At 50.7% G+C, this 121,896-nt stretch overlaps 1 protein-coding gene and 2 non-coding genes across 3 annotated transcripts; all 3 read right to left on the reverse strand.

The window, feature by feature from the left end:
• Positions 1-3,409: 3,409 nt before the first annotated feature.
• On the reverse strand, positions 3,410-121,041 carry DYNC1H1 (dynein cytoplasmic 1 heavy chain 1). Its single transcript, XM_063948631.1, has 78 exons — positions 120,600-121,041; positions 117,188-117,275; positions 115,838-116,011; positions 115,477-115,732; positions 114,709-114,895; positions 114,353-114,624; positions 112,591-112,818; positions 111,404-112,480; positions 111,129-111,308; positions 110,765-110,914; positions 110,540-110,686; positions 110,325-110,465; positions 102,429-102,605; positions 102,215-102,325; positions 102,014-102,133; positions 101,630-101,869; positions 101,195-101,350; positions 100,999-101,112; positions 100,811-100,921; positions 100,526-100,735; positions 99,049-99,195; positions 98,794-98,960; positions 98,537-98,710; positions 97,407-97,572; positions 96,669-96,857; positions 96,383-96,580; positions 96,011-96,293; positions 95,813-95,913; positions 95,556-95,715; positions 94,667-94,907; positions 94,347-94,530; positions 94,001-94,219; positions 93,675-93,913; positions 93,443-93,599; positions 92,916-93,143; positions 92,127-92,357; positions 91,907-92,047; positions 91,568-91,801; positions 90,311-90,517; positions 90,084-90,205; positions 89,497-89,662; positions 89,240-89,403; positions 89,026-89,155; positions 88,721-88,854; positions 82,606-82,720; positions 82,340-82,501; positions 82,032-82,246; positions 81,747-81,951; positions 80,344-80,517; positions 78,550-78,669; positions 78,323-78,443; positions 77,224-77,419; positions 74,678-74,795; positions 74,157-74,372; positions 73,857-74,069; positions 73,589-73,716; positions 50,231-50,384; positions 50,000-50,146; positions 49,778-49,928; positions 49,136-49,389; positions 48,902-49,036; positions 47,398-47,492; positions 46,387-46,561; positions 46,225-46,300; positions 44,024-44,184; positions 43,800-43,911; positions 43,651-43,711; positions 43,436-43,559; positions 33,126-33,239; positions 32,695-32,865; positions 32,054-32,271; positions 26,853-26,956; positions 14,515-14,726; positions 9,904-10,057; positions 9,364-9,506; positions 6,043-6,211; positions 5,588-5,715; positions 3,410-3,862 (listed from the first exon to the last, which is right to left on the reverse strand). The coding sequence occupies exons 1-78, from the start codon at positions 120,850-120,852 to the stop codon at positions 3,734-3,736; spliced, it is 13,944 nt and encodes a 4,647-aa protein (XP_063804701.1). The 5' UTR covers positions 120,853-121,041; the 3' UTR covers positions 3,410-3,733.
• On the reverse strand, positions 24,637-24,748 carry LOC134981619 (U5 spliceosomal RNA). The gene has a single exon (XR_010190729.1). It is a non-coding gene; the product is annotated as a U5 spliceosomal RNA (small nuclear RNA).
• LOC134981621 (U5 spliceosomal RNA) lies at positions 67,484-67,595 on the reverse strand. Its single transcript, XR_010190730.1, has one exon. It is a non-coding gene; the product is annotated as a U5 spliceosomal RNA (small nuclear RNA).
• Positions 121,042-121,896: the final 855 nt, after the last annotated feature.

Below are 121,896 nucleotides of genomic sequence, written 5' to 3' on the forward strand. Positions count from 1 at the left end.
TCAGGAATGCCGACAACGCTTAAATTGTTTCTCCTGGATCTGTTCTCCAAATCTTGAATTTTATTCAGTAAGACAGTCGGCATTTTCCTCTGTTATGTACTAGAAACTTGTAAATCTGCAACATCTGCACAAATAGCACCAGGCCTACATTCATTCTCTTATACTGCTTTCATATTGCAATGCCGGGTCCCACCCAGGAATTGGACACGGGTCCTTAGCGGGTGGGATCCGGCATTGGACCTTTACACATTGCCATTGGGGGCAGAGGCGGTGCTGGAAGAGGACATCATTTCCGCGCCGCCTCTCCCTATGTAGTGAACAGGCCCCAGTCACATTGCACGTGACCGGGAATAACGCTGCTTTATTCCCAAATCTAATTACCGGGTCAAGTGACCCAGGAATTCATCTATTGGGCCCTTTCACGTACACAGCAATATATCGGGTCGATACCGTGTTATTTTTGCGGTGTGAAAGGGGTATTAGTGAGCTCTGCCAGCTGTTAAGAAAGGAGGGGACCTATGGCTTCTCTAATGGCAGTAACCATGTCCCTGTAAGTCCAATGTGAGTGTCAGCTGTGGTCTCACCTTCTGCAGGCAAGCCTGCCTGTCTCTCCGGTGTGGAATGGATAGAGGGGACAGAGGTTCCTCCGCTCCCAGCGCCATCTTGGACTGTCTCCCTCTGGAGTGTTTGGCGCTTTTCCAGGTCATCGGATGCGTTAAAAAGCGGTCTATGCACCGCTGTGTGTGGAGGGCTGGTAGAAGCGAGTCCCGGTGATTTGGAGGCAGACCACGCAGCCTAGAAGCTGAACAACCGGCGGAAGTCACGAGCAGCTCTTAGGTGTTCACAGAGATAACAAACTTAGCTGCAGTACCAAAGTAGGAGTGCAGCAAAGGCGGCAAACAAGGTATTAGCATGCATAGAGCGGGGAACTGATGCAAGGGATGAGTGTTATACTCCCATTATATAAATCACTAGTGAGGCCACATCTCCAATACAGATGGAGCCATCTTGATCTTGGCCTTTAATAGGAGTAACTGAGCCAGGGCAGTCAGACTTAATCCCCTGCTGTATTGTTCTCTGTATTGTATTGCAGCTGAGAACAATAGATGAAAGGTTTATGCTAATAGACCATGGTGTGCCTAGGTGCAGCAGAGAAGCCAAGATAAACGTGGCTCCATCTGTACTGTGCACAATTTTGGGCTCCATACTTCAAAAAGAATATCCTGAAACTAGAAAAGGTTCAGAGGAGGGCGACCAAACTAATTAAGGGGATGGAAACGCTGGAATACGAGGAAAGACTTGATAGGCTAGAAATGTTTACACTGGAAAAGAGGAGACTAAGAGGGGACATGATCAACATTTACAAATAAATAAGGGGACAATACACAGAGCTTGCGGGGGATCTTTTTTTGGTAAGATTATCACAGAAGACACGTGGACACTCGCTTAGGTTAGAAGAGAGGAGATTTCGTACACAGAGACGTAAAGGTTTCTTAACAGTAAGGACAATACGTGTTTGGAGTCTCCTGCCTGAGAGATTAGTAATGGTGATCCCCGCTCCCTACACACCCACACCCTGCTCCCTACGCGCACACCCAGCCTGCGGACCCCGCTCTCTACGTGCACACCCACCCTGCGGTCCCCGCTCTCTACACGCGCACACCCCCCTCCCTCCCCGGTCCCTACGCGCGCACACACACCCTGCGGTCCCTACGCACGCACACACATGCGGTCCCTGCGCACACACACACCCTGCGGTCCCTGCGCGCGCACCCTGCGGTCCCCGCCCCCTACGGCCCCCGATCCCTACGCGCGCGCACCCCTCTCCCCCCCCCCTGCAGACCCTGCTCCCTACACGCGAGCACCCTGTAGACCCTGCTCCCTACACACACCCACACCCTGCGGCCCCTGCTCCCTACGCACGCACACCCACCCTGCGGTCCCTGCCCAAGCACACACACACACCCTGCGGGCCCCTGCTCCCTACACACACACACACACACCCCCTGCAGACCCTGCGTGCACACACACACTGCAGACCCTGCTCCCTACGCGCACACACCCTGCTCCCTACACACACCCACACCCTGCGGCCCCTGCCCAAGCGCGCACACACCCTGTGGCCCCTGCTCTCTACACACACACACACACACACACACACACACACACACACACACAACCTGCGGCCCCTGCTTCCTACACACACACCCACCCTGCTTCCTACGCACGCCACACCCTGCTGTCACTGCTCCCTACACACACCCCCTGCGGTCCCTGCTCCCTACACCCCACCCCTGCGGTCACTGCTCCCTACACACCCCTCCTGCGGTCCCTGCTCCCTACACACTCCCCCTGCGGTCCCTGCTCCCTACACCCCCCCCCCCCCCTGCGGTCCCTGCTCCCTACACACTCCCCCTGCTCCCTACACCCCCCCCCCCCCTGCGGTCCCTGCTCCCTACACACTCCCCCTGCGGTCCCTGCTCCCTACACCCCCCCCCCCCCTGCGGTCCCTGCTCCCTACACACTCCCCCTGCGGTCCCTGCTCCCTACACACTCCCCCTGCGGTCCCTGCTCCCTACACCCCCCCCCCCCCCCCTGCGGTCCCTGCTCCCTACACACTCCCCCTGCTCCCTACACCCCCCCCCCCCCTGCGGTCCCTGCTCCCTACACACTCCCCCTGCGGTCCCTGCTCCCTACACACTCCCCCTGCGGTCCCTGCTCCCTACACCCCCCCCCCCCCTGCGGTCCCTGCTCCCTACACCCCCCCCCCCCCCCCTGCGGTCCCTGCTCCCTACACACTCCCCCTGCGGTCCCTGCTCCCTACAACCCCCCCCCCCCCCCCCCCCCCCCTGCGGTCCCTGCTCCCTTCACACTCCCCCTGCGGTCCCTGCTCCCTACACACACCCCCTGCGGTCCCTGCTCCCTACACCTTGTGATCACTCTCATCCTCTCAGCACTGCTGTTAGGGTGTGCTCAGGCTGGAGGAGCTGCTACTCTGAGTAGAATGTGTTCCCCAAGGAGGTGTAAGGGGTCAGGGATAGCTTGGTGCTGCAGGAGGAGACCTCTTTTGATGCTCCTACAGTCCTGGACCTCCTCCACATCCTGCCGTTGCCCCCAGCCCTTCTGTGCTCCTACAGCCTGACTTACAGCGTGTAAACACAGGGGGACCATAGTTTGGAAGAGATCTCGGAGATCGTTAATATCTGCCCATCAGTCGCTGTCCTGTGAGTGACGCGGAACATGAGAATTCCACAGCAGGGAACACGATTGGGGTGTAGCTATATTCTGAAGCCTTACAGAGAAGCAATGATAAGAATACTGCATATAGGTGTATAAGTAACTACATAACACCTGCGCTCTTCAAGCTTTCAGTAGATATAAATACCCATAATAAACAACAACTCACAGGTCACGTATTGCAGAGTTTTTAATAGCTTAAAATAACACCAAGCAGTTATATAAAGAACACATGTAAAAGTTACACATAAACGTGTTTCCTTCTGACTGTAACCTACCAAAGACTCTCTCCACATAATGCGATGCGACTTCCCTTTCCCGATAAGGACATTTCCATATTTTATTCCATCATCCGTCTTTCTAAATCACATTCCCGTCGACCACGTCCCCAACCAACATATCACCATCCAACCACATGACCGCTCCATTAAACATCCCCTGCATCCACAGAACTGAGCAACACGAACAACTACAAGCGCTTACTACACGTCTACTGTTACTCTGTGCTCAGGATCGCCACCCCCCGCTCATAGAAGCTATGCGGGTCCTCTTTGGTGGCAATGTCAAAGTCAACCGTGAAGATCAAGTCGGCGCGGGTGAAGTTCAGGTAAACAGGCAAGGTGACCTAAAAGAAGAAGAAGAAGAAGAAGAAGAAGAAGAAGAAGAAGAAGAAGAAGAAGAGGGGGTCAGAAAACGTCAGGAAAAGACAACGCATTACATTTATACAAACTCTGAATGTGCCTCTTGTCTCCGGGGATTTCTGTAGGAAGCCTGGCCACTTCACACTTACCATCAGAAAACCCGTATCCCCCTACACCCAGTGGCTACTTTGGAGCAGTTGTGTCTGATAATTCCCGGAAGGGCAGGCCAGGAGTACAGAATGATAGGGAGAGGATAAAAACCCATCTCCAATGAGAGAAGAGAAATAGGAAAAGAAACGTAACCCCAACGTATGAGACGTACAAACAATAAATCAAATCCAAGGCTCTCTGACATACAGGAGATCTATGTATTCACCCTGTCACCCGAAATACAGGATCCCATTTACAGAAGATCACGTTATACCTCTTAGCACCTGACCCGTGGGGTGGCCAGTCTTCATTACTTATTCCATTATTGCGCACACTGTGGAGTGACGTTTATTAGTGATCCCCACCTACAGGAGTGATTACAGATCGCTATTGTGTTTTTAATAAATGTGAATAGTTTTTATGTCAGTTGTGTGATTTTTGAGCCAATTTTTTGTGATCAGAGTCACCTTCTGTTATAATGTTTCTCTAACAAAGGGGGTCATATTCTGACCTGATCGCACGCTGCCGTTTATTGCAGCGGTGCGATCAGGTCAGAACTGCGCATACGCTGGAGCCGCAGTGCATGTCAGACGGCCACTGGGCAGCGGTGTTTTGGATGCAGTTTCGTGGGAGCGGTCCGGCCAACGCAGGCGTGGCCGGACAGTTGGGGGAGGGGGGGTTTTTCGCAGCGGCTGCGCGACGTCTCATGCAGCCGCTGCGGGCAGGGGAGCGACGAGTGACTCCCGGCCAGCACTCTAAAGCTGCGCTGGCCAGGAGCTGCTCCTAAAGTGCAAAAGCATCGCTTCTGTGTGATGCTTTTGCACTTCCGCAGGGGGCGTTGGGGGGCGGCACTGACATGCGGGACGGGTTTGCCCTGTGCTGGGCGTCCCCCTGAATGTCTATGGTCATGATCGCAGGGCTACAATCGACTCGGAATCACCCCCAAAGCCGGGACAGGACCCGGGCAGGTCCGTCTCCCAGGAAAGATGAAAGGAAGGTAATAGGTCCCATTGACCACAGAAAATAATGGTTGTATAACACAGGACTGAACAGGAGCCCCCCTCCCCAATCCTGAATGCAGTGTACACAGCCACCCGCCCAGTCCCAGCGAGTCCCCTGGAAGGAGTAGGGGTGTGACAACTGGCATATTGGGTGCAGGAGGCCCACACCGCACCCGTATAATTACACTTACCTCTCCGGAGTCCCGCAGCAGGCAGTGGCCAGGCTGCTCCCTGAATACGGCTGCTGTGCCCGGCCTGCCAATTGGGAAGTCACATGAAGCAGAAAGTAAGGGCCCGGCGCAGCAGGATGAACCGTCCAAGAGAAAGAGATCCTGAGGCCCGGGGCCGCATGACAGACAGCCCCCTATGGCCATGGCTGGTAACCCATTCCCTGCTCCAGCAGGCAGGGGAAGAATCTGACTCCAATCCCCCCCGGCTCTGCTCTGGCCCCACCGCGATGGCGTGCGTGAATTGGGATTACATCCACCGCCCTCACAATAGCAGCACAGTACAACCTCCGTGTACACAGTATCATTACTACGCTGCGGCAGCACTCACCGCATTAGCCTTCCTCTCCGCTTTGCTCTGCTTGCTCCAGCGCAGCTGAGTCAGCGTCAGCACCGTGGAAATGGCGTTAGACAGGGACAGCTTGTTGTTTGTGCAGATCGCACCTTGGAGTTTCAGACCTAAAAGGCAAAAACATGAGATTCATCACTGATACACAGGGTTCGCTCTGGCGGCGGCGGTGACACGGAATACGCAGCGCTGTACATACGCTGCACGGAACACTCGGATTGCTGAGTAAGATATCAACACACTGAGCCTATGGCAGATCACGTAAGAAATGCGACCGTCCGTGTCTGGTCACCGCGCCTGTAGATTGTGTGCAGGCAGCTCCAGTGACCATTATCTCAAATATAGAATATATAGATGTGTCCGCGGCTGGTAGCGTACGGCTGTCTGTGACACGGCTGGATGCAGTATACAATATCCAGCAATTACAGCGAGCTTACCTGCGATTCCGAAGCTATAGGCGTCCAGAACCTCACTGAGGGAATTGGTGACGCTCACTTCCAGACACAGTTCTTCCAGGGACCAGCTGTTTGCCTGAGCCACGTACTGTCTGGTGGCCGTGATGTAAGCTTCTGGGACAAACAAGCCGCCCAACCACACGTGGATGTTCTATTGGGGGAAATAAATCAGAGTGATAAAGCTAGCATAACACTCACTGCGCACATCACACACAAACGTGCGATGCCGCTGTGCGTCACCTACACACACACACAGGACAAACGTGCGATGCCGCTGTGCGTCACCTACACACACAGGACAAACGTGCAATGCCGCTGTGCGTCACCTACACACACAGGACAAAGGTGCAATGCCGCTGTGCATCACCTACACACACAGGACAAAGGTGCAATGCCGCTGTGCATCACCTACACACACAGGACAAAGGTGCAATGCCGCTGTGCGTCACCTACACACACAGGACAAAGGTGCAATGCCGCTGTGCGTCACCTACACACACACACAGGACAAACGTGCGATGCCGCTGTGCGTCACCTACACACACAGGACAAAGGTGCAATGCCGCTGTGCGTCACCTACACACACATACACACAGGACAAACGTGCGATGCCGCTGTGCGTCACCTACACACACACACACAGGACAAACGTGCGATGCCGCTGTGCGTCACCTACACACACATACATAGGACAAACGTGCGATGCCGCTGTGCGTCACCTACACCTACACACACAGGACAAACGTGCGATGCCGCTGTGCGTCACCTACACACACATACATAGGACAAACGAGCGATGCCGCTGTGCGTCACCTACACACACATACATAGGACAAACGTGCGATGCCGCTGTGCGTCACCTACACACACACACAGGACAAACGTGCGATGCCGCTGTGCGTCACCTACACACACATACATAGGACAAACGTGCGATGCCGCTGTGCGTCACCTACACACACACACACACAGGACAAACGTGCGATGCCGCTGTGCATCACCTACACACACAGGACAAACGTGCGATGCCGCTGTGCGTCACCTACACACACACAGGACAAAGGTGCGATGCCGCTGTGCGTCACCTACACACATAAGCCAAACCCAGTGGTAACCCCTGCAGGCAGGCACCCTTCCCCCAGTAACCCCCCCCTGCAGGCAGGCACCCTTCCCCCAGTAACCTCCCCCTGCAGACAGGCACCCTTCACCCTCCCCCAGTAACCCCTGCAGGCAGGCACCCTTCCCCCAGTAACCCCCCCCTGCAGGCAGGCACCCTTCACCCTCCCCCAGTAACCCCTGCAGGCAGGTACCCTTCCCCCAGTAACACCCCCTGCAGGCAGGCACCCTTCCCCCAGTAACCCCCCCTGCAGACATGCACCCTTCACCCTCCCCCAGTAACCCCTGCAGGCAGGTACCCTTCCCCCAGTAACACCCCCTGCAGGCAGGCACCCTTCCCCCAGTAACACCCCCTGCAGGCAGGCACCCTTCCCCCAGTAACACCCCCTGCAGGCAGGCACCCTTCCCCCAGTAACACCCCCTGCAGGCAGGCACCCTTCCCCCAGTAACACCCCCTGCAGGCAGGCACCCTTCCCCCAGTAACACCCCCTGCAGGCAGGCACCCTTCCCCCAGTATTATAAATAAAAGACTTAATTGCGCTAGAATGGGGGTTTAAAAGCAGCTCTATTAAAATTATATACTGTAAAAATAGAAATAAAGAGCGCTTGTTAGAATTATATATGTGTATGCGCAAAACCTGTGGAAAAAATTATGGTTAGTGTGATGTTTACAGCCCTTTTAGGACTTTTTAAGGACCGGGTTCCAAATGAGCAAAAAAGGATTTTTATAATTCCTATCTAACCCTATCTAAATACCTGTCAGGCCGTTATAGTGTTTGGAGAGCTTCCTCATCGGTGTGCGGTGGGATCCCTCTGTGGTGTCCGCTCTCCACTGTTGAGATGTTCCTAGATGACGGGCTTATGCCTGAAACGCGTTGGATTATTTTCTAAGGACCTAAGGCTGTGCATTGAACTGTAATATCAAGCGTGACACAGACGGGGGAACCAGCCGGCTGTTAGCCGCTAATCATAGCCGCCAGTCACTAATTACAGTGATCAGCCGTCAGCCGATACTACAGCCTAACCGTGGAGCGGGCACCGCACCTTCCATCAAACTGTGAGTGCCGTGAACAACGTGACATAGACGGGGAATCAGCCGTCTGTCAGCCGCTAATTATAGCCGCCAGCCGCTAATCTGAGCCAGCAGCCGCTAATACATCTCACCAGTGGAGAGCGGACACCACAGAGGGATCCCACTGCACACGGATGAGGAAGCTCTCCAAACACTATAACGGCCTGACAGGTATTTAGATAGGGTTAGATAGGAATTATAAAAATCCTTTTTTGCTCATTTGGAACCCGGTCCTTAAAAAGTCCTAAAAGGGCTGTAAACATCACACTAACCATCATTTTTTCCACAGGTTTTGCACACACATATATAATTCTAACAAGCGCTCTTTATTTCTATTTTTACCCTTCCCCCAGTAACCCTCCCTGCAGACAGGCACCCTTCACCCTCCCCCAGTAACACCCCCTGCAGGCAGGTACCCTTCCCCCAGTAACACCCCCTGCAGGCAGGCACCCTTCCCCCAGTAGCACCCCCTGCAGACAGGCACCCTTCACCCTCCCCCCAGTAACCCCTGCAGACAGGCACCCTTCACCCTCCCCCCAGTAACCCCTGCAGGCAGGTACCCTTCCCCCAGTAACACCCCCTGCAGGCAGGCACCCTTCCCCCAGTAGCACCCCCTGCAGAAAGGCACCCTTCACCCTCCCCCCAGTAACCCCTGCAGGCAGGCACCCTTCCCCCACCCCCCAGTAACCCCTGTAGGCAGGCATACACAGTGGCTCTTGATTTTCTCAATTACTGGATGAACTTCTCCATATAACCCCCCCCCCCCAATCAGTGTGAACAGTTATTAGAAGTATTACAGAGGGGCATCTGTGACATGTATAGCATTTATATGACCACCACATGCATTTATTTATCATAGCCATCTAATGTACAGAAGTGTAATATACCCATAAGCCTCTGCAGCAACGATCCGTGTTCCCTACAGAGGCGATCCCTCCGTCACACATCATGTATGATCAGTGTCACCTACAGAGGCGATCCCTCCGTCACACATCATGTATGATCAGTGTCACCTACAGAGGCGATCCCTCCGTCACACATCATGTATGATCAGTGGCCCCTACAGAGGCGATCCCTCCGTCATACATCATGTATGTAGCGTGTATTAGTCTCACCTTCAGTTCTTTGGCTCCACTGGTCGCTGCGGCCTGAGATATATTTTGAAACTGTTTAATACGTTCACTAAAATCTGCGACCCACTGAATGACCGTCATCCCGGCGGGAACTGTGAAGCGAGACCAGCTCCGAGGGAGGATACCTTAAGGGAGGGAAAAGCAGAAAGTTTTAGGCGTCCTGGAGGTTCAGATAAATGTGTAGGAGATGGAGGAGGAATCTGGGATAGGGGACATCAGATGTGTAGCCCGGCCGACGAAGCGACCTATAAAACAACATATCGCACAGTATGTACAACCAATATACATGATTCATGGCCGTATTCTAGCACGTCGTCGTTCCCTGGCCCATTTTGCGTGCAGTACGTCCAATGGGACGACCGAGCAAATAACCCACATGAGCGCGACTGAGCGTACACATTACACGATATGGTCAATATATCATTGTGATTTGTGTCGGAAATATATATGGTCTAATATGTACCCAGTCTCCAGCTCATCTGTCTGAGATATGCGCTGAGGAACATCACTAAAGTCACATACCTTTCACCAGCTCATTAATCAAAGTGCGCAGATAGTTTGTCTGTTTCTTCTTTCCTTCACACACTTGTACCACGTCCGTGAGATCCTGACGCACGTCCTGAAGCAACTTGGCGCCCATCTTTACCTCGCGTTCAAAGAACCTGAACAGAGGATCCTGCAATGCAAAAATAGATTTTGGTACTTACTAGATAAATCCTTTTCTTTCAATCCACAGGGGGCACTGGAGAACTCTTGGGATACGGACGGGGCGTTAGCAGGGATAGGCACATTTAAATATTTAAATTAGTAACTCTCTACCCCCTCCATACTCCCAAGATGCCTCAGTGTTTTTTCTGTGCTATATCTCTGGAACCAGCAGCAAACGTGTTTCCCAACGCCATGTAAGGTAAAATATGGCACCAGGAGCAGCAATCTTTACCCACCGTCTGCCTGTACCAGGAGCAGCAATCTGTGCCCATACCCCATGTAATGTGTACCCACCGTCTGCCTGTACCAGGAGAAGCAATCTGTACCCATACCCCATGTAATGTCTACCCACCGTCTGCCTGTACCAGGAGCAGCAATCTGTACCCATACCCCATGTAATGTGTACCCACCGTCTGCCTGTACCAGGAGAAGCAATCTGTACCCATACCCCATGTAATGTCTACCCACCGTCTGCCTGTACCAGGAGCAGCAATCTGTGCCCACACCCCATGTAATGTGTACCCACCGTCTGCCTGCACCAGGAGAAGCAATCTGTACCCATACCCCATGTAATGTCTACCCACCGTCTGCCTGTACCAGGAGCAGCAATCTGTACCCATACCCCATGTAATGTCTACCCACCGTCTGCCTGTACCAGGAGCAGCAATCTGTACCCATACCCCATGTAATGTGTACCCACCGTCTGCCTGTACCAGGAGCAGCAATCTGTGCCCACACCCCATGTAATGTGTACCCACCGTCTGCCTGCACCAGGAGCAGCAATCTGTGCCCACACCCCATGTAATGTGTACCCACCGTCTGCCTGTACCAGGAGCAGCAATCTGTACCCACACCCCATGTAATGTGTACCCACCGTCTGCCTGTACCAGGAGCAGCAATCTGCCCATACCCCATGTAATGTGTACCCACCGTCTGCCTGTACCAGGAGCAGCAATCTGTACCCATATCCCATGTAATGTGTACCCACCGTCTGCCTGTACCAGGAGCAGCAATCTGCCCATACCCCATGTAATGTGTACCCACCGTCTGCCTGTACCAGGAGCAGCAATCTGCCCATACCCCATGTAATGTCTACCCACCGTCTGCCTGTACCAGGAGCAGCAATCTGTGCCCATACCCCATGTAATCTGTACCCACCGTCTGCCTGTACCAGGAGCAGCAATCTGTGCCCATACCCCATGTAATGTGTACCCACCGTCTGCCTGTACCAGGAGCAGCAATCTGTACCCATATCCCATGTAATGTGTACCCACCGTCTGCCTGTACCACAGTGATTTTCAACCTATTTTTACTAGCGGCACACCGAACAATATTTTAAAATTGCCAAGGCACACCATCAGTTCCCCACAGAAAAAACAAAACATATACATTGGCCCTCACAGTAAAAAAAAAAAAAAAAAATCCACACATACTGTACATTGGCCTACACAGAAAAACAATCACATTGCTCCCCACATAAATCCTATTGCTCCCCACATTAATTATTCACATTGTTCCCCCCATAAATCTATAAATTCATATTCTCCCCACATAAATCCTTTTGAAATCCTATTGTTCCCCACAGGAGAAATAAAATAACAAGTATTATCAGCTGTCCTACTCCCTGTCCCTCAGTGGCGGGTTTGTTCATAGTGGAGTTCTGCAAATACTGAGCAGCGGTCGGGCAGGTGTGGATGTGGGTGGGCAAGGAAAGATGTGTATGCAGGTGGGAACTGGAAGATGTGTATGCAGGCGGGTGGGCTGGCTGGGTGGTGAGACGCGGCGGCCGTGACCTATGATATCACATCGTTTTCAAGGCATAGGTCATGGCCGGAGCATGACTAATCCTCTAAGAAGAGCCCGGGCCAACAGTTCACTCTGAAGGTGCAGGAAGCTGCTCTGGCTCCGCGGCACACCTTGCAACTGGTCGCGGCACACTAGTGTGCCACGGCACACTGGTTGAAAAAGCCTGCTGTACCAGGAGCAGCAATGTGTACCCATACCCCATGTAATGTGTACCCACCGTCTGCCTGTACCAGGAGCAGCAATCTGTGCCCATACCCCATGTAATGTGTACCCACCGTCTGCCTGTACCAGGAGCAGCAATCTGTGCCCACACCCCATGTAATGTCTACCCACCGTCTGCCTGTACCAGGAGCAGCAATCTGTGCCCATACCCCATGTAATGTCTACCCACCGTCTGCCTGTACCAGGAGCAGCAATCTGTGCCCATACCCCATGTAATGTGTACCCATCGTCTGCCTGTACCAGGAGCAGCAATCTGTGCCCATACCCCATGTAATGTGTACCCACCGTCTGCCTGTACCAGGAGCAGCAATCTGTGCCCATACCCCATGTAATGTGTACCCACCGTCTGCCTGTACCAGGAGCAGCAATCTGTGCCCATACCCCATGTAATGTGTACCCACCGTCTGCCTGCACCAGGAGCAGCAATCTGTGCCCATACCCCATGTAATGTGTACCCACCGTCTGCCTGTACCAGGAGCAGCAATCTGTGCCCATACCCCATGTAATGTGTACCCACCGTCTGCCTGTACCAGGAGCAGCAATCTGCCCATACCCCATGTAATGTGTACCCACCGTCTGCCTGTACCAGGAGCAGCAATCTGCCCATACCCCATGTAATGTCTACCCACCGTCTGCCTGTACCAGGAGCAGCAATCTGTGCCCATACCCCATGTAATCTGTACCCACCGTCTGCCTGTACCAGGAGCAGCAATCTGTGCCCATACCCCATGTAATGTGTACCCACCGTCTGCCTGTACCAGGAGCAGCAATCTGTACCCATATCCCATGTAATGTGTACCCACCGTCTGCCTGTACCAGGAGCAGCAATCTGCCCATACCCCATGTAATGTGTACCCACCGTCTGCCTGTACCAGGAGCAGCAATCTGTGCCCACACCCCATGTAATGTCTACCCACCGTCTGCCTGTACCAGGAGCAGCAATCTGTGCCCATACCCCATGTAATGTGTACCCACCGTCTGCCTGTACCAGGAGCAGCAATCTGTGCCCATACCCCATGTAATGTCTACCCACCGTCTGCCTGTACCAGGAGCAGCAATCTGTGCCCATACCCCATGTAATGTGTACCCATCGTCTGCCTGTACCAGGAGCAGCAATCTGTGCCCATACCCCATGTAATGTGTACCCACCGTCTGCCTGTACCAGGAGCAGCAATCTGTGCCCATACCCCATGTAATGTGTACCCACCGTCTGCCTGTACCAGAAGCAGCAATCTGTGCCCATACCCCATGTAATGTGTACCCACCGTCTGCCTGTACCAGGAGCAGCAATCTGTGCCCATACCCCATGTAATGTGTACCCACCGTCTGCCTGTACCAGGAGCAGCAATCTGTACCCATACCCCATGTAATGTGTACCCACCGTCTGCCTGTACCAGGAGCAGCAGTCTGTGCCCATACCCCATGTAATGTGTACCCACCGTCTGCCTGTACCAGGAGCAGCAATCTGTGCCCATACCCCATGTAATGTGTACCCACCGTCTGCCTGTACCAGGAGCAGCAATCTGTGCCCATACCCCATGTAATGTGTACCCACCGTCTGCCTGTACCAGGAGCAGCAATCTGTACCTCCCGTGATGTCACTGCTAGGTGTAAGAGCGGCTGCAGCAGTGATGTATGAGGTCACATCTGTACCTCCTGTGATGTCACTGCTAGGTGTAAGAGCGGCTGCAGCAGTGATGTATGAGGTCACATCTGTACCTCCTGTGATGTCACTGCTAGGTGTAAGAGCGGCTGCAGCAGTGATGTATGAGGTCACATCTGTACCTCCTGTGATGTCACTGCTAGGTGTAAGAGCGGCTGCAGCAGTGATGTATGAGGTCACATCTGTACCTACTGTGATGTCACTGCTAGGTGTAAGACCGGCTGCAGCAGTGATGTATGAGGTCACATCTGTACCTCCTGTGATGTCACTGCTAGGTGTAAGAGCGGCTGCAGCAGTGATGTATGAGGTCACATCTGTACCTCCTGTGATGTCACTGCTAGGTGTAAGAGCGGCTCCAGCAGTGATGTATGAGGTCACATCTGTACCTCCTGTGATGTCACTGCTAGGTGTAAGAGCGGCTGCAGCAGTGATGTATGAGGTCACATCTGTACCTACTGTGATGTCACTGCTAGGTGTAAGACCGGCTGCAGCAGTGATGTATGAGGTCACATCTGTACCTCCTGTGATGTCACTGCTAGGTGTAAGAGCGGCTGCAGCAGTGATGTATGAGGTCACATCTGTACCTCCTGTGATGTCACTGCTAGGTGTAAGAGCGGCTGCAGCAGTGATGTATGAGGACACATCTGTACTTCCTGTGATGTCACTGCTAGGTGTAAGACCGGCTGCAGCCACAATACGGATGTCTCCTATGTATGTAGAGGAGAGGAGCTAACCTTTATGTTCTCCACTGTGCGCTTCAGGTGGCTGAGGGTGTGTGGAATGACGTGTAGCCAGTTGCAGGCGGTGGTGTGCAGCGTCCTCATCCAGGCTGGGCGGCCGTCCGACGTGGAATCGGTTCTCTGCTTTTTCTCTGTCTCCGCATAAGCCAAGTCATCCTCATCCTCCAGCATTTGCATCTTCAGCATTTTGCTGATCATGTCAATGCCTGAACCATAAAGGAAAAAAAGACAAAAATAAAGTGTGGGGAAAATAAAGCACTGAAAGCGAATACAGAAAGAAGCTGCGCAGCCTCCACCACAAGGAAAATGCAGATAAATTATATAAGGTACAAAAGGATGGTTGCCAGCCAATAGATTTCCCATGCCCACCCGATGGCTGATTATTAGATTCAGCGGCGGACACCCAGAAACGTACTAGTCACATTACAATATTGTTATACTCAATCATATTTTATCAAGCGAAAAAATAAGAATTTACTTACCGATAATTCTATTTCTCGTAGTCCGTAGTGGATGCTGGGGACTCCGTAAGGACCATGGGGAATAGCGGCTCCGCAGGAGACTGGGCACAAAAGTAAAGCTTTAGAACTACCTGGTGTGCACTGGCTCCTCCCCCTATGACCCTCCTCCAAGCCTCAGTTAGGATACTGTGCCCGGACGAGCGTACACAATAAGGGAGGATTTTGAATCCCGGGTAAGACTCATACCAGCCACACCAATCACACCGTATAACTCGTGATCTAAACCCAGTTAACAGCATGATAACAGAGGAGCCTCTAGAAAAGATGGCTCACTACAGCAATAACCCGATTTTTTGGTAACAATAACTATGTACCAGTATTGCAGACAATCCGCACTTGGGATGGGCGCCCAGCATCCACTACGGACTACGAGAAATAGAATTATCGGTAAGTAAATTCTTATTTTCTCTAACGTCCTAAGTGGATGCTGGGGACTCCGTAAGGACCATGGGGATTATACCAAAGCTCCCAAACGGGCGGGAGAGTGCGGATGACTCTGCAGCACCAAATGAGAGAACTCCAGGTCCTCCTCAGCCAGGGTATCAATTTTGTAGAATTTTACAAACGTATTTGCTCCTGACCAAGTAGCTGCTCGGCAAAGTTGTAAAGCCGAGACCCCTCGGGCAGCCGCCCAAGATGAGCCCACCTTCCTTGTGGAGTGGGCAGTTACAGATTTTTGGCTGTGGCAGGCCTGCCACAGAATGTGCAAGCTGAATTGTACTACAAATCCAACGAGCAATAGTCTGCTTAGAAGCAGAAGCACCCAGCTTGTTGGGTGCATACAGGATAAACAGCGAGTCAGATTTTCTGACTCCAGCCGTCCTGGAAACATATATTTTCAGGGCCCTGACAACGTCTAGCAACTTGGAGTCCTCCAAGTCCCTAGTAGCCGCAGGCACCACAATAGGTTGGTTCAGGTGAAACGCTGAAACCACCTTAGGGAGAAACTGAGGACGAGTCCTCAATTCCGCCCTGTCCGAATGGAAAATCAGATAAGGGCTTTTACAGGATAAAGCCGCCAATTCTGACACGCGCCTGGCCCAGGCCAGGGCCAACAGCATGACCACTTTCCATGTGAGATATTTTAACTCCACAGATTTAAGTGGTTCAAACCAATGTGACTTTTGGAACCCAAAAACTACATTGAGATCCCAAAGTGCCACTGGAGGCACAAAAGGAGGCTGTATATGCAGTACCCCTTTTACAAACGTCTGAACTTCAGGGACTGAAGCTAGTTCTTTTTGGAAGAAAATTGACAGGGCCGAAATTTGAACCTTAATGGACCCCAATTTCAGGCCCATAGACACTCCTGTTTGCAGGAAATGTAGGAATCGACCCAGTTGAATTTCCTCCGTCGGGCCTTACTGGCCTCGCACCACGCAACATATTTTCGCCAAATGCGGTGATAATGTTTTGCGGTTACATCCTTCCTGGCTTTGATCAGGATAGGGATGACTTCATCCGGAATGCCTTTTTTCCTTCAGGATCCGGCGTTCAACCGCCATGCCGTCAAACGCAGCCGCGGTAAGTCTTGGAACAGACAGGGTCCTTGCTGGAGCAGGTCCCTTCTTAGAGGTAGAGGCCACGGATCCTCCGTGAGCATCTCTTGAAGTTCCGGTTACCAAGTCCTTCTTGGCCAATCCGGAGCCACGAATATAGTGCTTACTCCTCTCCATCTTATAATTCTCAGTACCTTGGGTATGAGAGGCAGAGGAGGGAACACATACACTGACTGGTACACCCACGGTGTTACCAGAGCGTCTACAGCTATTGCCTGAGGGTCCTTTGACCTGGCGCAATACCGGTCGAGTTTTTCCCAACGGTTTATAATCATGTGGAAGACTTCTGGGTGAAGTCTCCACTCTCCCGGGTGGAGGTCGTGTCTGCTGAGGAAGTCTGCTTCCCAGTTGTCCACTCCCGGAATGAATACTGCTGACAGTGCTATCACATGATTTTCCGCCCAGCGAAGAATCCTTGCAGCTTCTGCCATTGCCCTCCTGCTTCTTGTGCCACCCTGTCTGTTTACGTGGGTGACTGCCGTGATGTTGTCCGACTGGATCAACACCGGCTGACCTTGAAGCAGAGGTCTTGCTAAGCTTAGAGCATTGTAAATGGCCCTTAGCTTCAGGATATTTATGTGAAGTGATGTCTCCAGGCTTGACCATAAGCCCTGGAAATTCCTTCCCTGTGTGACTGCTCCCCAGCCTCACAGGCTGGCATCCGTGGTCACCAGGACCCAGTCCTGAATGCTGAATCTGCGGCCCTCTAGAAGATGAGCACTCTGCAACCACCACAGGAGGGACACCCTTGTCCTTGGTGACAGGGATATCCGCTGATGCATCTGAAGATGCGACCCGGACCATTTGTCCAGCAGGTCCCACTGGAAAGTTCTTGCGTGGAATCTGCCGAATGGGATTGCTTCGTAGGAAGCCACCATTTTACCCAGAACCCTTGTGCATTGATGCACTGAGAGTTGGCTCGGTTTTAGGAGGTTCCTGACTAGCTCGGATAACTCCCTGGCTTTCTCCTCCGGGAGAAACACCTTTTTCTGGACTGTGTCCAGGATCATCCCTAGGAACAGAAGACAAGTCGTCGGAACCAGCTGCGATTTTGGAATATTGAGAATCCAATCGTGCTGCCGCAACACTACCTGAGATAGTGCTACACCGACCTCCAACTGTTCCCTGGATCTTACCCTTATCAGGGAATCGTCCAAGTAAGGGATAACTAAAATTCCCTTCCTTCGAAGGAATATCATCATTTCGGCCATTACCTTGGTAAAGACCCGGGGTGCCGTGGACCATCCATACGGCAGCGTCTGAACTGATAGTGACAGTTCTGTACCATAAACCTGAGGTACCCTTGGTGAGAAGGGTAAATTGGGACATGAAGGTAAGCATCCTTGATGTCCCGAGACATCATGTAGTCCCCTTCTTCCAGGTTCGCAATCACTGCTCCGAGTGACTCAATCTTGAATTTGAACCTCTGTATGTAAGTGTTCAAAGATTTTAGATTTAGAATCGGTCTCACCGAGCCGTCCGGCTTCGGTACCACAACAGTGTGGAATAATACCCCGTTCCCTGTTGCAGGAGGGGTACCTTGATTATCACCTGCTGGGAATACAGCTTGTGAATGGCTTCCAAAACTGTCTCCCTGTCAGAAGGAGACATCGGTAAAGCCGACTTTAGGAAACGGCGAGGGGGAGACGTCTCGAATTCCAATTTGTACCCCTGAGATATCACCTGAAGGATCCAGGGGTCTACTTGCGAGTGAGCCCACTGCGCGCTGAAATTCATTGAGACGGGCCCCCCACCGTGCCTGATTCTGCTTGTAAAGCCCCAGCGTCATACTGAGGGCTTGGCAGAGGCGGGAGAGGGTTTCTGTTCCTGGGAACTGGCTGATTTCTGCAGCCTTTTTCCTCTCCCTCTGTCACGGGGCAGAAATGAGGAACCTTTTGCCCGCTTGTCCACGAAAAGACTGCGCCTGATAATACGGCGTCTTCTCATGTTGAGAGGCGACCTGGGGTACAAACGTGGATTTCCCAGCTGTTGCCGTGGCCACCAGGTCTGAAAGACCGACCCCAAATAACTCCTCCCCTTAATAAGGCAATACTTCCAAATGCCGTTTGGAATCCGCATCACCTGACCACTGTCGTGTCCATAACCCTCTACTGGTAGAAATGGACAACGCACTTAGACTTGATGCCAGTCGGCAAATAGTCCGCTGTGCATCACGCATATATAGAAATGCATCTTTCAAATGCTCTATAGGCAATAATATACTGTCCCCTATCTAGGGTATCAATATTTTCAGTCAGGGAATCCGACCACGCCAACCCAGCACTGCACATCCAGGCTGAGGCGATTGCTGGTCGCAGTATAACACCAGTATGTGTGTAAATACATTTTAGGATACCCTCCTGCTTTCTATCAGCAGGATCCTTAAGGGCGGCCATCTCAGGAGAGGGTAGAGCCCTTACAAGCGTGTGAGCGCTTTATCCACCCTAGGGGGTGTTTCCCAACGCACCCTAACCTCTGGCGGGAAAGGATATAATGCCAATAACATTTTAGAAATTATCAGTTGTTATCGGGGGAAACCCACGCATCATCACACACCTCATTTAATTTCTCAGATTCAGGAAAACTACAGGTAGTTTTTCCTCACCGAACATAATACCCCTTTTTGGTGGTACTCGTATTATCAGAAATGTGTAAAACATTTTTCATTGCCTCAATCATGTAACGTGTGGCCCTACTGGAAGTCACATTTGTCTCTTCACCGTCGACACTGGAGTTAGTATCCGTGTCGGCGTCTATATCTGCCATCTGAGGTAACGGGCGCTTTAGAGCCCCTGACGGCCTATGAGACGTCTGGACAGGCACAAGCTGAGTAGCCGGCTGTCTCATGTCAACCACTGTCTTTTATACAGAGCTGACACTGTCACGTAATTCCTTCCAACAGTTCATCCACTCAGGTGTCGACCCCCTAGGGGGTGACATCACTATTACAGGCAATCTGCTCCGTCTCCACATCATTTTTCTCCTCATACATGTCGACACAAATGTACCGACACACAGCACACACACAGGGAATGCTCTGATAGAGGACAGGACCCCACTAGCCCTTTGGGGAGACAGAGGGAGAGTTTGCCAGCACACACCAGAGCGCTATATATATACAGGGATAACCTTATATAAGTGTTTTTCCCCTTATAGCTGCTGTATTGTTAATACTGCGCCTAATTAGTGCCCCCCTCTCTTTTTTAACCATTTCTGTAGTGTAGTGACTGCAGGGGAGAGCCAGGGGAGCTTCCCTCCAACTGAGCTGTGAGGGAAAATGGCGCCAGTGTGCTGAGGAGATAGGCTCCGCCCCTTTTTCGCGGACTTTTCTCCTGCTTTTTTATGGATTCTGGCAGGGGTTAAAATTCATCCATATAGCCCTGGGGGCTATATGTGATGTATTTTCGCCAGCCAAGGTGTTTTTATTGCTGCTCAGGGCGCCCCCCCCTAGCGCCCTGCACCCTCAGTGACCGAAGTGTGAAGTGTGCTGAGGAGCAATGGCGCACAGCTGCAGTGCTGTGCGCTACCTTGGTGAAGACAGGACGTCTTCTGCCGCCGATTTTCCGGACCTCTTCTGGCTCTGTAAGGGGGCCGGCGGCGCGGCTCTGGGACCCATCCATGGCTGGGCCTGTGATCGTCCCTCTGGAGCTAATGTCCAGTAGCCTAAGAAGCCCAATCCACTCTGCACGCAGGTGAGTTCGCTTCTTCTCCCCTTAGTCCCTCGATGCAGTGAGCCTGTTGCCAGCAGGTCTCACTGAAAATAAAAAACCTAAAACTAAACTTTTCACTAAGCAGCTCAGGAGAGCCCCTAGTGTGCACCCTTCTCGTTCGGGCACAAAAATCTAACTGAGGCTTGGAGGAGGGTCATAGGGGGAGGAGCCAGTGCACACCAGGTAGTTCTAAAGCTTTACTTTTGTGCCCAGTCTCCTGCGGAGCCGCTATTCCCCATGGTCCTTACGGAGTCCCCAGCATCCACTTAGGACGTTAGAGAAAGCCACAATAACGATGTAACTGCAGCAGAGACTGCAGGGGATACAAGGTGGCCGTCTATTCTAAGACTGATGGATGGAGGGAAAGTAGGATTTTGGTACTTACCAGGTAAATCCTTTTCTTTGAATCCATAGGGGGCACTGGAGTACTCTTGGGATATGGACGGGCGTAGCCGAACAAAGGCACTGAATATTTAAATTTAGGACTCTCCCCCCTCCATATCCCCGAGTACCTCAGTGTACTCTCTCAGTGTTTTTTACTGAGCGAACAGGAACTATATAGAGAGGTTGACAATGGAGAATACCTATAACATAACGGACAACAACCATGTTGACCCATAACCTTACTGTCAACTAAACAGTTGACACCATAACCGATAGAACTTTATAATTTGAACCCATCGGTGAAAATGTGTTACCATAAGCTCCTCTGAGCTTAATATCAATCAAGTAAAACTTGTTACCCTAAGCTCCCTTGAGCTTAAAACAACCCAGGTAAAACTGCTCTGGGTGGGCGTCCAGTGCCCCCTATGGATTCAAAGAAAAGGATTTACCTGGTAAGTACCAAAATCCTATTTTCTTTATCATCCACTAGGGGTCACTGGAGTACTCTTGGGACGTACCAAAGCTTCCCTCGTGGGCGGGAGAGCTGTTTGATACTTGTAACAGTAGGCAGCCCAAAGCTAGATGCTGATGGCGCCACCATTCATAACGTGTAAACGTGCACAAACGTGGTGCACTGAAGGCTATGTAGCCGCGTCGTAGACGCTCCACGACCCGCTGGGTCTGACATTCCCACAGAACCTGTGGGATGAGCTATTACTGACGTAGGCGATTGTAACCTAGCCTTAAAGTAAGCCTGACTTGTAGTCATTATTATTATCCAACTGGATAATGTCTGCTGAGAAACTGGCTAACCCCAGTTGGCAGTATCATAGAGAACAAACAACGTATTCATATCACGTACTGTAGACGTTCGGGACATATATAAACGCGTAATGCGTGTACCACATTCAGAATTCTAGAATGTGCTGTCCACACAGGAACCACTATTGGTATATTGATGTGAAGAATACGAAAGCGGAATTCGTCCGAAGATCTGCTTTGTCATGAGAAAACTCAAATACGGTGGCTTGGAATACAAGGCACCCAAATATGAAAACAAAACCCTTGCCGAAGCACCCTTGCCGAAGCCAAGGCTAGAAGAAAAATGTTTTCCAAAGTGAGAAACTTAATCCCCATTTGTTGTAAGGGTTCAAAATATGAAAACTGTAAGAAATCTGAACCCAACCTCAAGCCACCTGGTGTTGTAGGTGGGATAACTAGAGTCTGAACTTTGATGACACCTTGTAGAAAGATGTGTACAGACGCAAATAGAGGCAAACGTCTTTGAAAATAAGTTTACCATACAGATACCTGCACCCTTAGTGCAGATAAACGCAGTTTTCCATCCCACCCCGTTTATCAGAATACGGGTAACTTGAAGGATGATGTCGGATACTTCCGAGGTTTACCACCTATGTAATCACACGAAATTTTGTAATAATGAGCTGTCTTAAGCGGCTTACTAGCTCGTAACATGGTTGGTATAACCGATACTGTAATGCTCTATTTCTTAAGAGGGCGGTCTGAACCCTCACCCCGTCAACCGCAGCTGCGGTACCTAGGGAATAGGTACATAGGTAACTATGGGTAAAAGAACGTTCCCTGATGTAACAGGTTGGACGTATTATGAGCGGCCAAGATCGTGTGCAAGTATTCCTTGGAAATTCGAGAAGCAAACTTCTCCGAAACCCATGAGATACCACCAGTATGACTGTGACGAACTGTCTTATGATCCGTTTTTGCAACGGAGAGAGCAGCGGAAAATGGTGGAGCCAGATACCCGATGCTGAATGACCACATGAATGTGAGAGACTCCACCACCACTGCCCTTGTGATCTGTTGTTTTGTACACATACTGAGCTTTTGTAATTGTGGCGAGATGCCATCATGTATACCTGAGGGTAACCCCCTTCTGTGGACTCACATATGAAACACCTCTGGAATTAATGTCCAGTTTTCAGGATCCAAATCCTGACGGGTGAGATCATCTGTCTAACAGATGTCCACTCACGGAACAGATGTCCACTCACGGAATGATCTCTTGACATTTGCACATAATGGTGTTCTGAGCCATTGAGGATTTGAGTTACCTGCCGCATTGCCATGCGGCTTCTTGGTTCTCCCTGGTTGTTGTGTATGCAACTGCCGTTGCCTTGTCTGACTGCCCCTGGTCAGACTGAAAGCGAAGCATGTATTGCATTGTAAAATGCACGGAGTTCCAGGACATTTATCGACAGCAATCTGTCGTGATCCATTTTAGAACCTTTGTCGCTGATCTTGTTTAACTACAAATCCTGACCCTCTGCGACTCTCGTCCCGAGTATATGCACCCTTGTTCCTCTGTGGGAAACGCGAGTGAAGGGTGGCGAACTAAATTAAAAACACATCTTTATTCTTAATAGGTGAATACACCAATGTACCGCTAGTGTGCGTGTTTTGCACTAATTACTAGATGTACATTTGTTCTTGCTGGTGTAGTAGGTAAAAGTCTTTGATTTACCATATTTATAATCTTACCTAGGAATTGACATCGTTTAGACGGAATTAGATGCGAATGTTTTCGAACTTGATCTGCTACCGCAGTATACCTTAGTAGCGCAAGTTCGAGGAACTTTGTTGAAACAAAGTTCTTATGAGCAGATCAGCTAAGATAGAGAAACTCTGTTGAGACAGAGTTCTTCTGTGAGATGAGCTATCATCCCCAACCTCACTTTGGTAAATACCCGAGGCGATAAGCAACGGTAGACCTGAAATGGTTAATGGTTGTGGCGATTTGCAAACGCTAGAACCTGTGATGAACAAACCGGAATGGGTAAATACGCATTGTGAAGATCAAATGCAATTATGTAATCTTGTGGCTCCAATAAGCAAATACTAACCGCAGAAAATCCATTTTCCCACTGTAGTAAGTGACTTGCTGATTGAAATTGCAACGGAGCTGTTTGGTTTTGCTCAAACAGAGGGGAATAAGTAACTCTGACTCTGTTGGAGTACTACTGCCTGGATTATAAAGACAGCTGAAAACCAGGCAAGACTAAATGGCAACCTGCCAAACCGTTCCACAGAGGCAGTTTTGTCCTTTAATCTGTAAATAGCTGAGACATGCATGTCTGGAAATCTCGCAAATGTAACATGTAAAGACGCGCTTCCACAATTGGAAAAGAGGTCATGAAACCACTGGCTTGCTGACTGTAGCGTCCTGTCATTACAAGGCGTGACTGTTTTGTACCACCGCTTATAAAGGGATAAAACGCTGTTACAAGTATTTGCGTTTTGATATCTGAATATCAAATTTAGGAGCAACCAGCTCAAACGCCGTTACAAGTATTTGCGTTCTGATATCTGAATATCAAATTTAGGAGCAACGAGCTCAAACGCCGTTACAAGTATTTGCGTTTTGATATCTGAATATCAAATTTAGGAGCAACCCAGCTCTGGCCTTGTCGCGCTTAACTAGCGACGATGAAAGTAACCGGCGTTAGCAGAAGCATTACAGATATCCTTTGCAGCTTGTTTTAACAGTGATCGTCATTGTTTCATACATAGATTATATTAACCCAAATGTATCCTGGGTTTTTATAAAGTTTGACAGAAACGCATTTACCAATAGCGGATTGCGTCATTTTGGAACCGATTATGTATGTACCCTTCTCACTTGTAGTTATCGGTGTGAGATTTGACATAAAATCGTGCATTAAATTATAAGACCAGTGAAATAAACACTCTGGTACCCAAAGGGAAATTGTTTGGAAAGACTGTCTTTTGTTAGAGCTGGCGGAATCACTTCCGAGACTCCGATGTTACCGCTCTTTTAATTTGAATTGCCAACGTAAGATTTTTAAAAATTATTTTTAGTCTGCGCTAGAGCCTTACTCGCTATGTAGACAGACACCACAATAGGCAACAGACAGACACTTGCATGACTTATTGACGTTATTATGTGTCATATATATATATGTTATTGCTGAACATATTAAACTCATGGTTGTTTCTCTCTACTGAAACTTTAGTAAAAAACGAAAGATTTATTCGATGTGAAGAGAAACCAGAGTATTCTTTATGTGAAAACAGTTCACATGGGCATATGAAACCCGAACCAAATTCCTACTAACCCCCCTGCTCCTCTGGTGGCTTAGAGATGTAGGGCAGGAATGTTCTAGAATTATGTAGAAATACAGCCAAAAATTCCCACTAACACCCCTGCGCCTCCTTGTGGAGTAGAGGTGTATGGCCGGAATGTTCTGGAATTATAAGCTGGAAAACCAGCAATGATTAAAAATGGCCGTCATGCCATGCTTTCACAAAAAATCACAGTACAGGTTACCTGCTGCAGTGTTAATATAGGCTTAATAGCCTATTATACAGTTAATATAGGCTTAATAGCCTATTATACAGTGATAACACAGGTCTAGGATACAGTAAAATACATGCATTTAGTTAGGCTTCATTAATATGAACAGTGCCTGCAGTGAATTTTGTATTATCTTGCAGCCTTAACAGAAAATACCAGAAAACATGGTAAAAAAAAAAAAAAAAAAATGCAATAGGTTATGACACTGATAGCCTATTCCTTACTGTTTAAAACGCTGACCAGCCTATTCTTAACCCATGCAGCCTTGCTATATGGTGCTGCTGCTATGGGCATTACTCCCCCTCACCCCCCCTGCAGCTGCGCTGCTTGTGAGGTAGTGTTACCTGTAGCGTACGGGAGCGAGTGCAGGGAGAGTAGGGAGCGCTGTGTATAGCGCCGGGGAGCCGTCTGAAAGAGCGGGCGGCCCCTTCATACAGCAGTGGCCGGGCATCAGCGGCGTGCGGTGTCCTCACTGGAAGAGCGGCCGGCGTCTGTGAGTGACGTGCGGCCGCTCTGTTAGAACACTTTCTCTCTCTCGGCGGCGCCTTACAGTGGTGCCGGGTAATCAGCGCTGGGAGAGCGGCCGGCGTCTCTGAGTGACGTGCGGCCGCTCAGCGCTGTTTCTAGCTTAATTCAGCGGGACACCTTCAGCGGCGGCTTCAGCGGCGGGCAACAGTAAAATCACACTTCCCACACAGCAGGGCGGCAGCGTGAGCTGACCGCCCTGACCCCCCACCATACCTTGTGCCTCCTGTAAGCTCCGTCTCATGTGACGGACTTTCATCCTGGCTGTGACGGGGCTTCTCTCTGTAAGCTCCGTCCAGCTTCTCATCCTGGCTGTGACGGGGCTTCTCTCTGTAAGCTCCGTCCAGCTTCTCTGTCAGATACCTCATCTTGGCTGTGACGGGGCTTCTTCCTGTAAGCTCCGTCCAGCTCTTTGCTTATTCCTGGCTGTGACGGGGCTTCTTCTGTAAGCTCCGTCCAGCTTGCAGGAGACAGTGGCTGCCTGTGGCTGTGAGGGTGCTCTTTGTGAGGACCGACACGCCATGCGCTGCCTTGCAGCGCCTGTGGCTGTGAGGGTGCTCTTTGTGAGGACCGACACGCCATACGCTGCCTTGCAGCGGCACCATCCCGGACCCATGTTTTTCAAGAAACTGGGGAAGGGAAGTGTAAAATAAAAAGTAAAATGAAAAATAAAATAAAATCTCAACTGTGGGCACTTCCCACAAGCCGATGTTCGTGCTGTGAGCACCGAAAATACACTGAGAGAGTACACTGAGGTACTCGGGGATATGGAGGGGGGAGAGTCCTAAATTTAAATATTCAGTGCCTTTGTTCGGCTACGCCCGTCCATATCCCAAGAGTACTCCAGTGACCCCTAGTGGATGATAAAGAAATAGAGGATGCAACAGGAAACCCAGAGACAGTAACAGGAAGAGACAGAGAAGAGGTATTAGGTCATGGATCAGAAAGATGCCAGGAAAGCACAAGACTGCTGAAGGATGAGACAGCCGGTAATGTGCGGTTAGGGAGAGAGAGAAACAAGAGCAGTCAGACAGCCGGTAATGTGTGGTTAGAGAGAGACAGAGAAGCAGTCAGACAGCCGGTAATGGGTGGTTGGGGAGAGACAATATTGTGAATACGTTAATCACACATCATGACGCACAAGTGTTACAATGTAAAAGAATGTGAGAAAAGCTTACTCCACACCCAGGAGGAGATGTGGGTGTGGAGACGGGGTGAATGAAAGATGACATAAAAGCCAAGTTAGTGGAGTAGTCAGTAATGTAAGCAGGCGGCACGTTACCCTGTGTGGTGAGGAGGACACATTCGGCGTTGTTCGGTAGTCCAAGCCAGGATGGAGTCTGTGTGTCTGGCAGTAACTCCACCCACTGCACAAACTCGTCACGCCTAAAATAACACAGTGACCACACAATAAGAACACAATGACCACCTAACATGCAGCTTGATTATCTGAATCTGTATTGTGGGATGCAAACGTACCTATAGAGGGCGCTAGTGCTGGAGCAGGGCTGGGACGCAGTCATACCTTGGGGTATAGAGGGCGCTAGCGCTGGAGCAGGGCTGGGACGCAGTCGTACCTTGGGGTATAGAGGGCGCTAGCGCTGGAGCAGGGCAGGGACACAGCTGTACCTTGTTGTATAGAGGGCGCTAGTGCAGGGCAGGGATGCAGTCGTACCTTGGGGTATAGAGGGCAATAAGCTGGAGCAGGACAGGGAAGCAGCTGTACCTTGGGGTATAGATGGCACTAGTGCTGGAGCATGGCAGGGGATGCAGTCGTACCTTGGGGTATAGAGGGCAATAGTGCTGGAGCAGGATTTGGAAGCAGCTGTACCTTGGGGTATAGAGGGCACTACTGCAGGGCAGGGACGCAGCTGTACCTTGGGGTATAGGGGGGCGCTAGTGCTGGAGCTGGTACGCAGTCGTACCTTGGGGAACAGGGGGCACTAGTGCTGGGTTGGGCAGGGACGCAGTCGTACCTTGGGGTATAGTGGGCGCTAGTGCTGGAGCAGGGCAGGTGGGGTATAGGGGGCACTAGTGCTGGTGCAGGGCAGGGGCGCAGCTGTACCTTGGGGTATAGGGGGCACTAGTGCTGGAGCTGGTACGCAGTCGTACCTTGGGGTATAGGGGGCACTAGTGCTGGCAGGGCAGGGACGCAGTCGTACCTTGGGGTATAGTGGGCGCTAGTGCTGGAGCAGGGCAGGTGGGGCATAGGGGGCACTAGTGCAGGAGCAGGGCTGGGACGTAGTTGTACCTTGGGGTATAGTGGGCGCTAGTGCTGGAGCTGATACGCAGTCGTACCTTGGGGTATAGGGGGCACTAGTGCTGGAGCTGATACGCAGTCGTACCTTGGGGTATAGGAGGCACTAGTGCTGGCAGGGCAGGGACGCAGTCGTACCTTGGGGTATAGTGGGCGCTAGTGCTGGAGCAGGGCAGGTGGGGTATAGGGGGCACTAGTGCAGGAGCAGGGCTGGGACGTAGTTGTACCTTGGGGTATAGAGGGCACTAGTGCTGGAGCAGGGCAGGGACGCAGTTGCACCTTGGGGTATTAGAGGGCACTAGTGCTGGAGCAGGGCTGGGACGCAGTCGTACCTTGGGGTATAGAGGGCGCTAGTGCTGGAGCAGGGCTGGGACGCAGTCATACCTTGGGGTATAGGGGGGCGCTAGTGCTGGAGCAGGGCAGTTGGGGTATAGGGGGCACTAGTGCTGGAGCAGAGCAGGGACGCAGCTGTACCTTGGGGTATAGTGGGCGCTAGTGCTGGAGCAGGGCAGGTGGGGTATAGGGGGCACTAGTGCTGGAGCAGGGCAGGGACGCAGCTGTACCTTGGGGTATAGGGGGCACTAGCGCTGGAGCAGGGCAGGGACGCAGCTGTACCTTGGAGTATAGGGGGCACTAGTGCTGGAGCTGATACGCAGTCGTACCTTGGGGTATAGGGGGCACTAGTGCTGGCAGGGCAGGGACGCAGTCTTACGGAGGGGTATAGAGGGCGCTAGTGCTGGAGCAGGGCAGGTGGGGTATAGGGGGCACTAGTGCTGGAGCAGGGCTGGGACGTAGTTGTACCTTGGGGTATAGAGGGCGCTAGTGCTGGAGCAGGGCTGGGACGCAGTCGTACCTTGGGGTATAGGAGGCGCTAGTGCTGGAGCAGGGCTGGGACGCAGTCATACCTTGGGGTATAGTGGGCGCTAGTGCTGGAGCAGGGCTGGGACGCAGTTGCACCTTGGGGTATAGAGGGCACTAGTGCTGGAGCAGGGCTGGGACGTAGTTGTACCTTGGGGTATAGAGGGCACTAGTGCTGGAGCAGGGCTGGGACGCAGTCATACCTTGGGGTATAGAGGGCACTAGTGCTGGAGCAGGGCTGGGACGCAGTCGTACCTTGGGGTATAGGAGGCGCTAGTGCTGGAGCAGGGCTGGGACGCAGTCATACCTTGGGGTATAGAGGGCGCTAGTGCTGGAGCAGGGCAGGTGGGGTATAGAGGGCACTAGTGCTGGAGCAGGGCAGGGACGCAGTTGCACCTTGGAGTATTAGAGGGCACTAGCGCTGGAGCAGGGCAGGGACGCAGCTGTACCTTGGGGTATAGGGGGCACTAGTGCTGGAGCTGGTACGCAGTCGTACCTTGGGGTATAGTGGGCGCTAGTGCTGGAGCAGGGCAGGTGGGGTATAGGGGGCACTAGTGCAGGAGCAGGGCTGGGACGTAGTTGTACCTTGGGGTATAGAGGGCACTAGTGCTGGAGCAGGGCAGGGACGCAGTTGCACCTTGGGGTATTAGAGGGCACTAGCGCTGGAGCAGGGCAAGTACGCAGCTGTACCTTGGGGAATAGGGGGCACTAGTGCTGGAGCAGGGCAGGGACGCAGCTGTACCTTGGGGTATAGTGGGCGCTAGTGCTGGAGCAGGGCAGGTGGGGTATAGGGGGCACTAGTGCTGGAGCAGGGCAGGGACGCAGCTGTACCTTGGGGTATAGGGGGCACTAGTGCTGGAGCTGATACGCAGTCGTACCTTGGGGTATAGGGGGCACTAGTGCTGGCAGGGCAGGGACGCAGTCGTACCTTGGGGTATAGAGGGCGCTAGTGCTGGAGCAGGGCAGGTGGGGTATAGGGGGCACTAGTGCAGGAGCAGGGCCGGGACGTAGTTGTACCTTGGGGTATAGAGGGCACTAGTGCTGGAGCAGGGCTGGGACGCAGTCGTACCTTGGGGTATAGTGGGCGCTAGTGCTGAAGCAGGGCTGGGACGTAGTTGTACCTTGGGGTATAGAGGGCGCTAGTGCTGGAGCAGGGCTGGGACGCAGTCGTACCTTGGGGTATAGGAGGCGCTAGTGCTGGAGCAGGGCTGGGACGCAGTCATACCTTGGGGTATAGTGGGCGCTAGTGCTGGAGCAGGGCTGGGACGCAGTTGCACCTTGGGGTATAGAGGGCACTAGTGCTGGAGCAGGGCTGGGACGTAGTTGTACCTTGGGGTATAGAGGGCACTAGTGCTGGAGCAGGGCTGGGACGCAGTCATACCTTGGGGTATAGAGGGCACTAGTGCTGGAGCAGGGCTGGGACGCAGTCGTACCTTGGGGTATAGGAGGCGCTAGTGCTGGAGCAGGGCTGGGACGCAGTCATACCTTGGGGTATAGAGGGCGCTAGTGCTGGAGCAGGGCAGGTGGGGTATAGGGGGCACTAGTGCAGGAGCAGGGCTGGGACGTAGTTGTACCTTGGGGTATAGAGGGCACTAGTGCTGGAGCAGGGCAGGGACGCAGTTGCACCTTGGAGTATTAGAGGGCACTAGCGCTGGAGCAGGGCAGGGACGCAGCTGTACCTTGGGGTATAGGGGGCACTAGTGCTGGAGCTGGTACGCAGTCGTACCTTGGGGTATAGTGGGCGCTAGTGCTGGAGCAGGGCAGGTGGGGTATAGGGGGCACTAGTGCAGGAGCAGGGCTGGGACGTAGTTGTACCTTGGGGTATAGAGGGCACTAGTGCTGGAGCAGGGCAGGGACGCAGTTGCACCTTGGGGTATTAGAGGGCACTAGCGCTGGAGCAGGGCAGGGACGCAGCTGTACCTTGGGGAATAGGGGGCACTAGTGCTGGAGCAGGGCAGGGACGCAGCTGTACCTTGGGGTATAGTGGGCGCTAGTGCTGGAGCAGGGCAGGTGGGGTATAGGGGGCACTAGTGCTGGAGCAGGGCAGGGACGCAGCTGTACCTTGGGGTATAGGGGGCACTAGTGCTGGAGCTGATACGCAGTCGTACCTTGGGGTATAGGGGGCACTAGTGCTGGCAGGGCAGGGACGCAGTCGTACCTTGGGGTATAGAGGGCGCTAGTGCTGGAGCAGGGCAGGTGGGGTATAGGGGGCACTAGTGCAGGAGCAGGGCCGGGACGTAGTTGTACCTTGGGGTATAGAGGGCACTAGTGCTGGAGCAGGGCTGGGACGCAGTCATACCTTGGGGTATAGAGGGCGCTAGTGCTGAAGCAGGGCTGGGACGCAGTCATACCTTGGGGTATAGAGGGCGCTAGTGCTGGAGCAGGGCAGGGACGCAGTTGTACCTTGGGGTATAGAGGGCGCTAGTGCTGGAGCAGGGCTGGGACGCAGTCATACCTTGGGGTATAGGGGGCACTAGTGCTGGAGCAGGGCTGGGACGCAGTCATACCTTGGGGTATAAAGAGGGCGCTAGTGCTGGAGCAGGGCTGGGACGCAGTCATACCTTGGGGTATAGGGGGCACTAGTGCTGGAGCAGGGCTGGGACGCAGTCATACCTTGGGGTATAGGGGGCACTAGTGCTGGAGCAGGGCAGGGATGCAGTTGCACCTTGGGGTATAGAGGGCGCTAGTGCTGGAGCAGGGCTGGGACGCAGTCATACCTTGGGGTATAGGGGGCACTAGTGCTGGAGCAGGGCAGGGACGCAGTTGCACCTTGGGGTATAGAGGGCGCTAGTGCTGGAGCAGGGCTGGGATGCAGTCATACCTTGGGGTATAGGGGGCACTAGTGCTGGAGCAGGGCTGGGACGCAGTCATACCTTGGGGTATAGGGGGCACTAGTGCTGAAGCAGGGCTGGGACGCAGTCATACCTTGGGGTATAGAGGGCGCTAGTGCTGGAGCAGGGCTGGGACGCAGTTGTACCTTGGGGTATAGAGGGCGCTAGTGCTGGAGCAGGGCTGGGATGCAGTCATACCTTGGGTTATAGGGGGCACTAGTGCTGGAGCAGGGCTGGGACGCAGTCATACCTTGGGGTATAGGGGGCACTAGTGCTGAAGCAGGGCTGGGACGCAGTCATACCTTGGGGTATAGAGGGCGCTAGTGCTGGAGCAGGGCTGGGACGCAGTTGTACCTTGGGGTATAGAGGGCGCTAGTGCCGGACGCAGTCGTACCTTGGGGTATTGGGGGTGCTAGTGCTGGAGCAGGGCAGGTGGGGTATAGGGGGCAATAGTGCTGGAGCTGGGTCGCAGTCCAATAGGGATGAAAGAAATAACTGTTCCATAATAAGATTAAGAAGACCGTTGCACATGATTACCTGATGCCATCTGGCATTTGGATGTCCTTGTGTCCATCCACCTTACAAGCAAGTTTAAAGTCCCCATCAAAACTTGAAGTAGTGAAGAGTCTGTCGAGGAAGGTGTTGAGCAGACGCTGATCAAATTCATTATCAATGCGGCCTCCGTAAATGGACTGTGCCATCAGGGTCTTTAAAGCGGACCATGGTATCTTATCTGGTGAGATGTTCTGCCGGCCCTGAAGACGTAAATGGAGTTTCATTACTGAGGGTGGATGTGATCTGGGTCATTAGCTTAATGAGGGTGAGAAGTGAAGGGATGCGGGAAGGAATGGATTGATGCACACTCAGCACTATGTGCCCGTCTGGAAGACTGTGCCACCAGTGGGTACAGTAATTTGTGCAGGTAACTGACAACTCCCCCTTCATTGATGTGCTAAGCCGGCTGTAACTAGGAGAAGCTAGAACGGAAATCAAACCACGGTAACAAGAGCTCAGTAAAAGCTTTACCCTGATACCTCAACATGTGCTGAGCCTCAGTTCTGGTCACCAGCGCCCCCCCGAACCCCGTATGTAAGAGGTCACATCGGCCGCCTCAGATATAAAATGAGGAAACCGGCAGGCAAACCTCTACGATGATGTCCTCTCAATACATCACTTGCCTTCGCGGTGTCGTCCAGCCAAGTATCCACCGTGTCACAGGCCGATCTCAGATCGGATTCACCAAATTCGTATTTCTTAGACCAACCTAGTGGAGCGTAACGCAGGCGTTCCTGGATGATTGCGTGGAACCAGGCCAGCAGGAAATACAGCCGAGCACGCTCGTTTGGAGACTGCAGAGAAACAAAGGAAGAGAGTAAATCATGAGTCTATATACTGCACACAAATGTGGTCCTTATGCCTCCGTGATATGACTGGTTCACAGGAAACAGCCTGGCAGAGAGCGATATCCAGTCTACAACATGGCTGCCTCTTTTGTACCTGGACAGCACCTCATACAGCTATTCACCAAGACAGAGGTGTGAGGCCATAATCCCGGCCAGGCTGCAAGACCCTTACCCTGGTACCCTCAGCACGAGCAGTCTGGACTCACCTTGCAGATCCTAGAGACGGGAATGCTACTGAAGGTTCGCAGCATGTTGGCCTTCACGCCAGGTGGTGGTTCAAACACAAAGATGCGGCCAGCGCGCAGGAGATTCACTGGCACCTATGACCATAAAGGACAAATTAAAGGGAGATTACTACATGCAATTTACTATATATAATTCTATATCCCCCCTCGTTTGTAATTAAACATAGTGTGAGTAGACGATTTCCCACGTCCTTATGAAAAGGCCAAACCCTGTACTCCCTTCGAAGGAATGTCAGGACACAAAAACAGCATTTTACCAGTAAAAACCCTTTCTCCGATTCCATAGAGGACACTGGGAACTCGGGACTATAGATGGTGGCGAGTTGAGTCTTGCACTTTAAATCTTGAATGATTCTGGCCGGGCTTCTACACATCTATACCCCACGTGACTCCGTTAAGCTTAACCAAGCCCAGAGGAGAAAGGACAGACAAGGAACCTTAAACCAACTATCCAAACCACACAAGTCCAACAGACGCCATAAAAGAGCAATGCTGATGAGCCAGCCGTGTTCCTGTAGGAAGGCCACATTCAGTTGAAGATGGTGGTGGAGTACTTCCGGGGATTGCGCCAAAAACAGAAGGTCTCCAGGTATAGAAGTATTCTGACCCCCAAGTTGTGCCGTCATAAGAGCCATTATTTTGGTAAAGACCTGAGGTGCCGTAGAAAACCCGAAGAGCAGGGCCTGAAACTGATAATGTCACCGAAAGACAGCAAATCTGAGGAATTGCTGATGTTTGGGAGTAATAGGCACATGCAGGTAGGCATCCTGAATATCTAAGGATGCCATGAAGTCTCCAGGTCCCAAAGCCAGGACAACGGAGTGGAGAGTTTCCATGCGAAACTTGGGCACTTGGATAAACCTGTGATTTGAGGTTGACAATAGGCCTATGGGAACCATTTGGCTTTTGAACCAGGAAGAGGGTGGAGTAAAAACACTTCCCTTGATGTACTGGAAGGACCGGTATTATTACCCCTGAATTTAGCAGAGGTTGAATGGCTTCCTGGAGAGCCAGGGCCTTGACTGGGTCTGTTGGATGACCTCTACAAAAGAACTGCTGGAGAGGGCGCTTCAGAAAGGTGAGAGCGTACCCGTGAGAGACCACTTTTCATACCCAGGCGTCAGTGGTGGTCTAACGCCAGGACTCTGCAAACTGAAGAAGTCGGCCTCCCACCCTGGGATCCCCCAGAAGGAGGACTGCGCCATTAGATGGAGACTTTGCAGCTGGGCGTCTGGCAGCCCAATTGTTTAGAGTGGGGTTTGGCGGTCTTGTGTAAGCCAGACTGCCTGTGAAAGGACTGGCCTTTAGCCTTACAATGGGGGCGAAAGGACCGGAAGGAGGACGTCCTAGGCAGATTCATAAGCTACAACAGTAGCCACGATCTTGTCCAACTCGGCGCCGAACAGTATGGCTCCAGCGAATGGCAGAGATTCGAGCGCCTTCATGGAATCAGTGTCTGCTTTCCAGAACTGCAGCCACAGGACCCTCCGGGCGACCACAGAGGTCGCTGACGCTTTAGAAGCAAGGACTCCAGTATTCAACACTTCTACTCCCAGGTAAGAGGCTGCTTCCCGGATACGAGAAATGTGGGCTAGCTGTTCCCAGGTAGCGTCTGATGGAAAGCTGTCCTCAAGCGCATCAGTCCAGCCTTCAATAGTCTTAGCTACCCAGGCTGAGGCCATAGCTGGCCGTGTAATAGCGCCTGCATGCGAATAGATGGACTTGAGACAATGTAAATGCTTTCTATCTGGTGGCCTGGGTGGGCATGGGACAGGACGTGCATCCTGAAGCTCCCCAGCCTATTGAGCCTGTAATTTATCCTGTTGCCGGTTACTGGACTCCTTTTTCCCTGAACCTGCGCTTGACATACCATTGATACCTGTGGAGTGGTTTGGGGCCTCTTGAGGCTGTGTACCTCCTTCTGTGGCCTGCTACTACTCCGGTCACCTGTGTGTGAAACGCGCTGCTGGCTATCTTGGATTTGGCTTGCCGGCTGCCTCCTGTGAACTCTGGTGGTGCTGCGTGCCCATGTGGGGTCTGGACATGGTGACCGACTCTGCCTGGCTGCTTGTGGAAGTCCCTTGCGTCGATTCATCTTCTGCTTCTCACTTTGGTGTCCTGACGTGCGGCGGCCATCTTGGTCTCTACACGGCTGCCTCAGAGCTTTATCTTGTGGCTGTTTCTGTGCCTGCTGCTGCCGGGCTGTCCCTCTGTGGCTCAAAGTTCCCTGTCTCCTTTTTTCCTGTGTATCTCATGGAGCAGGTTCTTCAAGCTATCTTGGAGTCAGGGGATAAGATGGTGACAAGAGTGGCAGGGCTCCATGCTGATTTATGCCTTGGCCGCTTGGATTAAGCGCCCTTCTGCCTGGATGCTGTACCAGAGAGGATGGGGGAGATTGTACCTTTGCAGGGTGTAACATTAGTCACATCACCTTTACACTGTGAACCTCCTGCTATTGTGTGCCCTGATGCTATGCCAAAGAGTGTGGAGGTGACTGCACCTTCGCAGGGTGCAACATTTGCCACATCACCCCTATATTGTGTCTCCTGCTGTTGTGTGCCTGGATGTAGCGCCCAAGAGAGTGGCAGGGAATGCTCCTGCGCAATTTCTGGACTCCTGTTAAAAATCATAAATAAACACAATTTAAAAAAATAATAATAAGATTTTACTAACCGGTAAACCTATTTCTCGTAGTCCGTAGTGGATGCTGGGGACTCCGTAAGGACCATGGGGAATAGACGGGCTCCGCAGGAGACTGGGCACTCTATAAGAAAGATTTGGTACTATCTGGTGTGCACTGGCTCCTCCCTCTATGCCCCTCCTCCAGACCTCAGTTAGGATACTGTGCCCGGAAGAGCTGACACAATAAGGAAGGATTTTGAATCCCGGGTAAGACTCATACCAGCCACACCAATCACACCGTATAACTCGTGATACTATACCCAGTTAACAGTATGAAATATAACAGAGCCTCTCAACAGATGGCTCAACAATAACCCTTTAGTTAGGCAATAACTATATACAAGTATTGCAGACAATCCGCACTTGGGATGGGCGCCCAGCATCCACTACGGACTACGAGAAATAGATTTACCGGTGAGTAAAATCTTATTTTCTCTGACGTCCTAGTGGATGCTGGGGACTCCGTAAGGAACATGGGGATTATACCAAAGCTCCCAAACGGGCGGGAGAGTGCGGATGACTCTGCAGCACCGAATGAGAGAACTCAAGGTCCTCCTCAGCCAGGGTATCAAATTTGTAGAATTTAGCAAACGTGTTTGCCCCTGACCAAGTTGCAGCTCGGCAAAGTTGTAAAGCCGAGACCCTTCGGGCAGCCGCCCAAGATGAGCCCACTTTCCTCGTGGAATGGGCTTTCACTGATTTAGGATGCGGCAATCCAGCCGCAGAATGCACCAGCTGAATTGTGCTACAAATCCAGCGAGCAATAGTCTGCTTAGAAGCAGGAGCACCTATCTTGTTGGGTGCATACAGGACAAAAAGCGAGTCAGTCTTCCTGACTCCAGCCGTCCTGGAAACAAAGTTTCAAGGCCCTGACTACATCCAGTAACTTGGAATCCTCCAAGTCCCTAGTAGCCGCAGGCACCACAATAGGTTGGTTCAAGTGAAAAGCAGATACCACCTTAGGGAGAAACTGGGGACGAGTCCTCAATTCTGCCCTATCCTTATGAAAAATCAGATAAGGGCTTTTACAAGACAAAGCCGCCAATTCTGACACACGCCTGGCCGAAACCAAGGCCAATAACATGACCACTTTCCACGTGAGATATTTCAGATCCACAGTTTTAAGTGGTTCAAACCTATGTGATTTTAGGAAACAACACCACATTGAGATCCCAAGGTGCCACGGGAGGCACAAAAGGGGGCTGAATATGAAGCACTCCCTTTACAAAAGTCTGGACTTCAGGCAGTGAAGCCAGTTCTTTCTGGAAGAAAATCGACAGGGCCGAAATCTGGACCTTAATGGAACCCAATTTTAGGCCCATAGTCACTCCCAACTGTAGGAAGTGTAGAAAGCGACCCAGCTGAAATTCCTCTGTTGGGGCCTTCCTGGCCTCACACCACGCAACATATTTTCGCCAAATACGGTGATAATGGTTCGCGGTTACTTCTTTCCTGGCTTTTATCAGCGTAGGAATGACTTCCTCCGGAATGCCCTTTTCCTTTAGGATCCGGAATTCAACCGCCATGCCATCAAACGCAGCCGCGGTAAGTCTTGGAACAGACAGGGCCCCTGCTGTAGCAGATCCTGTCTGAGCGGTAGAGGCCATGGGTCCTCTGATATCATTTCTTGAAGTTCTGGGTACCCAAGCCCTTCTTGGCCAATCCGGAACCACGAGTATCGTTCTTACTCCTCGCCTTCTTATTATTCTCAGTACCTTTGGTATGAGAGGCAGAGGAGGGAACACATAAACCGACTGGTACACCCACGGTGTCACTAGAGCGTCCACAGCTATCGCCTGAGGGTCCCTTGACCTGGCGCAATATCTCTTTAGCTTTTTGTTGAGGCGGGACGCCATCATGTCCACCTGTGACCTTTCCCAACGGGTTACCAACAGTAGGAAGACTTCTGGATGAAGTCCCCACTCTCCCGGGTGTAGGTCGTGTCTGCTGAGGAAGTCTGCTTCCCAGTTGTCCACTCCCGGAATGAACACTGCTGACAGTGCTAATACGTGATTTTCCGCCCATCGGAGAATCCTTCTGGCTTCTGCCATTGCCATCCTGCTTCTTGTGCCGCCCTGTCGGTTCACATGGGCGACTGCAGTGGTGTTGTCTGACTGGATCAGTACCGGCTGGTTTTGAAGCAGGGGTTTTGCCTGACTTAGGGCATTGTAAATGGCCCTCAGTTCCAGAATATTTATGTGTAGGGACGACTCCTGACTTGACCATAGTCCTTGGAAGTTTCTTCCCTGTGTGACTGCTCCCCAGCCTCGAAGGCTGGCATCCGTGGTCACCAGGACCCAGTCCTGTATGCCGAATCTGCGGCCCTCTAGAAGATGAGCACTCTGCAGCCACCACAGTAGAGACACCCTGGTCCTTGGAGACAGGGTTATCAGTTGATGCATCTGAAGATGCGATCCCGACCACTTGTCCAAGAGGTCCCACTGGAAGGTCCTCGCATGGAACCTGCCGAATGGAATTGCTTCGTATGAAGCCACCATTTTTCCCAGGACTCGTGTGCAGTGATGCACCAATACCAGTTTCGGTTTAAGGAGGTCTCTGACTAGAGATGACAGCTCCTTGGCTTTCTCCTGCGGGAGAAACACTTTTTTCTGTTCTGTGTCCAGAATCATCCCCAGGAACAGTAAGCGTGTGGAAGGAACCAGTTGTGACTTTGGAATGTTTAGAATCCAGCCATGCTGTTGTAGCACTTCCCGAGATAGTGCTACTCCGACCAGTAACTGCTCCCTGGACCTCGCCTTTATAAGGAGATCGTCCAAGTACGGGATAATTATAACTCCCTTTTTTCGAAGGAGTATCATCATTTCTGCCATTACTTTGGTAAACACCCTCGGTGCCGTGGACAGTCCAAACGGTAGTGTCTGGAATTGGTAATGGCAATCCTGTACCACAAATCTGAGGTACTCCTGGTGAGGAAGGTAAATAGGGACATGCAGGTAAGCATCCTTGATGTCCAGGGATACCATGTAATCCCCCTCGTCCAGGCTTGCAATAACCGCCCTGAGCGATTCCATCTTGAACTTGAATTTTGTTATGTACGTGTTCAAGGATTTCAAATTTAAAATGGGTCTCACCGAACCGTCTGGTTTCGGTACCACAAACAGTGTGGAATAGTAGCCCCGGCCTTGTTGAAGTAGGGGTACCTTGACTATCACCTGCTGGGAATACAGCTTGTGAATGGCCTCTAGCAAAGCCTCCCTGCCCGATGGAGTCGTCGGTAAGGCTGATTTGAGGAAACGGCGGGGGGGAGGCGCCTGGAATTCCAGCTTGTACCCCTGAGATACTACTTGAAGGATCCAGGGATCCACCCGTGAGCGAGCCCACTGATCGCTGAAATTCCTGAGGCGGCCCCCCACCGTACCTGGCTCCGCCTGTGGAGCCCCACCGTCATGCGGCGGATTTGGAAGAAGCGGGGGAGGACTTTTGGTCCTGGAAACCTGCTGTGTGTTGCAGCTTTTTCCCCCTTCCTCTGCCTCTAGACAGAAAGGAGACGCCTTTTCCCCGCCTGTTTTTCTGGGGTCGAAAGGACTGTACTTGGTAATACGGTGCTTTCTTAGGCTGTGAGGGGACATGGGGCAAAAATGCAGACTTCCCAGCTGTTGCTGTGGAAACAAGGTCTGAGAGACCGTCCCCGAATAACTCCTCACCCTTATAAGGCAAAACTTCCATGTGCCTTTTAGAATCTGCATCTCCTGTCCACTGCCGAGTCCATAAGCCTCTCCTAGCAGAAATGGACAATGCACTTATTCTAGATGCCAGCCGGCAGATCTCCCTCTGTGCATCTCTCATGTATAAGACTGAGTCTTTTATATGCTCTATGGTTAGCAATATAGTGTCTCTGTCTAGGGTGTCAATATTTTCCGACAGGGAATCTGACCAAGCAGCAGCAGCACTGCACATCCAGGCTGAAGCAATAGCTGGTCTCAGTATAACACCAGTGTGTGTGTATATAGATTTTAGGATAGCCTCCTGCTTTCTATCAGCAGGTTCCTTTAGGGCGGCCGTATCCGGAGACGGTAGTGCCACCTTTTTAGACAAACGTGTGAGCGCTTTATCCACCCTAGGGGGAGTTTCCCAACGTGACCTATCCTCTGGCGAGAAAGGGAACGCCATTAGTAATTTTTTTGAAATCACCAATTTTTTATCAGGGAAAGCCCACGCTTCTTCACACACATCATTCAATTCCTCAGATGGGGGAAAAACTATTGGTAGTTTTTTCTCCCCAAACATAATACCCTTTTTTGAGGTACCTGGGTTTATATCAGAAAGGTGTAATACCTCTTTCATTGCCTCAATCATGCCACAAATGGCCCTAGTGGACATTAAATTTGACTCATCGTCGTCGACACTTGCATCAGTATCCGTGTCGACATCTGTGTCTGCCATCTGAGGTAGTGGTCGTTTCAGGGCCCCTGACGGCCTTTGAATCGTCTGGGCAGGCACGAGCTGAGAAGCCGGCTGTCCCGCATTTGGCATGTCGTCAAATTTTTTATGTAAGGAGTCAACACTTGCACGTAATTCCTTCCATAAGTCCATCCACTCAGGTGTCTGCCCCGCAGGGGGTGACAACACATTTATAGGCATCTGCTCCGCCTCCACATAAGTCTCCTCATCAAACATGTCGACACAGCCGTACCGACACACCGCACACACACAGGGAATGCTCTTAAAGGAGACAGGACCCCACAAAAGCCCTTTGGGGAGACAGAGAGAGAGTATGCCAGCACACACCAGAGCGCTATAATAATACAGGGACTAACTGAATTATGACCCTTTATAGCTGCTTATTGTATTAAACTGCGCCCAAATTTAGTGCCCCCCTCTCTTTTTTACCCTTTCTGTAGTGTAGACTGCAGGGGAGAGTCAGGGAGCTTCCTTCCAGTGGAACTGTGAGGGAATAATGGCGCCAGTGTGCTGAGGGAGATGGCTCCGCCCCTTTTTCGGCGGCCTTTTCTCCCGCTTTTTTCTGTATTCTGGCAGGGGTAATTACCACATATATAGCCTCTGGTGCTATATATTGTGGTTATTTTGCCAGCCAAGGTGATATTATTGCTGCTCAGGGCGCCCCCCCCCAGCGCCCTGCACCCTCAGTGACCGGAGTGTGAAGTGTGTATGAGGAGCAATGGCGCACAGCTGCAGTGCTGTGCGCTACCTTGGTGAAGACTGAAGTCTTCTGCCGCCGATTTTCCGGACCACTTCATGCTTCTGGCTCTGTAAGGGGGACGGCGGCGCGGCTCCGGGAACGAACACCAAGGACGGGTCCTGCGGTCGATCCCTCTGGAGCTAATGGTGTCCAGTAGCCTAAGAAGCCCAAGCTAGCTGCAAGCAGGTAGGTTCGCTTCTTCTCCCCTTAGTCCCTCGATGCAGTGAGCCTGTTGCCAGCAGGTCTCACTGTAAAATAAAAAACCTAATTTAAACTTTCTTTCTAGAAGCTCAGGAGAGCTCCTAGTGTGCAACCAGCTCGGGCCGGGCACATAAATCTAACTGAGGTCTGGAGGAGGGGCATAGAGGGAGGAGCCAGTGCACACCAGATAGTACCAAATCTTTCTTATAGAGTGCCCAGTCTCCTGCGGAGCCCGTCTATTCCCCATGGTCCTTACGGAGTCCCCAGCATCCACTAGGATGTCAGAGAAAAAGCTTTCTATCCGTTGCGTCCTTGAGGGAAGATACTGTCAGAATAGGTAATAGAAACTTAGAATGTGACGGCAGATGAGAACCACTTGACCCATCTAGTCTGCCCCTTTTTTTTAATCCTTTAGGTAATCTCAACCTTTCTGAACCTTCGTTCTTTGTAAGGATATTAGATATGCCATGTAATGCAGAGCTTCTAGCAAGGCGCGCTACGCGATAATCTACCGCAGGGGGAACCTCCTACTTAGCGCAATGTCCTATTGGGAGAGAGTAAAAAGACAAGTCTTTTTGGGAGCTGGAACCATTTGCCAGGAGCAAGCCATGCTTCACTCGAGGTCAGTAAGATGATACGACTGAGGGAATTCAGCCTTAACCACCATTTGGCGTTTAAATACCGGAGTCTTAGGCTTAGGAGCCAGTCCCTTATTCTCTATGTCAAGAATAGATTTAACCGCCCGCATCAGGGCGAGGACAGCCACTGTAGAATGTCATTCATGCTCACCAGAGGGAGATTCGGGGACAGAACAAACATTGGGTTTAAGTCAGCCAACCCTGAACCAAGCTGATGATGTAACGGCGGAGGGAGCGGCACCCTCTAACACCGGCTATAACGCACTGTCACTGAACAAATCTATGAAATGATATTGGATATTTCTACCCAATCGCTCACTGGGAAGCTCACATACATACACAAGTGTCCGTGTCACGCTAAACTCACTCAAGAACCTTTGTATGCAGGAAAGATGCGCTGTATGGTCACCGTCAGCGCACCGATGTGTATGCACTTCTATGACTGCCACCCCAGCGTGGCTTTACACGTCAGTATAGGATATGACCACTTGTATTGAATTTTTATTTTTTTGTATTTTATTTTTCATTCATATATGGTTGAGCTACCGCTCTTATTTGATCATAATAGTTATGTTTTAATACATACACGATTACATGAAGAGCGCACGACTAATGCGCCCTACACACTGGGAGATAATACTGAAAGATATGAACGATCTCGTTCATTAATGAACGAGATACCGTTCATATCGTGCAGTGTGGAGGCACCAGCGATGAATGATGTGCGGCCCCGCGCTTGTTCATCGCTGGTGCCCCGTCGCTTGTGCATGCAGGCCAATATGGATGAGATCGTCCATATTTGCCTGCACGTCTACGGAGCCGGGTGATGGGGGGGGGAGTGAAGAAACTTCGCTCCCCCCGTCACTGCCCCCCCGCCGCCGGGTCGCCCATATCCGCCGTCGGGTAGCTCGGTGTCAGATCGCAAAGTGTGTAGGGCCCATAAGGAGGAACAGAGTTTGGCCCACGTTGGTGGATCACCCGCCTGAGTGTCTGTACCCCGTCTCCATGGTACAGATCGCAGTTACAAGTCGGGGTGAATACAGAGAGTCTCCTAATTATAGGACACAGTATGCACTATCGTTGGTTTTTCAAGGTAAGTATTTCTGTCCCGTGCAGAATGAACCTCTTGCTCCTTGAATATACAGGAGCCTGTAGTAAAGACACCCTGCTCCACTGAGTGATGGGTGAGATCTCCAATCCTAAACCATTCTAAACATGGCAGGCGCCATTCACCTCCACCCCAGAGTTCTCAGCGTCCCCCGAGGAAGTAGGAGAAAACAGAATATACATGGGCCACGACCCCCAACTCCTCTCCCGTTTTTACCTCCTGTATAAAAGCACCATGTAGGAGTGTGAGACCGTTACGGATGTTGTGCGTCACTGATTGGCTATGAACAGAGCCCTCTGGTGACATCATAACCAGCTGGGCCAATCAGTGACTCGGAGAAGAAGTGTAAGGCGAGAGAGACCCTGGCTCATCCCCTCCGCCACCTGCTGCTTGTACAGGAGAGGAGTAGAAGGAATGAAATCCATCACCCGGTATATCTCACTGACCCTGCCTATAAACAGATTAGTCACGTGCGCTTTACCTTGGGGTTAATTTCCATGGTTAGGAAGAGCCGGAAAGAGGAATGTGGCTGCAGAGAGTGGAGCTTCTTTTCCAGCTGCATCAGCCAAGCGGGAGCCAAGTGGACGTTCTTCAGCATCACCCACCTGAGGAACCAACGTCACATATTACACCAACCATTGCAGCCGATCTGCCACCAGGAGCCCCATATCACATAGTAACGTCAGATTGCCTCACCTTCCCGACTTCACCGCAGTGTTTATCGCCTTCTCCGCCTGATTAAAGCCTTCGGCTGAGCCTAAATACACAAAACCACGCAGCAGGTGTCAGCGACAACACAATCATCCATTAACCATCAACTCCTGCCCCAGATTCTCAGGACATACCGATGGCGATTGACGTGATCTGACTATTCTGTTCAGCTGCTAGGTCTTCCACGCGGCCGCTGGCGTCATAGCCGGGAACAGAGCACATCAGAACTGGGGTGTTTGGTTTCACCTGAAGATAAAACCACAATGCAATGAGCCCCATTACATCTAGGTGTAATACGGTCAGATAGGAGATCATTAAACCCTGGAATGTTCTAGGTGGTGGCGATGGCAGACGTTACCTCTGTGTCCACGATGTATGCCAGATCCAGGGGCTGATCGATGACCGACATAAAAGAGTCTCCAAGGATTGTAGAGACAAAGATATGTGCCATGGCCAACAAGCGGTCTGGGCGGAAGGCCTGGATCAGAAGCAAGCGATGGACAGCTTGGCCGATGGGCGCTGAAGACAAGAACACATGTTACATATATCTCTGCGTAACCAATACCGTTCTCACTTATACAGGCCAGAAGTACAATCCATCACTCTTCTCATATTGTCTCCCGGTGTACCCATGTGTAAGATGGAACCGCACATATCTGCTTTATGATACAATCTGGCACTAGGAGTATCTACGGGTTACTTACTACCCAGTGGTGTGCAGTCAGGTGAGGCAGGGCCTCTCCTGTCATACTCCAGTATACTCCTGAGCTGCGACTATAGAAAGTATAGGAAAAATACAAAGAATGTATTATAAATATCTTCTTTGTATTATTGTAATCCTTTTTATAGTTAAAACTCTGGAGCAAAAAGTCTGACAGGTGAGGTAGTGCCTCCTCAAACCCCTGCCTACCTTGTCCGCACATCTCTGATCAAAACTCACCAAATTTCCCGCAGTATATAGTGCTGCACCGGTGTATAATGTCCATATGTATATACTGCTGCCCCTGTGTATAATGTTCACATGTATATACTGCTGCCCGTGTATAATACCCACATGTATATACCGCTGCGCCTGTGTATAATGCCCACATGTATATACTGCTGCGCCTGTGTATAATGCCCACATGTATATACCGCTGCACCTGTGTAGAATACCCACATGTATATACCGCTGCACCTGTGTATAATGCCCACATGTATATACCGCTGCGCCTGTGTAGAATGCCCACATGTATAAACCGCTGCACCTGTGTAGAATGCCCACATGTATAAACCGCTGCACCTGTGTAGAATACCCACATGTATATACCGCTGCACCTGTGTATAATACACACACACATGTATATACCGCTGCACCTGTGTATAATGCCCACATGTATATACTGCTGCCCCTGTGTATAATGCCCACATGTATATGCTGCTGCACCTGTGTATAATACCCACATGTATATACCGCTGCGCTTGTGTATAATGCCCACATGTATATACTGCTGCGCCTGTGTATAATGCCCACATGTATATTCCGCTGCGCTTGTGTATAATGCCCACATGTATATACACCGCTGCGCTTGTGTATAATGCCCACATGTATATACTGCTGCGCCTGTGTATAATGCCCACATGTATATTCCGCTGCGCTTGTGTATAATGCCCACATGTATATACACCGCTGCGCTTGTGTATAATGCCCACATGTATATACTGCTGCGCCTGTGTATAATGCCCACATGTATATACCGCTGCGCTTGTGTATAATGCCCACATGTATATATACTGCTGCACCTGTGTATAATGCCCACATGTATATACCGCTGTACTTGTGTATAATGCCCACATGTATATACCGCTGCGCTTGTGTATAATGCCCTCATGTATACACCGCTGCACCTGTCTATAATACACACACACACACACACACACGTATATACCGCTGCACCTGTGTATAATGCCCACATGTATATATACTGCTGCACCCGTCTATAATACACACATGTATATACCACTGCACCTGCGTAGTGCCCACATGTATATACTGCTGCACCTGTGTATAATGCCCACATGTATATACTGCTGCACCTGTGTATAAAGCCCACATGTATATACCCCTGCACCTGTGTAGAATACCCACATGTACATACCATAGCACCTATGTATAATGCCCACATGTATATGTACTGCTGCACCTGTCTATAATACACACATGTATATACTGCTGCACCTGTCTATAATACACACATTTATATACCACTGCACCTGTGTATAATGCCCACATGTATATACCGCTGCACCTGTGTATAATGCCCACATGTATATACTGCTGCACCTGTGTATAATGCCCACATGTATATACTGCTGCACCTGTGTATAACACCCACATGTACATAGAGGACAATTTTTTTACTTTATTTAAGCGCTTTATAATGTACTCTGAGCCGTAAGATTGGACGCTATGCCAGACACGCGTCTAATTTGCACAGTGTATCCATGAACAATATGCTTTATAACGGAGGTCCGTACCGAGTAAGTGATATTATACCATGAATAGAAGGAAACACCTACTTGCTGGCTTATCTTCATTCCATATGTACGGCACGGTCTGCTCAGGGGAACTGCTCTCCAGCCATATGAAGAATTGCTGCAAACAGACCAGATATTAGCTTACATCAGCATTATCGTCCCGGACTCTCACTGACCACAGACAGCGACACACAGGACACTCACGTCATCAGCCTCAACCTTAGACATGACATCCCTGAACGCTGGCAGGTTGGAAAGTCTGATCATGGCCTCCACCTGTTCTTCCGTCAGACCGCTCATTTTCGGCACAGAGGCGGAGCCAAGCACAATCTCTTTGCCTCGGAGGAAGTGCTGGAACTCGTGGTCATACGTGGGCTCCCTACATTGGAAACAGCGACAGTCAGTATACACGTGGCAGAACTCAAGACGGATTCATGCAGAGACAGATACACAAGCTATGCCAATACTACAACGGAAGAGATTTTACTCTTAGCGCACTGACTTCTGCAGCACTGCACCCATAGCCCACACTGTAACCTGGAGGTCATGACGCAGCGTACCCCAGATGGATGATGGGAGGAATATAGATGGGGAAACGACTGTAATGAGATAGTTACAGGGGCAGGCATAGTTGTAGTGTAGACCTATTGGCAAAGTTTATGAGCCTACAGGAAGGGTGGGGAACCTTTGGCCCTCCAGCTGTTGTTGAACTACACATACCAGCATGCCCTGCTACAGTTTTGCTATTTGACCATGCTAAAACTGCTGCAGGGCATGCTGGGATGTTTAATTCTACAGGGCATTTGCCCTTTAATAAACAGCCTAACGTGAAGACTACATGTACTGGGGGTGCACAGGTGTATCCGTCATTGGTTGACCCTCAGGAGGTGCTAATTATTTCATTTGGGATCTCCTGACAGGACATGTATTACAGATCTCCTCTGTATCACGAGGACTGGAGTTGTGAAACACTGATAATAAAGATAAGAATATGTAAACTATGCTGGCCCGCTCCACACCCCATCTGTCTAAAGCAGGCATGTCCAAACTGCGGCCCTCCAGCTGTTGAAAAACTACACATCCCAGCATGCCCTGACACAGCTTTGGCATGCTGGGATATGTAGTTTCACAACAGCTGGAGGGCCGCAGTTTGGACATGCCTGGTCTAAAGTCAGTCCAGTGTCCCCTAGTGGATGAAAGAGAAAGAGGCATTACCCAATGGTTCCCTTCAGTTTAATTCTAGCCAGCAGCATGGCGAAGGTTATGTGGTCATTATGCAGCATTCCGCGAGCCACTCGGTTGAAGGCCACCTACAGACAGGACATGAAGAGGAGCAATCCATTATACAAGGACATACAGTATAGAACAGACAGAAAACTTCTTCTATTTCACAAAACGTCTTTACAATGGCAGCAAGATCTGGCGTAACGGTAACGTATTCTGCGCAATGTGTTTTCTGTCTTGTGTTAAACATAAAGTGGCACGCAGAGCCCGGTCGGCACATCCCTATATAACGCACGCAGTACCCGGTCAGCACATCCCTATATAACGCACGCAGAGCCCGGTCAGCACATCCCTATATAACGCACGCAGAGCCCGGTCGGCAGATCCCTATATAACGCACGCAGAGCCCGGTCGGCAGATCCCTATATAACGCACGCAGAGCCCGGTCGGCAGATCCCTATATAACGCACGCAGAGCCCGGTCGGCAGATCCCTATATAACGCACGCAGAGCCCGGTCGGCAGATCCCTATATAACGCACGCAGTACCCGGTCAGCACATCCCTATATAACGCACGCAGAGCCCGGTCAGCACATCCCTATATAATGCATGCAGAGCCTGGTCAGCACATCCCTATATAATGTATGCAGAGCCTGGTCAGCACATCCCTATATAATGTATGCAGAACCTGGTCAGCACATCCCTATATAACGCATGCAGAGCCTGGTCAGCACATCCCTATATAACGCACGCAGTGCCTGGTCAGCACATCCCTATATAATGCACGCAGAGCCTGGTCAGCACATCCCTATATAATGTATGCAGAGCCTGGTCAGCACATCCCTATATAATGTATGCAGAGCCTGGTCAGCACATCCCTATATAATGTATGCAGAGCCTGGTCAGCACATCCCTATATAATGTATGCAGAGCCTGGTCAGCACATCCCTATATAATGTATGCAGAGCCTGGTCAGCACATCCCTATATAACGCACGCAGAGCCCGGTCAGCACATCCCTATATAACGCACGCAGAGCCTGGTCAGCACACCCTATATAACGTACGCAGAGCCTGGTCAGCACACCCTATATAATGCATGCAGAGCCTGGTCAGCACATCCCTATATAATGCATGCAGAGCCCAGGCAGCACACCCCTATATAACGTACGCAGAGCCTGGTCAGCACATCCTATATAACGCACGCAGAGCCTGTCCAGCACATCCCTATATAACGCACGCAGAGCCTGGTCAGCACACCCTATATAACGCACGCAGAGCCTGGTCAGCACACCCTATATAACGCACGCAGAGCCTGGTCAGCACACCCTATATAACGCACGCAGAGCCTGGTCAGCACACCCTATATAACGCACGCAGAGCCTGGTCAGCACATCCTATATAACGCACGCAGAGCCTGGGCCCACCGCCTCCTGCTTCTCAGGACACTTGCACTCTGACCCAGTCTGGCAGATATCAGGAGGCCTCCTAAGCTCACCTGGAACAGGTCCTTGGTGATGACGGAGAGACGCTGCGTGTGGTCGGTGGTGCCCGTCAGGTTGGCGTTCTCGTACAGAACAGTGTGATAGATATCCAGGAAGAACTGCAGAGAATACTGGTACAGGAAGTGTATCTAGGGAAGAGACGAGGCAGGATAAATGAGAAGTGACCACCAGCCATAAGCTCTGGGTTCTATAATCAGAAACACGACACGCCGCGTTCCATCCCTTACTTGTTTCAGGGTCTCCATGGTGAAGTAGATGCTGCTGCAGGCAGTGGACAGGGGCAGGTACTGCTGAGACACTGTCTCCACCTCCTGCATGATGATGTCCGTTTCCTCCACTTTGCGGGTCACCTCCGCCGCCTCCTTTTTCAGGTTCTCCAATGTAGTGATGATCGTGTCGTCGTCCAGTATACGCCCCTTCACCTCGTTGAGGGCTTGGAGCAGCGACTTCTCCAACTGCCTCAAGCGAAGTTGGAACTCACCTACAGAATTAAAAGAAACGTTTTTCCTATCTACCGCCAAATCACTCAATGGCCGTCACCGCAAAGATTCGCTCGCCGACAACGGCTCTTCCCTGGTCAGCAAATACACAGCACTGTGTCTGACACACCTACACGTCAACGGATCTGAGCTGAGGTAATAGGTAGGTACAAATCTAGGGAGGTATTGCTCTCATCATATTCTCCTGTGGTCAACTGTCGCTGGTCTGCAGAGTTTGAGTCAACCAGTGACGTTACTGAGGTACGAGGCACAAAGCATGCTTATGAATATTGATAAAGTCAGCATTCATTAATAAAACTGCAAGATGTATTCTGATGGAAATTGGCGCAATTCCCAGGATGAACGCACATTAATGAATCCGACGCATACCTTGCAGTTTAAGAAGATCTGAGCGTTTCTCATCTACATCCGGCCGTTCTGCCTTCAACACCTCATTCAGACACTGGCTCTGCAGACTGCTGCGAGTCACGGTGAAGTTCACAAACGTCACACGCGAGCACAGATCCGGCGGAAACTCCACCTTAACAAACAAAACCGTATAAGTAACAGACTCATAATGTAGCGGCAAGTAATGTACAGACTTCTACGTACTGTGGGGTCTCTCGTAGAGAGGAAGATGACGAATGACGGGGACAAATCAATGTCCTGATCTCCGAGTGTAATCAGCACTCTGCCTCCAGTTCTGCGCACTTCACGATTCAGAACAGGATTCAGTATAGGATCATAGCTCTCAACATCCTGACAAAGACAACCAGAGCTAATCATCCGCACTCGCGAGGATCAGCATGTGACCTGTACAGACGCAGTAGATCGCTAGCTTACCTGAACAAGAAGAGGGTTTCCAAAGCGGAGGGCACTTTCCAAGTTCTTTCTGAAAGCATCATCCAAAAAGCTTGTGCGGGTGATCTTCCGGTCCTTGTACTCATTCATGATGAACTCTGTTGCTTGGCCTGATGGATCAATGATCAGGGGATACCTACGGGTACAAAGAGGAGGAAATATCTTCATCACTAGTCACGGACAGTGGCCACATGGTTATTCACAACTATCTATTCTGAACGCAGCTGCCAGTCCTATCTTCCTCATTAAAAGGCCCATCGCCATCTCTACACCCCCAACCCTGATGTTTCCCTGTGGAAACCTATGTACCCTGCTCCAGAAATCCTAACCAAATTACCCGCAACATACATCTCTTACCTCATACTATCTCCCAGCCCAAGCTCTCCGCTCTGCAAAGGATCTGCATCTCTCACCCACATGGGTTACCTGCTCGCAGTCACGGGCACAGGGCTGTGTTCTGGCTGCACCCGCTCTGCGGTATACCCTCCCATGCACAATTAGACTTTCCTCTAGTCAAACTTTCCATCGTACCAAGATACCTCACCTCCTCAGGCAGGTATCACATTCCAGGGCCACCCACATAACCTCCATAAGCTATCCTACACCATTACATCCCCTCTATAGCATTAACAGTTTAATAGATGGTTGTGCAAATTACGTTGCGCTTTACAAATGGAAACAGTGATCAAACAAAACTGGACAGTCAGAGGTAGGAGGGCCCTGCTCACAAGCTTACAATCTATAGGGAAATAGACACTGATACACAGGACAGATGCTACCTATTGCATAATGGTCACCAGATTGCTAGGTTCTTGGTGGGCTGTATGATATGGTCACACTGGTAAGAGTCAAGACTGACACCTAGACAGCGAGCTTGTGGGGTAGGGATGATTGTTGAGTCCTCAACAGAGATAGAGATATCAGGTTGGTAACTACTCTTGGCCGGTGGAAATATAATTAATTCTGTTTTGGAAATATTACGTTTGAGGTAGCGAGATGACATCCAAGATGAAATGGCAGAGAGGCATTCAGTGACACGGCCCAGTACAGATGGTGATAAATCTGGGGAGGATAGGTAGATTTGATGATACGGAAATCCAAAAGAGCTGATTAGTTTCCCAAGAGATGAGGTATAGATAGAGAAAAGCAGAGGACCTAAGACTGAGCCTTGCGGTTCTCCAACTGAGAGATGTAGCGAAGAGGAGGTGAAATCAGAGAAACAGATACTGAAGAAGCGATTAGATAAGTAGGATGAGAACCAAGTAAGGGCCATGTCCTGAAGACCTAGGGATGTAGTGTCTGTATGAGAGAAAAGTGGTCACAGTGTCACATGCTGCAGAGAGATCATGTATAATGAGTAGTGAGTAATGGCCTTTAGACTTCACAGTGACCAGATCATTCACTACTTTACTCAGTGCTGTCTCTGTGGAGTGTTGGGAATGGAACCCTGACTGATGTGGGTCCAATAAGTTCAGTGAGGTAAGAAAGTGTGTGACACGAGTGTAGGCAAGTCTCTCAAGTAACTAAGATGCGTGGGGGCTGAGAGACGGGACGGGAGAGAGGCGTGGGGGCTGAGAGACGGGACGGGAGAGAGGCGTGGGGGATGAGAGACGGGACGGGAGAGAGGCGTGGGGGATGAGAGACGGGACGGGAGAGAGAGATGGCACGGGAGAGAGGCATGGGGGATGAGAGATGAGACGGGAGAGAGGCATGGGAGCTGAGTGATGGGACGGGAGAGAGGCATGGGAGCTGAGAGATGGGACGGGAGAGAGGCATGGGGGCTGAGAGATGGGACGGGAGAGAGGCATGGGGGCTGAGAGATGGGACGGGAGAGAGGCATGGGGGCTGAGACACGGGATGGTGGTTATAGAGTTTGGGTCAGAGTTTTGTGTTTACAGGATGGGAGTAATCACTGCATGTTGTACAGAGAAGGAAAGATACCAGTAAAAATAGGATTTTGGTACTTACCAGGTAAATCCTTTTCTTTGAATCCATAGGGGGCACTGGAGTACTCTTGGGATATGGACGGGCGTAGCCGAACAAAGGCACTGAATATTTAAATTTAGGACTCTCCCCCCTCCATATCCCCGAGTACCTCAGTGTACTCTCTCAGTGTTTTTTACTGAGCGAACAGGAACTATATAGAGAGGTTGACAATGGAGAATACCTATAACATAACGGACAACAACCATGTTGACCCATAACCTTACTGTCAACTAAACAGTTGACACCATAACCGATAGAACTTTATAATTTGAACCCATCGGTGAAAATGTGTTACCATAAGCTCCTCTGAGCTTAATATCAATCAAGTAAAACTTGTTACCCTAAGCTCCCTTGAGCTTAAAACAACCCAGGTAAAACTGCTCTGGGTGGGCGTCCAGTGCCCCCTATGGATTCAAAGAAAAGGATTTACCTGGTAAGTACCAAAATCCTATTTTCTTTATCATCCACTAGGGGTCACTGGAGTACTCTTGGGACGTACCAAAGCTTCCCTCGTGGGCGGGAGAGCTGTTTGATACTTGTAACAGTAGGCAGCCCAAAGCTAGATGCTGATGGCGCCACCATTCATAACGTGTAAACGTGCACAAACGTGGTGCACTGAAGGCTATGTAGCCGCGTCGTAGACGCTCCACGACCCGCTGGGTCTGACATTCCCACAGAACCTGTGGGATGAGCTATTACTGACGTAGGCGATTGTAACCTAGCCTTAAAGTAAGCCTGACTTGTAGTCATTATTATTATCCAACTGGATAATGTCTGCTGAGAAACTGGCTAACCCCAGTTGGCAGTATCATAGAGAACAAACAACGTATTCATATCACGTACTGTAGACGTTCGGGACATATATAAACGCGTAATGCGTGTACCACATTCAGAATTCTAGAATGTGCTGTCCACACAGGAACCACTATTGGTATATTGATGTGAAGAATACGAAAGCGGAATTCGTCCGAAGATCTGCTTTGTCATGAGAAAACTCAAATACGGTGGCTTGGAATACAAGGCACCCAAATATGAAAACAAAACCCTTGCCGAAGCACCCTTGCCGAAGCCAAGGCTAGAAGAAAAATGTTTTCCAAAGTGAGAAACTTAATCCCCATTTGTTGTAAGGGTTCAAAATATGAAAACTGTAAGAAATCTGAACCCAACCTCAAGCCACCTGGTGTTGTAGGTGGGATAACTAGAGTCTGAACTTTGATGACACCTTGTAGAAAGATGTGTACAGACGCAAATAGAGGCAAACGTCTTTGAAAATAAGTTTACCATACAGATACCTGCACCCTTAGTGCAGATAAACGCAGTTTTCCATCCCACCCCGTTTATCAGAATACGGGTAACTTGAAGGATGATGTCGGATACTTCCGAGGTTTACCACCTATGTAATCACACGAAATTTTGTAATAATGAGCTGTCTTAAGCGGCTTACTAGCTCGTAACATGGTTGGTATAACCGATACTGTAATGCTCTATTTCTTAAGAGGGCGGTCTGAACCCTCACCCCGTCAACCGCAGCTGCGGTACCTAGGGAATAGGTACATAGGTAACTATGGGTAAAAGAACGTTCCCTGATGTAACAGGTTGGACGTATTATGAGCGGCCAAGATCGTGTGCAAGTATTCCTTGGAAATTCGAGAAGCAAACTTCTCCGAAACCCATGAGATACCACCAGTATGACTGTGACGAACTGTCTTATGATCCGTTTTTGCAACGGAGAGAGCAGCGGAAAATGGTGGAGCCAGATACCCGATGCTGAATGACCACATGAATGTGAGAGACTCCACCACCACTGCCCTTGTGATCTGTTGTTTTGTACACATACTGAGCTTTTGTAATTGTGGCGAGATGCCATCATGTATACCTGAGGGTAACCCCCTTCTGTGGACTCACATATGAAACACCTCTGGAATTAATGTCCAGTTTTCAGGATCCAAATCCTGACGGGTGAGATCATCTGTCTAACAGATGTCCACTCACGGAACAGATGTCCACTCACGGAATGATCTCTTGACATTTGCACATAATGGTGTTCTGAGCCATTGAGGATTTGAGTTACCTGCCGCATTGCCATGCGGCTTCTTGGTTCTCCCTGGTTGTTGTGTATGCAACTGCCGTTGCCTTGTCTGACTGCCCCTGGTCAGACTGAAAGCGAAGCATGTATTGCATTGTAAAATGCACGGAGTTCCAGGACATTTATCGACAGCAATCTGTCGTGATCCATTTTAGAACCTTTGTCGCTGATCTTGTTTAACTACAAATCCTGACCCTCTGCGACTCTCGTCCCGAGTATATGCACCCTTGTTCCTCTGTGGGAAACGCGAGTGAAGGGTGGCGAACTAAATTAAAATAAGAATTTACTTACCGATAATTCTATTTCTCGGAGTCCGTAGTGGATGCTGGGGTTCCTGAAAGGACCATGGGGAATAGCGGCTCCGCAGGAGACAGGGCACAAAAGTAAAGCTTTTACAGGTCAGGTGGTGTGTACTGGCTCCTCCCCCTATGACCCTCCTCCAGACTCCAGTTAGGTACTGTGCCCGGACGAGCGTACACAATAAGGGAGGATTTTGAATCCCGGGTAAGACTCATACCAGCCACACCAATCACACCGTACAACTTGTGATCTAAACCCAGTTAACAGTATGATAACAGAGGAGCCTCTGAAAGATGGCTTCCTAAACAATAATAAGAATTTACTTACCGATAATTCTATTTCTCGGAGTCCGTAGTGGATGCTGGGGTTCCTGAAAGGACCATGGGGAATAGCGGCTCCGCAGGAGACAGGGCACAAAAAAGTAAAGCTTTACTAGGTCAGGTGGTGTGCACTGGCTCCTCCCCCTATGACCCTCCTCCAGACTCCAGTTAGGTACTGTGCCCGGACGAGCATACACAATAAGGGAGGCATTTTGAATCCCGGGTAAGACTCATACCAGCCACACCAATCACACCGTACAACTTGTGATCTAAACCCAGTTAACAGTATGACAACAGAAAGGGCCTCTTAAAGATGGCTCCTTAACAATAACCCGAATTAGTTAACAATAACTATGTACAAGTATTGCAGATAATCCGCACTTGGGATGGGCGCCCAGCATCCACTACGGACTCCGAGAAATAGAATTATCGGTAAGTAAATTCTTATTTTCTCTATCGTCCTAAGTGGATGCTGGGGTTCCTGAAAGGACCATGGGGATTATACCAAAGCTCCCAAACGGGCGGGAGAGTGCGGATGACTCTGCAGCACCGAATGAGAGAACTCCAGGTCCTCCTTTGCCAGGGTATCAAATTTGTAAAATTTTACAAACGTGTTCTCCCCCGACCACGTAGCTGCTCGGCAGAGTTGTAATGCCGAGACCCCTCGGGCAGCCGCCCAAGATGAGCCCACCTTCCTTGTGGAGTGGGCTTTTACAGTTTTAGGCTGTGGCAGGCCTGCCACAGAATGTGCAAGTTGAATTGTGTTACAAATCCAACGAGCAATCGACTGCTTAGAAGCAGGTGCGCCCAACTTGTTGGGTGCATACAATATAAACAGCGAGTCAGATTTTCTGACTCCAGCCGTCCTTGCAATGTATATTTTTAAGGCTCTGACAACGTCCAACAACTTGGAGTCCTCCAAGTCGCTAGTGGCCGCAGGCACCACAATAGGTTGGTTCAGATGAAATGCCGATACCACTTTAGGGAGAAAATGCGGACGAGTCCGCAGTTCTGCCCTATCCGAATGGAAGATTAGATAAGGACTTTTATAAGATAAAGCCGCCAATTCAGATACTCTCCTGGCAGAGGCCAGGGCTAGTAACATAGTCACTTTCAATGTGAGATATTTCAAATCCACCTTTTTCAATGGTTCAAACCAATGGGATTTGAGGAAATCTAAAACTACATTTAGATCCCACGGTGCCACCGGAGGCACCACAGGAGGCTGTATATGCAGTACTCCCTTGACAAAAGTCTGGACCTCAGGGACAGAGGCCAATTCTTTTTGGAAGAATATTGACAGGGCCGAAATTTGAACCTTAATGGATCCCAATTTGAGACCCATAGATAATCCTGATTGCAGGAAATGTAGGAAACGACCCAGTTGGAATTCCTCCGTCGGAACCCTCCGATCCTCGCACCACGCTACATATTTTCGCCAAATGCGGTGATAATGTTTCACGGTGACTTCCTTCCGTGCCTTAATCAAGGTAGGAATGACTTCTTCTGGAATGCCTTTCCCTTTTAGGATCTGGCGTTCAACCGCCATGCCGTCAAACGCAGCCGCGGTAAGTCTTGAAAAAGACAGGGACCCTGCTGTAGCAGGTCCCTTCTCAGAGGTAGAGGCCACGGTTCGTCCGTGAGCATCTCTTGAAGTTCCGGATACCAAGTCCTTCTCGGCCAATCCGGAACCACTAGTATTGTTCTTACTCTTCTTTGCCGTATGATCTTCAATACCTTTGGTATGAGCGGCAGAGGAGGAAACACATACACTGACTGGTACACCCAAGGAGTTACCAGTGCGTCCACAGCTATTGCCTGTGGATCTCTTGACCTGGCGCAATATTTGTCCAGTTTCTTGTTGAGGCGAGACGCCATCATGTCTACAATTGGTCTTTCCCAACGGTCTATTAACATGTTGAAGACTTCTGGATGTAGACCCCACTCTCCCGGATGAAGATCGTGTCTGCTGAGGAAGTCTGCTTCCCAGTTGTCCACGCCCGGGATGAACACTGCTGACAGTGCTATCACGTGATTCTCCGCCCAGCGAAGAATCTTGGCAGCTTCTGCCATTGCACTCCTGCTTCTTGTGCCGCCCTGCCTGTTTACATGGGCGACCGCCGTGATGTTGTCCGACTGAATCAACACCGGCTTTCCTTGCAGGAGAAGTTCCGCCTGGCTTAGAGCATTGTAGATTGCTCTTAGTTCCAGAATGTTTATGTGAAGAGACTTTTCCAGACTCGTCCATACTCCCTGGAAGTTTCTTCCTTGTGTGACTGCTCCCCAGCCTCTCAGGCTGGCGTCCGTGGTCACCAGGATCCAATCCTGAATGCCGAATCTGCGGCCTTCTAATAGGTGAGCCTTCTGCAACCACCACAGAAGTGACACCCTTGTCTTTGGTGACAGGGTTATTCGCAGGTGCATCTGCAGATGCGACCCTGACCATTTGTCCAACAGATCCCTTTGGAATATTCTTGCATGGAATCTGCCGAATGGAATTGCTTCGTAAGAAGCCACCATTTTTCCCAGGACTCTTGTGCATTGATGTACTGACACTTTTCCTGGTTTTAGGAGGTTCCTGACCAGATCGGATAACTCCTTGGCTTTTTCCTCTGGAAGGAAAACCTTTTTCTGAACCGTGTCCAGAATCATTCCTAGGAACAGCAGACGAGTTGTCGGGATTAAATGGGATTTTGGAATATTCAGAATCCACCCGTGTTGTCTTAGCACCTCTTGAGATAGTGCTAAAGCTGTCTCCAGCTGTTCTCTGGACCTTGCCCTTATTAGGAGATCGTCCAAGTATGGGATAACTAATACGCCTTTTCTTCGAAGAAAGAATCATCATCTCGGCCATTACCTTGGTAAAGACCCGAGGCGCCGTGGACAATCCGAACGGCAGCGTCTGAAACTGATAGTGACAGTTTTGAACAATGAACCTGAGGTACCCCTGGTGTGCGGGGTAAATCGGAACGTGTAGATACGCATCCTTGATGTCCAAGGATACCATAAAGTCCCCTTCTTCCAGGTTCGCTATCACTGCTCTGAGTGACTCCATCTTGAACTTGAACTTTTTTATGTAGAGGTTCAAGGACTTCAGATTTAGAATAGGCCTTACCGAGCCATCCGGCTTCGGTACCACAAATAGAGTGGAATAATACCCCTTTTTGTTGTAATAGGGGTACTTTGACTATCACCTGCTGAGCGTACAGCTTGTGAATGGCTTCCAACACCCTCTCCCTTTCGGAAGAGACGGTTGGTAAGGCAGACTTCAGGAAACGATGAGGAGGATCCGTCTCTAATTCCAACCTGTACCCCTGAGATATTATCTGCAGGATCCAGGGGTCTACCTGCGAGTGAGCCCACTGCGCGCTGTAATTTTTGAGACGGCCCCCCACTGTCCCCGAGTCCGCTTGAGAGGCCCCAGCGTCATGCTGAGGTTTTTGCAGGAGCCGGGGAGGGCTTCTGTTCCTGGGAAGGAGCTGCCTGTTGGTGTCTCTTCCCTCTTCCTCTGCCTCGTGGCAGGTACGACAAGCCCTTTGCTCTCTTATTTTTGTAGGAGCGAAAAGGCTGCGGTTGAAAGGTCGGTGCCTTTCTCTGTTGGGGAGTGACTTGAGGTAAAAAAGTGGATTTCCCGGCAGTAGCCGTGGCCACCAAGTCTGATAGACCAACTCCAAATAACTCCTCCCCTTTATACGGCAAAACCTCCATGTGACGTTTTGAATCCGCATCGCCTGTCCACTGTCGTGTCCATAAGGCTCTTCTGGCTGAAATGGACATAGCACTCATCCGAGATGCCAGTGTGCAAATATCCCTCTGTGCATCACGCATATAGATAAATGCATCCTTTATTTGTTCTAACGACAGTAAAACATTGTCCCTATCTAGGGTATCAATATTTTCAATCAGGGATTCTGACCAAACTACTCCAGCACTGCACATCCAGGCAGTTGCTATAGCTGGTCGTAGTATAACACCTGCATGTGTGTATATATTCTTTTGAATAACTTCCATCTTTCTATCTGATGGATCCTTAAGTGCGGCCGTCTCAGGAGAGGGTAACGCCACTTGTTTGGATAAGCGTGTGAGCGCCTTGTCCACCTTAGGGGGTGTTTCCCAGCGCGCCCTAACCTCTGGCGGGAAAGGGTATAATGCCAATAACTTTTTTGAAATTATCAACTTTTTATCAGGAGCAACCCACGCTTCATCACACACGTCATTTAATTCTTCTGATTCAGGAAAAACTGTTTGTAGTTTTTTCACACCATACATAATACCCTGTTTTACGGTATCTGTAGTATCAGCTAAATGTAACGTCTCCTTCATTGCCAAAATCATATAACGTGTGGCCCTACTGGAAAATACGTTTGAATTTCTACCGTCGTCACTGGAATCAGTGCCCGTGTCTGGGTCTGTGTCGACCGACTGAGGCAAAGGGCGTTTTACAGCCCCTGACGGTGTTTGAGGCGCCTGGACAGGCATTAATTGATTGTCCGGCCGCCTCATGTCCTCAACTGACTGTTTAAGGGAAGATAAACCATCACGTAATTCCACAAATAAAGGCATCCATTCTGGTGTCGACCCCCTGGGGGGTGACATCTGCATATTTGGCAATTGCTCCGCCTCCACACCAATATCGTCCTCATACATGTCGACACCACGTACCGACACACACCGCAAACTCACAGGGAATGCTCTAATGAAGACAGGACCCACTAGCCCTTTTGGGGAGACAGAGGGAGAGTCTGCCAGCACACACCACAAAGCGCTATATATACAAGGGATATCCTTATATTAAGTGCTCCCTTATAGCTGCTTTAATATATATATATATAGCCATTAATGTGCCCCCCCTCTCTGTTTTACCCTGTTTCTGTAGTGCAGTGCAGGGGAGAGACCTGGGAGCCGTTCTGACCAGCGGAGCTGTGACAGAAAATGGCGCCGTGTGCTGAGGAGATAGGCCCCGCCCCTTTTTCGGCGGGTTCTTCTCCCGCTATTTTTCCAGTCAGGCAGGGGTTAAATATCTCCATATAGCCCCTATGGGCTATATGTGAGGTATTTTTAGCCTTGTATAAGGTTTATATTTGCCTCTCAGAGCGCCCCCCCCCAGCGCTCTGCACCCTCAGTGACTGCCCAGTGAAGTGTGCTGAGAGGAAAATGGCGCACAGCTGCAGTGCTGTGCGCTACCTTATGAAGACTGAGGAGTCTTCAGCCGCCGGTTTCCGGACCTCTTCACGCTTCAGCATCTGCAAGGGGGTCGGCGGCGCGGCTCCGGGACCGGACTCCACGGCTGGGCCTGTGTTCGATCCCTCTGGAGCTAATGGTGTCCAGTAGCCAAGCAGCAAATCCACTCTGCATGCAGGTGAGTTTACTACTTTCCCCCTAAGTCCCACGTTGCAGTGATCCTGTTGCCAGCAGGACTCACTGTAAAGAAAAAAAAACCTAAACTAAACTTTCTCTAAGCAGCTCTTTAGGAGAGCCACCTAGATTGCACCCTTCTCGTTCGGGCACAAAATCTAACTGGAGTCTGGAGGAGGGTCATAGGGGGAGGAGCCAGTGCACACCACCTGACCTAGTAAAGCTTTACTTTTTTGTGCCCTGTCTCCTGCGGAGCCGCTATTCCCCATGGTCCTTTCAGGAACCCCAGCATCCACTTAGGACGATAGAGAAAACCCGAATTAGTTAACAATAACTATGTACAAGTATTGCAGATAATCCGCACTTGGGATGGGCGCCCAGCATCCACTACGGACTCCGAGAAATAGAATTATCGGTAAGTAAATTCTTATTTTCTCTATCGTCCTAAGTGGATGCTGGGGTTCCTGAAAGGACCATGGGGATTATACCAAAGCTCCCAAACGGGCGGGAGAGTGCGGATGACTCTGCAGCACCGAATGAGAGAACTCCAGGTCCTCCTTTGCCAGGGTATCAAATTTGTAAAAATTTACAAACGTGTTCTCCCCTGACCACGTAGCTGCTCGGCAGAGTTGTAATGCCGAGACCCCTCGGGCAGCCGCCCAAGATGAGCCCACCTTCCTTGCGGAATGGGCCTTAACAGATTTAGGCTGTGGCAGGCCTGCCACAGAATGTACAAGTTGAATTTTGTTACAAAACCAACGAGCAATCGACTGCTTAGAAGCAGGTGCACCCAACTTGTTGGGTGCATACAGTATAAACAGCGAGTCAGATTTTCTGACTCCAGCCGTCCTTTAAATGTATATTTTTAAGGCTCTGACAACGTCCAACAACTTGGAGTCCTTCAAGTCGTCTGTAGCCGCAGGCACTACAATAGGCTGGTTCAGGTGAAACGCTGATACCACCTTAGGGAGAAAATGCGGACGCGTCCGCAGCTCTGCCCTATGTCGAATGGAAAATTAAATAAGGGCTTTTATAAGACAAAGCCGCCAGTTCAGATACTCTCCCGGCCGAAGCCAGGGCCAGTAACATAGTCACTTTCCATGTGAGATATTTCAAATCCACATTCTTTAGTGGTTCAAACCAATTGGATTTGAGGAAATCTAAAACTACATTTAGATCCCACGGTGCCACCTTAGGCACCACAGGAGGCTGTATATGCAGTACTCCTTTGATAAAAATCTGGACCTCAGGGACTGAGGCCAATTCTTTGTGGAAGAATATTGATAGGGCCGAAATTTGAACCTTAATAGATCCCAATTTGAGACCCATAGACAATCCTGATTGCAGGAAATGTAGGAAAACGACCCAGTTGAAATTCCTCCATCGGAGCACTCCGCTGCTCGCACCACGCAACATATTTTCGCCAAATACGGCGATAATGCTTCGCGGTGACTTCCTTCCTTGCCTTTATCAAGGTAGGAATGACTTCTTCTGGAATGCCTTTTCCTTTTAGGATCTGGCATTCAACGCCATGCCGTCAAACGCAGCCGCGGTAAGTCTTGAAAAAGACAAGGACCCTGCTGAAGCAGGTCCCTTCTCAGAAGTAGAGGCCACGGATCGTCCGTGACCATCTCTTGAAGTTCCGGGTACCAAGTCCTTCTTGGCCAATCCGGAGCCACTAGTCTTACTCCTCTTTGCCGTATAATCCTCAATACCTTTGGTATGAGAGGCAGAGGAGGAAACACATATACCGACTGGTACACCCAAGGTGTTACCAGCGCGTCCACAGCTATTGCCTGCGGATCTCTTGACCTGGCGCAATACCTGTCCAGTGTTTTGTTGAGGCGAGACGCCATCATGTCCACCATTGGTTTTACCCAACGGTTTAATAGCATGTGGAAAACTTCTGGATGAAGTCCCCACTCTCCCGGGTGAAGGTCGTGTCTGCTGAGGAAGTCTGCTTCCCAGTTGTCCACGCCCGGGATGAATACTGCTGACAGTGCTATCACGTGATTCTCCGCCCAGCGAAGGATCCTGGCAGCTTCTGCCATTGCCCTCCTGCTTCTTGTGCCGCCCTGTCTGTTTACATGGGCGACTGCCGTGATGTTGTCCGACTGGATCAACACCGGTCTTCCTTGAAGCAGAGGTTCCGCCTGGCTTAGAGCATTGTAGATTGCTCTTAGTTCCAGAATGCTTATGTGAAGAGACTTTTTCAGGCTCGACCACACTCCCTGGAAATTTCTTCCCTGTGTGACTGCTCCCCAGCCTCTCAGGCTGGCATCCGTGGTCACCAGGATCCAATCCTGTATGCCGAATCTGCGGCCCTCCAATAGATGAGCCTCCTGCAACCACCACAGAAGGGATACCCTTGTCCTCGGCGACAGGGTTATCCGCAGGTGCATCTGAAGATGCGACCCTGACCATTTGTCCAACAGATCCCTTTGCATGGAATCTGCCGAAAGGGATTGCTTCGTAAGAAGCTACCATTTTTTCCCAGGACTCTTGTGCATTGATGTACAGACACCTTTCCTGGTTTTAGGAGGTTCCTGACCAGGTCAGATAACTCCTTGGCTTTTTCTTCGGGAAGAAAAACCTTTTTCTGAACTGTGTCCAGAATCATCCCCAGGAACAGCAGACGAGTTGTCGGCATTAATTGGGATTTTGGAATATTCAGAATCCATCCGTGCTGCTTTAGCACCTCTTGAGATAGTGCTAAACCCATCTCTAGCTGTTCTCTGGACCTTGCCCTTATTAGGAGATCGTCCAAGTATGGGATAATTAATACGCCTTTTCTTCGAAGAAGAAATATTATCTCGGCCATTACCTTTGTAAAGACCCGAGGTGCCGTGGACAAACCAAACGGCAGCGTCTGAAACTGATAGTGACAGTTTTGTACAACGAACCTGAGGTACCCCTGGTGTGAGGGGTAATTGGAACGTGGAGATACGCATCCTTGATGTCCAAGGATACCATAAAGTCCCCTTCTTCCAGGTTCGCTATCACTGCTCTGAGTGACTCCATCTTGAACTTGAACTTCTTTATGTATAGGTTCAAGGACTTCAGATTTAGAATAGGCCTTACCGAGCCATCCGGCTTCGGTACCACAAATAGAGTGGAATAATACCCCTTCCCTTGTTGTAGAAGAGGTACCTTGACTATCACCTGCTGAGAATACAGCTTGTGAATGGCTTCCAAAACCGTCTCCCTTTCTGAGGGGGACGTTGGTAAAGCAGACTTCAGGAAACGGCGAGGTGGCTCTGTCTCTAATTTCAACCTGTACCCCTGAGATATTATCTGCAGGATCCAGGGATTTACCTGCGAGTGAGCCCACTGCGCGCTGTAATTTTTGAGACGACCGCCTACCGCCCCCGAGTCCGCTTGCGAAGCCCCAGCGTCATGCTGAGGCTTTTGTAGAAGCCGGGGAGGGCTTCTGTTCCTGGGAAGGAGCTGCCTGTTGCTGTCTCTTCCCTCGTCCTCTGCCTCGTGGCAGATATGAATAGCCCTTTGCTCTCTTATTTTTAAAGGAACGAAAGGGCTGCGGTTGAAAGGTCGGTGCCTTTTTCTGTTGGGGAGTGACTTGAGGTAGAAAGGTGGATTTCCCGGCCGTAGCCGTGGCCACCAAATCCGATAGACCGACCTCAAATAACTCCTCTACGCATCGCCTGTCCACTGTCGTGTCCATAAAGCTCTTCTGGCCGAAATGGACATAGCACTTACCCGTGATGCCAGTGTGCAGATATCTCTCTGTGCATCACGCATATAAAGAAATGCATCCTTTATTTGTTCTAACGACAGTAAAATATTGTCCCTGTCCAGGGTATCAATATTTTTGATCAGGGACTCTGACCAAACTACCCCAGCACTGCACATCCAGGCAGTCGCAATAGCTGGTCGTAGTATAACACCTGCATGTGTGTATATACCTTTTTGGATATTTTCCATCCTCCTATCTGATGGATCTTTAAGTGCGTCCGTCTCAGGAGAGGGTAACGCCACTTGTTTTGATAAGCGTGTTAGCGCTTTGTCCACCCTAGGAGGTGTTTCCCAGCGCTCCCTAACCTCTGGCGGGAAAGGGTATAAAGCCAATAACTTCTTTGAAATTAGCAGTTTTTTATCGGGGCACCCCACGCTTCATCACACACGTCATTTAATTCTTCTGATTCGGTAAAAACTACTGGTAGTTTTTTCACACCCCACATAATACCCTGTTTAGTGGTACCTGTAGTATCAGCTAAATGTAACATAACCTTTATTGCCAAAATCATATAACGTGTGGCCCTACTGGAAAATACGGTTGATTCGTCACCTTCACCACCGGAATCAGTGCCTGTGTCTGGGTCTGTGTCGACCGACTGAGGCAAGGGACGTTTTACAGCCCCTGACGGTGTTTGAGGCGCCTGGACAGACACTAATTGAGTGTCCGGCCGCCTCATGTCGGCAAACGACTGCTTAAGCGAGTTGACGCTATCCCGTAATTCCACAAATAAAGGCATCCATTCTGGTGTCGACCCCCTAGGAGGTGACATCCTCATATTTGGCAATTGCTCCGCCTCCACACCAATAACGTCCTCATACATGTCGACACACACGTACCGACACACAGCAGACACACAGGGAATGCTCTATACGAAGACAGGACCCACTAGCCCTTTGGGGAGACAGAGGGAGAGTCTGCCAGCACACACCAAAAAGCGCTATATATGACAGGGATAGCCTTATGATTAAGTGCTCCCTTATAGCTGCTTTTATATTAATATATTGCCATTTATTCTGCCCCCCCTCTCTGTTATACCCTGTTTCTGTAGTGCAGTGCAGGGGAGAGACCTGGGAGCCTTCCTGACCAGCGGAGCTGTGACAGAAAATGGCGCCGTGTGCTGAGGAGATAGGCCCCGCCCCTTTTTCGGCGGGCTCGTCTCCCGCTATTTAGTACATTTAGGCAGGGGTAAATATCTCCATATAGCCTCTGGGGCTATATGTGAGGTATTTTTAGCCTTTTTAAAGGTTTTCATTTGCCTCCCAGGGCGCCCCCCCCCAGCGCCCTGCACCCTCAGTGACTGCCGTGTGAAGTGTGCTGAGAGGAAAATGGCGCACAGCTGCAGTGCTGTGCGCTACCTTAAGAAGACTGCAGGAGTCTTCAGCCGCCGATTCTGGACCTCTTCTTGCTTCAGCATCTGTGAGGGGGCCGGCGGCGTGGCTCCGGTGACCATCCAGGCTGTACCTGTGATCGTCCCTCTGGAGCTTCATGTCCAGTAGCCAAGAAGCCAATCCATCCTGCACGCAGGTGAGTTCACTTCTTCTCCCCTCTGTCCCTCGTTGCAGTGATCCTGTTGCCAGCAGGAATCACTGTAAAATAAAAAACCTAAGCTAAACTCTCTAAGCAGCTCTTTATGAGAGCCACCTAGAATTGCACCCTTCTCGGCCGGGCACAAAAATCTAACTGGAGTCTGGAGGAGGGTCATAGGGGGAGGAGCCAGTACACACCACCTGACCTGTAAAAGCTTTACTTTTGTGCCCTGTCTCCTGCGGAGCCGCTATTCCCCATGGTCCTTTCAGGAACCCCAGCATCCACTTAGGACGATAGAGAAAAACACATCTTTATTCTTAATAGGTGAATACACCAATGTACCGCTAGTGTGCGTGTTTTGCACTAATTACTAGATGTACATTTGTTCTTGCTGGTGTAGTAGGTAAAAGTCTTTGATTTACCATATTTATAATCTTACCTAGGAATTGACATCGTTTAGACGGAATTAGATGCGAATGTTTTCGAACTTGATCTGCTACCGCAGTATACCTTAGTAGCGCAAGTTCGAGGAACTTTGTTGAAACAAAGTTCTTATGAGCAGATCAGCTAAGATAGAGAAACTCTGTTGAGACAGAGTTCTTCTGTGAGATGAGCTATCATCCCCAACCTCACTTTGGTAAATACCCGAGGCGATAAGCAACGGTAGACCTGAAATGGTTAATGGTTGTGGCGATTTGCAAACGCTAGAACCTGTGATGAACAAACCGGAATGGGTATAATACGCATTGTGAAGATCAAATGCAATTATGTAATCTTGTGGCTCCAATAAGCAAATACTAACCGCAGAAAATCCATTTTCCCACTGTAGTAAGTGACTTGCTGATTGAAATTGCAACGGAGCTGTTTGGTTTTGCTCAAACAGAGGGGAATAAGTAACTCTGACTCTGTTGGAGTACTACTGCCTGGATTATAAAGACAGCTGAAAACCAGGCAAGACTAAATGGCAACCTGCCAAACCGTTCCACAGAGGCAGTTTTGTCCTTTAATCTGTAAATAGCTGAGACATGCATGTCTGGAAATCTCGCAAATGTAACATGTAAAGACGCGCTTCCACAATTGGAAAAGAGGTCATGAAACCACTGGCTTGCTGACTGTAGCGTCCTGTCATTACAAGGCGTGACTGTTTTGTACCACCGCTTATAAAGGGATAAAACGCCGTTACAAGTATTTGCGTTTTGATATCTGAATATCAAATTTAGGAGCAACCAGCTCAAACGCCGTTACAAGTATTTGCGTTCTGATATCTGAATATCAAATTTAGGAGCAACGAGCTCAAACGCCGTTACAAGTATTTGCGTTTTGATATCTGAATATCAAATTTAGGAGCAACCCAGCTCTGGCCTTGTCGCGCTTAACTAGCGACGATGAAAGTAACCGGCGTTAGCAGAAGCATTACAGATATCCTTTGCAGCTTGTTTTAACAGTGATCGTCATTGTTTCATACATAGATTATATTAACCCAAATGTATCCTGGGTTTTTATAAAGTTTGACAGAAACGCATTTACCAATAGCGGATTGCGTCATTTTGGAACCGATTATGTATGTTGTCAAAAACCCCGCACTATCTGAGTGCTGGACTAATGTACCCTTCTCACTTGTAGTTATCGGTGTGAGATTTGACATAAAATCGTGCATTAAATTATAAGACCAGTGAAATAAACACTCTGGTACCCAAAGGGAAATTGTTTGGAAAGACTGTCTTTTGTTAGAGCTGGCGGAATCACTTCCGAGACTCCGATGTTACCGCTCTTTTAATTTGAATTGCCAACGTAAGATTTTTAAAAATTATTTTTAGTCTGCGCTAGAGCCTTACTCGCTATGTAGACAGACACCACAATAGGCAACAGACAGACACTTGCACGACTTATTGACGTTATTATGTGTCATATATATATATGTTATTGCTGAACATATTAAACTCATGGTTGTTTCTCTCTACTGAAACTTTAGTAAAAAACGAAAGATTTATTCGATGTGAAGAGAAACCAGAGTATTCTTTATGTGAAAACAGTTCACATGGGCATATGAAACCCGAACCAAATTCCTACTAACCCCCCTGCTCCTCTGGTGGCTTAGAGATGTAGGGCAGGAATGTTCTAGAATTATGTAGAAATACAGCCAAAAATTCCCACTAACACCCCTGCGCCTCCTTGTGGAGTAGAGGTGTATGGCCGGAATGTTCTGGAATTATAAGCTGGAAAACCAGCAATGATTAAAAATGGCCGTCATGCCATGCTTTCACAAAAAATCACAGTACAGGTTACCTGCTGCAGTGTTAATATAGGCTTAATAGCCTATTATACAGTTAATATAGGCTTAATAGCCTATTATACAGTGATAACACAGGTCTAGGATACAGTAAAATACATGCATTTAGTTAGGCTTCATTAATATGAACAGTGCCTGCAGTGAATTTTGTATTATCTTGCAGCCTTAACAGAAAATACCAGAAAACATGGTTAAAAAAAAAAAAAAAAATGCAATAGGTTATGACACTGATAGCCTATTCCTTACTGTTTAAAACGCTGACCAGCCTATTCTTAACCCATGCAGCCTTGCTATATGGTGCTGCTGCTATGGGCATTACTCCCCCTCACCCCCCCTGCAGCTGCGCTGCTTGTGAGGTAGTGTTACCTGTAGCGTACGGGAGCGAGTGCAGGGAGAGTAGGGAGCGCTGTGTATAGCGCCGGGGAGCCGTCTGAAAGAGCGGGCGGCCCCTTCATACAGCAGTGGCCGGGCATCAGCGGCGTGCGGTGTCCTCACTGGAAGAGCGGCCGGCGTCTGTGAGTGACGTGCGGCCGCTCTGTTAGAACACTTTACAGTGGTGCCGGGTAATCAGCGCTGGGAGAGCGGCCGGCGTCTCTGAGTGACGTGCGGCCGCTTTTCTAGCTTAATTCAGCGGGACACCTTCAGCGGCGGCTTCAGCGGCGGGCAACAGTAAAATCACACTTCCCACACAGCAGGGCGGCAGCGTGAGCTGACCGCCCTGACCCCCCACCATACCTTGTGCCTCCTGTAAGCTCCGTCTCATGTGACGGACTTTCATCCTGGCTGTGACGGGGCTTCTCTGTAAGCTCCGTCCAGCTTCTCATCCTGGCTGTGACGGGGCTTCTCTCTGTAAGCTCCGTCCAGCTTCTCTGTCAGATACCTCATCTTGGCTGTGACGGGGCTTCTTCCTGTAAGCTCCGTCCAGCTCTTTGCTTATTCCTGGCTGTGACGGGGCTTCTTCTGTAAGCTCCGTCCAGCTTGCAGGAGACAGTGGCTGCCTGTGGCTGTGAGGGTGCTCTTTGTGAGGACCGACACGCCATGCGCTGCCTTGCAGCGCCTGTGGCTGTGAGGGTGCTCTTTGTGAGGACCGACACGCCATACGCTGCCTTGCAGCGGCACCATCCCGGACCCATGTTTTTCAAGAAACTGGGGAAGGGAAGTGTAAAATAAAAAGTAAAATGAAAAATAAAATAAAATCTCAACTGTGGGCACTTCCCACAAGCCGATGTTCGTGCTGTGAGCACCGAAAATACACTGAGAGAGTACACTGAGGTACTCGGGGATATGGAGGGGGGAGAGTCCTAAATTTAAATATTCAGTGCCTTTGTTCGGCTACGCCCGTCCATATCCCAAGAGTACTCCAGTGATCCCTAGTGGATGATAAAGAAAGAGAGAGATTACAGATGTAAGTTAAGGTTGGGGTGAGCACAGGAGACAGAGATCTGCTTATTTGTGAGGGTACAGGATGAAGGGGAGAGGTAGTAGAGTAGCAGGATGACCAGAGTGCAGATGCTTCATCTTCATTTGTGCGATCACATGAAGAGAAAATGCCAGAGGGTTCAGGAAGGGAATTGAGCAGGTCACTGGCTGCGACAGAGCATGACATTTCATCTCGGATCTTATCAATCTTGTCACTGAAGTAGGAAGCTAGATCTTGCGCCTTGATAGTGGCTGGTGCTTTTGGTGAGGGAGTGTTTAGAAGTGGTTTAAATGCATTATAAAGTCGCTTGGGGTTAGAGGCTTGAGCAGAGATGAGAGTTTGGGAAGATGTTTCTTTGGCAGTGTCCAGGGCATTACGATAGGAGTGGTAAATGGTCTTTTTGTGAAGAAGTCACTTGGAGTATGAGATTTACGTCACCGACATTCTACTTTACATGAGAGTTTTTGTAGGTGTCTTGTTAATGTAGAGTGCCACGGGTGACATCCAGGCCTACTGGAGTGTAATGGGTAGCTGGAGCCACTTCATCAAGGGCTATATCTAGAGTTTGACATAGATATATACAGTATGTCCTCTATCCACACTCACTGACTCCAGGACAATATTGCTGTGCGGCTGGGTCATACAGCCACCAAGACCCTCTGCAACCTAGGCTGGATCATTATGCACCTATCCTGGGGTATCACACTATTCCCCTATAGAGTATGCGAGCAGGGCCCTCCTCTCTGTCTGTCAGTCTTGTTTTATTACCGTTGTGCAATGTGCTGGCGTTCTATAAGTTACTGACAATAAATTGCATCTCCAATCGCAGCGCAGACAAAGCTCACATCAAGCGCTGCAGAGTACAGCCAGGTACGTCTTACAGACCACAAGATTGTGCCAATATGGGAACTGGAAACGATTCTAGCACTGAAAGGAAAACAGCTAGGCTTCTGCTAATGACACACAATTGTCTCATGAAGCCATTAATATGACTGGGTATAACCTGGAGTCTCCTCCTGATACAGCAAGGGTCCGGGAACTTCTCTGCTGGGGGGAGGGGGAGCAGCCTACAGAGAACGGGGCCTAATCCCGTCAGGCAGTATGGCAGATAGATGAAAGACCAATGCTGCCTGCGCAACGTGCCTACACACACACACACACACACACACACAGAGCAACGTGCCTACACACACACACACACAGAGCAACGTGCCTCCACACACACACAGAGCAACGTGCCTCCACACACACACAGAGCAACGTGCCTCCACACACACACACACACACACACACACACACACACACACAGAGCAACGTGCCTACACACACACACACACAGAGCAACGTGCCTCCACACACACACAGAGCAACGTGCCTCCACACACACACACACACACACAGCAACGTGCCTCCACACACACACACAGAGCAACATGCCCACACACACACACAGAGCAACGTGCCTCCACACACACACAGAAACGTGCCTCCACACACACACACACAGAGCAACGTGCCTCCACACACACACAGAGCAACGTGCCCACACACACAGCAACGTGCCTACACACACACAGCAACGTGCCCACACACACACACACACACACACAGCAACGTGCCTCCACACACACACACACACAACGTGCCTCCACACACACCCACACAGAGCAACGTGCCTCCACACACACACACACACACACACACACAGAGCAACGTGCCTACACACACACAGAGCAACGTGCCTCCACACACACACACACAGAGCAACGTGCCTCCACACACACACACAGAGCAACGTGCCTCCACACACACACAGAGCAACGTGCCTCCACACACACACACAGAGCAACGTGCCTCCACACACACAGAGCAACGTGCCTCCACACACACACACACAGAGCAACGTGCCTCCACACACACACACAGAGCAACGTGCCTCCACACACACACACACAGAGCAACGTGCCTCCACACACACACACACACAGAGCAACGTGCCTCCACACACACACACACAGAGCAACGTGCCTCCACACACACACAGAGCAACGTGCCTCCACACACACACACACAGAGCAACGTGCCTCCACACACACACACACACACACACACAGAGCAACGTGCCTCCACACACACACAGCAACGTGCCTCCACACACACAGAGCAACGTGCCTCCACACACACACAGAGCAACGTGCCTCCACACACACACACAGAGCAACGTGCCTCCACACACACACACACAGAGCAACGTGCCTACACACACAGCAACGTGCCCACACACACACACAGCAACGTGCCCACACACACACACAGAGCAACGTGCCTCCACACACACACACAGAGCAACGTGCCTCCACACACACACACAGAGCAACGTGCCTCCACACACACACACACACAGAGCAACGTGCCCACACACACACAGAGCAACGTGCCCACACACACACACACACAGCAACGTGCCTCCACACACACACACACACACAGAGCAACGTGCCTACACACACACACACACAGAGCAACGTGCCTCCACACACACACACAGCAACGTGCCTCCACACACACACACAGAGCAACGTGCCTCCACACACACAGCAACGTGCCCACACAAACACACAGAGCAACGTGCCTCCACACACACACACACAGAGCAACGTGCCTCCACACACACACACACAGAGCAACGTGCCTACACACACAGCAACGTGCCCACACACACACACAGCAACGTGCCCACACACACACACAGAGCAACGTGCCTCCACACACACACACAGAGCAACGTGCCTCCACACACACACACAGAGCAACGTGCCTCCACACACACACACACACAGAGCAACGTGCCCACACACACACAGAGCAACGTGCCCACACACACACACACACAGCAACGTGCCTCCACACACACACACACACACACACAGAGCAACGTGCCTACACACACACACACACACAGAGCAACGTGCCTCCACACACACACACAGCAACGTGCCTCCACACACACACACAGAGCAACGTGCCTCCACACACACAGCAACGTGCCCACACAAACACACAGAGCAACGTGCCTCCACACACACACACACAGAGCAACGTGCCTCCACACACACACACAGAGCAACGTGCCTCCACACACACACACAGAGCAACGTGCCTCCACACACACACACAGAGCAACGTGCCTCCACACACACACACAGAGCAACGTGCCCACACACACACACAGAGCAACGTGCCTCCACACACACACACAGCAACGTGCCTCCACACACACACACAGAGCAACGTGCCTCCACACACACACACAGAGCAACGTGCCTCCACACACACACACAGAGCAACGTGCCTCCACACACAGCAACGTGCCCCCACACACACACACAGCAACGTGCCCCCACACACACAGCAACGTGCCTCCACACACACACACACAGAGCAACGTGCCTCCACACACACACAGAGCAACGTGCCTCCACACACACACACACACAGAGCAACGTGCCTCCACACACACACACACACACAGAGCAACGTGCCTCCACACACGCAGCAACGTGCCTCCACATACACACACAGAGCAACGTGCCTCCACACACACAGCAACGTGCCCACACACACACACAGCAACGTGCCCACACACACAGCAACGTGCCCCCACACACACACAGAGCAACGTGCCTCCACACACACAGAGCATGTGCCTCCACACACACAGAGCATGTGCCTCCACACACACACACACAGAGCAACGTGCCTCCACACACACACACACAGAGCAACGTGCCTCCACACACACACACACAGAGCAACGTGCCTCCACACACACACACACACACACAGAGCAACGTGCCTCCACACACACACACAGCAACGTGCCTCAACACACACACACACAGAGCAACGTGCCTCCACACACACACACACACAGAGCAACGTGCCTCCACACACACACAGCAACGTGCCTCCACACACACACACACACACAGCAACGTGCCTCCACACACACACACAGAGCAACATGCCCACACACACACACAGAGCAACGTGCCTCCACACACACACAGAAACGTGCCTCCACACACACACACACAGAGCAACGTGCCTCCACACACACACAGAGCAACGTGCCCACACACACAGCAACGTGCCTACACACACACAGCAACGTGCCCACACACACACACACACACACACACAGCAACGTGCCTCCACACACACACACACACAACGTGCCTCCACACACACCCACACAGAGCAACGTGCCTCCACACACACACACACAGAGCAACGTACCTATTGAACCGTTTCAGCATGATGGCGTTCTCCGTGCACAGGTCATCTGCAGGTAAGGAACTGGCTTGCCAGCGAAGCCTCTCGTCTGCATTAGACAGGTATTCCGTTCTTGCAATGTCTGTGCGGAACTGAGGACAAATGAAACAGCAATGAGGAGAAATACAACACAGAGCAAACAGATGTAACGAGACGATGCCTTCACCAGCATTAAGGCAGAAGTAGGGCACACCTTTCCGCCGGATGGCGTGTGGAGTTCAAGGTGTGTTACCTGGATGTTTGCCTGCTGCAAGTGATGGGACCACGTGGTGAACAAGTTCTGCCGCATCTGTTGGTCAAAATAGCCAGCGTAGGCGATGAACGCAGCCGACAGTAAGCAGTCACCAGCAATGGTGGACATCTGGTTTTTGAAGGTTTCGCTGGTCTTCTCCCACCGGTCTCGTTCTGCGGACAGGCTCTTCAGAAGCGCTGTGCTGCGATTAACCTGCAGGTAAAACATTCAGACGCTGTAACGCCGGCAAAGCTCAGTCATTCCCCGTGCAATGTAACACTCTGGAACGCGGCATCTCACCTTGGCTTCTACAGCCGCCAGGTCAGCTTTGATAGCCTGGGCTTCGGAGATGAGAACGGCGTATTCCTCCTTGTACCGCGCAATACTGGCTTCAAGGTCTCGGATCATTTGCTCCACTTCATTGGCTTTTGCCTGGTTGTCTTTAGCATCATCTTCCAGTTTCTGCAGCTCATTGCGCAAGGGCTCCACGCGTTTCAGCATGTCAGCGTAGTTCAGCTGGTGCAAGGTAAGTGAGGTTGTGTATATAAGGAGATCAGCTCCATTCACGCTGAGACAACAGTCAGCCAATCATTTTACTAGGAACTAGTGACATCACTGAGAAGGGATCGCAGCTCATATTATCCAGCTAATATGGCGTGATGGAAACTCATCACCGGGATGCGCTGTTATCAGAGACTGGCAACTATAGGACGATACAAACCTGTGACATAATGTTCCTAATTGACGCCACATAAGCCCCCAAGAGACCCGGACCCCATAGATGCCACCAGTTCCTAGAGAACGGACAGACTGTAACTTACCTGAGCAATGGCCCATTTCACCATAGGTCCACAAGCCAGGGAAGCTCGGTTTACAATTTCGTAATTGTAGCTTGGATTGGATAAGTAATTCTTCTTCATCTTCTCCCGGATGGAATCACTGGCGGAGCCGCATCCAAGACAAAAGAGAATCCAGGGTTACACGATTCAAGACAGAAATCTCCTGAGCCTACTGGACAATCTACCTAATGACAGACCTGAGACAACCTGATGGTTTGTAGGAATTCCTCAGCTACAGTCGGTGAGCAGCTATTGGACGGTACTTAATGCAGAAATGACATTACGTATCAGCCATATCCTTACCCGGGGGCCCCCGCACCCTGCATTACCCCTCCTCCACATCACTACCCATTCCTGCCCTGGCTAGACTACTGACTGCCACCTCAAAGACTGGCTCTGTTACCCACCCCATGCCCAACCAAACTTCTCACTTGTCTCCAGAGCTTCCAACACAAATAGAACCCTTTCACCAAAGCCTACAAGTCACCCACTGCTGCTCCTACGGACTGCGAGCTCTCCGGGCCAGGCGCTCTGTCCTCACGGTTTTCATCTGCACCGCTCTCTCACGCTCTACCACCATCCGGTCCTGTCTGCTGCACCCATGCCCAGGGCACAAGCTTACATCATGCGGCTTTCCTCCATGGCCCCTCGGAACTCTGCGTCAACTATTACTCCGTCTTCAGTGCTTGATTTCTAGTTGCATTGATTTACTTTGTAACGCATTGTTTATTCATTGTGTTCTGCTCTACCTCCCCACTGTACCATGCCGATAACCCTTTATGGCACTTTATAAATAATAATGTTCCCCAAGCAGTGTACCTAGGACTGGCATCAAACTGTAATTCAACAAAGCAGAGGTGCTGCAAGGGCGACTCATGCCACACCGCCACGTATGCGGCTGCAGGGGGCGACCCATGCCACACCGCCACGTATATGGCTGCAAGGAACGACCCATGCCACATTGCCACGTAAGCGGCTGCAAGGAATGCCCCACGCCACACCGCCACGTATGCGGCTGCAGGGGGCGACTCATGCCACACCGCCACGTATGCGGCTGCAGGGGGCGACTCTTGCCACACCGCCACGTATGCGGCTGCAGGGGGCGACTCTTGCCACACCGCCACGTATGCGGCTGCAGGGGGCGACTCACGCCACACCGCCACGTATGCGGCTGCAGGGGGCGACTCATGCCACACCGCCACGTATGTGGCTGTAAGGAACGACCCACGCCACACCACGTATGCTGGCAGTATACAATTACATTTTCGGCCCCCAGTGGACGACCCCTATCACTACGCACTGAATGTTTGTGCACATAAATGGGAAGCAGGTTTAATATCTCAGCTGGCTCATAAATTGGTAACCTAAGAACTAGAGGAACACATCTAAGGAATACAGGAACAGTAGCTATGACTACAGATGCACTACATCTCCCAGTATCGGCAGCACGTGTCCGGTCTGCAGCACTTTACCTGCTCCAAGCTACTTGCACGACTGTGCTTGCGGATGCCCACGCAGGATGGATATCTGAGACAAACGCACAACGCAGTGTAATAAACTACGCTCTCGGGCCGCAGGCGTCTGATAATGGATTTATTTAGACCACAACAAACTAAAAAAACAAGTGTTTTTAGAAAGACGGAAGAAAGAAAGGTTGGTGAAGAGCCATTTCCTCCCCGGACAGACGTCAGGGTGAAGCAGACAGGGTGCAGGTTGTTACAGAGCGAGCTGGCGGCTGTTCCAGCAGCGGCGACAAGACGGACACCGCGCTAACAAATACCTTAGATCTTCCGGATTTAGGTTGATAATGTTGGTGATGAAATTATCCCTGAGAAATACTGTTCTGATCTTTTTCCAGTCACTGGTCTCCTCTCCCAGAAGGAGACAGATAGACTCTAAGGCCAGTTTTACTGCGGCAGGAGGGTTGCCCATGGCTTTTACTTCAACAAGGTGCTGTCTCTTTATAGAGCTCACCGCTATTAGGGGGGTGAGAATAACATTACCATTCATGCAGGGTTAGTACAGACACAGCTGCTGCTGAGGTGCTGGGAAGAAACCTAAGTTCCGGGAGGAGATAATGCAGAAGGCGGCTTACACGGACCTGGAAGTGTGGAGCCTAAACACAGACACCTATAGGATCAGACTTATGGGAGAGACTAGGTAACCATGTACGAGATGCCCCCTAGTGGTGGAAAGCATTACACATACAGACGGAGCCAAGCTAATCTAGACTTATCTGCTGCGCCTAGGTGCACCATGGCTTATTAGCATAAGCCTTTCATCTGTTCTTAAAGGGATAGATGAGGATGGCTCCATCTGTACATACAAGTATTCTAGCAATTATACTAGTGTTAGAATTCCACGTAAATGTTATTTTCCATAGGCAGTGTGTACGTGTACACTTCCAGCAAAACACCCGCCACGGTGAGAGATCTACGGGAATATTCCCACCGGCCGCCCACGCAGCTAGTCTATGAACAGTTTCTCCCCCGGCCGCAGCAGCAGCTGTACACAACTTATCTATTCACCTGATCTCCTCAGCGGAAAAGTTTACAATAGTTGGAATGAAGTTTTCCCGCATAATGATGGAACGAATCTGCTTCCAGTCCGTTGTACTCTCACCCAGCAGCAGACAGATGGACTCTAGCGCCAGCTTCACTGCTGCTGGAGGATTAGCCATAGAACGGACCTCTACCAGGTGCTGTTTCTTTATTGATTTAACAGCTACCCAAGGCGATCAAACCAGATCAAGGACAGGAAGAGAGGGAGAAAGAAGAAACACGACGCACACAGGACAAGAGAAAAAAAAAAAAAAAGGGAGTGAGGAAATCTGATTAGAGGATTCATTGCGGTAACATGAAAAACAGAATATTCATCTGACAATCACAAATAAAGCTAAATGTAATACACATATATACACATTGCCCATCCTGTATTGCAGGCCCGGCAACCTGTGGTTCTCTAGCTGTTGTGGAACTACAAGTCCCAGCATGCCCTGCCACACTTATAGCATTCCCTAATAACAAAACTGTGGTAGGGCATGCTGGGATTTGTAGTTTTACAACAGCTGGAGAGCCACAGGTTGGCCAGGCCTGCTGTATTGCATCAGAACATGTAATTCTGGGTCAGTGTCATCCTTCTGCGCCTCTAGAACGCTTCCAGTTACAGTATCGCTGGGCCTAGCCGCATGCTACCTGGACATAAGGTCATAAGGTCGTGCTCCGGGACACATTAGTACGTTTATCAGACTAGTTCCCCTGTATTTAATGGTGAATTACAACTGAACTGGGAGCTGTTGGAATGCTGACCCCATGAGATCATTCCCAATTCCCCGGACCCCGCAGGAGAGCCCATCTTTACCCTGACACAGACAGCTGCAGCGTCTTTGGGTCTCCTCCAATGGAAACGCATGTCACAATCTTCCTAACCCAGCATGTGAATAAAATGTGTGTTGGCCCCTAATGACTGGTGAATGCACAGGTGGCTCCAATGTGGCTGCGCATGTGTGCGTGTGTGAAGTGACACGGAAGCAGTTTCTATGCCAGTGCACCAGGGACACAAGCAGCACCTTAAAGACTCATTGTGCGTAGGAGAGGAGTATTTACTACAGGGAGGACACGGACGTACCATTCTGAGCCTCAATGACGGCAGGCTCTACCTGATCCAGGTCTTCCTTCACACTCATCTGCTTGTCGGCAATGACCGCTTGCTGCTTGTGCAGCTGTTCCTGGATCTCCTGGCTCATCACCTGCAGGAACACAGAGCCACGGTCATCTCCATCTCTGCAGCGAGTAGCTGGCCTGTACACACTGCAGGTACCAAGCGCTCAGTCATCAGCGGGCAGGAGCCATTACCTTTTTCTTTTCTGCTTCTTGCTGATCCTTCACCATTTTCTTCAACTTGTCATTGGCCGCCGCGTTTTTCACTTCCAGTTCCTGGCTTTTTATCCGCAGGTCACGGCGAAGTTCCTCCACCTGAGATCACGATAGGATTATCCGCTACATGTTAGTGTGGGAAGTCTGTTACAGAAATAGTGCTTGTATATTTCAGAATGGAGACGTGGATGACTGGCGCCAGTTCCTTCGAGGAACAGATATTCCAAGAGATGGATATGCAGCCAGGAACAGCCTTTCACCAGGTACCCTCAAGAGGATAAGGGGTGGTTCCGGACTGTCTTTGGGCAATAAGCGTTAATATTCCTCCTGATACGGTCTTCCAGTAAAATTCTATTACGCCAAGTTATTGACACATGGCAGTGCATAAAAACAAATAGATATTATAAAACAAAGGAAGTATCTCAGAAATAAATGAGTAGGTAATACCAGTAAGTAGTTGTGACCACAATTCTCAGAGCCTACGTCTGCTTCCTCAGGCTGAGGATCCGGCAGATCCGTGCCAGGTCAAGGCTGAGGATCCGGTAGATCCGTGCCAGGGTCAAGGCTGAGGATCCGGTAGATCAGTGCCAGGGTCAAGGCTGAGGATCCGGTAGATCAGTGCCAGGGTCAAGGCTGAGGATCCGGTAGATCAGTGCTAGGGTCAAGGCTGAGGATCCGGTAGATCAGTGCTAGGGTCAAGGCTGAGGATCCGGTAGATCAGTGCTAGGGTCAAGGCTGAGGATCCGGTAGATCAGTGCTAGGGTCAAGGCTGAGGATCCGGTAGATCAGTGCTAGGGTCAAGGCTGAGGATCCGGTAGATCAGTGCTAGGGTCAAGGCTGAGGATCCGGTAGATCAGTGCTAGGGTCAAGGCTGAGGATCCGGTAGATCAGTGCTAGGGTCAAGGCTGAGGATCCGGTAGATCAGTGCTAGGGTCAAGGCTGAGGATCCGGTAGATCAGTGCTAGGGTCAAGGCTGAGGATCCGGTAGATCAGTGCTAGGGTCAAGGCTGAGGATCCGGTAGATCAGTGCTAGGGTCAAGGCTGAGGATCCGGTAGATCAGTGCTAGGGTCAAGGCTGAGGATCCGGTAGATCAGTGCTAGGGTCAGGCTGAGGATCCGGTAGATCAGTGCTAGGGTCAGGCTGAGGCTCCGGTAGATCAGTGCTAGGGTCAGGCTGAGGAAGCAGACGTAGGCTCTGAGACGTTGCTACAACTACTTATATTACCTGCACATTCATTTCTATGAGAAACTTCCTTTGTTTTTGTTTTTAATTGTTTTTTTTTTTTTTTTTTAATCTATTTGATTTTTGTGCCAGGTGAGTAAATTAGCCTAATAGAACTGTACATTTTGGCATTGGGTCTTTCTGGACAATTGGATCCCACTACACAGAATACCGATGGACATCGGGGTTCTGAATGAATGTCCAAAGCAATCTTCCATCCTATTAAGAATAAGAAAAAAGTCTACAACAGAGACAACATCTATGTTGCTCACGCAACCACCGTAAGACAGCTGTGAGAGCTTGTCCAACGCCTACCACTTCTTAAAAACAAGGCGAGTTTGTATGTACTCTCCTGCAAACTTACGTACTAAGTGTGATACACACTATTATTGCACTTTTGTCGTCCACATTAATTTCTGGAAATTTGAGCACATTACTGGAAGAATATATCAGAAGGAATATAAAACACTTATTAGCTGAAGACAGCGCTGAAACCGCCCCTTTTGCTCCTTGTATATGTCACAGTCACCAGATTTTAGGAATGCACCAACCTGGTCCACAGTTTCTTTGATCTTTCGCAGACCGACATTCAGATGCATCTGCTGTTCCTCCAGCTCGCTGCGTTTCTCATTAAACAGATCTGCGTAGTGATTTATAAAGTCCAGATAATGACGGGGCGTAATGGCCATTGTCCTGCCTCCTCTCTTGGCAAGACGGGTGTTTGCCTGCAATTACAACTTTAGTCAATCAGAGCGAATGTTCAACCAAAAGATGTTCGGAACATACCTGTAAAATAGAACAGAACAGAAATAGACAGGTATACCCCTCTTTTTCACTAACAGTGAGACCCACAAGGCCTTCTCTCTTTCAACCACTTTGGGGGTCACTGGTAACTTTGGGGATGTACCAAAACTGCCCCCCTTGGGGAATGTATGCTCAAAATTCCTGGTCTTGGACTGCTGGGCACAGTAATACAGGAGCATCTGAATTCTGGTTATCCCATGAGCACAGCTATGTACCGCTTGGTGGGCAGGAGACTGTCTATACCATGACATTATATACTGGAGTGTCCGTGGCTGAATGGAACATTGCTTGCTATAGTGCACCACCTCTTCAGCTGACACAGGAAGGTGTATATTAGGGTCGAGGATAGTGCATGGACGTGATCATTCAGTGTTCTCCACATGTCATCTGAAATTGTGTCTCATGAGAGAACTGGTTACATTTGTGGATCTATATAACAGACGAACGAACATTTGCCCAAATAATTGAACTTGATGCACTGTGGAGCGTTCCAGCCAGAGGATTCAGCTTGGTTTTTTAGATAACATTGGAAGCTCGCGGTTACTTTGTAATTCTTCTGACATTTTTATTGTGTGATTTATGTATTTAATACATTATTATAGAACTATTTTTGCGCACCTTACATCATGGTATATATATGGTCTCCGGGATACTTGCCTGGGGCCTGTTGAGGTAAAGGTGCCTGAGAAGGAGACCAGTGCTGGGAAAGAGGACTCTATACACCTCATTACCTTAGAACGCTCCTTTCATCTTGCCTGCTGCACAGTGGAACGTAGGCAGTGCTGGCTGAAACACTGCGGACACAAATACCAGTGGCCGGATATCGCCCTCACAGTGACCTGAGAAAGTCAGGAGGTGCTGCTTATCCAGGCTCCCCCCCTCCCCCTCTCCTGGGGTGCTCCTATAGTAAATAGTAGGGATGAGTAACACACCTTACACGCTGCTGAGCGCTCTCTACACCCCAAAGTTACCATTGTCACCCAAAGTGGATACTCCATATCAAGGAGGATCCATGTCACCTTTATATAAATTTATCTGTATCACCATGGAAACATTCAACACGCCTGACGTTGTAGCAGCTGTAGGACCTAGGCTTAACCGTGGGCAGAATGAACTACAAAGCAACAAAAGAGAAGAAATAAAAAAGCACCTGGTGGAGCGTTTGGTGAACAAATACGCAGCCATTGACGATGGCCTCCCTGTGAGACGGCGTCTGCGGGAGTTTATCATACACCACAGGCATATAATCTGGAACAATGTAATTTGGTTTCTCCAGGTCCATTTTACTTGTGAATTCCTTTCCGACTTGGTAGAGAGCTTCTGTTGACCAATCACCAAACCAATTCAGGACACACCTAACACGGGAAATATATTACCATCTGCACAGTGGGACCTGAGAGCATTCAGGATCGTGTAATTATTGTCCATAACAGACCTGTTGAAGAGGGCTGGAGATGTTGCAGCTCTGTCCTTCAGACCTTCTGAGGATGGGTTCATGGTGAAAACAACATGGAGATTGCGAATGACCTGGCTGGTGAACCACTTGTACAGTTCTTCATGCGAGTCCAGCATTAAACCTTCTTTCTGAGCGCCTTCCTTGCACTGTGTCATTAGTGTGGAGTATTCATCACCCTCAAACAAACCAGGAACCTGCGATTGAATAGAGGAATGAGAACAATGAGGACAAAGTCTAGTCAAATATAAGGACTTCCAATAACCGTAATTGCAAGCGTTGGGCTTTACCTCGCCGTTGGCCAGCAAAGTGTTCATTCTCTCCAGGAAACCAGAATCCAAAACATTGGACTCATCCATAATGAACGCAATCTTCTCATTTTTGCAGCCGGAGCGCCTTAGGACAGTTCTAAGATCTTCATCGAAATCTTCACCAGTGTACTTCCTGTGCACCTGTGGCATTAAACGTTAGTCTGACTGGTTGCTATGTGAAACAGCACAGCTTTTGTTGTAGCATTAGTCTTCATAAATGTTCGCCAATGCATAATAAACCGCACCTTAATCTGGTAGACGCTAAGACCGTTCATCCAAGCGACAAAGCGCGACAGTGTCGTCTTTCCAGCGCCGCTCACTCCAATCAGGAGTAAGTGACCCTGTGGTTGTCGGAAGATTCTGTTTAGGGGAAAAAAAATAAAAAAAAAAAATAAGATTTTAAACCTACCGGTAAATCTATTTATCCTAGTCCGTAGAGGATGCTGGGGACTCCGTAAGGACCATGGAGTATAGACGGGCTCCGCAGGAGATAGGGCACCTAAAAAGAACTTTGACTATGGGTGTGCACTGGCTCCTCCCTCTATGCCCCTCCTCCAGACCTCAGTTAGAGAACTGTGCCCAGAGGAGATGGACAATACAAGGCAGGATTTAGCAATCCAAGATTCATACCAGCCCACACCAATCATACCATGTAACCTGGAACATACATAACCAGTTAACAGTATGAACAAACGACAGTAACGGTCCAAGACCGATGTCAAATAAGATTTTAAACCTACCGGTAAATCTATTTCTCCTAGTCTGTAGAGGATGCTGGGCGTCCGTCCCAGTGCGGAAACTCTGCAAGACTTGTATATAGTTGTTGCTTACATAAGGGTTATGTTACAGTTTCTCTTACGTTCTAGAGGATGCTGGGGACTCCGTAAGGACCATGGGGTTTATACCAAAGCATCCAATCGGGCGGGAGAGTGCGTATGACTCTGCAGCACCGACTGAGCAAACGCTAGGTCCTCATCAGACAGGGTATTAAACTTGTAGAATTTAGCAAAAGTGTTTGACCCCGACCAAGTCGCCACTCGGCAAAGTTGTAGTGCCGAGACGCCTCGGGCAGCCGCCCAAGAAGAGTCCACCTTCCTAGTGGAATGGGCCTTAACAGAATTTGGTACCGGCAATCCAGCCGTAGAGTGAGCCTGCTGAATCGTATTACAGATCCAGCGAGCAATAGTCTGCTTCGAAGCAGGTGCGCCAATCTTATTGGCCGCATACAGGACAAACAGAGCCTCTGTTTTCCTAATTCTAGCCGTCCTGGCTACATAAATTTTTAAGGCCCTGACGACGTCCAGGGATCTGGAATCCTCCAGGTCACTTGTAGCCACAGGCACCACGATAGGTTGATTCATATGGAACGAAGAAACCACTTTAGGCAAAAATTGCGGACGTGTCCTCAATTCAGCTCGATCCACATGAAAAATCAAGTAGGGGCTTTTGTGTGACAAAGCCGCCAATTCAGACACTCGCCTTGCTGATGCCAAAGCCAACAACATGACCACCTTCCAGGTAAGAAATTTCAACTCAACCTTGTTAAGCGGTTCAAACCAGTGTGATTTTAGGGACTGCAACACCACGTTCAGGTCCCACGGTGCCACTGGAGGCACAAAAGGAGGCTGGATGTGCAGCACTCCCTTTACAAACGTCTGGACTTCTGGAAGAGAAGCCAATTCCTTCTGAAAGAAAATCGAGAGGGCCGAAATCTGTACCTTAACAGAGCCTAATTTCAGGCCCATATCCACTCCTGTCTGTAGGAAGTGGAGAATACAACCCAGATGAAATCTTCCGTAGGTGCATTCTTGGTCTCACACCAAGACACATACTTTCGCCAGATACGGTGATAATGTTTTATCGTCACCTCCTTCCTAGCCCTTATTAAAGTAGGGATGACCTCTTCCGGAATCCCCTTTTTTGCTAGGATTCGGCGTTCAACCGCCATGCCGTCAAACGTAACCGCGGTAAGTCTTGAAATACACAGGGCCCCTGCTGCAACAGGTCTTCCCTCAGAGGAAGAGGCCAGGGATCTCCTGTGAGCATCTCTTGTAGATCCGAGTACCAGGCCCTTCGAGGCCAGTCTGGGACAACGAGTATCGTCTGTACTCTTCTTCGTCTTATGATCCTCAACACTTTTGTGATGAGAGGAAGAGGAGGAAACACGTAGACCGATTTGAACACCCACGGTGTTACCAGAGCGTCTACTGCTACTGCCTGAGGGTCCCGAGACCTGGCGCAATACCTCCGAAGTTTTTTGTTGAGGCGTGACACCATCATGTCTATTTGAGGAGTTCCCCAAAGACGTGTTACGTCTGCAAAGACCTCTTGATGAAGTCCCCACTCTCCTGGATGGAGATAGTGTCTGCTGAGGAAGTCTGCTTCCCAGTTGTCCACTCCCGGAATGAAGACAGCCGTTTTCAGCCCAGCGAAGGATCCTTGTGGCTTCCGCCATCGCGACTCTGCTTCTTGTCCCGCCTTGGCGGTTCACATGAGCCACTGCTGTGACATTGTATGATTGAATCAGAACCGGTAGGTTTAAAAGAAAACTCTCCGCTTGTCGAAGGCCGTTGTAAATGGCCCTGAGTTCCAACACATTGATGTGTAGACAGGACTCCTGGTCTGACCAAAGACCCTGAAATTTTTTTCCCTGTGTGACCGCTCCCCAACCTCGGAGGCTCGCGTCCGTGGTAACCAGGAACCAATCCTGAATCCCGAACCTGCGACCCTCCAGGAGGTGAGCACTTTGCAACCACCACAGGAGGGACACTCTGGTCCCTGGGGACAGAGTTATTTTTCGATGTAAGTGCAGATGGGACCCGGACCACTTGTCCAAAAGGTCCCATTGAAAAGTCCTTGCATGGAACCTTCCGAAGGGAATGGCCTCGTAGGCCGCCACCATTTTCCCTAGAACTCGAGCGCATTGGTGAACTGACACCCTTTTCGGTTTTAGCAGGTCTCTGACCATGTTTTGGATGTCTTGGGCTCTCTCTATTGGGAGGAAGACCTTCATTTGTTCCGTATCCAGTATCATACCTAGGAACGGTAGTCGAGTTGTCGGAATCAACTGTGACTTCGGTAGATTTAGAATCCAACCGTGTTGCTGGAGCACTCTCAGAGAGAGCGCCACACTGCTCAGCAATTTCTCTCTTGATCTCGCTTTTATCAGGAGATCGTCCAAGTATGGGATAATTGTGACTCCATGCTTGCGCAGGACCACCATCATTTCCGCCATTATCTTGGTGAAAATCCTCGGGGCCGTGGAGAGTCCAAACGGCAACGTCTGAAATTGGTAATGACAATCCTGTACAGCGAATCTCAGGTATTCCTGATGGGGGGCATATATGGGGACATGAAGGTACGCATCCTTTATGTCCAGAGACACCATAAACTCCCCCTCCTCCATGTTGGCTATTATCGCCCTGAGAGATTCCATTTTGAATTTGAATCTTTTTATGTACAGGTTTAGGGATTTCAGATTTAAAATAGGTCTGACCGAACCGTCCGGTTTCGGGACCACAAATAGGGTTGAGTAGTAACCTCTTCCCTGCTGGTGCAGGGGAACCTTGATTATCACTTGCTGTATACACAGCGTTTGAATTGCAGCTAACACTATATCCCTTTCCGATGTGGAAGCTGGTAGGGCCGATTTGAAAAATCAGCGCGGGGGCACCTCCTCGAATTCAAATTTGTAACCCTGGGAAACTATTTCCAACACCCAGGGATTCAGGTCCGAACTGACCCAGGCCTGACTGAAAAGTCGAAGACGTGCCCCCACAAGTGCGGACTCCCTCAGGGGAGCCCCAGCGTCATGCTGTGGGTTTTGGAGCAGCCGGGGAGGACTTTTGTTCCTGGGAACCTGCCGAAGCAGGTGCTCTCTTGCCTCTGCCCTTACCTCTGGCGAGGAAAGAGGAACCCCGCCCTCTTTTGGACTTGTGCGACCGAAAGGACTGCATCTGATAGGGTGTTACTTTCTTTTGCTGTTGGGGAATATATGGGAAAAAATTTGATTTACCTGCTGTAACCGTGGAAACCAGGTCCGTCAGTCCATCCCCAAACAATACATCACCCTTATAGGGTAGTACTTCCATATGTTTTTTGGAATCCGCATCACCCGTCCATTGGCGAGTCCATAAGGATCTTCTCGCTGAGACGGACATGGCATTGGCCCTAGAAGCTAGCAATCCAATGTCCCTTTGAGCATCCCTCATAAATAAGACTGCGTCTTTAATATGGGCTAGAATTAGGAATATAGTATCCTTATCCATATTATCAAATTGATCTGTCAGCTCATCTGTCCAAGCTGCAATTGCGCTACACACCCATGCGACGCAATTGTCTGTCTTAGCACAGCACCCGTATGAGAATAAATACACTTTAAGGTAGTTTCTTGCCTGCGATCTGCAGGGTCCTTAAGGGCCGCTGTGTCAGGAGACGGTAGCGCCACTTTCTTGGACAAGCGCGTCAGGGCCTTGTCCACAGTGGGGGGTGATTCCCAAATCTCCCTGTCCTGCTTAGGGAAAGGGTATGCCATATAAATTCTTTTGGGGATCTGCGGTCTCTTTTCCGGAGTCTCCCAAGTTTTTCCAAAGAATTAATTTAATTCATGAGATGTGGGAAAGTTAATAATCTGTTTCTTTCCCTTAAACATGTGTACCCTTGTGTCGGGGACCGAGGGTTCATCCACAATATGCAACACATCCCTTATTGCCACAATCATACACTGAATGGTTTTAGTCACCCTAGGGTGCAATTTTACTTCGTCATAGTCGACACTGGAATCAGAATCCGTGTCGGTAGTAGTGTCTTGTGTTAAGGGACGCTTTTGAGACCCCGACAGGCCCTGTGAGTCGGTCCAATCCGAGGATTGACCCCCTGATGTCCCCCCCTAATTCAGCCTTATCAAGCCTTTTATGTAAAGATGCCACACTTGCATTCAACATATGCCACATGTCCATCCAATCTGGAGTCGGCACAACCGACGGGGACACACCACTCATTTGCTCCACCTCCTCCTTGGAGAAGCCTTCCGCCTCAGACATGTCGACACACGCGTACTGACACCCCACACACACAGGGATTAACCTATAAGGGGACAAAACCCCAACCAGGCCCTAAGGAGAGACAGAGAGAGAGTATGCCAGCACACACCCAGCGCTTAAAAACACTGGAAAAAATATGTCCAGATAGCGCTTTTCTATATATATTATGCCAATTCCCACTCACTGCGTCGCTAATGTGCCCCCCTCCTCTTTTTTCCAGCCTGTGAAGTTCAGCAGGGGAGAGACCAGGGAGCCAGCGTTTTCCTCATGCAGCTTCTGTGGAGAAAATGGCGCTGGTTAGTGCTGAGGATCAAGCCCCGCCCACCCGATGGCGGGCTTCGGTCCCAGTGATTTTTCAATAAAAATGGCGGGGGATCATAGATTTACTGCCTCCGCAGCCTAATCAAACTGTATTTGCCCAAATGTGAGGTTTATTGCTGCCCAGGGCGCCCCCCCCTGCGCCCTGCACCCTTCAGTGCTGCTCTGTGTGTGTGAGACTGGGAGCAATGGCGCGCAGCTTACCGCTGTGCGCCTTACCTCATGAAGATCTGATGTCTTCTGCCTTCTCTATCCGGCTTCTATCTTCGGCATCTGTGAGGAGGACGGCGGCGCGGCTCCGGGACGAACCCCAGGTGAGACCTGTGTTCCGACTCCCTCTGGAGCTAATGGTGTCCAGTAGCCTTAGAAGCAGTGCCCAACTTAACAAGCCAGCTCTGCTTCTCTCTCCTCGGTCCCACGATGCAGGGAGCCTGTTGCCAACAGGACTCCCTGAAAATAAAAAACCTAACAAAATTCTTCTTCAACAGAAAAAACTCTGGAGAGCTCTCTGCATTGTACCCTTTCTCCTCTGGGCACAAGATCTAACTGAGGTCTGGTGGAGGGGCATAGAGGGAGGAGCCAGTGCACACCCATAGTCAAAGTTCTTTTAAGGTGCCCTATCTCCTGCGGAGCCCGTCTATACCCCATGGTCCTTACGGAGTCCCCAGCATCCTCTAGTACGTAAGAGAAAAAAAGTTTAAAAAAGAAACCGGAAATCCCCTAGCCGTCCTGCCTCTATGATGGCCTGTGGACCCTACTAGGGAAGAAATTTGGTTAAAGTACACGTCAGGAATTTAAAAAGTCATTAGAAAGCAGATTGTTGTAGTCTCTGCTCATCACGTTAGGTTGACGTTTAGGAAGTTTTGAAAGACAACGTCAATGAAAACATGTATCTGATTACTGCGGTCTCTCTCCAATACACAATGCAGGACTATACTAAAGGTAGAACAGAGAGTTCGCAAAATGTGGCTCATGGTAGACACTGCAAGATATAGGTCACCTGTCAATTCTTAGGACGTGGTCCAGAACTTCATTGAACAGTACGAGTGGCACATCCAATTCCTCCTCATAGAAAACCTTCAGGCGAGCTTTGACATAGTCCCTCAGCTCTTCTTGGTCAACTGGAATATAATCCTGCAAGTACAGACTCCTGAGATTTAGAAGAGAACTAAAGGGACAAACAATTATGAACACTCATGGGGCGCCATACATTACAAAGTGTCTGATTACCCGTGTTGTGCGTTCATTCCAATCGCACTGTGTTCTACACCCAACAAACCTATAGAGTCACCCCACAGCACGTACCTTGGACAACCAGTTGCTGTACAGGATGGGCCTGTTCAGTGCTTTATCTTTCTCTATATTAGGGAAGTGCTTCAGGGCCACCATGTTAATGTTCTCATCAGTCCAACGTCTCTCTTCATCTTCCACTAACCTAGTATCAAAGCAAGCACCATAAGTGATCATACTGTGACCATAAGGTTCCAATGCTATAAATCCACAAACACAAAGAAGTTACCTATCCTGGAATAGACGCAGAGCTTCATGTGCCCAAATTCTGATCAGCCCTTCTACCGCCAGGGTCTCAAGTGGTCTTAAGGCTTCAAAAATTCCTCTCACCCACCGGGTCATCTCACGGGGAGAGTAGATGTAATGCGGCTGGGTGTCCTGGGTAAATCTCTCCTATAAAAACACAAGCACCATCACAAGTGACGGAATGAAGGTGTAGGCAACACCGCCATGAATGAAGAACCTGACCAGCATTAGGGTAGCTACCTGTGACATAGTGTAAAACTCCACCATCGCCGCCGTGAGTGGCTCAGCGTACGTGCGCAGCGAGGGGATGAGTCTCAGCATTGCACGGTTGAATGTCCCATAGATCTGGGTCAATGACGCAGGTCCTGGATAGTCCACATACACCACAGGGACATGTCGCAAGAACCTGGACAGAACAGGAATGAAACATGCTATTACCGCCATGCTATCTTTCTGTAAACAAATATTGTACTGTATATAAATAGTGGTCACAATAATAATCCCACCATAGCGTATCAGTATGCGGATATCCGGGGGTAAAACTGTAATGCTAAAGCATCTGCCCAGTTACAGAAGATAAGCAGCCAGAAGCAGAGGGGGGTGGGGGTGTATCCCTGATGACTGGGAGACGCAGGGCTGCAGTGAGCCTAGACCGCAGGTTATTACAGTGTAAGTGGCCAGTGTGGGCAGCAGGAAGACTGTACCCAGCTGGGAGAAGACTAGAGACTCCAGAATTTATTTGAACAAAGTGAACTCCAGACAATACAAACTTTTACATATTTGGTATGCAGGGCTGACTGTAAAGCCTCGGGTAAGAGGACAGGTACCTGTGGGACAGAGGCTTTCGTCCAGGGTCCGTAGGTGGGTTGCAAGCGCCAACAAACTGAATTCTTTCCAGCTTTACCCATGTTTGATCAGACGTCCTGTAAAATCCTCCGTGTTCCACCATCTAAAGCAACAATGTGTTATGATTAACTCTGCTTAAGTCTTTGGTGTTGTACAAGGAATCTTCATGAACATGACACAGAATGTAACGTGTCACCGCAGTGCTCACCTGTCTGATGAAAGAGATGACTCTCTGGGTGCCGTATTTATCCATATCTGGCAAGTTGATTTCATCACAGAACAGCACCAGCCACTTTCCAAGCTGCACCGGCGCCAGGACCACACCGTTCGGCGTACGGCGGTATTCACAGTAGTGATCAAATGTTTTCAGCAGTAGCTCTGGGGTGGTGGCACTAGAAAAGTTCAGGCCAACAACCTACAGTAGAGGAGAAAACAACAGTGATGAGATGAGGCAACCACATGATCACTAGCCAGCCACCTATAGGAGAGAGCGGCAGTGATGAGGCAACCACAGGATCACTAGCCAGCCACCTATAGGAGAGAGCGGCAGTGATGAGGCAACCACAGGATCACTAGCCAGCCACCTATAGGAGAGAGCGGCAGTGATGAGACAACCACAGGATCACTAGCCAGCCACCTATAGGAGAGAGCGGCAGTGATGAGACAACCACAGGATCACTAGCCAGCCACCTATAGGAGAGAGCGGCAGTGATGAGGAAACCACATGATCACTAGCCAGCCACCTATAGGAGAGAGCGGCAGTGATGAGGAAACCACATGATCACTAGCCAGCCACCTATAGGAGAGAGCGGCAGTGATGAGGAAACCACAGGATCACTAGCCAGCCACCTATAGGAGAGAGCGGCAGTGATGAGGAAACCACAGGATCACTAGCCAGCCACCTATAGGAGAGAGCGGCAGTGATGAGGCAACCACAGGATCACTAGCCAGCCACCTATAGGAGAGAGCGGCAGTGATGAGGCAACCACAGGATCACTAGCCAGCCACCTATAGGAGAGAGCGGCAGTGATGAGGCAACCACAGGATCACTAGCCAGCCACCTATAGGAGAGAGCGGCAGTGATGAGGCAACCACAGGATCACTAGCCAGCCACCTATAGGAGAGAGCGGCAGTGATGAGGCAACCACAGGATCACTAGCCAGCCACCTATAGGAGAGAGCGGCAGTGATGAGGCAACCACAGGATCACTAGCCAGCCACCTATAGGAGAGAGCGGCAGTGATGAGGAAACCACATGATCACTAGCCAGCCACCTATAGGAGAGAGCGGCAGTGATGAGGAAACCACAGGATCACTAGCCAGCCACCTATAGGAGAGAGCGGCAGTGATGAGGCAACCACAGGATCACTAGCCAGCCACCTATAGGAGAGAGCGGCAGTGATGAGGAAACCACAGGATCACTAGCCAGCCACCTATAGGAGAGGAGAGAGCAGCAGTGACCATACCTCCATGTCAGGGAGCGCACGCAAAGCGCTGAAGAGGGTCATGGTCTTTCCTGAGCCGGGCGGCCCACACAGCACCAGTGGCTTGTGCTCCGCCAGCCATGTGTAGAGAAGCGCCTCGTGCCGCACGGTATCCAGAGTGGGCACAACAACATCAGGTGCTGCCACTTTGTGAGTTTCAACTTCAATCTGAGGCACTTTGCACTGCCACGGAACCCATTCGCCACTGATGGAGACCTAGGGAGTAACAGAGAACGGATCCAGCAAACGGCTCAATGGAATATCCTAGCGCTGTGCAAATAAACATGAATGAAAATATTGGAATAGGACAGGTTTCGTTACCTCGTAGTCAATAATGGGAATGTTGGGTGTTGTTGGCAGCGGGATAGTAGTTACCCTCCTGATGTACTCCCCGAGCTCTGCCCTCATTTTCAGGCGACCGTCCCCAGAGAAGGACCACAGGACGGCATAGATGAGGTAGCGCTGTGAGTACAAGACATTATTGGCATAGTATACTCAGCAAGGATGAGCCGAAGCTGTTGTGTCATCGGGAACACATTACCTGGATGTAGCGTTCCAACTGGTCAATCTGCATCTGAAAGTCAGGGTGGTTGGCATCGTACTGGGCAATGTTGCGGCAAGCTTGGTGCAGCATGGAGAAGAGGGAACCCAGGCAGCGCAGGCGGGTCAGGTCCATAATGTGCTCTAGTTTGAAGGCATGTTCCAGAGCCTTGATCACCAGCCCACTGGATGTGAAGTATGGCTGCAGGACGGTTGCTGCATCTCGCTGGATCTAACCAAAACACATTCAGAGACCCTTATGGACAACGCATAGAGAAAGGTCTTGCTCTGTACTACAGGCTAAGCTGCCCTGGGCTATAGTGCGTTGTCCGTACCTCCATGACTAGGAGCGCTAGGCTACTCCTACTACACCTCCGTCCTTCACAGAGGAGATCAGAAAACCCAAGCCTGGCATGCACACCCAGCGAAGCCCCCGGCCCCCCTGGGGACTGAAGCCCGCCAGTTAGTCCTGCTCACAGTAGAATAACAGTACAGTATTCTGTAGCATGGCTTCATCTCCAGGCTGAATTACCAACCTGCCCTGGGCAGACCAGCATAAAATAATGAGGGACAGTGAAGCTACGGACATTACTAGCGCCATCTATCGCTTTGTACTGTAACGGGTGGCACATTGGAAAGATATTCGGCTTGTAATGTTGACAATCTGGCACAGAGAGAGAAAGCCATGAGGACGGCTACCACTTTCATTTTCAACACTGCACAAAAGAAAAGAAAGGAAAAAGCCCTCAAGTGATCTCGTGTAATAACAGCAGATGCCCCACACGTGTACCTGAAGCATTGGAGAAGCAGACTCTTCTCCCTCATCTTCTTTGCCCTTCCTCATGCGCTGTGCTTCATCTTCACCTTCATCAAGAGGGATGCTTCGCATGCGGGCAAGGAAGTTGTTAAAGATCATGTCCGTGCTCAGGACATCCTCACTGAACCACACCATGCCACATCTGGACACAGTGGCCAAAGTCGCATACTTCAAGTCCTGGACTTCAAACATAATGCGCACCTACAGGGGGAGAGAGACAACATCTAGTCTACAGCTCTAAAGCACAATGCTCGTCACAGGGATCTAACTCTCCGGTACAACGCTCGTCACAGGGATCTAACTCTCCGGTACAACGCTCGTCACAGAGATATAACACTACGGTACAACGCTCGTCACAGGGATCTAACTCTACGGTACAATGCTCGTCACAGGGATATAACACTACGGTACAATGCTCGTCATAGGGATATAACTGTACGGTACAACTTTTAAGGGGAGCTAAAGGAATTTAAAGTATCAGGTGTTCCAGCAATGCTTACATTTGGTGGGAGGCTGAGACGTTCTCCATTGGGAAGTGTGAGGAGTTTGTTATCATCCAAGACAGAGTTCAAGTTCTCAACCCATTCGGGATCCACATCACCGTCAAAGATGATCCACTGGCGCTTGTGAAGCTCGCCTCGGACATTGTCAATGATCCTGCATGGATGAAAGCGGTCAGGGTGCGACAATATCACGTGTGCCGGCCACATACGTTTTCAGAGACACACTCACTTTCGGAGAACGTGGGTGAACAACCCATCAGTCCATTCCCTGGTGTTCGGATCCAGGGTGCCGTACAGATGGTCCTTGCTGATCGCTTTAGGATCAATGATGTGCGAAACACCTTCAACTCCTTCCAATCTTTCCAAGGCTTTCAACAACACTCTCCATGCCATGGTCTTGCCACTGCCAGAGGGACCTACCATCATCAGACCATGGTTGATCTGTGTGATCTGGTAGAGCTGAAGAACCTACGCAAATAAAATACATGTTGATTACACGCAATATGCTTAACAAGTGAAATGGGCTTCTTGCTAGAAGACATTGAGAAGCCTCACCTTCTCCACCCACATGCCACCCACTTCCTCTCCATCTCCATCTCCGTAGGTCAGATACATCTCCTGACAGACCTTCTTCAGCTCCTCTCGAAGTGCGGTCATCTCACCGCGGTGGTACTGGACTCCGGGGAACACGTCAGACAGCAGAGAAAACAGCAGCGGGATATCTTCTGCAACCAGCTTGGGCACCATGGTCTCACAAACACTTTGGATCAGGATCTGCGAGAGGAAGACGGTGTACATATTGGCACTGTACAGGTATAGGGAGGGTCGGCTGGGACTCGGATAGTGTTGGCAATAAGGCCGGAGCAGGGTGTGGAATAAAGGGCTACTTATATGATCATACCTCTTGTTCGGGCAGGTGCTCAGCCACTTCTCCTTCAACAGCAGCTTCTCCACGTTCCTCTTTCTCCTTTTTGATCTTCTGAATGCGCTCTCTCTTGACATTGCCAGCACTCACGAGAACGCTCTTCAGAGCTCGTAGGCCAAAGTCGTAGTGGCTCTGAGAGGACAGCTGCTCATCACACAATCTGCAAAGCACAGGGGGAAAGGCTCAGTATAATTATTACTGGTCAACCCCGTCACACACTTGCTACTGTCCGTCTGCCGTCCCCAGTTATTCCTCCTGATATCCTTATAATAAAGTGCAAGCCCACGTTTCCTTACTTGAAGAACGGCACGATTTTGTTGGCCAGCACTTCGGCAGTCCGGAAGCCTTGGGAGTACAGCATGACCTGAGCAATCAACTGGCGATCTGGCTTGGTCATGGCCAAGCTGCGGAACAGCTTTTTCAAGTTATCTGGCAGGTTGGATCGTCCGGCGTAGCCAGGGTTCATGGTGATGAAGATTGCCATGTCGGGGCTGACTTTCACCTGCTTATTCAGCAGTTCGCAGGTGATGGTGAGAGCTGGAAGATTGCAGAACAGAAATCTGTAGACACAATAAAGGAAGGCAAAACGCCAAGAAAGCATGCAACACAGCTATTATCCTTTCCGTTCACGAATCACTCTCTGCAACAGGTTCCAAAGATGAACGCAACCAGCTGAAACAGTTACAAGAGTAACAGCGTTAAAGCCACCATAAACCGGGGGACCGCCTAGCAGAGCCCCATTTGTACTCGCCACTGATGTCACCTTCAGGCTATTGTTAGGGGTGTGTGGCGGCGTGATGCAATTGTGACCGTTAAGGCGCAGTGTCCCGCGGTAAAATTCCTCAGGAGGGTGGTCCTGCAGCGGGGAAGCAGCTCTGACACCTCGCAAGGCCAGTGACCGCCCCCCTCTAACTCCCACGGCACAGGTATGCCGATGCCCCAACAGTATACCGAAAAGAACAAAGATTTAAAAGAAAATGAAGAAAAACTCTGGAGCTATCAGAGTGTGCATCCTCTCCTGGGGGCACTTTTTTCTAATCTGTGTGTGGGAGGGGCATAGAGGGGGGGAGCCAGCACACCCAGCTGACGAAATTTAAAGTGCACCAGCTCCTTTGGACCCTGTCTATACCCCATCGTACTAGATTCACCAATATCCCTTATGGATGCTAGAGGAGGAGTGCTTACTTCGGTCTCGGTTTGGATTAGAGTGCTCTCTCAGAGCCTCCTGGATACACTGCACTTGCTGAGAGACTGCGGACAACATGCGTTCTTCCAATCTGTTGAACTCATCAAAACAGCCCCAAGCTCCGACCTGACACAGACCCACAAAAATACGGCCCATAGCCTGAAAGTGAGCGATGGAAGAGATGCGGTTATGACAACACACAGGTAACGTAATGCATCATCCTGGCAGTAACATTTTCTCCCCCCGCTTATCCTACCTGAAAGTCAAATGTTTCATCACAATTGAAAACCAGCACGAAGCGGCCAAGCTGGTGCCCAAGCGCCTTGACAGACTCTGTTTTTCCGGTACCCGCGGGGCCTATTTACAGCACAGGAGTTTATTAATAGTTATACATCACACATAAAGATTATAAATATCATTTTTAAGCCTTCAAATGCACGAAGAACATATGTACCAAAAGGTGACCCTCCGAGCCTTGCTTCTAGAGCCTGGGTCATCGTCAGGTAGCAGCGATCAGTGAGAGGTGTTTGCACAAGTTTATCCTGGACGCCCAGGTACTCAAAGCCGTAATTGAATTTGGCATTTGCCATCTGGATGGAGAGCTGCTGCAGAACGTCTGTCTGTTTCGGATCGAAGTAGAACCTCATCTGACTCAGCCACTCAAAGGACTTGGGGTTGTCCACCCGCAGTTTCATGAGAGATCTTGTGACATCCCTTTGGTGCACCAGTTCTGTGATCTGTGGGGTCACACGTCATCTTATAAATATTATATAACAAGACATACAATCAACAATATCATTAAATGGTCCGAAAAAGTGGCCTTTACCAGGTGCTCAAGCTTCCTCCTGCGCAAAGGCGGCTGTTCCATCAAAACGGAGTCTGCCAAGACAGTGAGTGTGATCTCCACGTTGGTCAGCACAGATTGCAGGGGACTTGAACCTCCTCCGCCTTCAGACGCGCTGTTGAGCGCAAATTCCACGTTCTCTGACCAGGCAATCTGAGCCGACAGGACCACGAGCTGAGCCTACATATATAGGAGAGAACACAGCCAACGTCAAGCAAGGACCCATAAAATACAACAATGGCTAAGAGGAGTTACAGGCGAGACCTGCCTGGTACTTATCAATCCACGAGATGTACGTGGCAGAATCGATGGCTGTGGACTTCCCAAAGATCTCCACTTCAGTGACTGATTCAGCCAACAGCTTCGCCAAGGTCACTCTCATTTCCTTCTCCACCAGTGTCAGCCACTCATTGATCTTTGGATGCTCCGTGATGGACACTGGAGTCTTGAACATCACCTGTGGAGAACCAGCAACAAACTGGGTGATGTATCTGAAATGCTGCAGAACTATGGATTTGAACAAACTGGCGGAAGGTTCTACTTCTAGGGCCTGAAACAGCGATGTATTGTACAATGTGCTGATTACTACGGAGATGAGGAACTATCATGGCCGCACTGCGCACGCTCTAAGTTATCTTAGCAATGTCGTTTGCAGTGAGGATTACTTCTGAAATGACTGTCAAGAAGTACTTGGGGGCGGATAAGGGGTGTGGCAGCATAAACACCGGCGTTACGTGACTGTTTTCAGTCTACAACTGCTGTCCTGTATGCGTCTCTGCTCCCGCAGCCATTCTGTGAGACCATTGGGCGGACTATGGAAGAATCTGCGACCACTGCTGCGTATTTGTCCGCAGTTGCTTGGATCTGCCACACCGCCGCCGGGGGGGCGTCCTAATACATTTCCAGGCAGCTGCATTCGCATATTCTCGCTCATTAGCTGCGTACAGGATTGCCGCCACGGATTAGCGCACATCTCTGATCAGGCCCTTAATCCGGAAGGGCTTACCTCCTCCCCTTCTCTTGAAGAGATTCCCAAGACAACAGAGCTGTCCTCGTTCAGAATGATGCTGGAGACCCCGGCAAACATTTTCTTGAAGTGTTTCTGCAATTTGGGGACATTTTTGCTGTTTCCAATGATTTCCAGCAGGTCTTCATCACCAACGAAGTAGAATCTAGACAAGGAAAAGAAAATGAGACATTACAAATGTTCACTCCTAGTGGAATTCTAGAGAACACGTTGCGGCGAGTCTACTACAGGTTGTCCATGGTTTTACTACTTCTAAAAAAATATATATATATATATATATATATATATATATATATATATATATATATATATATATATATATATATATATATATAAAAAAAAGCAAATTTCTCCTTCATCCATGGGGAACACTGGGAATGTCCTAAAGCTGTCCTCACAGGAAGGGAGGGTGCAGAAGCTGCACAAAGTACCATGTGGCCATAACCGACATCCCTGGGCGCTAAGGTATATCCATAAAACTAGACAAGTGCTGTTCAGAGACCCCCCTGGACTGTCACAGACTTTTGTAGAATGATCTGTAACACCAGAAGGATCCAGCAAGGTAAGTACGGTGAACAGCAGCTTGGACCAATGTGCTGCTTTAGGCACATCCTACATGGCAACAATTGGTCTGGCCTACGCAACTGGGCAACATGCTGTACATAGATACGAAACGCTCGTACAACATCGAGCAAGTGAGGGGAACCGCCTCTGATCTGTACTGGAACAAGGAACGTTTTACATCAGACTACAAGGGCTCAAAAGGTTCCAATGGCAAGAACTGAAGTACGAGGTTAAAGTCTAAGAGAGCAAGTGGAGGAACAAAGGGGGTGGGGTATGGACACATTAAAGACCCAAAGATTTAAAAAAAAAATAAAAAAAAAAAATCAGCACCTCCTGTCCTAGAGAGTGAGCTGGAGAGGTGGCGGGAGAGCAGAGGGGCATTGTCTCCATGGAACATAACCTTTAATCAATCCCAAGGAGCAGCGTTTCTCAGATGTGCAAGGCGGGAACACGCCGTACTCTCCACACATTACTGTTCTATATAATACACAATTTACAAATCTCATCAAACCACAGAAAAGCAGAACTGGAAAATCAGAACTTACCGTGGAAATGAAGAACGTTCCCTTTCCAAATACTCTCCCAGTGCTTTCTGGATTTTGCCCAGTAAGTCGGCCAGTCGCTCCAGAGACCTCTGCACTCCTTGGATATTCAGGACGTCCATGACAAGCGGAGACTTTGTGACCTTCTTCATGAGGGACAGGAATTCGGTACTGATGCTGGAGGACATAGAACAGGAGTCAGTAACGCTCCTGGCTGCAGAGATATTAGTCTCATCGGCACAGAGATAAAGGGCAGATACCTCTGGAAGCGCTGCGTCTCCACGGGAAGCAGGTGCTTTATGTCAGCGCTGCCTGTGAAGATGCCCTCCAGGTATACCCAGCGCCTCTGGACATCAATCCACACATCGAACAACGCCATGATCCGGTTAAGTTTGTCTTCCCAGCTCAGGGCATCCTCTTCAAATACCTATTTTATAAAGCAGAGGAGGTGAGGAGACACCGCAATATCCGCATTGTGTACGTCGGGACGAGCGAGACGGTTGTGAGCGCCTTACCTTGTAGTAGGGAGAAAGCTTCATCGCAGATACGCTGTTGATGTGCTCCTTCACCTTATTGAACAGATCGTCCCAGCCACGGATCAGGCGACATTTGTTCTGATAGTTCACAAGATCCAGCTCATAGGCGTTCCACACTTCTCTGATCTGGAAGCAGTCAGCACACCAGCAAGATTAGGAGTAAGTCACTGGGGCATAATGCCAACAACGGGAAAGAGCATTACAGACACCAAAGGGGACTCTAACCTCACAAACTAGTTTTATGAAGTTACGGCAAAATCCCTTACCCAGAGTGCATTGTGGGACACTGGAGGTTTTGGGGTATACAGAGTGGATCCGGCAGTGGTAGCACTTTGAAGCCCCCCTCCCTGTATACCAGTGACTGCAGTAGCCTCAATTACATTTAATCAAACCCTACAGAACAGGGCACACAGGAGCATGAGACAGAAAGACAAACAGGACCATAGAGAGCGGACGTCAGGCGACACCTAAATCATTTAAAGAAAATGCATTACCATAGAGCTGTAAAAGCACAACTGTTTGGTGCCCGGTCCTTTCCACCACCTAAACCGCCACTGTCTCCCCCAGTGGAGACCTACAGACCCTGACCCCGATGTTCCCTGTGGAACCTATGTACCCTGAAGCACAAATCCTCTTTTTTCCCCATTTATCCTAAAGGGGGACACCTGAGATGTTACAAACCTAACAGTGGGTTGAAAAACTGGCACCCCTGGATGCAGACACCTGGAACACGCAGAGCTGTGATTTTCAAACACTGTGGCAAAAAGAGTGTCCAAAGTGGGGGGGGGGGCGGGGGGGTTGGAGGCTACAAAGGGGCATTATGGGACTAAAGTGGGGAGACCACATGCCACAATGGGGAATAAAATGACCCGTGGAGGAGGGCCTGCTACAGAGGGGCATAGTGGAACCTAAGGGGGGGGTGATATCAAGTGGCACTATAAGTGGGATAATGTGAATCCACCAAGGTACACACCAATATGGCTGGAATCACAAACCGTGAATTAATGTGAAAACCTCTATAAACGAGCCTGTGTCGTCATGGAAAATGAGAACGGAAGACTTGCAAGATAGAAAGGGGCAAAGGAAAAATAGTCTTGCAGGTGAGAAAACTCAGAATTAACCCCATAGTGTCAGGGACTTCTACAATAGTTGTCAGTGATTTGTTACTGGGACTCTGTAATGCAGCAGATTAGTCAATGCTGTATAATGCCCGATAGAGGTGTTGATCAGCGCCAATGTACACTACCGCTAGTTGGGTTACACTGGGACGGGGGAAGCCGGGGCGGCGTGGCACAGAGCCTCCGGTGAGCAGCCGCCTGGTCCCCGTCACATACCATTTCCTGTCAGCGTTTGATTGCACGGAAGGAGCTGCCCAACCCCAGCAGATTCAGAGAAAGGTATCTAATGGAAGAGATAAAAGGTTTTAAAATTATATATAAAATAAAAATCTTTTGACCTGTTTTAAGAACTCCTCCAAGGCCATTTCTCCTTGTGCAACTAGCAAGACGTCTTTGACAATGGCCTCGTTCCTCTGCAAGTCTACATCCCAGATCTGGCCCAGCGTGAGCTCAGACACCACCCAGTTCACGTGCAGCCTCCTCATCAGCTGCTTCCAGTGACGATCCTTCAGGGCTTCCGACTTCAGCTCGATCACCAGCATGTTAATCTGGGAGGGGGAAAACGCGCCTTAGCACTGGATAATAATACATAAACCCCGTCCCCGGGGAAACTAGCGTCTCACCTTCATGTAGCCCTTCAGCAGCCTCTGCACGTATTCGTAGGACGCGTACTGCCGCAACCGGGTGGGGAAATTCTTCAGCTGATTCAGCAGCCCGTCCAGGCTCTGCCGCAACTACAGACGGACAGGAAAGTGGTATGAGCGGTCATGCATTTGCATCCTCCTTATTACACGAGGCGACTGGACTGTACCTTGCGCGGCTGTACGGACACCCACGGTTGTTCCTTCATTTGGTCAATCTGCTCCCAAACTTTGGAAAGTTCAGACCAGACACCCTTTAGATCTTGCAGTTCTTCCAATGCCACCTTAAACGGCCAAAAGAAAATGTCCGTAAGATGCAGAACATTGGGAAATAATGGAGATGAAGTCTTTGCTTTATAACGTTACCTGGACACGCTCCTCACTGCCGCTCAGCAATCCCGTGTCTGTCAGCTCCAGGGCTTCCTTAGCTTTAGCACACTTTTCACGGTCATCTTTCAATCTGCCGAACTTCCCTTCATATATTGTGAGCGCCTGCAGAGCATCTTCAGGACGCAGGCTTCCCTGTATAAATGCAGTGTTAGCGGACGGGCTGCGTAGGCCGGGCACAAACCTCAGTATCATTTATCTCTTCCCATTTATACACAGATCTAATGTGTCGTAGAAGGCCAAGCAGAACTCTATTTCTAGGAGCTTCTCCACCCATACATGAATGTTTAGCAAATTTGAAATATATACGCAAATGTATCTACATAATTATCCCTCAACTTGCAGCAACACAACAGAGACGGTCTTCACCAAATGCTGAATCGTACAAACGTAATATGGAAAAGGTGATCTTACGGCGACAGGCTTGGTCTTCTCCCAGTCAGTAAGCAGATCGATAGTGCGACTCTCTACGGCCCGGTCCTCCTGGACGATCTTCATTTGTAGATTGGCCACTTGCTGCTGGATGGCAGAATCCTTGCGTCGCATGATGTCATTGAACGCGCCCCACTCCCCTTCTATGTTGTCTATGTAGAGCCAAGAGGACGGGAACTGGAAGCGCTGTTTCTCCAGCAATCGCTGCCCATTCCTGTAGAGCTGCAGATAGAAAGGGGCACACACTGACTCCATGGGATTCACAGCAGGGCGATGTGATGGGGGGAGAGGATTCGGGGATTGAGACCGTGGCAGGAGCATGAAACAGCAGAGAGGTTCCTATATACGAAATCAATGGATAGTTACATCAACTTGCTTCTCAAACTGCTTGATCTTCCTTTTCAGAGACTGGACGTAGGTTATAAAGGTGACCGCGTCCGACGTACTGGCAGTGTCCACTGAATGCTGCTCCAGCTCTTGACGAGACTACAAACACAAATAAAGTTCAGACAGGAAATCATCCTGGAAAGACTCATTGAGCGGATTTCAGTGCGGAGACGGACGCACCTTAGAGATCTGCGAATGAAACTCAGTCATGTTCTGCCCGAGCATCTGACCAAACTTGCTGAGGACCTCCTTGTGCCAAGAGTCGTATTTCAGATTGACTTTAGACTGGACCTGTAGAAACACGGTAACGCGCACACAGTAAGGGGGACTGAAAGAATAGGACATCATGGACACTGTAGAAGGAACGCACTGTACCTGTAACACAAGAACTAACCTTTCCATAGTCAATGATCACTGGTCCAAAATCCTTCCTGGTCTCCGCATTGTCGAATGTCCCGCGGGCCTTCCTGATCTGGACGAGCAGCGCCTGCCACTTGTTCAGGTCTTCTCCCAGGCGATTGTAAATGTTCTCTGCCTGCATGTCCCACAAGCACTGGTACTGCAACCACACCTGTAACAGAGAGCAGAGGGGATCCCGTCACACAATACACAGCCAGAAGGGGGATCCCGTCACACAATACACAGCCAGAGGGGGGATCCCATCACACAATACACAGCCAGAGAGGGGATCCCGTCACACAATACACAGCCAGAGGGGGGATCCCGTCACACAATACACAGCCAGAGAGGGGATCCCGTCACACAATACACAGCCAGAGAGGGGATCCCGTCACACAATACACAGCCAGAGGGGGGATCCCGTCACACACAATACACAGCCAGATGGGGGATCCCGTCACACAATACACAGCTAGAGAGGGGATCCCGTCACACAATACACAGCCAGAGAGGGGATCCCGTCACACAATACACAGCCAGAGAGGGGATCCCGTCACACAATACACAGCCAGAGGGGGGATCCCGTCACACAATACACAGCCAGAGGGGGGATCCCGTCACACAATACACAGCCAGAGGGGGGATCCCGTCACACAATACACAGCCAGAGGGGGGATCCCGTCACACAATACACAGCCAGAGAGGGGATCCCGTCACACACAATACACAGCCAGAGGGGGGATCCCGTCACACACAATACACAGCCAGAGAGGGGATCCCGTCACACACAATACACAGCCAGAGGGGGGATCCCGTCACACACAATACACAGCCAGAGAGGGGATCCCGTCACACACTACACAGCCAGAGGGGGGATCCCGTCACACACAATACACAGCCAGAGGGGGGATCCCGTCACACACAATACACAGCCAGAGAGGGGATCCCGTCACACAATACACAGCCAGAGAGGGGATCCCGTCACACAATACACAGCCAGAGGGGGGATCCCGTCACACAATACACAGCCAGAGAGGGGATCCCGTCACACAATACACAGCCAGAGAGGGGATCCCGTCACACAATACAAAGCCAGAGAGGGGATCCCGTCACACAATACACAGCCAGAGGGGGGATCCCGTCACACAATACACAGCCAGAGGGGGGATCCCGTCACACACAATACACAGCCAGAGAGGAGATCCCGTCACACAATACACAGCCAGAGGGGGGATCCCGTCACACACAATACACAGCCAGAGAGGAGATCCCGTCACACACAATACACAGCCAGAGAGGAGATCCCGTCACACAATACACAGCCAGAGGGGGGATCCCGTCACACAATACACAGCCAGAGGGGGGATCCCGTCACACAATACACAGCCAGAGGGGGGATCCCGTCACACAATACACAGCCAGAGAGGGGATCCCGTCACACACAATACACAGCCAGAGAGGAGATCCCGTCACACACAATACACAGCCAGAGAGGAGATCCCGTCACACAATACACAGCCAGAGAGGGGATCCCGTCACACAATACAAAGCCAGAGAGGGGATCCCGTCACACAATACACAGCCAGAGAGGAGATCCCGTCACACACACAATACACAGCCAGAGGGGGGATCCCGTCACACAATACAAAGCCAGAGAGGGGATCCCGTCACACAATACACAGCCAGAGAGGAGATCCCGTCACACACAATACACAGCCAGAGAGGGGATCCCGTCACACAATACAAAGCCAGAGAGGGGATCCCGTCACACAATACACAGCCAGAGAGGAGATCCCGTCACACACAATACACAGCCAGAGGGGGGATCCCGTCACACACAATACACAGCCAGAGGGGGGATCCCGTCACACAATACACAGCCAGAGAGGGGATCCCGTCACACAATACACAGCCAGAGAGGAGATCCCGTCACACAATACACAGCCAGAGAGGGGATCCCGTCACACACAATACACAGCCAGAGAGGAGATCCCGTCACACAACACACAGCCAGGAGAGGATCCCGTCACACACAATACACAGCCAGAGGGGGGATCCCGTCACACAATACACAGCCAGAGGGGGGATCCCGTCACACACAATACACAGCCAGAGAGGGGATCCCGTCACATAATACACAGCCAGAGAGGGGATCCCGTCACACAATACACAGCCAGAGAGGGGATCCCGTCACACACAATACACAGCCAGAGGGGGGATCCCGTCACATAATACACAGCCAGAGAGGAGATCCCGTCACATAATACACAGCCAGAGGGGGGATCCCGTCACACAATACACAGCCAGAGGGGGGATCCCGTCACACAATACACAGCCAGAGGGGGGATCCCGTCACATAATACACAGCCAGAGAGGGGATCCCGTCACACACAATACACAGCCAGAGAGGAGATCCCGTCACACAATACACAGCCAGGAGAGGATCCCGTCACACACAATACACAGCCAGAGGGGGGATCCCGTCACACAATACACAGCCAGAGGGGGGATCCCGTCACACAATACACAGCCAGAGAGGGGATCCCGTCACACACAATACACAGCCAGAGAGGGGATCCCGTCACACACAATACACAGCCAGAGAGGGGATCCCGTCACACACAATACACAGCCAGAGAGGGGATCCCGTCACACACAATACACAGCCAGAGAGGGGATCCCGTCACACAATACAAAGCCAGAGAGGGGATCCCATCACACAATACACAGCCAGAGAGGAGACCCCGTCACACACAATACACAGCCAGAGGGGGGATCCCGTCACACACAATACACAGCCAGAGAGGGGATCCCGTCACACAATACACAGCCAGAGAGGAGATCCCGTCACACAATACACAGCCAGAGAGGGGATCCCATCACACACAATACACAGCCAGAGAGGGGATCCCGTCACACAATACACAGCCAGAGGGGGGATCCCGTCACACAATACACAGCCAGAGGGGGGATCCCGTCACACAATACACAGCCAGAGGGGGGATCCCGTCACATAATACACAGCCAGAGAGGGGATCCCGTCACACACAATACACAGCCAGAGGGGGGATCCCGTCACACAATACACAGACAGAGGGGGGATCCCGTCACACAATACACAGACAGAGGGGGGATCCCGTCACACACTACACAGCCAGAGGGGGGATCCCGTCACACACAATACACAGCCAGAGGGGGGATCCCGTCACACACAATACACAGCCAGAGAGGGGATCCCGTCACACAATACACAGCCAGAGAGGGGATCCCGTCACACAATACACAGCCAGAGGGGGGATCCCGTCACACAATACACAGCCAGAGAGGGGATCCCGTCACACAATACACAGCCAGAGAGGGGATCCCGTCACACAATACAAAGCCAGAGAGGGGATCCCGTCACACAATACACAGCCAGAGGGGGGATCCCGTCACACAATACACAGCCAGAGGGGGGATCCCGTCACACACAATACACAGCCAGAGAGGAGATCCAGTCACACACAATACACAGCCAGAGAGGAGATCCCGTCACACAATACACAGCCAGAGGGGGGATCCCGTCACACACAATACACAGCCAGAGAGGAGATCCCGTCACACACAATACACAGCCAGAGAGGAGATCCCGTCACACAATACACAGCCAGAGGGGGGATCCCGTCACACAATACACAGCCAGAGGGGGGATCCCGTCACACAATACACAGCCAGAGGGGGGATCCCGTCACACAATACACAGCCAGAGAGGGGATCCCGTCACACACAATACACAGCCAGAGAGGAGATCCCGTCACACACAATACACAGCCAGAGAGGAGATCCCGTCACACAATACACAGCCAGAGAGGGGATCCCGTCACACAATACAAAGCCAGAGAGGGGATCCCGTCACACAATACACAGCCAGAGAGGAGATCCCGTCACACACACAATACACAGCCAGAGGGGGGATCCCGTCACACAATACAAAGCCAGAGAGGGGATCCCGTCACACACACAATACACAGCCAGAGGGGGGATCCCGTCACACACAATACACAGCCAGAGAGGGGATCCCGTCACACAATACACAGCCAGAGAGGGGATCCCGTCACACAATACACAGCCAGAGAGGAGATCCCGTCACACAATACACAGCCAGAGAGGGGATCCCGTCACACACAATACACAGCCAGAGAGGAGATCCCGTCACACAATACACAGCCAGGAGAGGATCCCGTCACACACAATACACAGCCAGAGGGGGGATCCCGTCACACAATACACAGCCAGAGGGGGGATCCCGTCACACACAATACACAGCCAGAGGGGGGATCCCGTCACACAATACACAGCCAGAGGGGGGATCCCGTCACACAATACACAGCCAGAGAGGGGATCCCGTCACACAATACACAGCCAGAGGGGGGATCCCGTCACACAATACACAGCCAGAGGGGGGATCCCGTCACATAATACACAGCAAGAGAGGGGATCCCGTCACACACAATACACAGCCAGAGAGGAGATCCCGTCACACAATACACAGCCAGGAGAGGATCCCGTCACACACAATACACAGCCAGAGGGGGGATCCCGTCACACAATACACAGCCAGAGGGGGGATCCCGTCACACAATACACAGCCAGAGAGGGGATCCCGTCACACACAATACACAGCCAGAGAGGGGATCCCGTCACACACAATACACAGCCAGAGAGGAGATCCCGTCACACACAATACACAGCCAGAGAGGAGATCCCGTCACACACACAATACACAGCCAGAGAGGGGATCCCGTCACACACAATACACAGCCAGAGAGGGGATCCCGTCACACACAACACACAGCCAGAGAGGGGATCCCGTCACACACAATACACAGCCAGAGAGGGGATCCCGTCACACACAATACACAGCCAGAGAGGGGATCCCGTCACACAATACACAGCCAGAGAGGGGATCCCGTCACACAATACAAAGCCAGAGAGGGGATCCCATCACACAATACACAGCCAGAGAGGAGACCCCGTCACACACAATACACAGCCAGAGGGGGGATCCCGTCACACACAATACACAGCCAGAGAGGGGATCCCGTCACACAATACACAGCCAGAGAGGAGATCCCGTCACACAATACACAGCCAGAGAGGGGATCCCATCACACACAATACACAGCCAGAGAGGGGATCCCGTCACACAATACACAGCCAGAGGGGGGATCCCGTCACACAATACACAGCCAGAGGGGGGATCCCGTCACACAATACACAGCCAGAGGGGGGATCCCGTCACATAATACACAGCCAGAGAGGGGATCCCGTCACACACAATACACAGCCAGAGGGGGGATCCAGTCACACAATACACAGACAGAGGGGGGATCCCGTCACACAATACACAGCCAGAGGGGGGATCCCGTCACACAATACACAGCCAGAGGGGGGATCCCGTCACACAATACACAGCCAGAGGGGGGATCCCGTCACATAATACACAGCCAGAGAGGGGATCCCGTCACACAATACACAGACAGAGGGGGGATCCCGTCACACACAATACACAGCCAGAGAGGGGATCCCGTCACACACAATACACAGCCAGAGAGGAGATCCCGTCACACAATACACAGCCAGAGAGGAGATCCCGTCACACAATACACAGCCAGGAGAGGATCCCGTCACACACAATACACAGCCAGAGGGGGGATCCCGTCACACAATACACAGCCAGAGGGGGGATCCCGTCACACAATACACAGCCAGAGAGGGGATCCCGTCACACACAATACACAGCCAGAGAGGGGATCCCGTCACACAATACACAGCCAGAGAGGAGATCCCGTCACACAATACACAGCCAGAGAGGGGATCCCGTCACACAATACACAGCCAGAGGGGGGATCCCGTCACACACAATACACAGCCAGAGAGGGGATCCCGTCACACAATACACAGCCAGAGGGGGGATCCCGTCACACAATACACAGCCAGAGAGGGGATCCCGTCACACAATACACAGCCAGAGGGGGGATCCCGTCACACAATACACAGCCAGAGAGGGGATCCCGTCACACAATACACAGCCAGAGGGGGGATCCCGTCACACACAATACACAGCCAGAGAGGGGATCCCGTCACATAATACACAGCCAGAGAGGGGATCCCGTCACATAATACACAGCCAGAGGGGGGATCCCGTCACACAATACACAGCTAGAGAGGGGATCCCGTCACACAATACACAGCCAGAGAGGGGATCCCGTCACACAATACACAGCCAGAGAGGAGATCCCGTCACACAATACACAGCCAGAGAGGAGATCCCGTCACACAATACACAGCCAGAGAGGGGATCCCGTCACACAATACACAGCCAGAGGGGGGATCCCGTTACACAATACACAGCCAGAGAGGGGATCCCGTCACACAATACACAGCCAGAGTGGAGATCCCATCACACAATACACAGCCAGAGAGGAGATCCCATCACACACAATACACAGCCAGAGAGGAGATCCCGTCACACACAATACACAGCCAGAGAGGAGATCCCATCACACAATACACAGCCAGAGAGGAGATCCCATCACACACAATACAGCCAGAGGGGGGATCCCGTCACACAATACACAGCCAGAGAGGGGATCCCGTCACACACAATACACAGCCAGAGAGGGGATCCCGTCACACATAATACACAGCCAGAGGGGGGATCCCGTCACACAATACACAGCCAGAGGGGGGATCCCATCACACACAATACACAGCCAGAGAGGGGATCCCGTCACATAATACACAGCCAGAGAGGGGATCCCGTCACACACAATACACAGCCAGAGAGGGGATCCCGTCACACAATACACAGCCAGAGGGGGGATCCCGTCACACAATACACAGCCAGAGGGGGGATCCAGTCACACAATACACAGCCAGAGAGGGGATCCCGTCACACAATACACAGCCAGAGAGGGGATCCCGTCACACAATACACAGCCAGAAAGGGGATCCCGTCACACAATACACAGCCAGAAAGGGGATCCCGTCACACAATACACAGCCAGAGAGGGGATCCCGTCACATAATACACAGCCAGAGAGGGGATCCCGTCACAATACACAGCCAGAGAGGGGATCCCGTCACACAATACACAGCCAGAGTGGAGATCCCATCACACAATACACAGCCAGAGAGGAGATCCCATCACACACAATACAGCCAGAGGGGGGATCCCGTCACACAATACACAGCCAGAGAGGAGATCCCGTCACACACAATACAGCCAGAGGGGGGATCCCGTCACACAACAGTCTTGCATGATACCAGATAAGAGAACACAATAATCTCTTATATAGTGATTACATCAGGAATAATCTTATCTGTACCGGCACCGTGCCAGAAACGTCGTTGTTGGAATAGTGGTTCTCAAGCCCGTCATATGAATTACATATTTACTATGGTTAGAACTAAATTAGATAAAATGCGTCTCTGCTCTTGAAAAATGAAAAGTACAAACGTTGGGGTGACAGCCCCCTAGGGACACGTTTGGGGTGACAGCCCCCTAGGGACACGTTTGGGGTGACAGCCCCCTAGGGACACGTTTGGGGTGACAGCCCCCTAGGGACACGTTTGGGGGTACGGCCTGCATGTGGAGGCGGTTTACATTTATTTTCCGTAGTGTGAAACACGTGGAGGCCGGATTTAGGTGCTCTCCCATCTTCTATGTAACACATTAGCAGTTGGAAGAACATGATAAAAAAAAGCAGAGAAGCGGCTTCAGCTTTTCTCCTATTCTGCCTACCCTGGTGACCCCAGGAGGTAGAACATGCCTCAACCCTGCGACGCCCCGCCCTTTACATTACTCCCTCCTGGCAGGGAAAGACATTTCCATGCATCATTGTTTTACCTTGACATACTGCTCCACCTCCATCACGATACCCATAACCGCATTGTAGGCTTCCTCCAGGCCGGCTGGCCCATCAGGCATGCGAGTCAGCGCGTTCCGGTAATACTTTTCCTCTTCAGACAGTTCGTAATGGACGCCAACCTACGGCAATGTAAACGCAATTAGTCATTTGCCAGGTAGGGGGTGGGGAGAGGGCGCTACGGACACTGGGATACCTGGTATCGCTGACTCTGTATTCTGGGCAATGACAGAATCACCGTCTTCCAGGCAAACATTTCTTGATACAATTTAAATCTGCAATCTTCAATTGGTGGGTTTAGGTAAATGACCTGATTGGTGATGCGCAGCTCGTGGACAATGTTCTGCAATTAGAGGTTATACACACATTATTAGAGTACACGCGAGACGGGTGGATATAGAGTTCACCTTACACTACCTACCTTGATTTTGGGCTCACCACCAGGTTTGTGGCTGACTTGGGGAGCATCTGTGTCCATATCCACTTCCGCTTTATCATCAAACTGACCCATGAGAACCTGGGTCCATGTCTTCAAACCGGCTTGTAGTCTGACGCCCAAGATCCTCTCAATCTATGATGGAATACAATATACACAAGTGTACAATCCTGCTGCACAGAGAACCACACGGTGATAGACACCAAAGGGAATTTACATTTACACGGGTAGGTCAATTGTCATTTGCTCTCACTCATTACCAGAAAGGTTGGGAGAGATATCTTATAGTGTGTATCCAGCTTTAGGCTTCAACGTATCCCAGGACAATGGGGTATTATCAATAACTTACCTCCATATCAAGTTTGTTAACCCAGATGGGAAGGTTGGAATAAGAGTGAAGGTTCAAGTCATCAACTGCTTTTTGTACTCGATTCAGGATCTCAGAGAAGGTTTTGTGGTCGTACATGCAGGTTTCTAACGAACGGACCTCCAAGTCAATCTTCTCTTCAATTATGAGGAGATCGTCCACCTGGAGAAATAAACACCAGTTGCAAAAAAAGATCTTCAGACTTAACCTACACACAGGTCGCCAGATGGAACCATGAAGCCTAGGACTGAACATACCTTTTCCTGGAAATTGAAGACCGTCTCCGCTAAACGCTGGACATAGGGATCAAGCTTGTAGGACTCCCACACGAGAGCTATTCCCTCAGCTATGAGAGCCTGCACCTCCTTCTTAAGTCCCGCCACCAGCAAGATTATAGTGTTGCGCTCTTCCACTTTCTCACACGTGCGCTCATACGTACGGACACTTTCAATCAGAGATATGGCAAAAGGATAAAGCTGATTTGCCTGATGAGCTTTGTTGACAATGGCTAACGGAACACGGAACCCAAGCCACTTCAAGTTCCTGACTTCCTTTGAGAGAGTTATGATTTCAGGCAGGAAGTTGACCTTCAGTTTGAGCACATTCCCAGTCCTCCCCCTGGCACGTGTGCTTTCGATGGTAAAGATGCGCCCCGACACACCAAGGTTGCGTTGTTGAACTTTTCGTGCCCAGTCATCAAAAATTTCTTGCGTATTAAGCTTCATACGGAAGCTGTCTCCGTCCTGCTTCAGTTTCTGGCCTTCTACATGGTTTTCCCACCCCTTGCCAAGTACATCTTCCACTCGTTTCATGTAGGCAGTCAGCTGCCGGTCAATCTGTTTGGCCCAGATTATGGAGCCGGAAACCGGAGGCAAGTCCCGGACATGACTCATCTTGCACGCTTGGCTCTGAGGGTACTGAACTTTGAACTTGTCATGAAGAGACTCAATGTCATCCTTCACTCGCTGGATAAGCTGAGTTTGGTACTCCCTGATAGCTCCTCTGATGTGCGGTCTTACAAAGAGGGCATTGAACCTAGAGAAGATTCGGAACATTTCGTTGGCATTTTTGGCCGTGCCCAGTTGATCTCGGAGACGAGCGGTGATTCTGGTCTCCACCCGGTCTATTCTTTCATCATATCTCTTTAGCGCAGCTTCCCAGGCTTCCGTGCCTTCTTTTGAAACATCCAAGCCATCGACTTCCTTCACGTTCTCATAAGCAAGATTTACCTCTTCAATGGCGTTCGCATCGGCAGCCTCAAACAGGACTTCAGTTACTTTCAAGTCCTGAGGCTCCGGCACTTCCCCCTGGTTCTGCTGAGCCACCGCAGTGACCTGTAAAATAAAAGTCATGGGATATAAAAGTTGTATGCCCAAAGTCACCCAACTTTGAGTGGTTAAACTTCATGAGCAGAAACGGAGTATTCACAACAGAAGCCCTGTACCTGTGGCCTGAGAACACGCACAATCACCGCTCTCAGCTGTTCATGCTGCCGTCTGAATTTCCGCATCTGGTCCAGGCGGGCCTGCAGCTTCCGGTGGGCTGGATTTATCCTCCAAACCATTTTTAAATTCTCCTCTCGCTTTCGTTTTACAATGTCTCTCAGTAACACTTGCAGTTTCTCATACTCGTCATCCCAGGTTTGGAAGACCTCAAAGCAGGCAACCATGACCTAAGAGAAAACCAACCAGCAATCAGACTACCAAAAGAGGCAGCTAAAGGGTCTCTCAGAAATGACTTAAAGCATCACAAAACAATTACAATTGTCACAATACCAAAGGATATAAAGTGTTACATGTGAATGTAATCTGCATAAGCATTACTGTGGAATGGTGTGTGAATCTATATTAATACTTATAAACCTCTTACGCTTTTAACAACAGCACACTTAAAACCCCAGAGGACTCCAGTGTTTAACTATGGCACTCACTTTCCCCTCTATGGTATCTCACTTAGGACCAGTCCTCCATACTTACCCCCTCACTATGGCACTCCCTTTCTCCTCTATGGTATCTCACTTAGGACCAGTCCTCCATACTTACCCCCTCACTATGGCACTCCCTTTCCCCTCTATGGTATCTCACTTAGGACCAGTCCTCCATACTTACTCCCTCAGTATGGCACTCACTTTCCCCTCTATGGTATCTCACTTAGGACCCATCCTCCATACTTACCCCCTCACTTTGTCCTCTATGGTATCTCACTTAGGACCCATCCTCCATACTTACCCCCTCACTTTGTCCTCTATGGTATCTCACTTAGGACCCATCCTCCATACTTACCCCCTCACTTTGTCCTCTATGGTATCTCACTTAGGACCCGTCCTCCATACTTACCCACTCACTTTGTCCTCTATGGTATCTCACTTAGGACCCATCCTCCATACTTACCCCCTCACTTTGTCCTCTATGGTATCTCACTTAGGACCCATCCTCCATACTTACCCCCTCACTTTGTCCTCTATGGTATCTCACTTAGGACCCGTCCTCCATACTTACCCACTCACTTTGTCCTCTATGGTATCTCACTTAGGACCCATCCTCCATACTTACCCCCTCACTTTGTCCTCTATGGTATCTCACTTAGGACCCATCCTCCATACTTACCCCCTCACTTTGTCCTCTATGGTATCTCACTTAGACTGACTAAATATTCTACGACAAGTGGACGAGTTGACCATAGCAACCAATCATATTCTGTCTTTCATTTTCTAAAATGCAATGGTGAAATGATTGCTAGAACCGGATTGGTTGCTATGGACAACATCTTCATTTGTCAGGTTTAGAAGCTTTTGCAGATCTACCCGCTATGCCTGTAACTAACGTACCCCCCCTAACCTTCCGGCAATGGCAGAAATCCAGCAGGCAAGGTGGCGGGGCTGGACTGCTTCACTGCCCCACACTACATGGTCACTCCCCATGCTCCTGCACTCACATCTTGCTGGGATCTGTCACCCACCTGGCCCACCCCATAAACTGCTCTCATCCTGGCTCTCTTATTTCTTATTCTCAGACATCCCTATCACCTCGGGCGATTCCTACACCCAGCCAGCTACCCGAGTTTCAGTCTCCAATAGCCTAAATATTGACTGCCTATCCCCCCCTTCCCCCCACCATCTGATCTGACGGCCTTGCAGTGACCCTCTGATACATGCGTGGAGGAAAAGAAACGCTCCAGCGGTCGGGTGCAGGAATGTATGCGCTAACCTTTTCAAACTCCTCATACGCCACATGCATCAGCTTCCTTGTGCCCAAGACTTTCAGCAGCTGAGAGCTGAGATCTCTGGAAATTGCTTCCACCAGCCGCAGAGCTCGCTGAATCGGATACTTTGTGTTTCGGATTTTTCGGAGATGGGTGAAAATGGCAACAAGGGCCTGTCTTATTTTGTCCAGCTCGGTGGCAGACAAAAGGTCATTCAGAGGAAAGTCTTTCATCAGAGGGTTGTAGTCGTTCACCGTTTCCAAGGCTTGCTTCAGACCTACCGACACATGGTTACCAATGTTATAAGTCAGTTTCTCTAACAGAGAATAAAGCTGCTTACTAAACAGGATCAGAAACATACCCGTGTCCGTGTCAAAGCTGACGGTTGCATGAAACCGCTTGCCATGCTTCAAGATGTCCAGAGTAAGGAGAACCTCGGGGCTCTCGCGCTTTTCCTGAATACGGTACAGCGCTCTCTCCAGGTTCAGCCAAAAACTGATTTCCTGCAGAGCTGTTCCAGACGCTGGGTCCCGGTCCAGCTTGGTCACCTGCGAAGACAGATTTATTATGAAAGCACAGCTCTTCTTCAGGCAGACTCCCATTTAAAGGCATCTGAACCCGTGACTGGGACCTAGGCTCTATAGCAGAGGAGATCAGACATGGCGTCTCTACGGCTTCCGGTAACAATTGCCACTTTAACTCTCCACAAACAGAGAAAGCCAAGCAGCGCTGACAGAGGTACAGGCTATAGGCGAGTGCTGGGACCCTGATAAATGAGGGAATCTATGTATACACTGATAATACAGAGAGTGGGAAACCCTTTCAAGCTTACCTCCTAATGCTTACCAGTCACCGTTCTCAGAACAGACCATTACTGCGTGCTAAATCTCTACGCTTTCCTCCTGTAGCCCACAGCAAGAGCTTCTTACACCATAACCCATGGCTGGTGGGCACCATTTTAGCGCAGATGTTTATCGCATGACATGCGCCACTGCTGTACAAGGTAATTACACTCTTACGCAGGTTGTACGATTAACAGTCACTCGTTAGCCACCCATTTAGCTTTCATCACCTGAAGAGGAGACATCTGCTTATGCTTTCCTTAAAATGAAATGGAACAGGACAATACCTTCTGTATTTCCCGAATCCAGCGATTAACTCCGGACTGCAGCTGGTTCAGGAATGTCGGATCTTCCACCTTGTCTCCAAAATCTGTGACCTTGGCCTTCTCCCCTCTCTCATAGCACTGCTTGGCCACATTGGTAATATTTGGGTGAATCATTAAGCTGATCTCTGGGATCTCAATGTTCTGCTGCAGGTGCAGAAGGCCCATCTCCAATTCTGCAATCTTCTTCTCCACCGATGGAGCCATTTTATCGCCATCCCTGGAAATATACAAAGCATCTCATAGCAACCAGGCGTAGCCCGCGGAATACGAAGGGGAGGAGAAGAGTCACAAGCCAGGAGAATAAAGCAGGAACGGCGATTACCTGTCTGCTTTCCCAGATTCTTTGATGTAAGATTTAAAGAAAGGAGCAACAGCATTGCTGATGAAAGAGTGCAGAGTCTCGTACGGGGAGTCTTCACTGAGCGTCAGAACCCGCAGCTGGGAGGATACTGGCTTGTCTGCGTCAATAACAGGTGTGCGCTTAATGAATGCCAAGCTATGGAAGGAAAACACAGGCGGTAAGAGAACAATTAACATTTATTCCAAAAGACGTCAAGGCCAGTACTGACGGGGGAGATGTGTGCTGAGCGATCTTAACACAGACCACTCAGCACACATCTCTCCCCCCGCTCAGCACACATCCACATCCACCCCCCCCCCCACACTCAGCACACGTCTCTCACCCCCCCACACTCAGCACACATCTCTCCCCCCGCTCAGCACACATCCACATCCCCCTCTCACACTCAGCACACATCTCTCACCCCCCCACACATCTCTCCCCCCAGTCAGCACACATCCACCCCCCCCCCCCCACACTCAGCACACATCTCACCCCCCCACACATCTCTCCCCCCGCTCAGCACACATCCACATCCACCCCCCCCCACACTCAGCACACGTCTCTCACCCCCCCACACTCAGCACACATCTCTCCCCCCACTGAGCACAGTGCAATGTGCTGAGCGAGGGGGGGGGACACGCTCACTTCACACAGCGCTGAAGTGAGCGACCCGCTAGATTGCATGCAGGCTCAATCTAGCTCCGGTGTTGCGCAGGGACGTGCATGGCTATCGCTGGGGGGCATAGACACGACTGATCCTAGTCAGATTGCTTAGATTTTAAACACTGATCTCTGTGAGTACCCTCCTTTACAATGGAGGGAGACACTAAATGCTTAAAAAGGTTTATGAAGGAAACTTCAGAATCTCTAATCTCATTACTGTACAGACACCCACAGTCTGCAGTATCCCCCAGGTAGGTAGGTAGGTAGGTAGATATAGATATATATATATATATTGTATTGCAGCTGAAAACAATAGATGAAGGGTTTATGCTAATAAACCATGGTGCACCTAGGTGCAGCAGAGAAGGCTAGATGAGCGTGGCTCTGTCTGTACTTATTGTACAGACTGGCTGCCTCTACTATGTACAGTATATTTATCGCTGGATCAGGCACATAAATAATCAGCTGTTTGTTACTAGTTAATGCACAATGGGGTCTATTTACGAAGCAATGAGCCAGTGGAGAAGTTGCTCATGGCAACCAATCAGCATTGAAGTAACATCTATAATCTGCATACTACACAACTGTACGGAGCAGCTGATTGGTTGCCATGGGCAACTTCTCCACTGCTTCATGATATCCACCCCCAAATCTTTACATGATTACCTGTTTGACTTAAGTCCATAGTGTATGTCGATATTGATGTTGTAAGAAATGAATTCCCGTTCCTCTTCTCCTTCATCGCCAACATCCTCTGTCAGACCAAACACAGAGATCAGAGTCAGGGGGCTGAAGGTAAGAATTAGGAAAACCCCAAGAGCTTGCGCTTCTGCATTGAAAAGCCCCCCCCCCCCCTTGTGGCATTAATCCATGTGGGCCCTGTACCAGCTCCAACACCGCCCAAGACCAGAGGATCGCTCAGGGCCTCTATATCACAGTCAGCATCATCTCCTGTGGAGCTCCAGCAGCCAATCACAGACGACCCCTGCTCTGCTGCCAGCATCTAGTGGTGGCACTGGCAGGAGGGTATATTAGGGGCAGGTATCCAGCATCTGGTGGTGGCACTGGCAGGAGGGTATATTGGTGGCAAGTATCCAGCATCCGGTGGTGGTACTGGCAGGCGGCGGGAGAGTATATTGTGGGCAGGTATCCAGCATCTGGTGGTGGCACTGGCAGGAGGGTATATTAGGGGCAGGTATCCAGCATCTGGTGGTGGCACTGGCAGGAGGGTATATTAGGGGCAGGTATCCAGCATCTGGTGGTGGCACTGGCAGGCAGTGGGAGGGTATATTGGGGGCAGGTATCCAGCATCTGGTGGTGGCACTGGCAGGAGGGTATATTAGGGGCAGGTATCCAGCATCTGGTGGTGGCACTGGCAGGAGGGTATATTAGGGGCAGGTATCCAGCATCTGGTGGTGGCACTGGCAGGCAGTGGGAGGGTATATTGGGGGCAGGTATCCAGCATCTGGTGGTGGCACTGGCAGGAGGGTATATTAGGGGCAGGTATCCAGCATCTGGTGGTGGCACTGGCAGGCAGTGGGAGGGTATATTGGGGGCAGGTATCCAGCATCTGGTGGTGGCACTGGCAGGAGGGTATATTAGGGGCAGATATCCAGCATCTGGTGGTGGCACTGGCAGGCGGGTATATTAGGGGCAGGTATCCAGCGTCTGGTGATGGCACTGGCAGGAGGGTATATTGGGGGCAGGTATCCAGCATCTGATGGTGGCACTGGCAGGAGGGTATATTGGGGGCAGGTATCCAGCATCTGGTGGTGGCACTGGCAGATGGCAGGAGGGTATATTAGGGGCAGGTATCCAGCATCTGGTGGTGGCACTGGCAGGAGGGTATATTGGGGGCAGGTATCCAGCATCTGGTGGTGGCACTGGCAGGAGGGTATATTGGGGGCAGGTATCCAGCATCTGGTGGTGGCACTGGCAGGAGGGTATATTGGAGGCAGGTATCCAGCATCTGGTGGTGGCACTGGCAGGAGGGTATATTGGGGGCAGGTATCCAGCATCTGGTGGTGGCACTGGCAGGCAGTGGGAGGGTATATTAGGGGCAGGTATCCAGCATCTGGTGGTGGCACTGGCAGGAGGGTATATTGGGGGCAGGTATCCAGCATCTGGTGGTGGCACTGGCAGGAGGGTATATTAGGGGCAGGTATCCAGCATCTGGTGGTGGCACTGGCAGGAGGGTATATTGGGGGCAGGTATCCAGCATCTGGTGGTGGCACTGGCAGGAGGGTATATTGGGGGCAGGTATCCAGCATCTGGTGGTGGCACTGGCAGGCAGTGGGAGGGTATATTAGGGGCAGGTATCCAGCATCTGGTGGTGGCACTGGCAGGAGGGTATATTGGGGGCAGGTATCCAGCATCTGGTGGTGGCACTAGCAGGACGGTATATTGGGGGCAGGTATCCAGCATCTGGTGGTGGCACTGGCAGGAGGGTGTATTGGGGGCAGGTATCCAGCATCTGGTGGTGGCACTGGCAGGTGGCAGGAGGGTATATTAGGGGCAGGTATCCAGCATCTGGTGGTGGCACTGGCAGGAGGGTATATTGGGGGCAGGTATCCAGCATCTGGTGGTGGCACTGGCAGGAGGGTATATTAGGGGCAGGTATCCAGCATCTGGTGGTGGCACTGGCAGGAGGGTATATTGGGGGCAGGTATCCAGCATCTGGTGGTGGCACTGGCAGGAGGGTATATTAGGGGCAGGTATCCAGCATCTGGTGGTGGCACTGGCAGGAGGGTATATTGGGGGCAGGTATCCAGCATCCGGTGGTGGCACTGGCAGGAGGGTATATTAGGGGCAGGTATCCAGCATCTGGTGGTGGCACTGGCAGAAGGGTATATTAGTTGCAGGTATCCAACAAGGGACAAAGCTAATGTGTAACTCAGTGCAGCTCGTCCACAGGGGCCAAGCTACCGCCACACCCTGACTGGCACGTACCACACAGAGCTGCTCTGGAACAGACTCAGCGATGACCACGCAACATCATAAACCGGGGCCAGGAAAAGGACGACAAAGCCCAACAGACGGACGCACACTACGCACTAGCCACACAGGCTGTACAGCGTAACACAATGCAGTATAAGGAGCTGATAATCGGACGGGCGTGGTCCTAGATCTGTAGCTGCCCATATGCACACATCTGCGCAGTGCCCATCCCCTATGTATAATGTTGGGCGTGCTGGCGGCACCAGTGTAAACCTGTCACAGCCTATACAGTACTTGGTGCAGAAGATCAGAGCACAGCCCACCTCCATACAGGCAGCTGCGCCCGCACATCGTCAATGGGAGAACGCCGCACTACCCCCCCCCCCCCTCCCCTCCAGCGTACATGCCTCTGAAACGCACACGTTTCTCCATCCACTGCATCTGCTCAGGGGATAACACGCAGGATGCGCTCCTGCCAGCGGGCATGCTCTCCACTAGTATACAGGCCTGCTTACTACCCCTCTGCTGCTATAATAACCCCCACTGCAGTATACGGACAGGGCGCTTGCTGTGTCACCGCGATCACTGGTTGGGAGCTTGCTGTGGCACCGCGATCACTGGTCAGGCGCTTGCTGTGTTAATGTGATCAATGGTCGGGCACTTGCTGTGGCACCGCGATCACTGGTCGGGCGCTTGCTGTGTTAATGCGATCACTGGTCGGGCGCTTGCTGTGGTACTGCGATCACTGGTCGGGCGCTGCAGTTACAGGACACTTCTTACGTCATCATCTTTATGCCCCAGGCTGTAGATCCTGCCCCGGTGACCGGCACAAGCCGCAGGTGGCGGCAGCAGTATCCTGGCATGCGTCTCTTGGCTTGCCAGGTTTTCAGAGGAAACTGCGGCTGCTCAGAGGACCATGACCTGGGTGACAATAGCGCACTAGGGGTAGAGTCACCTGCACTGCGCTTACTGGGGGGAGTCACCATAGGCCGCTACGTGCGCATAGCCTGCTGCCTGGCCAGCCGACACTGTATGACTGGTGCCATACAGGGGCCAAAACCAGCCACAGGGGCCACAGCACCATACACCAGTGACAGGGGCACCAGTGACAGGGGCCACAGCCACCAGGGGCCCCCCTCACCTTTCAGCGTGCTCCTCTCCACCAGCACCGTGTGCACCTGCGGGTCGGACAGGAACTTCCTCATCTGCTCCAGGGCGCTCTTCTCCTCCAGAGCAGCCTCCAGGGCGGCCGGGACGTCCCCGCCATCCTCCAGCAGCAGCGGCACCAGCTTCCGGATATGCTTCTGCAGCACCGACGGGTCCGCCACGTTCTGCACCGCGACCGACACCTCCAGCCCGGCGCTGCTCTCATCTCCCCCGCCCGGGTCCGACATGGCCACGGAGGCCGAGAGCACGGGGACCGGCGGAGGCTGCGAGACCGGGAGGCGGAGGGACGGTGACCGGGGAGGCGGCGGGACGGTAACCGGGAGGCGGCGGGACGGTGACCGGGAGACAGCACCGCGATCTCTGACTGACAGAGAGAGGATGAGCGGCCGGGGAGCGGCAGCAGTCACACAGCGGGGGGAGGAGCTACAGGGGGATTCTGGGAGCTGTAGTTCTCACATCTGTCTCCGGCCTGTCAGTGCACGGCGCAGAGACTACATCTCCCAGCAGCCACCGCGCCGCCTGTCCGCAGCATTACTCAGCGCATTGTGTGAGGGACCCGGACACACCCTGCCCACTGACCCCCCTCCCTCACACCCTGCTCACTGATCCCCCTCCTTCCCTCACACCCTGCTCACTGATCCCCCTCACACCCTACTCACTGATCCCCCTCTCTCACACCCTGCTCACTGATCCCCCTCCCTCACACCCTGCTCACTGATCCCCCTCCCTGCCTCACACCCTGCTCACTGATCCCCCTCCCTGCCTCACACCCTGCTCACTGATCCCCCTCCCTCACACCCTGCTCACTGATCCCCCTCCCTCCCACCCTACTCACTGAACCCCCTCCCTGCCTCACACCCTGCTCACTGATCCCCCTCCCTGCCTCACACCCTGCCCACTTATCCCCCTCCCTCACACCCTGCTCACTGATCCCCCTCCCTGCCTCACACCCTGCTCACTGATCCCCCTCCCTGCCTCACACCCTGCCCACTGATCCCCCTCCCTCACACCCTGCTCACTGATCCCCCTCCCTGCTTCACACCCTGCTCACTGATCCCCCTCCCTGCCTCACACTCTGCTCACTGATCCCCCTCCCTGCCTCACACCCTGCTCACTGATCCCCCTCCCTCACACCCTGCTCACTGATCCCCCTCCCTCCCACCCTACTCACTGATCCCCCTCCCTGCCTCACACCCTGCTCACTGATCCCCCTCCCTGCCTCACACCCTGCCCACTTATCCCCCTCCCTCACACCCTGCTCACTGATCCCC

This window comes from Pseudophryne corroboree, chromosome 12 (assembly GCF_028390025.1).
Source record: "Pseudophryne corroboree isolate aPseCor3 chromosome 12, aPseCor3.hap2, whole genome shotgun sequence".
Taxonomy (NCBI): Eukaryota; Metazoa; Chordata; class Amphibia; order Anura; family Myobatrachidae; genus Pseudophryne; species Pseudophryne corroboree.

Coding starts and splice junctions, on each gene's coding strand:
- DYNC1H1 (XM_063948631.1), bottom strand. CDS start 120,852: ATGTCGGACCCGGGCGGGGGAGATGAGAGCAGCGCCGGGCTGGAGGTG. Junction 81,952..82,031: donor TCTCCAGCCCTCTTCAACAG/GTCTGTTATGGA, acceptor TTCCCGTGTTAG/GTGTGTCCTGAATTGGTTTG. Junction 50,147..50,230: donor GAAACCCTCTTCTTGTTCAG/GTAAGCTAGCGA, acceptor TGTCTTTGTCAG/GATGTTGAGAGCTATGATCC.